The 115,904-nt window shown below is 54.1% G+C and overlaps 1 protein-coding gene across 2 annotated transcripts; it reads right to left on the reverse strand.

Annotated features, from left to right (window-relative positions):
* Window positions 1–20,980: 20,980 nt before the first annotated feature.
* KIF3C (kinesin family member 3C) lies at window positions 20,981–93,513 on the reverse strand. 2 transcript variants are annotated; one of them, XM_074947316.1, is made up of 8 exons: window positions 92,014–93,513; window positions 40,156–40,257; window positions 36,789–36,911; window positions 35,547–35,665; window positions 31,595–31,711; window positions 28,360–28,465; window positions 26,435–26,610; window positions 20,981–25,035 (listed from the first exon to the last, which is right to left on the reverse strand). In XM_074947316.1, exons 1-8 carry the CDS (start codon window positions 93,421–93,423, stop codon window positions 24,942–24,944), a joined length of 2,247 nt encoding a protein of 748 aa, XP_074803417.1. In that variant the 5' UTR covers window positions 93,424–93,513; the 3' UTR covers window positions 20,981–24,941. The 2 variants fall into 2 exon arrangements, with proteins under 2 accessions (XP_074803417.1, XP_074803415.1); XM_074947314.1 differs by having other exon boundaries at window positions 20,982–25,035; window positions 28,360–28,468; window positions 92,014–93,512.
* Window positions 93,514–115,904: the final 22,391 nt, after the last annotated feature.

A 115,904-nucleotide genomic window follows, 5' to 3' on the forward strand; every position in this document is an offset into this window, starting at 1 on the left:
TTCCCTCCCCCCACAGGGTCATGTAATAATTTTTGTTGTCAGAAGGGGGTCCTGGTGCATGGAAGTTTGAGAATCACTGTAACAGATGTTTATCTCTCCAAGAGGCTGGTTCAAAGGGCTGATAACCTGAGGAATGACATTAGCCTCCCCCTCCTCCTAATGGAGTTACATTCAATTCCACAATAACGCATACTCAACTGCATTTTTAGTACCGTAGACCTTAAAGATATTAACCCTAATTCAGTAAGGTTTATCTTAATTCCTTACAGTTTGTCCAGGATATTACCAATCTATCACAGGGGCTTTCCTCCCAAAATGCAGTCCCTACTTATAAAGCTTTCTATAAGAGACCTTCATGGGGAAAGCAACGACTATGGAAATACTGTTCCTACAGAGCAGGGATGAGAAACTATCAGCTGGAGGTAGAGAACACCTTTATTTAACTCTGTATATAAACTGGCATGGAACATTTGCAGGCTCTCCCCTCTTTTGCTTTGGATTGGCAGGAGCTTCCATCATTAGCTGGCATATTCTACAGGAAACCATGTGGTAATTACAGCATAAAAGGGAGATTCTGTCAAGGTACCAAAAAAAAACCCCAACCAACCTCTACAAAATAAAGAGCTAAGTGCCAAGTACCCTTTTTGGGTTTGTCTAATTTAGACAAAGTTGGGGTTAGCTAACGTGTCAGCTAACCTCACCTAACCTCAACCCCTTTTCCTAACCTAGACAGCCCCTTTAAGTGCAGACCATTATGATCTGACATTGTTAGCCCTCCTGTCTGTTGTCTCGGAGATCCTCTAGAGACAGAACAGAGACACATATCCAGGCAGATGTACAGAAACAAGTATTACTTTAATTAATTGGCAATGACAAACATTTACTCTTTACAAATAAATCAGTAAGACAAGAGGTAATTCACTTCCCCAGGTAAAGGTTGTGCCCACAGTGCAATAATTCCTCAGATTTAACAGCCATGTATGTTAACGTAAACAAGCAGCTCATCAGTTAAATGAGAAAGAAACGAAAAGAAAACAGCAACAGGTGCATGTTCTGAAAATCAAAAGTCGTAAGTAATAATTTAATATTTCTACATCTATCAGCTCAAAGGATCTCAACATATTGTACAATCTAGACAGTGATCCCTTGAGCATTTGCTGAAATGTAGCTGCCTCTTAGCAGCTGCTTAACAGCACTGAGGAATAATATGCAGCAATCTGAGACTGGAAGTAACGAATACTATATGCAACTGCAGGAGGAAATTAGGGAGACAGAATGCAATTCTTCAAAAGGGAATTTTGCCAGGGCATGGGGCTATGATCCCAAGTCTTAATAAAAGTGCTGTAAGGTTTTAATTACTGTAACTAGTCAGGATCTCGATTTTCCATCTCATCCAAAAACCAGCACTTCCAACAGTAACGTGTCCCTTGCAATTCACTGTGGCATTGAGTTCAACACTTTTTCCAACACAACTCTGCCTAATTTTTAATCAATATATAGCATATAACACATCAATCAGAACATACTCCATGAAACCAGGTTAGGTCCATACCTCAGCCTAGATCACACAGACCCGAGGCTCAATTCTCCCCTGCATCCGAACTCTGCTCCATGCCCACCCATGGCTTCATTTCCCCTCCACAGAGGGAATGCTCCACTGGCTATTTATGATCAGAATCCAGCTCTACCAAGCTCCCAGAGCAGCACAAATGGGCTGACTGTACCACAGAATCTGGCCATGTAAATTAATATTTAAGCTCACTGTGACACTGTACCTCAAAATAGCACCCTGGAACCCCCATATTCACCACTGGAACCCTGTAACGATGCTGGTTCTGGTGGGACCCAACTGAGAGTGCCAATTCAGGACAAATTAATTAAAGCAGGGCAGTTACAGCCCAAGGCTGCGGTTTCTATGCACACCAAGGCAAACCAAACCAGCCCAACAGAGAAGACTTTGGTTTTACCGCACTGGCTGACCACAAGTCACACAAGCAATTCCCTTAGACACTCCAGTTTCCCAGTATCGCCACCTGTGCCCCTCGTTATGGGGATGAATGGTTATGAAAACCAATACCCCAGTAAAAGAAAAAAGGTTCTCTCGATCCCAAAGGACCAAGCCCCAGACCCAGGTCAATAAACAAGCCAGATCTTACCCACAAATCACACTGTTGCCAATCCTTTAGAATCTAAAATCTAAAGGTTCATTCATAAAAGGAAAAGATATAGATGAGAGCTAGAATTGGTTCAATGGAATCAATTACATACAGCAATGGCAAAGTTCTTGGTTCAGGCTTGTAGCAGTGATGGAATAAACTGCAGGTTCAAAACAAGTCTCTGGAGTAAATCCACAGCTGGGATGGGTCTTTCACTCCTTGGTTCAAAGCTTCAGCTTAGCAAAGTTCCTCCAGAGGTATGAAGCAGGACTGAAGACCAGATGGAGATGAGGCATCAGCCTTTTATAGTCTTTTCCAGGTGTAAGAACACCTCTTTGTTCTTACTGTGGAAAATTACAGCAAAATGGAGTTTGGAGTCACATGGGCAAGTCCCTGCATACTTTGCTGAGTCACAAGGCGTATCTGCCTTCTCTCAATGGGTCAATTGTACAGCTGATGGTCCTTAATGGGCCATCAAGCAGGCTAGGCATAGCTGACACCAACTTCTCTGGGGTTTCACCCAGAAGCATAGCATAAGTTTGAAATACAGACAGTATAAAGCCAATATTCGTAACTTCAGCTACAAAAATGATACACACATATAGACAGCATAATCATAACCAGCAAACCATAACCTCTCCATAGACCCCTTACACGACAACCTCTATACAATATTTGCTGCAAATATATAACAGTGGTTGCAACAATGATCTATACAGTTACAGATTATGTCAATAACGTCACAAACCCCAAGAGGGGAGATGGATTTTTTGCATGTGTACAGTCCTGGGGTTGGGAGACAGCTCCACACAGGGCCAGCCAACATGCAGAATCCCCCCTATATCCTAATACCTCCCCAGACCCTGAGGAGCCAAAATCCCAGCAATATGATCGGACTAAGGACCCATGCAGAAGGGAACACTGAAGGGAAAGAAAAGCTGGTAACTGAAACACATGCAAAAGTTCAAAAAGGAGTTGAAAGACACAAAAATTAATTTGAAGAACAGCAAGCCAAAGACTCAAAAAGTAATAGCAAAAAATTTTTTAAGGTTTCAGAGTAACAGCTGTGTTAGTCTGTATTCGCAAAAAGAAAAGGAGGACTTGTGGCACCTTAGTTAGTCTCTAAGGTTCCACAAGTACTCCTTTTCTTTTTAAAAATTTTTTTTAAGTACATCAGAAGCAGAAAGCCTGCTAAACAAGCAGTGGGGTCACTGGACGATCGAGATGCTAAAGGATCACTCAAGGATGATAAGGCCATTGCGGAGAAACTAAATGAATTCTTTGCAGCAGTTTTCATGGTTGAGGATGTGAAGGAGATTCCCAAACCTGAGCCATTCTTTTTAGATGACAAATATGAGGAACTGTCCTAGATTGAGGTGTCATTAGAGGTGGTTTTGGAACAAATTGATAAACTAAACAGTAGTAAGTCAACAGGGCCAGATGGGATTCACCCAAGAGTTCTGAAGGAACTGAAATGTGAAATTGCAGGACTACTAACTGTAGTCTGTAACCTATCATTTAAACCAGCTTCTGTACCAAATGATTGGAGGATAGCTAATATGTTGCCAATTTTTAAAAAGGGCTCCAGAGGTGGTCCTGGCAATTATAGGCCTGTAAGCCTGACTTCAGTACCAGGCAAACTGTTTGAAACTATAGTAAAGAACAAAATTGTCAGACACATAGATGAACATAATTTATTGGGGAAGAGTCAACATGGTTTCTGTAAAAGGAAATCATACCTCACCAAACTACTAGAATTCTTTGAGGGGGGCAACAAGCATGTGAACAAGGAGGATCCAGTGGATATAGTATATTTAGATTTTCAGAAAGCCTTTGACAAGTTCCCTAACTTTCAAAGGCTCTTAAGCAAAGTAAGCTGTCATGGGCTAAGAGGGAAGGTCCTGTCATGGATTGGTAACTGGTTAAAAGATAGGAAACAAAGCGTAGAAACAAATGGTCAGTTTTCAGAATGGAGAGAGGTAAATAATGGTGTCCCCCAGGAGTCTGTACTGGGCCCAGTCCTATTCAACATATTCATAAATGATCTGGGAAAAGGGGTAAACAGTGAGGTGGCAAAATTTGCAGATGATACAAAACTACTCAAATAGTTAAGTCCCAGGCAGACTGCAAAGAGCTACAAAAGGATCTCACAAAACTGGGTGACTGGGCAACAAAATGGTTGATGAAATTCAATGTTGATAAATGCAAAGTAATGCACATTGGAAAACATAATCCCAACTATACCTATAAAATGATGGGGTCTAAATTAGCTGTTACCACTCAAGAAAGAGATCTTGGAGTCATTGTGGGTAGTTCTCTAAAAACATCCATTCAGTGTGCAGCAGCAGTCAAAAAAGCTAACAATTTTAGGAGCCATTAGGAAAAAGGGATAGATAATAAGAAAGAAAATATGTTATTGCCTCTATATAAATCCATGGTACGCCCACAGTTTGAATACTGCACTCAGATGTGGTCACCACATCTCAGAAAAGATATATTGGACTTGGCAAAGGTTCAGAAAAGGGCAACAGAAATAATTAGGGTCTGGAACGGCTTCCATATGAGGAGAGATTAATAAGATTGGGACTTTTCATCTTGGAAAAGAGATGACTAAGAGGGGATATAACAGAGGTCTATAAAGTCATGACTGGTGTGGAGAAAGTAAATAAGGAAGTGTTATTTATGCCTTCTCGTAACACAAGAACTAGGGGTCACCAAATGAAGGAGTGGTATAACAAAAAATACTGGTAAATGCTGTGACAAAGTTCCTCCTCTACCTTGGTGGGTCTTGTGCTTATTGGCGGATTTGCTTGCCTTGGAGCTTCACAGCAGCCCTCAGCTTGGCCGTTTTTCTGAACCCACAGTCCAGGTCGACTCCTCCTGTGTCTGACCAGGAGTTGGGAGGTTTGGGGGGAACCCGGGCCCGCCCCCTACTCCGGGTTCCAGCCCAGGGCCCTGTGGAATGCAGCTGTCTAGAGTGCCTCCTGGAACAGCTGTGCGACAGCTACAACTCCCTGGGCTACTTCCCCATGGCCTCCTCCCAACACCTTCTTTATTCTCACCATAGGACCTTCCTCCTGGTGTCTGATAATGCTTGTCGGGCTCAGTGGGTAGTGATCAATGGCTCCATGTCTAGTTGGTAGCCGGTGTCAAGTGGAGTGCCCCAGGGGTCGGTCCTGGGGCCGGTTTTGTTCAATATTTTCATAAATGATCTGGAGGATGGTGTGGATTGCACTCTCAGCAAATTTGCGGATGATACTAAACTGGGAGGAGTGGTAGATACGTTGGAGGGCAGAGATAGGATACAGAGGGACCTAGACAAATTGGAGGATTGGGCCAAAAGAAACCTGATGAGGTTCAATAAGGATAAGTGCAGGGTCCTGCACTTAGGACGGAAGAACCCAATGCACAGCTACAGACTAGGGACCGAATGGCTAGGCAGCAGTTCTGCGGAAAAGGACCTAGGGGTTACAGTGGACGAGAAGCTGGATATGAGTCAGCAGTATGCCCTTGTTGCCAAGAAGGCCAATGGCATTTTGGGATGTATAAGTAGGGGCATAGCGAGCAGATCGAGGGACGTGATCGTTCCCCTCTATTCGACATTGTTGAGGCCTCATCTGGAGTACTGTGTCCAGTTTTGGGCCCCACACTACAAGAAGGATGTGGATAAATTGGAGAGAGTCCAGCGAAGGGCAACAAAAATTATTAGGGGTCTGGAACACATGACTTATGAGGAGAGGCTGAGGGAACTGGGATTGTTTAGTCTGCAGAAGAGAAGAATGAGGGGGGATTTGATAGCTGCTTTCAACTACCTGAGAGGTGGTTCCAAACTATTCTCAGTGGTAGAAGAGGACAGGACAAGGAGTAATGGTCTCAAGTTGCAGTGGGGGAGGTTTAGGTTGGATATTAGGAAAAACTTTCACTAGGAGGGTGGTGAAACACTGGAATGCGTTACCTAGGGAGGTGGTAGAATCTCCTTCCTTAGAAGTTTTTAAGGTCAGGCTTGACAAAGCCCTGGCTGGGATGATTTAATTGGGGATTGGTCCTGCTTTGAGCAGGGGGTTGGACTAGATGACCTCCTGAGGTCCCTTCCAACCCTGATATTCTATGATTCTATGATTCTATGAACTGTAAACTGCCTGGAACATCCAGTGGGGTGAGAAACTGCTTAATTCAAATCTTGCTTAGTCTGTAGAATTTAGACTGTGGTTTTATTTTTATGTCTTATAACCAGCTATGATCTCTTTGCATACCACTTATAATCACTTAAAATCTATCTCTCTGTAGTTAATAAATCTGTTTTATAGTTTATCTAAAACAGTGTGTTTTTGGTTGAAGTTCTTGGAGAATCTGCTCAGATTACAATGGCTGGTGCTTGTCCACTTCTCTTTGATGAAGTGGTGAACTAATTGATGAGCTTGCACTGTTCAAGAGAAGGTCTTGAGCAGTGTAAGATAGTACATTACTGGGATGCAAGGCTGGGAGCTGGAGAGATTGCCTGGTGTCTCTTTATACAGTTCATGAGTGGCTTAGAGCAGCAGTTCTCAGCCGGGGGTCTGTGGCCCCTGGGGTCCGTGAGCCCTTTCAGGGGGGCTGCAGAGCCCCACTGCTGAAACCTGGTGCCCTTAGCACCAATGCCCCCCACAGGGCTGAAGTGGGGAGCAGCACAGGGCTGAAACCCTGAGCTCTTCCCGCCTCTGCTAAAACCCCAACATGGGCAGAAACCTTGAGTCCATGGGCAGAGTTGAGGGGGCACAAGGGTATTGCCCCTCCAAAACTGCAGTGCCTTACCCAGAGTGGGGCAGTCCTGAGGGCAGCTCCACCACCCACCTCCCCTAGCCCCCTCAGGCCCTGCCCTCTGGCCAGGTCCTAGGGGGGAAGCTGGAGCCAGGCAGTGTGGGGCAGCTGCTCCTTTGGCTGGTGGTGCCATGGAGTGGGCAGTCGTGACTTTCCCCCATCTGCTGCTGGTGCCCAGCGTTTTGGCTGCTCCTCAGTCCCCAGCCCCGTTTGACTGCTCACACAGGTGGTCAGAGCTACCCGGGCGGCTCTGGGCCCAGCAGAGCCCTTGGGGAGTAGCCACCGGCACACAGTCCCAGACAGGTGGGTGGCCTGCTGAGGTGAGTCAGGGGGTGCAGGTGGTGCTCCCTCCCTGGACCCCACTGTGTGGAGCTGGCCATAGCCCCGCCGGTCCTTCCCCCACAAAAAATAGAAGTCAAACTATGCCTATGCCCAAGTGTCCCACCCCTGGCCTGGAGCCCTGAGTTCCCTCCCCCGAGCTGGGCCCTGGAGTTTTTCTAGTATGTTGGTGGGTGGGGGGGCTCCGAAAGAACAATGTTGAGAACCCCTGGCTTAGAGAGCATTCATGCAACTCAGCTGGGTATGGGTCTCCACGTGTTGACGGCTGAGCGATCCCAGCATCTGGAGAGGTTTATTGCTTGTCACTAGCATAGCATTGTGAGACACAACCCAGGTGGGAGAGTTTAAGGGGGCTCAGCAGCCTCACAGTTGCAGGTTGTACCCCGGGGATCCCATCACACTCACCCCTTCCGCGGTTTTTGTCTTTACTGGAAACTCAGACAACAAGGACACAATTTATGCCTCAGCCTAAGCTTCCCCTTTGGGCTTGGTTGTCCACAGGAGGATGGTCCAGTCCTCAAGTTGTTTTAACTTACACTTGTCTGCCCTTGGCACCAAGGGGCAGTATTGCAGCCAGGAATTGCTGGGGTGTCGGTACACTCTAGTCAAGCTCCCTTAACCCTGGACACATCCTCTGCACTAAGCCACCCAAGGATTCCTCTATGCAGGGGAAATCCTCAGGATACTGGCTCTGCTAGCTTTCCATTACAGAGGCGTGACTCTGCCAGCAAGAGTTGTCTCATGAATGGTGGATCCCAGCTCTCTAAACTGGACAAGTGCTGCAAGAACGAACCAGTGGGTGAGAAATACCTTAGTAAGAAAGTGACTTGTTAATAAGTCTAGGCTATAGATTGTGTGTGATGTTTCTCTTTTGACTGCACAGTGAAAAAGAGGTTACTTACCTGTAGCTGCGGGTTCTTCGAGCTGTGTGGTCCCTATTTGTATTCTATACATGGGTGCGCAGGCAAGCCATGCGCCTGAGTCCAGAAGTATTTGTTAGCAGCGTCCATTGACCCGCACATGCATCTCCTCGTGCTCACAGCCAAGGGTATAATAGGTCATGTGGATCGACGTCTCTCCCGTACCCCTCTTACCACTGTGCAGGTATTGGAATACAAAGAGGGGCCACAGATCTTGAAGAACCTCCAGTTACAAGTAAGTAACCTCCTCTTCTGCTCTGAGTGATGTATTCCATACATGGGTAACGAGAGAACTGTGATCAGAGCGGAGGTGGATGTGAGGATGTGATAGGAAGCGCAGTGTGCTGTCTGGCTTGGCCCACAGCAGCATCTGTAACCACCACTTGTGCACTAGCTTGTGAACGTGTGAACCAAGCGCCAGGTTGCGGCATGACAGATATCTTGCCATGAGACGTCTGCAAGGCAGGGCAATGTGGCTGCTTGTGCTCGTGTAGAGTGCGCTATGTCTCCATCAGGCAGGGGCACTTTGGCTTGTGTGTAGCATGTGCAGATGCACCCGGAGACCCATTTGGAGATTCATTGGGAGGAGAGGGCTTGGCCCTTGGATCAGGTCATCCATGGCCACAAATAGTTTTGGTGATGAGTGAAAGGAGCGAGTCCTGTGGAGGGAGAATGCCAGTGCACGGCAGACGTTGAGGGAGTGCAGGACCTTGTCCGAGTGGAAGGTGTGTGGTTTGAGGCAGAACACAGGTAGGTGGATGCACTGATTTAGGTGGAACTGTGATGCTACTTTTGGAAGGAATTGAGACTGTAACCATAAGGACACTTTGTCCTTGTGGAATACAATGTAAAGGGGGGTCTGCCCCGTCTAGCTGAGGTAATAGCTACCAAGAATATCACCTTCTAGGAGAGGTGGGAGGAGAAGCACATTGCTGGTGGCTTGAAGGGTAGCTTTGTGAGGGTAGAGAAAACAAGATTAAGGTCCCACAAGGGTGTGGATTTGAGTAGTGGCGGGCAGGTATTGAGTAAACAGATGGTGGTTGGGTATGTAAACACAGAGGCACTGCGCATGCAGGGAAGAAAGGCACTGACCACTGTCAGTGAACCTGGATAGAGCTCAGGGCAAGGCCCGACATTCTGAGATCGAGAAGGTGGTTGAGGACAATAGGTATAGATATTGCACTCAGTGTGTGGTGATGGCGGTAAGCCCATCACGTGAAGGATCTCCTTTTAGCTTGGTAGCAGCCGCTCGTGAATGCCTTCCTGCTCTGGTTAAGGATGTGTCGCACCGGGGTCTACCCTCGAGCCCCATCCAAATACCAGGGTATGAGGTGAAGAGGGCTCAGATTGCTATGCCCAATCCGGCCCCAATCTTATCTGAGGAGATCCGGGAGTGCTCGGAGTCACAGACTCACAGGACTAGTGCTGTTTCACCTGGGCATAGTTTTATGTTGCTGCTATATCCAGCCCGTGGGGAGCAGGCCTGGCCAGGTAAGATGTTAACAAGATGGCCTGCTTAGGTGGCCAGTGGACTGAACATAAGAATAGCCACACTGGGTCAGACCAAAGGTCCATCTAGCCCAGTATCTTGTTTTCCGACAGTGGCCAATGCCAGGTGCCCCAGAGGGAATGAACAGAACAGGGAATCATCAAGTGATCCATCCCCTGTCACCCATTCCCAGCTTCTGGCAAACAAAGGCTAGGGACACCATCCCTGCCCATCCTACCTGATAGCCATTGATGGGCCTATCCTCCATGAACGTATCTAGTTCTTTTTTCAACCCTATTATAGTTTTGGCAGGTCCGTCCCTAGGTTGGTTCGGGGCCTGGGACAAATCAGCCCCTGTCGGCTTGGGGGTCCCGCTCTGCATTGGCAGTTGGGTCCACAGGACGGATCCGGTCTGTTGCTGGGCTGCCTGCTGCTGCGGGGGTGGCAGCCGAGACCCCGGGTGCAGGGCAGCAGCAGAGCCCCAGGCACACGGAATGGCAGCCAGGAGCCCAGGGGCACTGCAGCACCTCCTGCACGCCTCGCTCCCGCTCCTATGTCTTCCGGGACCGACCACACCAGCCAATCGCACTGGCCTGCAGGGCCCCCCAAAGTGCGGGGATTGTGTGCGTTGTGTGAAGAAATACTTCCTTTTATTTGTTTTAAACCTGCTGCCTATTAATTCATTTGGTGACCCCCCCATTCTTGTGGTATAAGAAGCAGTAAATAACACTTCCCTATTCACTCTCTCCACACCAGTCATGATTTTATAGACCTCAATCATATCCCCCCCTTAGTCGTCTCTTTTCCAAGCTGAAAAGTCCCAGTCTTATTAATCTCTCCTCATAGAAAAGTCCCAATTTTATTAATCTCTCCTCACCTCTTAGAATCATAGACGATAAGGGTTGGAAGAGACCTCAGGAAATCATCTAGTCCCACCCCCTGCTCAAAGCAGGACCAATCCCCAACTAAATCAGGACCAACACAAACTAAACCAACTCTTCCACCGCCACTTCCTCAAATGTCATGAGGAAAGCCTCTGGGTTGTCCAAGGGGCCCAATTTCACAAGCCTCAATGGTGAGCCACCATTTCTGGGGCTGGGTCTCCAGCCCTGGAGGTGAAGCCCCAAGAAGTCTCTGAGGCTATATCAGTGCCATTGCCTGTTGGATCAACCACTGCTGCTGTTCCTGCTGCTCCCCCAAAATCCCAGACTACCTGTTGCTGCTGCACAAGATGCTGCTGCTGGGTCTTGGTCATCCACTTCAGAAGACATTCCAGATCCATGTTGTCGCTCTCTTAGCAACCCATAAGTTTAAGCCCAGGGTGTTCAACAAGCCCAGCTCACCCAAGACTCCCTTTTCTCCACGGGTGGGAAGATCATGCCCAAATTCTCCACCATGTTGTCACTGGGTTCCTTCCCCAGGGTGCCCCTTAGTCCCTGGGCGAGGCTCCCTGCCCTCACCGGGGCCTCTGCTCTGGATGTCTGGCTGTTCCACCGTGCCTGAACCCAGTCGTAAGCAGCTCAGCCCTCCAACTGAGCCACAAAGAGTCCGCCCCTTTCAGGGTTGTCAGTGACCACAAGAAGAAATTAACACAAATGAATTCTCCCATAGGTGGGCTATGGCTTTCTTCCTCAAAGGGCTTCTGTTAAGTTATGACCCTGCCTAGGCTCATAGGCTAATCTGGAGAAATAGTCCCATAAGAGGTGGTTCAGCAGCAAGGTCTCCCTCCCTTCTTTCCTCTAGAGTGGGGCTGCAGGCAGGACTGGTGGTCTGCTCTTCTCTCTCTCGTCCGTCACCAGCTATGCTGGTTTCTCTTTTTAAGTTCCTCCCTCCAAGTCTGACATCTCTGATAATCCCGACTGAGCCCACAATAGCCATTGGCCCTGCACTGTCCAGTGTGGGGTTTGTATACACCATCACCCTATTACTTCACTATTTCACTATTCACAATCCCGGATTGGTGACCTATGTTAAATGGTGTTGTTTCTGCTCCCTGATGGATCATACCCTTTATAAACAAGAGGCGGAGATCAGGCCTTGAGGAAGTAATTTGCGGTGTGAACATAAATTTGCAGAAGAATTCATGCCATTTCCAGCAGGAATACTTGGGCACATGCACCTTTACATGAGCAGTTGTGACACTTTTGCGTTCTGCAAAGGTTTTTGGGTTACAACATCCGTTACACAAGTGCGCCCAGAAAATGACGAAAAGAGGTTGTGCAGAGCCATGGTGGTCAACTGAGGAGGCTGACTGCAGACACTGTTCCTTAATCTTTGTTTAATTCAGTATTTGTACAGCTCTCAACGTGACACATACAGTGCTGTGGCTGGAATGGAAATGACGTTTGGAAACTGCTTCAGAACAAATGTTTGGTTTGTTAGCCGACCTCAGAGGTCATTCTTCTCAGCTCTGACCCTCTTGTAGCTCTGCAAGAGGAAGTGGTGCATAGTTCACCAGAAGGGGATCAAGTCATCACTTTTGAGGCTGGCTGCAGAAAAAAGAGATTCACTTTATACAACAGCCCAGCACTGTCCCGCTTAGTAGAAGTCTGGAGCAAGACTGTATCATGACTGATGCCTTTACATTACCAATAATTCATATTTGGTATAAAGAAGAATGAAAGTTAAGGCAGAATGATAAGATTACCTCTAGCCCTGTGTCTTTAAACTCAAGTGCAGGGCAGGCAGGGACCTGGATTGAGGGTTGATCCCTCCAGCCAGGAAAATTAACATGCCAACTTAGGGTCACAAAGCTAAAACAATGAGCAGATGGCCCTGTAGTGTGGGGAGAGGTTTATCTGGAATTAAGATGTGAAGGTGGCTGGGAGGCAAACATTGTGTCCTAACAGCTGCAAAAGAACTATTTGAAGTTGGGGAAGCAATACAGCCCTCAAAGCAAAACAGGAACCCAAACTGTTTTTCCAAAGAAGCAACTACAATCCTGAATGAAACTGGGAAACAAACAATGGACATTTCACTAGCGTCTGGCATATTCTCGTAGGAGAGCACATCAGCAAAAAGAAAAAACCCTTGTGGGGGAGGACATCAAACGATTCCATTCAGGTTCTTATACATAGCTCATCACCGTAGTATCTGTGTGGTATATCTTGAAAGGTGTAATTGAGGGGCCCCAAGGGAGGCAAGGGGAGGAGAAGAATGACATGGTACACCTGATACCGGACAATGGATCCCCCAGAGACAGGCTGTCACATACCAAAGGGTCAGGGAGTTGGGACAGCCTGGACCAGAGAAGGTGAGTTCTTTAGAAATAGAAGGATTTGCTTTCTGTACTACAACTCTCCCATAGGGTATTGTTTTAGGGCTGCTGTTCTCCAGCTGCACATGGAATGCTTAATGACCCGGACAAGAACCAGGTGTAAGGGATGTAAGCATGTTCAGTGAATAAATGAACTTTAGAATCTGTTGGTCCCAGAGGGGAGTCTGAATTCATATTAAAAGCAGAAATATGAAGCCCAGCAGTATGGCTAATGACACAAGGTGTCTGCAATATTCCATCACGCTCCATCTAGCAAACAAATTAATTAGAAATGTAAAAGCCCACAAGGCCTAGGATGTCTGGGAAAGGAAGAGCAACCAGGCCAAGATGTAGTGTCTAACAAGCTATCCAGTGATGAGAGAAGCACTCAAGAGGACAGACTGGAACTGGGCCAGGGTTACTTGTTTCCTGGAGCTCACAGGATGGTTATGGGGATGCCTAATCCAAACCATGGTTTAATTTAAGAGCAACAGATGTTAGAAAAACAATCCACAAGAACAAAAGGTAGCAACAGATATTAATAAATGAGAAGGATTTGGTCCTGCTTTGAGCAGGGGGTTGGACTAGATGACCTCTTGAGGTCCCTTCCATCCCTGATATTCTATGATTCTAAGGATCCCTAATTAACAGAGACAAAATCGCAGGGTGAAAGCTGAGGACAGAGCTAGAGAGGAAGAGTAAGGGAGTAAAAGAAGAGAGAGAAGAAGAAAAGAAGCATGACAGAGAGAAAAGAGAAAGTGAGGAAAGAATGTGTTAGAGAAAGACAGATCGAGGGAGGCAGAGAGGGAGGGATTCTACAGGCCTTGCAGGGTAAAGTAATACAGGAGAAAGTCCACTGGGTGTCACCACAGCACCACGGCGGGGAAACGTAGCGTGACGCCAAAAACGTACCTGCCTTGCTGGAGTGGAAGGTTTCTTGCACAGCTTCTTCCTCAGGAAATCGTGTGCGCATGTGCTGTCGTTACACTAGGTGGGAGCGCCTCTGCGCTGAGCTGCCTTTGCTTGAGCTCAGTTATGACACTTGTAACCTGGAGCCCTGTTGGTACAGGTCCCATCCCAGACCATCCAGAGAGAGGGCATGGCCTGGGTTGCTCATTCGGCCAGTAGAACAGGGGAGCGTGTGACTACATCAACCTTTCCCAGACAGATCCCTCCATCTTACGTATGAAAAAGTTGAGAGGGGACACATCTCTCACAGCTGAGCTGGATTTATGATGGTCGTGCTCTGCTGTCTAGCTGTGACAGACACCGGGGCCTAGCTTCACAGAAACGAAGTTGTACAAGTGGCGAAATCGGCCCAAAGGCTGCCAACAGTACAACGCTCGGCTCCTTACTTCAGGTCTCCAGTCACAGTGTACGCTGAGCAGGGAACAACTGGGTGCATCTCCTGTAGATAAGTGGTCCCCAAAGTGTGGGGCATGCCATCCAAGGGGGACATGGAGAAATGTTTTTTATTTTTTGGGGGGGTGGGGGGGGCGCAGCGGGGCACAGGCCAGCCTCCACTGGGGGTGGGGAGGGAACACTACCCAGCCCTGCTCTGCCCACAGGCCCAGCTAGGGTGACCAGATGTCCCGATATTATAGGAACCGTCCCAATATTCGCGGCTTTTTCTTATATAGGTGCCTATAACCCCCCACCCCTGTCCTGATTTTTCACACTTTCTATCTGGTTACCCTGGCCCCGACCCTGGCTGCCGGCCTCCACCACAACCCAGCCGTGGCTCTACTCCTGGCCCTGGCCCCACCCCCAGCCTTGGCCCCTGGCTGCGGCTCCATTCCCGGCCCCAGCCCCGCTCCCAACCCCAGCTCCCAGGGGTGGGGGGCAGACGGGGTAACGGGGGGGGGGCGTGACTGTGAAAAGGTTGGGGACCACTGGTGTAGAGAGCCCGACTCCTGGCCAATTAAAGGCATACTGCATCACCATGATTAGCTATGGTTGGTTGCAGCAGTAGCCACTGGCATCAATTGATACTGATCTCTGCCATGTGAAGGAAGTATAACCCTTTGATAACTTGGACGCAGGGCACACAGATCAGGCTTAGTGCATCTGTGTGTCACACCTTTCTTATACCAACGAATGGCGGGTGTACTTTTGTCACATGAGACATGCTGCTTCCTCATCACAGTCTGAGCTGGAAAAATGCTTCATGCAGAGCTGGGCGCTCTTCTGGGAGCCCACGTTATGCACGGTTGCTAAGGAATCCGGTCCCTGCCTTGGGAGCCATATGTGTTCTGCACATCAATCTCCGACTGTGTCTGGCTCTTAAAGAGAGAGACCCGTGTCTGCACGGCAACCATCTTTCTAAGCAATGTCTTGCAAATGCCTCTCCCCATCCGAATAAGGTGGGCACTTGCCACCAGTGTTCAAGGAATGACAGGAGTGATTACATACAATCATATCAGCTCTCCTCCTGAGGGACTCAGCTCCTCCCAACAACCAGCCAGAGGCCCAAGTGTCCCTCACAGCTGCCCCAACCTGGGCTGTTTTGGCATATCCCTCCCGAGGCTCCTCTAGACTCTACATTGCTTGTAGCTGTTTGCTCAGCTCCCTAAGCCTGCATGTTTCCCTCTGTGTATTGCTGTATTGGCTGCCCACAGCACGTACTTCTCACTTCCCCTTACACTCAGCTCCCTTGCCATGTACTGTTCACCACAGCTCTTTTTGCCTCGATGGCTATCTTGGCTCTCCTAGAGTCAGTGGACACTTCTGCAAAGCTGAACTTAACAGGAGTTGCGTGTAATCAGCACCTCTGAAAATCAGGTCACTTATTTATGTGCCTAATTGTAAATTTATGTGCCTAGCTTTAGCACCGAGGTTGAAAATCCAGGCCACAGTCTTGGATCCCTTATGGAAAAGTCCTATTGAATTTAATGAGGAAGCAACCAATAGGGGGTCTAATGAAATTCCTCTAGATTCCATACTCTCTGATAGAGGATGATAACCTTGCTGTAGGTTTTTTTGAGCCATCCTATAGAAAGGATACAGTGATGCAGGAGTGTGCTAATTACATTTGCTGATGACATAAAGTTGGACGGCTTTATCAAGAGCAAGGAGGCTCAGAACCTTACACAGGAAGACTTGGAAGACCTTGAGGACTGAAGTAATAGAAACTGGATGGAAGTTCTAAGGTCACGCACTTAGGGACTGACAACAAGAATTTCTGCTGTAAGCTGGAGGCTCATCGGTTGGAAATGACAAGAGGAGGAGAGAGACCTGGGAGTGTTTGTTGATCACAGAATGACTGTAAGCCATGTGACGCTGCAATGTGAGCGCAGTGTGCATCAGTGAAGGTATTTCCAGTAGCACCAGAGAAGCATTAAAGCCATTGTGCAAGGCACATCAGACCTCATCTGGAATACTGGGTACAGTTCTGTTCACCCATGTTCACAAAAGATGAACGTGAACTGGCCCAGGTGCAGAGAAGAGCTACTAGGGATGATCAGAGGAATGGAGGACCTAGCTTAAGAGACAGGATTGAGAGCGCTTGGCTTGTTTAACCTAACACAATGAAGGTTGAGAGGGGATATGATTGTTTGACATAAATACATCAGGAGTTAAACCCCAGGGAGGGAACAGAACTAGTAAAGAACAGTGTTGGCTGACACAAGAACAAATGGGTATAAACTGGCCATGAATACATTTTATGTTAGACATTAAAAGAAGTTTTCTAACCATCAGAGGAGTGAGGTTCTGGAACAAACTCCCAATACATTTAATGAGGCCACACAATCCAACTTCTGGTTTAAAGCTGGAGCTTGATACATTTACGAATGGCATTATGTGAGGGGGTTGCCTGCGATAACAGGGACTGGATTTGATGACTCAGGAGGTCCCTTCCTGTCCTATGTTCTCTTGCAGGAAGGTTATTATTATTATTTGCATTTAATGCTATCGGACTTCCCCATAAAGGATGGCAGTTCCAGAGAAGTGAAAACGATGTGAATTTAAAAGCAATTTTCAAGTACTGTTAACTCCACTAGACCATGTCATCATGGAAATAGCAGTAGATTTGTGTTTAAAAAAGCAACCCACACCCAGAAAACATGGAAGTCCCTAGCTGGCTTACGCATTGCATGTATTTATGAGAAGGTATCCTTGTTATTCATAGAGTGCCGGAATTCAGGGACAGTCAGTTACTGCCAGGAAAGTATGTGCATATTCTCAAGGTGACTGTGCCCTTGTACCTTCTGCACGTGTGCGTGGGGAGACTGAGGCAGAAGAGAGAGGGAAACAAACACTGAACAAATGTCACCTCCATTAATCCACGATGGCACCTGCTATTACTGCAGGAGCTCTGCCATTGGCATAGAGGAAGTCAAACGATCCTGACAACTTCGTATAAGAAAACTGAGAGTAAACTTTGTCGGGAACCAGTATTGCTGGTGACTGGGCTGCACTTCCCTGCTGGAAGTCACTTTCTCATCTCGTGCGGGATGTAATGTGCACATCGCCAAGGGTGGCTGTTCTGAATTCTCTAGGCAACTATGTTTGGCATGAAATAATCCTTTGCCCTTCATGGCACCTTTCATGGGAAACACCCAGAGCACTTACAAGCCCTCATTAATTAAATCTTGCAATTGCCATATTGTGCTGATAACCCACCAATCTATTTCTCCTGCCCTGCCCTCTCCCTATCACCCAGGTTCTCAGCCCTTCTTGTTGCCCCAAAATCTCCTTAGGGTGTCTCAACACTTAATTAAACTAAAGAATGGCAAAACCCGACCTTTCATTTTTCCTTCCAAGACTTGCTCCTCTTCCCCTTTTCCCATCACTGCTGAGAACTCCACCATCCTCCCAATCCCTCAACCTGCAGCCTTGGAGTGCTCTGTGGATCCTTCCTAGTATTATTTGTATTGAAGACCATATTGTCCTGCTTCTATACTCTTGTCCTCCCCTTTGTTCCCTTCTTTACACATCATCCCTCCTTCCCCATCCCCACCCTTTGTCGGGCATCACGTTCTCTGTCCACTTGAGACTGTAAAGCCCTTGGGGCAGGGACCGTGTTTCTGTAAATCACCCAGCAATGCTACTAAGGTGCCACAGTAAAAATGCTGCAGCATGAGTGTTGTTAGCAGTTACGGTTGCCCTGGTTCACACAGTGAATAAATGGCAGAGCCAGATGTCCTAATTCCAACTCCCTGAGCTGTCTAGCGGCTCTGCTGTGTGCAGCTGTTGAGTAGGGGGTTTATTTGGGTCACCCTGCCACGATTCTGGTGGGTCCCTGTTTGGAAAAAAACACAAATGAATGAGGCAGCAGCCTTCTTTGCAATGATGCTCATTCCTTTATTGTGGTCCTTGTTGCCATTTTGAAAGGTGCTGGCACTTTCTGTTCATTTCCAGCACCACATCAAAGCTACCTTACAGAGTATTGAAGAAGTGTCCATCCAAAGCCAGAGGGGGTGTGAGGACAATGACCTTTCCCAGCACGGTATGTATAATATATATATATATATTTATAATATGTCCTGTATATTCATATGTATAGAGTGACAAGGATGGGCCACCATACAGGAAACTTTTGATTTCTAAATAAATCACCGTAACAACAGGCACAAAAATTTGGTCCTAATCAAGGCCCTCACCTTGTCAGTCAATCAGCTGATCAATTAAAAAAAAAAAACCAACCTGCTAACCCCCTCTGGAATTTGCCCCCGGTCGTCGCTCACACCGATGGTAACTAGTCCCCTTGGTGACACACACGCACGCCCGCACACACCTACATACGTTCCTATGGAAACACGTACATACCAACATACAAAGAACAATAGAAATATACACCCGAGGTTGTTGCAGCAACGCAGTGAGGCTGTGGGAGCGATCCAGCCCATCGTACCAAGGCAGAGGGCAGACACCACGGCTAGCTTCGTGGTTCTCATCTTAAATAACCAGTATTTATTTACAGCCTTGCTTGGTTCTTGTGCTACGAAGATAGTGAGGTTACTGGCAGCAGCAGCTAGAGCGTGCGCGAGACTCTCAGACGTCCACGCGCAACAGATGCATCAAAGCGGCACTTAGGCATTGAGAGCTCAGCCCCGCCCCCCCCCACAGTCTGCACACCATCAACAGGGGGCGCCACCTGCGGAGTTTTCTTAGGTCAAAATCAAAATTCAAAGCTGGCCAAGGGGTGAGATGTGACCCCAGAGTGTCTGTGTCAAATTTCCAACCCACAGGGGAGGTTGCTTAACGAGAGCAGCTGAGTCGGCTGGAGAGTTTTCACATGGGCCCCATCTCAGCCATAATCCTGTCTGGGTCCTGTGCGTCACCAGGGCACAGAAAATAACCTCAGAGGGCAAACAGGCTCTGCACCAGAGGCGGTGGGAGATGGTATTTAGCCCTTGATAGGCAGGCTAGTCACCCGTGTCTGCCTTACCCACCCTATGCACCATGCGATAGAAGAGAGCAGGGGTGTCTCTATGCTAAGAGTGGGTGGGCAGGCACAGAGGCCAGCGTGTCTAAAACTGGGTATCTACCATCACAAAACTGGCCTGTGCTGGAGTCCTAGAAATGGATGGACAGGAGCTAAAGGGCAACTGCATTTGTCTAAAGGTCCCTTTGTGTCTAGCTCCGCCAATTTCCAGCACACTTACTGGAGGAGGCTCTGGCGCTGGAATGAAAATCCAGCAGCTCTCTCTGGCTGTGTTTAAAGCTACATCGGGGGCGCACACAACCCTTCTGCAAATCAGGCATCCCATGTCTGGGCGTTAAAGGCAACGCAGAAATGGAAGGTGGGAGCAGATCGAGGGATGTGATCGTTCCCCTCTATTCGACACTGGTGAGGCCTCTTCTGGAGTACTGTGTCCAGTTTTGGGCCCCACACTACAAGTCCATGGGGCCGGACGAGTTACATCCGAGAGTGCTGAAGGAATTGGCGGCTGTGATTGCAGAGCCCTTGGCCATTATCTTTGAAAACTCGTGGCGAACGGGGGAAGTCCCGGATGACTGGAAAAAGGCTAATGTAGTGCCAATCTTTAAAAATGGAAGAAGGAGGATCCTGGGAACTACAGGCCAGTCAGCCTCACCTCAGTCCCTGGAAAAATCATGGAGCAGGTCCTCAAAGAATCAATCCTGAAGCACTTACATGAGAGGAAAGTGATCAGGAACAGTCAGCATGGATTCACCAAGGGAAGGTCATGCCTGACTAATCTAATCGCCTTTTATGATGAGATTACTGGTTCTGTGGATGAAGGGAAAGCAGTGGATGTATTGTTTCTTGACTTTAGCAAAGCTTTTGACACGGTCTCCCACAGTATTCTTGTCAGCAAGTTAAGGAAGTATGGGCTAGATGAATGCACTATAAGGTGGGTAGAAAGCTGGCTAGATTGTCGGGCTCAACGGGTAGTGATCAATGGCTCCATGTCTAGTTGGCAGCCGGTGTCAAGTGGAGTGCCCCAGGGGTCGGTCCTGGGGCCGGTTTTGTTCAATATCTTCATAAATGATCTGGAAGATGGTGTGGATTGCACTCTCAGCAAATTTGCAGATGATACTAAACTGGGAGGAGTGGTAGATACGCTGGAGGGGAGGGATAGGATACAGAAGGACCTAGACAAATTGGAGGATGGGGCCAAAAGAAATCTGATGAGGTTCAATAAGGATAAGTGCAGGGTCCTGCACTTAGGATGGAAGAATCCAATGCACCGCTACAGACTAGGGACCGAATGGCTAGGCAGCAGTTCTGCGGAAAAGGACCTAGGGGTGACAGTGGACGAGAAGCTGGATATGAGTCAACAGTGTGCCCTTGTTGCCAAGAAGGCCAATGGCATTTTGGGATGTATAAGTAGGGGCATAGCGAGCAGATCGAGGGATGTGATCGTTCCCCTCTATTCGACACTGGTGAGGCCTCATCTGGAGTACTGTGTCCAGTTTTGGGCCCCACACTACAAGAAGGATGTGGATAAATTGGAGAGAGTCCAGCGAAGGGCAACAAAAATGATTAGGGGTCTAGAGCACATGACTTATGAAGAGAGGCTGAGGGAGCTGGGATTGTTTAGTCTGCAGAAGAGAAGAATGAGGGGGGATTTGATAGCTGCTTTCAACTACCTGAAAGGGGGTTCCAAAGAGGATGGCTCTAGACTGTTCTCAATGGTAGCAGATGACAGAACGAGGAGTAATGGTCTCAAGTTGCAATGGGGGAGGTTTAGATTGGATATTAGGAAAAACTTTTTCACTAAGAGGGTGGTGAAACACTGGAATGCGTTACCTAGGGAGGTGGTAGAATCTCCTTCCTTAGAGGTTTTTAAGGTCAGGCTTGACAAAGCCCTGGCTGGGATGATTTAACTGGGAATTGGTCCTGCTTCGAGCAGGGGGTTGGACTAGATGACCTTCTGGGGTCCCTTCCAACCCTGATATTCTATGATTTGTTCTGCAGTTAGTTCAAGTTCCTTTTCAGTAAAGGGGGAGAAGAGGTTTTGTTCTGGGAGCTGGGAATGGGACACACTTGCCATGGGTGCATTTGGGTGGGGAGCTGCTTTTGACCCCCCCACCCCAGCATGTCCCTGAAGGAGGGTTGGAGCCCAAGTCACTCCCCGTGGACGGTGCTGGAGAAAAGCAACTTCACCTGGTATGTTGTCTATGCAATCATTCCCAGCTGCTCACCCTCCACATTAGCTCTCTCCTCTCATCTGGAGAGAAGTTTAATGAGTTTGGAGCTCCTGAGGCAGGTCTCCTACTTCTGGGTGAGGTAAAGGAGCCAATCTCTCAGGTTAAGCTAGCCCAGACCCCCATGCTTCTTCACAACATTATGGGCCAAGCTCCAGGGTGAGGCAGCAGGAATGAGGAGAAACCATCAGCTCCAGACTTTTGCACCAGATGGAGAGAGTGAACTGTCTACCCGCAAGGAGTCTGCCAGCAGCTCCCCCTTTTTAGCCTCAGCTAGTTCCATCCCACAAAACCTGATCACCTCCCTGCCCCGCATCCACACATAACTAGGACAGATCTCTGCTTCCCCAGCCCCATTACTTAGCATGGAGATGGGAGAATTGGGGAGCCCCTAGCGTATCTGAAGGGAGTACATGGTGCCCCCACTTTTCAGTCTGTATCCTTCCTCCTGCAGCCCAGTGCTCCATTTTGTAAGTGTGGGGATAAGTCCGAAGGGGACTGAGCCTGTCTTTGATAGTTTCAGTGAGGAGCTGGCATTGGAGAAGGGACATCTCCGTGGCCACAGAGAGAGTATGAACGCACCCCAGCTTTCACTCTCACCTCCCTTTGCTCCTCTCACTGACACTCCCTGTGATCGGTACTGCTCTATGGCAGCATGTTCCCCAGTCCCATGGAGGATCGTCCATGGATGCGAGCTCATGGATCCTTCACGGGAATGGGCTTTTTTGGGTTGCTCCGTTAGCTTTTCTACCCGCCGCAGATGGGCAGGGCTAGTTTCTAACCTCAGCCAGAGAGCTGTGGCTTCTCTCACCAGCTTTCCACACCGCATCGTCTGAAGTGATGCAAGGCACGAGTGCCATCCTTCCTCCATCAGAAGCTGGTGAAAGGGGCGAGCCCTAGAGAGAAGTGTTGGTAGTGATAATGCACAAGCATTGTTGACTCTAGTAATGCAGAAGCAGGGGGCCTACACGCTGCCCAGTGCCCAGTTTGGAAGCTCCATGCTGGCTGGTTGGCAGCCTGAACGCATCTTGGAGAAAGTAGCAGCTGGCTTCATCTTTAAACAGGCACATGTGGCCAGCTGAGACTCCAGGGCCCGGTAGGCAGCAGGGCAGGGCTGCTACACTCTAAAAGGCAGCCTGTGGCTTCCATGGGCTACACCATGATATGAAACAAGAGGGTGGTTGAAAGCCCTGTTGTTGAGTTCCGGGGACTCCATCGGCCATGCTTTACCCATCCGTGACCTGGGGGCTAACTGGAAAGCTGACTCAGCAGGGGTTTGCTCTTCTCTAACCTGTACAAACGAAGCCCTCGATCTGGGGAGACTAATTAGCTGATTCCCATGACGCAGGGATTTGCTACCCAGTGATCCCTGCAGTGACCCTCCCCCCGCTTTATGTAGCGCTCAAACTCTTTGAAAGAAGATGCTGTTGGTGTCTCCCCTCTGAAAGCTGAGTGAGGCCCCAGCCCTTCCCACTCCTCCGTTCCCACCCCCATTCAAAGGCCTGTGGGTTTCAACACCTGTGCACCTGGAAGCGGAAAGTTCTAGAAAGCCTGGCAGAGGCAAATAGCAGTGAGAGACAGGGAGAGAGGGAAGCAGCCGTAAGTGCAGAAGGCTACAAGACAGGCAGTGGCCAGACCCTAATAAGAAACTCCCTTGGTCTCACAACAATACCCTCTATGGGGCCAGCCCTCATATTCTCCTTGGATTTCCTAGTTCAAGCCCAGGCGTCTGGATTCCAGGACGCATCTCCTTCTTCTGCTCCAGCAGGGTGCTGGCCTCAGACCAGGAAAAGTGGAAGGACAATTTCATAACCCAAGTCTTCTTAGGTGAACCCGATAAATCACTTTCCCATCGACTATGATCTTGCAAATGTCTTTGATCTCTCCCCATCCCATTCCCCAGCACTGCACATCTGCAAACCATCCAAGAGCCCATAACTGTCTATGCTCACCCAGCGGCCTGGCACACCCAACCAGGTCTCAGGTGAGGATGCACCTGCCCTCAGCTGAACTGTTGAACGTCGACACACTCAGGAACACTGAACTTTGTTCTAACAATAGCCGCCCATGCTGTTGCCAGAGCCGTGTTTTAATCCTCCTCCTCAGGACTGGACAAAAGCGCCTCGCCTCTTGTCCCTCCTTCTTTTACCAGCTTCCCTGCCCTCCTCCACAGCCCCTGCACCAGACCAAAGATGTTCTTGAGACTAACAGTTTAAAACCTTCTTGTATCACCCAGTCCAGGTAGCCAGCACATGGGACAAGTGTGTTCGTCTGCCCTTCCCTGATTCTTTCCCTCTAGTGCCAGGGACAGTAGATACTTTTGTTTCTGCTTTGACCTGCGAGGTCAGTTTTCAAGTAGATAATGTTGTTCTCCAGCCTCTGTGCACTTCTTTGGGGAGAACAGGAGATGCCCACTGGCTGCTCCACCCCAACGGGGGACTGTGAACCAAGTTGGATGTCTGATGACTTAATGGGGCAGGCCCAGCCGTCTCCAAAAGGTGCAGCTGGAGAGCAAAGTCTCAGGATCACTGGAAAACTTTAGCTCCCCCCGTTGGCTGGGTTTGGTTAATTCACACCCCCTTTGTTCGTCAAGGGGCGAGAGCTGAGCCCAGAACTCAAGGAGACGTCCCTGCTGCTGCCACTGTTGATACGGCACAGGAAGTGTCTCTTCGTCCGGGGCCAGAAACGCAAGGCCCAGCTGCCAGAAAATCCCCAAACATCTGTGGGAACGGCTGTCCGCCGGGGCACGGGTCTCGTGGGGTATCCCAGGGAATCCGGCAAAGCAAACAACCACCCCACACGCGGAGTCCATGGAGAGCTCTGAGTGATCTCATCTCACAAGAAAGCCATCAGAGAGAGAGGGCAGAGCTTCTCTCCCATCGTCTGCTTGTTTCCGCCCCGAGGAGGTGACTGTGCAATAGGAGTGGGGAGTATGCCAATGACACGATGAAAATGCAGCTTCCGCAGGCTGCGGCTGGCTCCTGTTTTAAACAAGATGGGGGGTAGTAGAAGGGAGAAATCTACATGGTGCCCACCACCTGCCTAGGCTGAGCCTTATTCTGAACTTATTCTCCTAACTCTGCATTGCCAAACCGCTTCATAAATAAATACGATCAATAAATAAAGTGACAGATCCAGATGCCGGGAGGGAGGCAGCGCCCGTGTCCCCGGGAACTGACGCCGAGTGTCTCACACAAACACACACACACACACACGAGAAGTAGCTGAAGACAAAGACGAGATGGGACCGGGCGGGGAGGCTGCCAGCGGGGAATCCCCTTCCCCAGCCGAGCGCTTTCAGAAGCAGCCAGTGATGGGTGGCGTAGTCCTTGCTGTAAGATGGAAGGGAAGGGAGGAGCTGCAGGGCATCACTCATGAGCTGGCATCGTGGGGGGACGCTGGGACACGGACGCCAGGGAACTGTGAGTTGTTGAGGGTGGCAGCGGCCGGGGCGTCTGGCACCTGAGAGTGGGACAAGAAAAAGAGAAAAACTGGTCTCCTGTCACATCGCCCACCTCCTCCCACTTCTCTCCCTCCTCCCAGCCTCCCATCCGGGTCCCCTAACAGGAAATGCCAGCCACTTTCTTCAGTGAGTCGCTGTAAAGGAAACTCATGTGAAGCTTGAGGGGATGGAATAAATGCTGCAGCATCAGCACAAAACGCCCTTTGTTTTCACAGGGTCAAATCCGAGCAGAGTCAGTTCTGCCCTTCATGCCCACGTGGGAGGCACATGGAGCTCCCTGGGGTTACCTGCACGCTCTGGACTAGGTGCTGCGCTCCAGGCCAGAGGAGGCTGCAGGCTGTGGGATGGGAGACCCTGTACATGTTTGGTATCATTGCCATCCTGCTCTTAACACTGGTTTAACAACAACCACAAAACTAAGGTTAGTGTCTAGCCACCGGGAACTGGGGTACTCCGTCAATTTAGGTGCCAAACTTTAGGCTTCCAAATTTGAAAATCTTGGTCCCAGGTTCTTGTTGGGCTTGTTAAACCTGCACTAAAAGCTGGATGGAAAGTGGTTTCCTGCCCTGGCACCAAGGCAGGCTCTTTATCGAGATGGCAGCCCTGAACCACTGGCTTGTCAGGACTAATGGTTCAAGCTGGCTGAGACATCAAGACTGGGCAATGCTGGGCAGTGTTTGCTGTGACCGATGAGACTCCGGTCCCTAGTGCAGGGAGTCTGGTAGGGCCTCACGGACAGAGACCTGCTCTAGACTTGTGCAGGGGCTCTGGCCATGTAAACAGCCCCTGTGTCCTTGAAACTGCCTGGCTTGGGCAGGATGAGGTCCCACCAGTCCAGTCACAAGCTTGTCATCTCTGTGGGGCCCTGGGCATTGGTAGAGGTCACTGCTTGCATTCGAAAATAAAACCTAGCACGGGCACACAGTACTTTCCCTCTGGCCGGTGCTGTCTGGGCATCGAGTGAACCCTCCCCAGTCCCCAGGAGGTGGGTACGTAATAGAGGCAGAGGGGGGTGATGTGATAGATGTACACATGAGCGCATCCCCTCCCCCGGACTTCACCAGGGAAAGGACCCTAAAGCAGCGACCAGGGGATTGCCTTTTTCTCCTCCTCCATGCTTGGAGCTTCCTTGTTCTCTGATTCTCCAGCCTGAAGAACAGACGCCCCAGCAGCAACAAACGTGCCAGGCATGGAACAGATGGGTTGTTATTTCAATGCAACTGGTTATTAATTATTCCCTGGCAGACCAGTGGGGATCTCACAGCTGCTCATTTCTGCTCTGCCCCTTCCACCCTGTTCAGAGGTCCCTGCCTCCCTTCAGCCCTCACGTTCACCCCACTGAGCGCCAGCAGGCATCAGAATCAGGCTGTTTTTCACTTCACCCCAGCGGACACTCACCAGGATCGGGACTTCCTCACCCTGGCAGCCGCCGGCCGCTCTAGGAGACTATCCAGGCGCATCAGTCTCTCAAGGTGCAGAGCTCGTGGGTCCTGCTCGCCCTGGTCCCCAGTCAGCTCAAACTCAAACACAGCTGGGGGGGAGAGATCCAGCTCCAGGAACATGATGTTCTCAGCCTTCATGGAACAGGATGAAAACAACACCAACAAATGGATTCACTGACATGGGCACAGGCAGACCCACTGATCACCTGCTGAAAAGCTGGGCTCAGTCCTGGGGGCAGGAGATTTTTTCTATCGGGGCAGCTGTAGGTCACTCTCCCCAGATACACTGCCTCGCATTTATATACTCCGCCCCACCCCAGCTTGCTCTCCATGGCCCGCTCAAACCTCGGCTCCTGCAAGGGAGTCGGCTAGTGCCACTTGTGATGATGCGTCCACGAGGGACAGGACTGAGAGGCCCCAACTGCATTGCACACAGGCCAGTGAGCAGCTGTCTGAGTTAGAACATCAGAACGACCAGTGGTCCATCTAACCCAGTATCTGGTCTTCCGCCAGTGGCCAATGCCAGGTGCCTCAGAGGAAATGAGCAGAACAGGTCACTGATTGAGTGATCCATCCCGTCATCCATTCCCAGCTTCTGGCTATTGATGGACCTATCCTCCATGAACTTATCTAGTTCTTTTTTGAACCCCATTATAATTTTGTCCCTTTTTCCAGATAATTGATGATGAGTATGTTGAACAGCATTGGGACCAGTACAGACCCCTGGGGGACCTGCTATTTACCCCTCTCCATTCTGAAAATGGACCATTTATTCCTACCCGTTGTTTCCTTTTTTTTAAGCCAGTTACTGATCCATGAGAGGATTGGTGGGGGTGGGAGAAGATACCTCTGCTGGTGAATTTAGCTGGCAGAGCTGTGGGGGAGATGCTGTGGGTGTAAGCCTGCTCTGTGGCACCTTTCCCCTGACCTGGAAGCAGACAGTGCAAACTGTTGTGGCAAGATGGCCAATTTTAGTCTGGTGGGTCCGGCGCTTTTCTTGGCAGGGAGCTAAGATGCCACCCTTTGCCCCATTCTTGGGTGCTGAGGGCCCCACTACTAGCCCGGGAAGGTGTTGGAGGAGGGAAGTGGGGGAGGGGTCTGGGTTTGCTCCTCACTCTGAGTCCCAGCCCCTCTCAACCCCTGTGGGTTTCTTACCCTCATCCCCCTTAGGTGGGGTTATCCTCAGTCCTTAGATGCTGTGGGGAAGGGAGTCTCCCTGTCCTGCTGGGCAGGGTCTCCCTTACTCCAATTCTCAGATCTTCCAAATCACTCCACACACCTCCAAGCTCCAGTCCTCTCTCCTTCCTCCTCCCACTCTGTCTGCCTGACGCAGGGGGTTTTATTAGGTTCCTAAAAGGGCCTTAATTGACTGCAGGTGCTCCAATTAACCTGCAGCCACCTTCCCTAGTCTACAGGGAACCACGCCTTAATTAGCCTTAAGCTTATATATTTCCCCTCTAGCACTCTCCCACTGCTCCCTGGCCCTCCTGTGTCACACTGTGAAGAGCTTAGCATGGCTCGGAGCGGGAGCTGGCTTCCTTTGGCCCTTCAAAAAGAGCTCCTCTTCCCAGGCCAACGAGCGTAGCTGTCAGGTGGGTGATAACCCCTCCAACCCCACAAGCTTAGAGATGCTCTTCAACGCTGGACCTCGAACATGCTCCATCCAGGTGCTCTGCTTCACAAAGCTAAACTTCTCTTCTGCTGATGTGACGCCTTATACCCCAGGAAAAGGAGCCACCACATTTCCACTCTCAGAGGATCCATTCCCTTGATTCCCTCATTCCCTCCATCAATTCACCCAGCCATAGATTGGTTCCACCTTTTTCCCATCCGTCCATGCAATGACTTCACTCCACCCCTCCTTTCAGCTCCTGCACTCACCCGGTACCTCGGGTGGGATCCCATGGCCATGGCCACCCGCGCATACTGGCTGATGGGTCTCTTGTAGCCCACGGCAGAGGTTGGCCTCTTCTTCATTTGGTTGTTGCTGCTAAGGAGAAATTTATAATAAACATTTTTACCATATAAAATGATCCACTAAAAATAAATCCAGACAAAGCATGGAATTGGCTGCCTCAGTCTCTCTCTAAATGGATGTAAATTTCTGCAGAGTTGGTCTTCTCTTCCTTCCTGTTCTGTGCCCAGGGTATGGTGGAGAGCTGATCCCCTAGACTGCCAAGGTTTGACTTCTACTGCACGTCATTAGCAGAGGCCATCTACAGGGTTGAAAGGTGTAAGCCTTTAGCTACCAGAGGAATTTGAGGGGAGGTCCAAGGGGTATGGCTAACAGCAGAGGGATGGAAATTAGTACAGGAATCTTGCGGCTGAGTAACACAGCACTGGAATAGATTATCAGTCAATGGAACAGGCTCTCTCAGGAAGTTGTGACCTGTGACTCCCTGGACAGGAAGATCACCAAAGAGGGTGCTTGCTGGGTTGGAAAGTTGAAAGCCAAGGGGGCCAGAGGGGAGGCAAAGAAGAGAGACTTGGAGAAGCAGCTGAACTTTGGGGGGCTCATCCAAGAACCTCCAAAGCTCCTGAGGCTTGTCCATCACTGGGATCACAGGCAGAAGGGCCAGTGATGATGATCTGGGTCAGCCAAGCTAGCCCCCTTGGCCTCCAATAAATATAGGCTGGGAAGAATTAGCTTTTTATCGACAGGTGCCGGTAAATGTCAATTTCACTGCACCCGAACACACCGATGGAAAATATTTCAACGGATGATAATTGAGGTTTGCAGATCGGCAACGTCAGAAAGATGCTGCTTGAGAACTTACGAGTTTGATGTAAGGCTATTTCCTCTGGCTATTTTGACATGTGATGGTGACAATTTGTGTTTTCGTGGTTAGAAAGCTTTAATTGTTTGAATCTCAGTGTCAACTGTCACGAAGTCCTCACTGTGTGAGCCCCCACTGTCTGCTCCCCACATAATTTTCCACAACTGCGAAAATTTAAATTAAAAAATATTGTAAACACAAACCGATATTATCCATCAACATTATAAAAAAATTAAAATTCTGCCAAGCCTAAATAAATAAAAACCTTAGTCAGAAACATCAAATCTGCCTGTGCATAGTGTCTGCTTTCCCTGAGCCATCAGCTTTGCATTAGCCTTCATCACTGGTTCTCAAATTGCGCGGCCCATGGAGTATATCCGTGCGGAGTGGAGCACTGGTTGATCATGAGGGCTGGCAGCATGGGGGCATATGCACTTCCCATTTGGGAAGGCTAGCTCCCTGCCCTGCCTCTTCTGCCCAAGGCCCTGTCTTGCTCCGTCCCTTCTGCCCAAGGCTCTGCCCCCAACTCCTTCCACCCCCCAGCTTTGATCGGCTGGGCTACCGGCAGAGCTGCGAGCCCTGGCTGGCAGTCCAGAGCCCCAGCTGGCTTGCCAGTGCCTGGAGCAGCCTGGAGGAGCCCCAAGCCCTGGCCAGCCAGCCAGGACCGAGCCCTGAACCTGGGCTGCCCACAGGACCTCTGAGCCTGCCACGGCCCAGCCTCGGCGCTGCAGCGGGGAGCATTAGCAGAGTTTTGGGGAATCTTAGCCTCCCCCAGCCTCCATTACCAGCTGCCCATGGCTGGCAGGGAAGAGATGCTGGTTGATGTGGCAGCTCCTGTCAAGAGGAATTGAGCTGCCTCCATAAAGAACTGAACGCCAGCAGCTGAGCAGCCACTGGGAGAATGAGCCAAGCAGATCAGGCCATTGAGTTTCAGTGTATGAGTGCCGGGGAATGTGGGGGAGGGTTAAAACACAGTGGGTTCCCCCCTGGGCTTGGCAGATGGGGTGGAGAAGAAGAGGAAGGAGCTGAGATCGTGAGGAACATAAGAACGGCCATACTGGGTCAGACCAAAGGTCCATCCAGCCCAGTGTCCTGTCTTCCCACAGTGGCCAATGCCAGGTGCCCCAGGGGGAGTGAACCTAACAGGTAATGATCAAGTGATCTCTCTCCTGCCATCCAGCTCCACCCTCTGACAAACAGAGGCTAGGGACACCAGGAGGAGGGTGGGGGAGGTGTCCAGACGGGATCTCAAGCATAAGAAGTGATCAAAACACTGGAAAAGTTTGAAACCCTGTCCTTGGCCTGACAGGCTCTCTAGTGAGGGGGACGGAGCCGCAAGCCAGGCGAAGGCTTTTCGCTCTCTCCATTCTGCTCCTGTCACATGGCCCTGGCACTCCCAGGTCCCTCGGAGCGCTACGTAGCCAGCGCTGAGCAGGGCTGAGCAGTGGGAAAGCAGCAGCTGTCTCCTCGGAGAGAGAGGGGCCAGGCAGCTACCTCAGCTGCCCACCTTAACTCTCCTGCCCGAACCTCCCCAGGCCCTGCAGTGCTGTGGCCACGAGCTAGAGGGTTCAGGCCTTTTATTACAAGAACAGAGCAAATGGCAGAGCTTTTCTCCTTCTGGCAGCGAGGTCACCGCTCTGCTGCCTGACATGGGCACACCTTGCCAGACACAAAGCTGGTTGGTACCATACACAGGCGCCAATTCCGTGGGGCTTCAGGCACCCATGGAAAAAAATTAGCGGGTGCTTAGCACCCACCGGCAACCAGCTCCCCACTTCTCCCTCAATGCCTCCTGCCCACAGGCGGCCCCGCCGAGCAGCTCCTCCCCCTCCCTCCCAGCGCCGCACGCCCACCGTGATCAGTTGTTCCGCGGTGTGCAGGAGGTGCTGGGGTGGGAGCGGGGACGGGGCACGCTCAGGACAGGGGGCAGAACTGGGTGGGAAGAGGTGGGGCAGGGGCAGAGCGGGGGAAGGAAGAGGGGGCTGTGTCTCCACACCGCGGTCAGAGGTTGTTCTTTTCTGCCGGTGCCCATTCTTCAGAGCACTCCCCTCTGAGACTCTGGGCCAAATTCACCCCTCAGAAGGTGTTTTGTGAGGCTGCAGCTGGACAGTGACAACGTGTTATGGTGTTAAGGAGGGTTCTCCGCTCTGCGAGACAGTAACACAGTAACGGACAGGCTGTCCCTGCCCCGCTGGGCTTCCGCCCGCTCTTCCATCCCAGACAGCTAATTCTCCCCATTCAGAATCCTCCCTCCTGCAGCCATGAGGGGGCACCACCAGTGCCTCAGAAAAATACCCCATTGGTAGGCCAGGCCTCCTCTCCCAGAATTGCAGCCTTACCCCCCAGCAGGCACGAGCGGCTGGAACTTCCACTGGTCCTCCTCAGAGTCGTAGGACAGGCGGTTCATGATCTTGTTCTTCTCTTCAGGAGGGATAAAGTTCTCAATGATCAAGTATCTGAGCAAAAGCCAGGGTAAGAGGGAGTTGGAGTGAGCAAGTGGGGGTGGCAAGACAAAAGGGGCGAGGGAGTGAGAAGAAAGAAAGGGGGAGATGAATGGGAGAAAAGGTGGGAAGAAGCAAAGTGTTGGGAAAAGAGGAGAGAGAGATTGGGGGAGGATGGGCCGACATACAGAGAAATGGGAGAGGGAAACATGAAAGCAAAGGGGAAGACGAACAGGTAAAAATAGGATAAAATGACAGAACCAAAGATCGCACAGAGAGAAATACAGCCACCCAGAGAGAGATGGGGACAGAAAGAGACCGAGCACATCAATCAGAGAAAAGAGACACAGCATTTCCTATAAGCTTTGTTTTTAGACAATAACTCTGCAAGTCCCCTACTCACCTTATATTATTATTTTTTATTACAAATATTTGCACTGTAAAAATGATAACCAAAATAAACAGTATTTTTCAATTCACCTCATACAAGTACTGTAGTGTAATCTCTTTATCATGAAAGTGAAACTTACAAATGTATATTTTTTTTTGTTACATAACTGCACTCAAAAACAAAATAATGCAAAACTTTAGCGCCTACAAGTCCACTCAGTCCTACTTCTTATTCAGCCAATCGCTAAGACAAACAAGTTTGTTTACATTTACGGGAGATACTGCTGCCCACTTCTTATTTACAATGTCACCAGAAAGTGAGAACAGGCATTTGCATGGCACTTTTGTAGCTGGCATTGCAAGGTTTCTGCATGCCAGATATGCTAGACATTCGTAAGCCCCTCATCCTTCACCCACCATTCTAGAGGACGTGCTTCCATGCTGATGATGCTCGTTAAAAAAATAATGCATTAATTAAATTTGTGACTGAACTCCTTGGGGAGAATTGTATGTTCCCTGCTCTGTTTTACCCACACTCTGCCATATATTTCATCTCATGGCAGTCTCAGATGATGACCCAGCACATGTTGTTCATTTTAAGAACACTTTCACTGCAGATTTCACAAAACACAAAGAAGGTACCAATGTGAGATTTCTAAAGATAGCTATGGCACTTGACCCAGGTTTAAGAAGCTGAAGAGCCTTTCAAAATCTGAGAGGGACGAGGTGTGGAGCATGCCTTCAGAAGTCTTAAAAGAGCAACACTCTGATGCGGAAACTACAGACCCTGAACCACCAAAAAAGAAAATCAACCTTCTGCTGGTGGCATCTGACTCATAATGAAAATGAACATGCATCAGTCCTCACTGCTTTGGATTGTTATCTAGCAGAACCCGTCATCAGTATGGACGCATGTCCTCTGGAATGGTGGTTAAAGCATGAAGGGACATATGAATCTTTAGTGCATCTGGCATGTAAATATCTTGCGACACCAGCCACAATAGTGCCATGAGAACACCTGTTCTCACTTTCAGGTGACATTGTGAACAAGAAGCGGGCAGCATTATCTCTTGCAAATTGTAACCAAACTTGTTTGTCTGAGCGATTGGTTGAACAAGAAGTAGGACTGAGTGGACTTGTAGGCTCTAAAGTTCTACATTTTTTTAAATTTTTGAATGCAGTTATTTTTTTGTACATAATTCTACATTTGTAAATTCAACTTTCATGATAAAGAGATTGCACTACAGTACTTGTAATGGGGAAATTGAAAAATATTTTATTTTTACTGTGCAAATATTTGTCATAAAAAATAAATACGAAGTGAGCACTGTACACTTTGAATTCTGTGTTATAATTGAAATCAACATATTTGAAAATGTAGAAACATCCACAAATATTTAAACGAATGGTATTCTATTATTGTTTAACAGTGCGATTAATTGCTCTTATTATTTTAATCACTTGACAGGCCTCCTTAGCATGTATTATATAGCACTTTATACCAAAGCACTGTCTGAATGTTATTAACGCGCTACAAGGAAAGCTCGTTAACTCATACTTTCCCCAACCTGTAGCATGGCGTTGACGGGGGTATGGATGTAGCGTAGACATTCTGCTGGGAGGTAGCTGGTCTTCCTCAGGGTATGAACACACGGGGTCTAGCACCAACATTGCTTTTTATTGGCTCCACTTGAGACAGATTTTGAAAGCCAGACCCACGTGATCATGCATGTCCATTTACACTTACTTAATTTACATGCAAAAATCCCCAGTGTCCATCCACAGCTGAGACACTGATTCTTCCCTGGTCCAGGGTAATTAATTCATCCCACTCTGTCCCCCAGCGTAAAGCCTGCCCATACAGCTACCCTCATCCCTTGATTATTTGCAATGGTCTCCTCGTGAGTCATGTGGACTCTGGATTTTAAGGCCAGAGGAGAGCATTAGTATCCTCTAGCTGACCTCCTGCATAACACAGGCCAAAGGGCCTCACCCAGTGATTCTTGTATCAAGAACCTCTATTTGAGCTAAAGTAGTTCTAAAAGAGATCCAGTCTTGATTTAAAGACTTCAAGTGATAGAGCATCCACCACATCCCGAGATAAGTTGTTCCAATCGTTAATTATCCCCACTGTTAAAAATGTGCACCTTAATTCTCAACTGAGTTTGTCTGGCTTCAGCTTCCAACCCTTGGATCGCATGATGCCTTTTCTACTAGATTAAGGAGCTGCCTACTATCAGAAATCTCCTCCTCGTGTAGGTACTTGTAGACTGATCAAGTCTCCTCTCAATCTGGAAAAACTAGTAAGACTGAGCTTCTCAAATCTCTTGCTATAATGTTTGACAAGACCTATTTTCCCCTACGCTAAGACTGCTGCACTTAGTGGCATTAATCATGCTACCATCCTTTCATTTTTTACTGAGTGAGACCCCTATCAGCCTTCCGTGAGTCTTTCCAGGATTGACGTCAGGCCTACAGGTCTACCGCGGGTATCCCATTTACTCTTTTCAAATATTAGCCCAACATGAGCTTTTCCCCCTCTCCTCTGGAACTTCCCCAGTGTTCCAAGGTTTCGAAAAATGAACATTCCTGGGTCAGGAAGCTCCCCAGCTAATTATTTTAAAATTCTTTTCTGAATATTTCTGCCTTTTCTGTCAGAATGGAATCGTGGCTGTCAGGGCTTGTGTCATAAATATAATGGGGAGGGGTTAAGAAGCTCTGATACAGTACTAAAAAATCCTCTTACCTATAAAGGGTTAAGAAGCTCAAGTAACCTGGCTGGCACCTGACCAAAATGACCAATAAGGGGACAAGACACTTTCAAATCTGGGTGGCGGGGAAAAGGCTTTGTCTGTCTGTCTGTGTGATGCCTCTGCCGGGGACAGATCAAGAAAGCAAGCAATCCAACTCCTACAGAGTTAGTAAGTAGTCTAGCTAGAAAATACGTTAGATTTTCTTTTGTTTTTGGGCTTGTGAAATTCGCTGTGCTGGAGGGAATGTGTATCCCTGTTTTTGTGTCTTTTTGTAACTTAAGGTTTTGCCTAGAGGGATTCTCTATGTTTTGAATCTGACTGCCTGAGGGTTATCTTCCATTCTAATCTTACAGAGTGTTTCGTTTATCTTTTTTTGTTCTTCTAATAAAGTTCTGTTTTTTAAGAATCTGATTGGGTTTTTAGGGTCCTCCCCAGGAAAGGGGGTGTAAGGCTTGGGGGGATATTTTGGGGGAATAGGAACTCCAAGTGGTCCTTTCCCTGATTCTTTGTTAAATCACTTGGTGGTGGCAGCATACCCTCCAAGGCAAACAGTTTGTGCCTTGGGGAAGTTTTACCCTAAGCTGGTACAAATAAGTTTAAGGGGTCTTTCATGCGGGTCCCCACATCTGTACCCTAGAGTTCAGGGTGGGGAAGGAACCCTGGCAGCTTGTATCCCGCATTTCCCATTAAGGTGAGGAGATACTTACTTGAGTTTAAGTTCTCGTGTCTGTTCATTTTGCGCTTCTTCCAGGTCCTGCCGCACTCTGATGTACTCATCATGCTGGTCCTGAATCTCTGCCTTCACAGCCTGCAGCTTGGCGTACAGCTGGGACACCACGAAAGAGCTTCTGTTAGTACCTGTTCATGCAGCAGCTTCCAGGATGTGGCCTGAGGTCTCATCCCATGTGAAAAGCAAGTCATTTACTCACAGTATCCCCAAAAGACCTGAAAAATGGGTCTCCTTAGGGTCTTTGGGTCTTCACACTGGGGAAGCCCAAAGTTCATCCAACATTAAGCAACATGGAACATTTGCAGGAGCCTGAACGCTGCGCATGCGCCGGATGTGGTTAAATGAAGTGGGCTGCACCTTTATTACAAAGGTGAGTCTTGCAGGGGCTTTGGAACAGATCCTCATCTGGTGATGCTGATTGACAGCAGCTATGATTCCAGCACTCTATGTTCCACCTTGATCTGAGCGGCCTGTGCAGACTATAGGTCCCACTGTGCAATACCTTCCCCATGGTCGGAGCTGCCTGGCTCACCTGTGTAGCAGCATGCACTGAAAACGTCATGCCACGATGTCACAAAGGTGTCATGGACCTACGGCAGCCCAGAGACAATCAGGGACACTTCTAGGGTTGTCACTCGTCTGGGTTTTACCTGGACAGTCCGGTTTTTGGCTTCTGTGTCTGGGTTCCATTTAGTGTTGCCAGGTGCCCGGTTTTCAACCAGAAAGTCTGGTCGAAAAGGCAACCTGGCACCTGAACCCAAAGTCCAGTTACTGCAGGGCGAGGGGCAGTGCTGGATCATTAACCCACACCAGCTCCTGCCCAGCCAGGGTCGCCTCCTACCTGCAGGCAGGCTCCTTGAGATGACTCAGTGAGCGAAGGGGGCTGTGGGAAGAGGAGCAAGTGATGGGGGCCAGGCCTTGGGGAAAGAGACGGAGAAGGGGCAAGGCCTTGAGGGAAGAGTCGGAGCAGGGGCAGGGCCTTGGGAGAAGAGGTGGGGCAGGGGCAGGGCCTCGGAGGTCCAGTTACCAGCAATTACAGAAGTGGCAACCCTAGGCACTACTTGTCCTGCAAGTGCTACGTTCACAGGAAGCAAGACAAACCCACAACCCTCCTCCCAGTTTCAGCACAACAGTAAAGGCACCTTGCAGTGACATTAAAAAGAAACCCAGCCTGGGACTGACTCCCCACAGCTGTGTCCCAGCACAGGCAGCCTCTCACCTTCTTCAGTTTCTTGGTTTTGATCTCCACTTCCTGCTGCAGAGACGTGAAGGTCTCCCGCAGCTCCATGGTCCCCTCATCCCGCAGCAGCATCTCCTGCTGCATCTCCCGCTCCCGACGTTTCTGTATCCAGGAAAAACACAAAACCCAATTGAACAAGAAAGAGTCAGTAACAGGAACAACCCCCCACCATCAAAATCATCCTGCTGGCTTGCAGAGCATGATGGGTAGTTATATGCAAATTTTACAAAGGAGGGGGACTACATTTGGGCATGTGATTTGGAGCCTTTCATCTCAGGGTGTCCAGCGCAATGGCTGGCCGGGCTTGTAGTGACTGAAAGTCATTAGCATCTGATGGTAAGTTGGTAGCCCCTTTCTGGCCCACCGCACAGCCAACACCGCCACAACTCACAGTCGCATTCGCGGTCTTGGCCCAGAGACTAGGGATTGTTGAGATGAGTCACCCCAAAGCCTGTGGACCTCCCCTTTCCCTACAATGGGATCTTCTCGAATCTAGCTACACCAATCTAAAGACAGAATGAAGCAGCTGTACTTGTGTATGGCATCCGCTGTCCCACACTTGCCTTGGCACTGTGGATGGGACCAAACGGTGATATCGCCTAGGTGGACGGAGTTTAAACACAGCTCCTTAATTTGGTTTGCAATGCATTCTGTCTGACCGGTGGTATTTTGCTGGGTGCCCATCACTGGTATCTGGGCACTGTCCACTGGGAACTGGACTGAGCCTGGCAACTCCTTTAATACAAGCCACCTAACGATACGACTCAGTTACTCAGGACCAGAGGTTTTGTCAAGTTCACCAAGGAACCGTGAACTATCATATAAATCAGGGGTCGGCAACCTTTCAGAAGTGGTGTGCTGACTCTTCATTTATTCACTTTAATTTAAGGTTTCACATGCCAAGAATACATTGTAACGTTTTTTAGAAGGTCTCTCTCTATAAGTCTATATACTATATAACTAAACTATGGCCGCAGGAGGGTGCCAGCAGATCGAGGGACGTGATCGTTCCCCTCTATTCGACATTGGTGAGGCCTCCTCTGGAGTACTGTGTCCAGTTTTGGGCCCCACACTACAAGAAGGATGTGGAAAAATTGGAGAGAGTCCAGCGAAGGGCAACAAAAATGATTAGGGGTCTGGAACACATGACTTCTGAGGAGAGGCTGAGGGAACTGGGATTGTTTAGTCTGCAGAAGAGAAGAATGAGGGGGGATTTGATAGCTGCTTTCAACTACCTGAGAGGGGGTTCCAAAGGGGATGGCTCTAGACTGTTCTCAGTGGTAGCAGAGGACAGGACAAGGAGTAATGGTCTCAAGTTGTAGTGGGGGAGGTTAAGGTTGGATATTAGGAAAAACTTTTTCACTAGGAGGGTGATGAAACACTGGAATACGTTACCTAGGGAGGTGGTGGAATCTCCTTTCTTAGATATTTTTAAGGTCAGGCTTGACAAAGCCCTGGCTGGGATGATTTTGTTGGGGTTGGTCCTGCGTTGAGCAGGGGGTTGCACTAGATGACCTCCTGAGGTCCCTTCCAACCCTTATATTCTATGATTCTATGTAAACAAGGTTTTCAAAATGTTTAAGAAGCTTCATTTAAAATTAAATTAAAACGCTGATCTTATGCCACCAGCCTGCTCAGCCCGTTGCCAGCCTGGGGTTCCGTTCACCTAGGCCGGCAGCAGGCTGAGCGGGGCCTGTGGCCAGGACCCCGGCTGGCAAGGCAGCGGGCTGAGGGGGGCCGGCAGCTGGGACCCCAGACTGGCAGTGGGCTGAGCGGCTCAGCCCGCTGCCGCTCAGCCCGCTGCTGGTCTGGGGTTCTGTCTGCCGGCTCCTGCCAGCCAGGGTCCCAGCTGCCGGCCCTGCTCAGCCTGCTGCCGGTCTGGAGTCCCGGCCCTGTCCACATAGAGTAGGTACCTACCTTCTCCCTGGTTCTAGCCATTCTCTTCCTCTCTCTCTCCACTGAGCTGAGGGTGGGAGTGCACTGAGCACAGGGCTGGGGGTGAAAGAGCAGGCTGGGGGTTGGGGTGCAGGGTCTGGCCAGGAGCTAGAATGAGGGAGGGGGCGCAGGTTGGGGCAGGAGGTTTGGGTGTGGAGCGCTTACCTAAGCAGCTCCCATTTGGTGCGAGGGGTGCAGGTGGGAATGTGGGGTGTGTGTCCAGGAGCTCCCGTTTGGTGCTCAGGGTGGGAGTGGGGATGTGGGGGGTGCAAGAGTCAGGGCATGTGGTGGGGGGGCTGGGTATGTGTGGGGGGTGCAGGAGTCAGGGCAGGGGGCTGGGAGTGTGTGAGGAGGGTGCAGGAGTCAGGGCAGGGGGCTGGGGGGGCTGGGTATGTGTGGGGGGTGCCGGAGTCAGGGCTGGGGTTGTGGGGGGTGGGGGTGCAGGGGTCAGGGCACGGGGCTGGGGTGTGTGGGGGGGTGCAGGAGTGAGGGCATAGGGCTGGGTGTGTGTGAGGAGGGTTCAGGGGTCAGGGCAGAGGGCTGGTGTGTGTGTGGGGGATACAGGGGTCAGGGCAGAGGGCTGGGGGTGTGGGCTGGGGTTGTGGGGGTGCTCCCAGCCCCCTGCCCCGAGCGGCTCACGGCAGGCGGCTGGAGGGGATATGCCCTGATTCCACCCCCTTCCCCAAGGTCCCCGGAGCAGAGAGCTCGCTGCTGAAGGGCCATCAGCTGATCGGCCGCAGGGAGGGAGAGGAGGAGGGACAGGAACCCAGCACGCTGGGGGAAGAGGCGGGGGGCGGGGGAAGCTTGCCTGCTCTGCAAGGAGAGAGCAGGGGGCGGGGGGCGGAGAAGAGCGGGCCGGGCAGGATTTTTAGTGGCACGTTGCTGTCTGCCCGGGTCCGGCAGACAGCAGCGTGCCATTAAAAATTGGCTCGTGCGCCGTGTTTGGCATGCGTGCCATAGGTTGCCGACCCCTGATATAAATATATGCAGTATATATAACTGACTCAGGCATCATCTATTGCCAGTATCTGACATCAAGGATGGTGCCAGCACAAGTCTTTAGGGACCACTGGATGTTGCCAGAGGATGTTGTGAAGGCCAAGTTTATAAAAGGGTTCAAAAAAGAACTAGATAAGTTCATGGAGGATAGGTCCATCAATGGCTATCAGCCAGGATGGGCAGGGCTGGCGTCCCTAGCCTCTGTTTGCCAGGAGCTGGGAATCGGTGACAGGGGATGGATCACTTGATGATTCGCTGTTCTGTTCATTCCCTCTGGGGCACCTGGCGTTGGCCACTGTTGGAAGACAGGACACTGGGCTAGATGGGCCTTCGGTCTGACCAGTACGGCTGCTCTTATGTTTACTATCCAGTGTCAGCCCTGCTCAGCCATCTTCTAAAGCAGAGTCTTTACCTGCTCAGCTATCTCCTGCCTCTTCAGCTCCAGCATCTTCTGCTGCTCATTTGTGTGGTCCATGATGTTCCTCCCTCCTATCAGTAGCTTGCTCTCCATCGCCTAGGGGCAGGAGACAAAGGGAGATGGGGAGGAATCAGAACCTTTCTCTCACATGCACACACAGGAAAGGAGCCAGAGGCTAACAAGGGGGGACGGCCACCTGACCTTGCAGCTCCTGCCCTGCTGCGGCAAGTGGAACATATCACCTTGGAGCGGGGAGCAGAGCGGGGACTGATCAGCTTTGTGGGTGGTAGAAAGACAGGAGGGATCGCAGCTACTTGGAGGACAGAATGAATATCCCGCTCCGGCTTGCTGATGGGGAACAACGGGCTGAAACTGGTCAGAACGCTGAGCATTCGTACAGCACTTGCCATTTGCAAATCACATGCAAACATTACCTCATTAACCTCCCCCCACCCCTCTTGAGATAGCTCTTTACTACCCAGATGTACAGATAGGGAAACCGAGGCACAGAGGTGATGGCCAAACAGTGGGGTTTTCAAACGTGACCGAGAGATGTAGGAGCACAAGTCCCACTGAAAGTCATTTTGAAAATACCACTCACCATGTTCAAAACTGGCCGTGGATTTTGAGTGCTTCCATTTTGGGGTGCCCGACTCTAGACACCTTGAGATTCAGAAGTGTGCTGCTGAGCATCCGCTCCTGCCACTGGCTTCAGCTGGGATCAGAGATGCTCGGCTCCCCCCACAAAGCAGGTCAGGCCCCCAGATCAGTGGTCCCCTTTGAAAATGTCGGGCTAAGTGACTTGGCAGTGGCAGAGTAGAGACTACAACTCAGGACTTTCTGGGCCCCCCCCCCCGCTGATTTCAGTCCCGACACATGTAAAGTCTTGTTCTGTGTTTGCCAGCGCCTAGCCCCCTGGGGGCCCTGGGCCACGAGGCACTGCTGCAATAGGAGTCAATCAGTCAGGGTCCCACGGGAAGGAAGAGTGAAATGCACTACGATAAGATCACCGCAGGGGTGGGGACAGTCGAGTGTGACGCTGTCATGGGGAAGCAAATGCCATATTGGGGTTGTCACGGAGTGTGGGGGAGTCCAGGCCCTGCACCCCTCTTCCTGGGATTCACTGAGACTCTCAGCCAGCCAGTAAAACCGAAGGTTTATTGGACAACAGGAACACAGTCCAAAACAGAGCTTGTGGGGACACCCAGGACCCCTCAGTGAAGTCCTTCTGGGGGAGCAGGGAGCTTAGACCCCAGCCTGGGGTTCCCTGTCTTCCTCCACCCAGCCCCAAACTGAAACTACACCCACCCAGCAGGTTCCCTGCTGCAGCCTCCATCCACATTCCCGGGCAGAGGTGTTACCTCCCCCTCCCACTCCTGGCTCAGGTGACAGGCTCTCAGGTCTCCCGTCCCCAGGGCACATTCCCAGGTCAACACTCCCCCCTCCCTGCTGCGTCACATCGTCACATCTCTCCCCCCTTCGAGACTGAACTGAGCGGGGTCACTGTGACCAGTGACCTGGGGAAGTTCGGGGCCCCCTCTCCGGGACAGCGCATCCGCTATCAGGTTGGCACTTCCCTTCACGTGGACCACGTCCATGTCGTAATCCTGCAGGAGCAGGCTCCACCTCAGGAGCTTGGCGTTGGCTCCTTTCATCTGGTGCAGCCAGGTCAGGGGAGAGTGGTCGGTGTAGACGGTGAAGTGTCGCCCGAAGAGATAGGGCTCTAGTTTCTTGAGGGCCCACACCATGGCCAGGCACTCCTTCTCGATGGCCGCGTAGTGTTGCTCCCGGGGTAGCAACTTCTTGCTCAGGTACACGATGGGGTGTCTCTCCCCCTTTTCATCCTCCTGCATTAACACCGCCCCCAGTCCCGTGTCGGAGGCGTCGGTGAACACCACAAAGGGCTTGTCAAAGTCTGGGTTTGCTAGAACTGGGCCACTGACCAGAGCCTCCTTCAGCGCCCGGAAAGCCTCCTGGCACTGCTCGGTCCAGACCACCTTGTCTGGCTTCCCCTTCTTGCATAGCTCAATGATGGGGGTGGCTATGGCGCTAAAGTGGGGCACAAATCTTCGGTAGTATCCTGCCATCCCAATAAAGGCTTGGACCTGCTTTTTGGTGTGGGGAGCGGGCCAGTCTCTGATCACCTCCACCTTGGCCGGTTCCGGCTTTAGGCGGCCGCTCCCCACCCGATGGCCCAGGTAAGATACTTCAGCCATCCCCACCTTGCACTTCTCCGCTTTGACAGTCAGCCCAGCCCCCTGGAGTCGGTCCAGCACTTGTCTAACCTGGGACACGTGGTCCTCCCAGGTCTGGCTAAAGACACAGATGTCGTCAATATACGCCACGGCAAAACTCTCCATCCCCCTCAGGAGCTGGTCCACCAGGCGCTGGAAGGTGGCCGGCGCTCCCTTGAGGCCGAAAGGCAGGGTCAGAAACTCATAGAGCCCCAGAGGGGTGATAAAGGCCGATTTCAGCCGGGCATCTGCATCCAGCGGCACTTGCCAGTAGCCCTTTGTAAGGTCCATGGTGGTAAGGTACCGAGCTCCTCCCAGCTTGTCTAGGAGCTCATCCGGCCTGGGCATGGGGTAGGCATCCGATACAGTGATGGCATTGAGCTTCCGATAGTCCACACAGAACCGGACTGACCCATCCTTTTTGGGGACCAGCACCACCGGCGAGGCCCAAGGGCTGGCCGATGGCTGGATCACCCCCAAAGCCAGCATGTCCCGGACCTCTCTTTCCAGGTCCTGAGCAGTTTTCCCTGTGACTCGGAAGGGGGAGCATCTTATCGGCGGGTGCGACCCTGTCTGCACCCGGTGGACAGTCAGATTAGTGCGTCCAGGCTGGTTGGAAAACAGCTGTCGGTACGGATGCAGCACCCCCCTGACCTCAGCTTGCTGGGCAGGGGTGAGCTGATCCGAGAGGGGGATTGTTTCCAGGGGGGAACCAGCTCTGGTCCCAGGGAATAGATCTACTAAAGGGTCATCTCCCTGCTCCTCCCACTGACCACACACAGCTAACACCACATTCCCCCTGGCATAATATGGCTTCATCATATTCACATGGTACACCCGGCGGTGGTGGGCCCGGTTCGACAGCTCCACCACATAGTTTACCTCATTGAGCTGCTTGACGACCTTGAACGGGCCCTCCCAGGCGGCCTGTAGTTTGTTCTTTCTCACGGGGATGAGAACCATCACCTGATCCCCGGTGGCGTAGGCACGGGCCCGCGCCGTGCGGTCATACCAGACCTTCTGCTTCCTCTGGGCTCTGGCCAGATTCTCCCTGGCCAGGCCCATGAGTTCAGCCAGTCTCTCTCGGAAGGTCAGGACATACTCCACCACTGACTCTCCATCGGGAGTGGCCTTCCCCTCCCACTCGTCTCTCATCAGGTCCAGGGGGCCCCTCACCCTCCTTCCATATAACAGTTCGAAAGGCGAAAATCCGGTAGACTCCTGGGGCACCTCCCTGTACGCGAACAGCAGGTGAGGTAAGTACTTGTCCCAATCCTGCGGGTGCTGGTTCATAAAGGTTTTCAGCATCATCTTTAGCGTCCCGTTAAACCTCTCCACCAGCCCATTGGACTGGGGGTGATATGCTGAGGCCCAGTCATGCCGGACCCCACATTTCTCCCACAAGCACCGGAGCAGGGCCGACATGAAGTTGGAGCCTTGGTCTGTCAAGACTTCCCTGGGGAACCCCACTCGGCTGAAAATGGTCAGGAGCGCATCTGCCACGGTGTCTGCTTCAATGGAAGCTAAGGGCACTGCCTCGGGGTAGCGGGTGGCGAAATCTACCACCACCAGAATGTATTTCTTCCCCGACCGGGTCGTCTTGCTGAGAGGCCCCACGATGTCCATGGCCACCTTCTGGAAAGGCTCCTCTATGATGGGCAAAGGTCTCAACGCCGCTTTCCCCTTGTCCCGGGCCTTCCCCACCCTCTGACAGGGGTCACAGGATCGGCAATACTGCCGGACGGTGGTAAAGACCCCGGGCCAGTAAAAGTTCTGTAGCAACCTCTGCCGGGTGCGCCAGATTCCCTGGTGCCCTGCGAGGGGGATGTCATGGGCCAGGGACAGGAGCTTGCGGCGGTACTTCTGGGGGACCACCAGCTGCCTCCTGATCCCACAGGACTCCCCTTCCCCTGGGGGAGCCCATTCTCGGTACAGGAACCCCTTCTCCCACAGGAACCTCTCCTGGCAGCCTCTCCTCATGGTCCGTCCCTCACTGAGGTCGGCCAGGTCCCTGAGCTTCTGCAAGGAGGGATCTTTCCTCAACTCGGCCTGGAACTCAGCGGCTGGGGAAGGGATGGGGCCCGGTTCCCCCTCCGTGGCCAGGTCTGAGGCCGCAGCCTCTCTGAGCCGTGCCCCTCGGCGCTCCCTCCCCACCCGAGTAGGGTCTCGCGCCTCCAGTGTGGTACCCTCCCCAGGGTCAGGTCGCAGTGCCCCTCGCCGGCTCTGGCTACGGGTCACAACCAGGGCGGTCTGGGGGTCGCTTGGCCAGTCCTCTAGGTCTCCCCCCATCAAAACTTCAGTGGGCAAATGGTGGTGTACCCCCACATCCTTGGGGCCCTCCTTGGTCCCCCATTTCAGGTGTACCCTTGCCACGGGCACCTTAAATGGGGTCCCGCCCACCCCCGTCAGGGTCAGGTAGGTGTTGGGCACCACCCGATCTGGGGCCACCACCTCGGGCCGGGCCAGCGTCACCTCCGCGCCCGTATCCCAGTATCCATTGACCTTCCTCCCATCCACCTCCAGGGGAACAAGGCACTCTCTCCGGAGGGACAGCCCCGCACCCACCCTGTAAACCGAGCACCCTGAGTCCAGAGCCTCCAGCCCTCTGGCGGGGCTGGCTGGGGGTACTCTTCCCTCCTGAGCAGGTGGCAAACTGGTAGCCCCCCTTTCCTGGGTCGCCTGCCCCTCGTCCAGCTGAGTCCCTACCCAGTTAACCCTGGGTAGGTTGGGTCTGCTCAGTTTGTCCCTGAGCCCGGGGCACTGGGCCCGTACGTGGCCTCTCTGGCCACAGTGATAGCAGCTCAGGTCACGTTGGTCCCCTCGAACGGGTCGGAGGGGCCCGACACCAGGCGTTCCCCTTTGGAGGGGGTTCTCCCTATTTCCCCGCTGGGAGGCCCCATGGTGACTCTCTCTCTGCATCAGGGGGGGCCTGTTCTTTTGGGACTCCTCCCGGCTACCCCCTGACCGACTGTTCACAAACTCGTCGGCCAGCTGCCCTGCATGCTGGGGGTTCGCGAGCTTTTTGTCCACCAGCCACAGCCTCAGGTCGGAAGGGCACTGTTCATACAGGTGCTCCAGTACAAACAGGTCAAGCAGGTCCTCTTTAGTTTGGGCCCCCGCTGTCCACTTGCGGGCATATCCCTGCATCCTGTTGACCAGTTGTAGGTAGGTGACCTCAGGCGTTTTACGCTGACTCCGGAACCTTCTCCGGTACATCTCGGGGGTCAGCCCAAACTCACGGAGCAGGGCCTGTTTGAACAGTTCATAGTCCCCTGCCTCTGCCCCTGTCATCCGGCTGTAGACCTCCACGGCTTTGGGGTCCAGTAAGGGGGTGAGGAACTGGAGCCTGTCTGCAGGGTCAACCCTGTGCAGCTCGCAGGCATTCTCAAAGGCCGTCAGGAAGCTATCTATGTCCTCCCCCTCCTTCCGCTGGGCCAGGAAGCACTTATCAAAGCTCCTTGCAGTCTTGGGTCCCCCCTCACTCACCGCAGCCGGGGCCCCACTGCTCCTCAGCCTGGCCAGCTCCAGTTCATGCTGTCTTTGTTTCTCCTTCTCCTGCTGCTCATGTTGACGTTCCCTCTCCTTCTCCTGACGCTCCCTCTCCTTCTCCTGACGTTCCCTCTCCTTCTCCTGACGCTCCCTCTCCTTCTCCTGACGTTCCCTCTCCTTCTCCTCCTGCTCATGTTGACGTTGTTTCTCCTTCTCCTCCTGCTCATGTTGACGTTGTTTCTCCTCATGTTGACGTTGTTTTTCATGATCCTCCAGCTCCCTCATTTTCCTCTCCCTCTCCCATTCCAGCCGCATCCGCTCCAGGGATGGGGAGCTCCGCTGGGAGGATCCCCTGCTGGCTGCTGGGGTCAGGGGGCCCTCGGTATTCGCTGGGCTTCCCACAACCCCTCCCCCAGGCATAGGTAGGAAGGGTCTCAGGGTGTCCTGGGCAGCAGTCTGACCCCTCCCAGCCTGGTCAGGCCCCAGGGCCCACGCTGCGTCCGCCGGGCGGCTTCCCTCAGGGACAGGGATCGGGTCATCCAAGCGATCCCTCTCCTCCAGCTGGGCAATCAGCTGTTCCTTGGTGGACCTCCCGACGCGCAGCCCCCTCTGCCTGCACAGCTCCACCAGGTCGCTCTTAAGGCGTTTAGCGTACATCTCCCGGCTGGCCACTCGCAGGCCGGGCAGCTGTCCACGGTTTCCAGGAAAAGCCCCTAGTGTGCCAGTCCTTCTTGAGGTCACCACCTCTTTGCCAGGGTCGAGCTGCAGACTCCTCCGCCCCTGGGACCGCTCGCTGCAATCCCCCGGGGGACCCTGTTACTGCAAAAGTCCTTCTCTCTGGTGACACACTCCCAGGGGTTAACCGCCCCCTGAAACCGTCTCTCTCTGAATCTTCAGCACGCCTGGTCCCCGTCAATCCCCCTTCGTTTTACTGTTCCCCAGTCACTTACTGCAGGAAGCGCCGTTCACGGGGTGCAGTAGATCCCACCGCTGCCACCAGTTGTCACGGAGTGTGGGGGAGTCCAGGCCCTGCACCCCTCTTCCTGGGATTCACTGAGACTCTCAGCCAGCCAGTAAAACCGAAGGTTTATTGGACAACAGGAACACAGTCCAAAACAGAGCTTGTGGGGACACCCAGGACCCCTCAGTGAAGTCCTTCTGGGGGAGCAGGGAGCTTAGACCCCAGCCTGGGGTTCCCTGTCTTCCTCCACCCAGCCCCAAACTGAAACTAAACCCACCCAGCAGGTTCCCTGCTGCAGCCTCCATCCACATTCCCGGGCAGAGGTGTTACCTCCCCCTCCCCCTCCTGGCTCAGATGACAGGCTCTCAGGTCTCCCGTCCCCAGGGCACATTCCCAGGTCAACACTCCCCCCTCCCTGCTGCGTCACATCGTCACAGGGGTGCAGTCAGAGACCAGGGAACCCTGTTCAGGGACATCTGCCCCAGAAACGACAGCGTTTCAGCATGCACCGGGCGCCAGGATCTGGATCACCAGGCCATGAAAAGCTGTTCTGAGCAGGGCTAGCTGACATGGAGGCAAAGACCCCTGAGCCTGGCTCCTTGAGTGCTTGCTCCTTTGCTATCATGCTGGCGACGAGGACAAGAACTTGCACCTGGTGCCATGCAATGGGGAGTAAGCAGAGGGACTCAAAGGGCGGCTGATGCTGCTGGAGTAATGGAAGAAGAAGATGGTCTGAGCAGCCGTGTTTTGAATGGAGTGGCGCGGTTTGGACTTCAGGGAGAGGGAAGTTACAGTTACCAAGATGGGAGATAACGAGGGCCTGGCTGCGAGACCAGAGAGAAAAGCCTGGCTCTTCGGGGTGCAACGGAGGAGGAGGGTCAGGATCGGGACACAGCCTGGCCGTGTGCAGAGCAAGAGAGAGGGAAGAATCAGCACAATCAGCCTAAAGACGAAACGGACATTGGCCTTTTCAGATTCAGGGTGTCCCAGGTGACCTTGGTAAGGAAATGTCTCGTCCTTGTTTTTTAAAGTATGTTTTTCATTAATCTACCTTAGCCCCATTAAAGCATTTCAGTGCCTCATTCAGCCTGCTTCTGATCAACCCACTTAGCCACTGTCAGCTGCTGATAAGGCCCTAGAAGTTACTGTCCGAGTCACTTGAATACGGAGTTAGCAACTCAGCAAGTGTTCAGGCCCTGTCTGTGCAGGAGACAGTAACCAGATCTCAGCCCTGGAGACGCATTTGGAGCCTGACTTCTTGTGACTCACAAAAATCACTGGAAAAGGCTTAAAAGGTCTACAATTAAATGACAACAATGAATAACTGTGTTCACAGCTGCATTTTCTAAGGCATCATGCAGAAGAGATGCCAGGTGACGATTCTGCTAGCCAGGTGGAGGCGGGGTGACAAGTTGGAGACCTGTAACCAGCAGGAAAATGCTAAGAGGGTCAGTGCAAAGGGACATGAGAATGGCAGGGATCGGCACAAGGACGGCACAAGCCGTAATGGGCTGCAGCGGAGGAACCGAAGGATAAACACCGGGGAAAGCTTGCTGAGGAGAGTGGAGGTGATGTGGGAGCTGCTAGGGAGGGGCCACTGACTGGACTGTAGTGAAGGAAATGACTGAGAGCGACCGACAGCTCTGCAAGCACCCGAAGGGCAGGGCACCATCCACTGGCAATGCCAGAGTCCTGCTTTGCTGCTCACTAGGGGCTTCCCTGAGAGAGCCTCAAAGCGCTTTCCACACATTCAATAAGGAATTTGGGACTCAAACGATAACTTCTGCATGGAGGCCTTTGACCCAGTCTCTGCTTCCCGTGGGGTTCAGAGAGGCACAGACAGTCACATGCCAATCTCACACGGCAAGGTGGCAGCAGCGCTGGGAATAGATTTAGAACGTCTCCCCCGATGAGGCACCCAGCCCAGCCCAGACTGGGCAGAGCACCATGCAATCACATGCCCACCTTGTGCCTAAGCCACGCAGCACCCATAAACTTCAACACCACCACCACGCTGGGACAGCAGAGGTCCACGACCACACTGTACGGCTGTGTTCCAGGCATCTAAGAGCTCCACAGGGCTATGACTGACCTGGTGCTGCCAGGGTTAATCCTGTGACCACTGTCAGTCTATGACTGGCCAGTGTCCTCTCCTGACCTCAAGTCCGATCTTCAGAGACTCTGTCTCTGAGCGGGGAAGCATGACCAACAAAGAGCAGCCGATGGTGGCCAACGATGATCAAACCTCTTGAGGCCAGTTCTCAATGACACGTCCCTATTACTGATAAAGTCAAACCATCTTCTACCCAGTAGGTGCCGCTGGCAACGCGTATGAAAGGCCTCCAGCCTCCTGCATGAACAGCATGTCTGCTGAAATATCCACACCACAGAAAACAACCCTATACGTGACGCTAACTGGTCACCTTGTTTCCTAGCTCTGGGTGGCCACTCCAAAATGTGCCACCCATAGAGAATCACCGGCGGACTTTAAGGAGGCAGAATGTAATCAAACAAACATGCTGGAATTTGGCAAGGTCCTGGGGGTAACACAACACTCTGGAGAAAGATGCCATGGGACCCATAAAGGCCATGAGTGATCGGAACGTTGATTTTATGCCTCATTTAGAAGATGTCACCTACAGCAAAGCAGCACCTGATGCTACCATCCTTGTGAACCGGCTCTGTCCGGATGGAAAAGCATCACCTACAGAATTATCAAGAACACCCTTCCTAGGAGTCCCATCCAAGTGGTAAGGGGACGTAACACCGATTAGCACATGAGGTCTGCCAAGATCACACCCCAGTCTGTGTAGCTGCAGAACAAACCAGAATCCAATGGAAACTGAACACAGTAAAACCCCCTAGAAGACCACTTCAGATATCTCATCCCATTGTAACACTGGCCCATTCTATTCATGGCCCCATCCTCATGTCAGCATGGAAAGAAAGTTTGAAATTATCTTAAAAATAGCTTTGGCTAAAAGTATGGCCCATCTGCACTGCTGTCAAATCTAAGAGAACTTCACTTTTCAGATGCTTTCCCAAAACACAGAGTTTTGGGAAGTTACCAGGATGGAAAACACTAGAGGTCCAGATCTCCGCTGTCTTGTATCTTGTGTAATTATTTACACTGGGGCAAAATAGGCTCTGATCTGGCAGCATTTCCTACCCCTGTGGCAGGCGCAGGACAACAGAGAATGAGGCCCATGGAGCCTGGTTTTGATCCGTTTTATACTAACGTGCCTTCATTCAGTTCAGTGGAGTTACTCCTGATTCACTGGTGCAGTTGAAAGCAGGATCAGAATCCAAAGTCCTGCTTTTCTGCCATTTATCTGCCAGAATATTTGGCAACTGGTAGATTTAGCCACACGTGCAAAGCCAAGCTGGGTCTTATTTCAGGTGTCCTTTTAGAGAGTGCCCAGTCCCTGCCCTCGTACGCCTCTCCCCCAAGAGCACAGTGGAGCTGAAGGCTGGAAGGAGGATGGAGGCCGCTGGGGCAGGAATCCAGAGCAGACATTATTTTGAGGGGATGGGGAAGGGCTTCAGTCTACATCACCATTAATTGCAATGGCTGATTTGATTCAGCAGGTTTTCAGCAAGGGGCAGTGTGATGGAGCGTCTGCCCCACACTGGCCTGTAACGTGTTAATAGAGCCTTAAGGAGGCTGTGCAGGAGGCAGCCAATTAGCGAGAGGTGTGAGGAGCAGCCAATCAGGGCTGGGCAGGCCCATATAAGAGCTGCAGGGCAGAGCAGCTTCAGTTGCTCCCTGGAGCCTGAGGAGGGAGGCCTGGCTGCCTTGCAGGCTGAAGACAGACAGCAGCCTGGACAGAGCAGTGCTGCAGGCAGGGACTGGGGAAGCTAAAGATAGCTCGTGGCAGGCTGCCAGGATCTTCAGACTGAAGCCTTAACACAAGGGCGAAGAGGGTGCTGGGGCTGCAGCGAAGTGGCCCAAGGAAAGGAACTGAGGCGTTGGAGGGGACGCAGCAAGTGGCACACATCTACAGAGTAGTGGGTGGGCCCTTTCCCGCTGACAAAAACCTAGACGTGGGTCTGAGCCCCGCTACGGTCGCTGCCAGACGTGTCCTGTTACCAGGCATTTCTGGCCAATAAAAGCCCGAGGCTGTGGCTGCTCACCTAGCCTCAGAGCATATTTAGCCGAGGAGATTGGAAAACAGCACCGCTCAGCCTGGCTCCTACTGGCCAGTGGCTGGCCACCACCTGGAGCTGGGGGGCCCCAGCCTTCTACAGTTCAACTGCAGCGGCCAGCAACCTTCATACCAAGGTGTGGCCCATGGGAACTATGGTGTCCAGGCCACCTGGATCAAGCTAGAATAGGGGCAGGGATGAGCTGTTTTCGATGGTACACCATGCCAGCACTTTGGTGCCCATCAACTTATGCAGAATTTAAATGTCCACTTAAAAAATATTAAGTTTCTAGCCCTTGTTGTTGTGAAGGAAACCTTCCAAATGCAGCTTAATGCTGTGATATTGTAGTGCCTTACTGAATCTGTTGGCAGCTCTGAGAAGGAATCACCCCATTCATATTAGTGGGTGTTAACTCTGAAACCTAATGAGGACAACATAGTATTACTTGTTTCACTGCTGATCCTTTTAGCAAAAACAGTCAGCTGTTCTAGGACTGTGAGCAGAGCTTGAGTGGAGAAACCCTTCCTCCTGCCCCATTGCATGCTGGGAGCTATACTCTCATTTTGTGGTATTAAAAATAAAGAGGGCTGCAATGGGCTTTTTGTGGCCATCCGGAGCAGTCCCTGGGCCCCGGCGGGTTTACTTTTTTGTCTCTTCTGTCCTTCCACTCTTCTCACTAGGCTCACGGACAGATATTTCCGTCACAGTTCTTTTTAAGCTGCCCTCTCCTGCGCAAAGCCTGCATGCCGCCGCTGAGCCGTGTCCAGGGTGGGGAGGGCACGAGCGAGCAGATCCTCCCGTCTCAGCCACTTGCATCGTCAAATGAAGTGCCTCCGTTGTGTTAGCAGCCTGCGCTGCCCAGCAGCAGCAGGAGAGCAGGGCTGGTGGGAGCTGCAATGCTGATTGGCCCTGGGGTGAGGGCACAGAAAGCTGCTCCGGGAGTCCAAGCGCTATCGCGGACTCTGCACTCTGGGTTCTGGAGGGTCACACGTTTCACAGTCATCTGGGAATTCCAGGCTGCTTGGAGGATCAGGGACCGGGCAGGGCCTGATGGAGCTAGATGGGGCCTATCGCCTTTGTGTTCATGCTGGGGTGCTACAGACCATCCTCCTCAATATTCCAGTCCAGCCCCCTCGGTGCCGAACCCATCTCGGTAACTGTCCCATGGCTACAATTAACCTTCTCCAGGGCCCCGGGTGGCTGAAACACCCTCGTGAGTTACATCAAGGACGCAAAGCAGTGGGGAAAAAACCAGGCCAGAGCAGCGCAGGCAGCCAGAGGACTCTTGGGGGGTGGGGAGGGGGTGTCACAGCCTTGCAACTTGCCTCCATAACAGGATTGCAAGTGAAATGCAAACAGCCCCAAACCAGCCCAGCTGCAGATCTGGCAGAGCTGCGATGCTGATTGGAGCAGCCAGGAAGACCCTTCACCTAGCCAGCTCCCTCCCATTTGGCACCGCAAGTGAAAACTGGGACAGGACAGAGCTTCCATCAGCACAGGCTCTGGGGGAGCAAAGGGGACAGACGACATTTCGCTGCAGGCGTGAGGAAGTGGTACACCAACAACTGTATCCTCTGCCACACAGCTGGCGGCATTCGGACTGCCCCGGCTGGTTGCCCCCTGCTTGGCTGCTTCTGTGGGAGGCCATCCTACATGCACAGAGCTGCAGGGATGGACTGTTACCTGCTCCCCCTTATTTTAACAGCTCTGCCTTCATCTCACAGCTGGTATCTAATTCGTTTGTACGCCTGTGATCTCCAGCATTCTGCACACAAACCTCTGGGCACACTTTCCGGCCCCAGCTCTGAGCTAGCGTAGCACACATCTCACATCCTAGGCCTCCTTGCAGCTTGGCCGACGCTCCTCAGTGCCAGCCAGCAGCACCCTCCGCCGCTCCAGTCCCAGCTCTGCCTCAATACCAACTCGCAGCCCTTGCGCTCTGCCAGCCCTGGGTTCCTCCCTCTGCCCCTGCAGCTCGGGTACTGCTCCTCTCTCCTGCCCTGCCGCACCCTCTGAGACGCCTGCCTTCACTCTGCTGTGAGCACAGCCCAGGAGTTTGAACTCAGGTCTCCAGGGGCACGGGGGATAATGAGGAAGCCCGCTCCAGCCTGGCTGGGGGACCTTTCCCAGCAAGCTGCTGCTATGAGCACCCCACTGCTGGCCTCACGCACCCCTGGGACTCAGCGGAGCCATTGTGTCGTTACTGGCGAGGCTCTCAGCTGTGCGATCTCCTCACCAGCACGCTCTCTTCATGCATCTTTTATAGCAGCCCAGCAGAGCCCCGTCCTTCCGCTGGCAGCTCCCTGGCAGCAGATGCTAGTTCCTGGCCTCGGGGGAGCAGTTACCCTCAGCAGCACGAGGGAGCCAAGCTGCCTCCCACACGCCGGCTTGGCAAAGCAGAAGTTTCCCATTAGGCTCTGGAGAAGAAAGCGGAGGATGGGAGCCAGGATAGCTCCTTGCAAGCGACTGACAGCAGGGCTGGGATCGCCACAGCTCCAGTCCAACCCAGGGCAGCTGCTGCCACCACCCCTACAAAAATACTAGGTGTGGCAACTGGCTCCTCCAATGTGTTCACAAGGCTGGGGCAGCGGCTCCATTTCCAGAAATTCTCTGGCCTGGGCTAAGCAGGAGGTCTGGGCGGTTGCTTGTAATGGTCCCGTCCAGTCTCCCAAACTTTGCAACCGGCTGGGGTCAGATGCTGGGAAAGGGAGAAAAGGGAGTCAAGGGAAACGCAGGCTGGAGCTTCCTGCTGCTGAGATCTATGGGTAGGTTTACACTGAGGCGCGAAGCCTGCTCCCAGCCCGAGGAGACAGACTCGTGCTACTGAGCTACGAGCGGCAGCGTGGACAGTGCGGCAGTGGCTCATAGTCACCCGAGCTCAGACGCCGAGGGCTGGATCAGGTGGCAACATCTGCAGGCTCTTTACAGAGCCCTAGCTCCGAGTCTCTCCCCGGGCTGGGCAGCTCCAGCGGACACATACCCCTCGTGAGCCAGTCGGCGTCGGGGCACGGGAACGACTCTGTGGCTGCACCGGTGTTACAGCTCTCGGCCCGACCCCACACAGCGGCCAAGCGGACTTTATAGACGTCAGCAAGGCAGAAACTCAGAGCCTCCCGCTCCAAGACTACCGGCCCCTCCCCGCAGTGCTCACGGCAATTCCCCATGGACTGTAGCAGCAGGGGGAGGCAGGCCCCATAAGCCAGCTGCAACGAGCTTGGGGTCTGCCGCAGATTACGATATTGCGTAACTGGCCGTGCGGGTGTGGCTGCTGTCGGAGCTGGGATACTGGATTAGAGGGACCCGGGGGCTGATCCAGCAGTTTCTCCACCTTGCCTGGCCTCCCTCTGCTACCACCATCCACTGCTGCCTCCAACCTTCTCTCTGTCACCTGCTGCCCTGCGCTGCAGGGACTACGCACTGCCCTCTATTGCCCTGGCACCCGTTGGGTCACTGGAAAGGGGGGGCGGTGCAATGGCCAGTAATGAGCCAAGAGGCTCATTGCAGTAGCAATGCTGCACCATTGCAGCTCTGTGCTGGCTTTAGGCTGAGCTGCCTGGCTGGGGTCCCAACCGTCTGTGGCCATTCACGCTCCCCAACGGGCTTCACACAATAAGTGTTTTAGTCCTGATGACCTGGCCTTGTTCCAAGCGGGTGAGTCCATTCTGCCTCCCTAAGCTTCCCCTTCAGTTTTAATTTCGGATCTCAATTTCCGTTCTGGCACTGTTGTGTGGCTGTTAAGTGGCTGCCACGGTCCACCCCAGAAGTGGCTGCATTTTAGGGACAGACAGCATGATGTAAAGCATCCCCTCTGCATCACATCAGATATCAGAGCAGGGAACTAAACTCCAGGAAGATGAGAGATCCAGCTACCAAATCTTTCTGTACCCCACTCTCTGGGACCTTTCCCTAACTCTGCCTCTGCCTCAGAGTGGGTGGGGTCTCCAGCAGGAGGTGCGGCGCACAGCTCAGAACATCCCCCGGACCCCACTCATATTCTTCCCTGAGGCTTCTGTAGCGAATTCAGTGCTGTAGAACAGGATGGGACAGCACGGGCTGGGGCCAGGCAAGCTTCCCGCGCCCACGGCCTGGCCAGAGGGACCTCTCACACGGTGAGACTCTCCACAGCCCCCTCAGGCCACGTTGCTGACAGCCACCCAGGGCCCCTGATGACGTGGGGATTTGGTGATGTGGATACTGGTCCCCTGGGAACTGGACATGCCCCCCCCTCCATTCAGCTTGGTTCACCCAGGGCACCACATGGCTCAGACTAAAATTAGCTTCCAGTCACAGGGCTGGAGGAGAACGGGTGGAGATGAAAGGCTCCAAGTCCCAGCTCCAGTCCCATAAGCCAGCCAGTTCCACCCCCAGAACCCAGTATCCCTTCCCCACTCCCCCTGAGCCAGCCACCCCTTTGATGTGAGGCTGGACTGGACAAGGGACCCTGACTCTCTTTGTTTCACCCCCCGAGAGCTAGGTAGTCCCCCCGCCCAGGACCTAGAGGGGAAAGGCCTCGTATCCCACTTCCCTCTCCCCTAAGCCTGTCAGTCCCCCCAGACAGGGGGCTGGATCGGAACCAGTGGCCCTTCGAGGTGAAAGGCCCCGTAGCCCAACCCCTGAGCCCACCCCACAGCAGCCAGTCCCCACATGGCTAAGCACTTTTCACGGAGTCAGTGGCAGAAAGGGAGGCTCAGGGCCCCAGGCACAGGGCCCCTCTGCTGCCAGATTCCAGGGCCACGGGGCAGTTCCCAGGATGTGGCCAGGGCTCGTCCAGCAACAACGCTGCCCATCGCCAGCGACATTCGGGGTCACACAGCCCAGGCGCTGGCAGAGCGGAGACGCGCAAGGGGCAGCTCTCATCCCCTCCCGCTTCTGTCCCCTTTTTCCTCCCCTGCCTCCGTCCTCTTTCCTGCGCAGGGGAACCTTCTCCCCGTCTGGCCTTATCTGGGCCTGCCTGGCTGTTTCCTACTGTCCCCCAGAGGCCATGCACGGAGCTCGCGGGGCTGGGGAGGCATTGCTGATGATCCAGTGGCATGTGGAAGGTCAGAGGGAAGCACCGGGAAGCCATTCAGATGGCAGGTGACCATCACCCCCAATGGGTCTGATTGGTCATTAACTGAGGGCCTGGGGCGCCAAGCAGGGGGCCCAGAGTCCCTTGGCTTTGCGACGGAAGAGGCAGGATGGTCTAGCGGTTAGAGCACCAGGCTAGGCAGGATGACGCCACTGACCCGTGCGTGTGTGTGTGTGTGTGGGGGGGTAGTAACCTCCCTGGTCACACCAAGACTGTCTGGTCTGCAACGACATTCAGGAATGATCACAAGCTCCAGCTCTGCCCCTCTTCCCTGTGTCAGTCCCCCACCCACCCCGCCTCCTCTCCTGGCTCCCAGGCGGTCGGCTCTCCAAGGCCCAGAACAGGGGAGGGACGCAGAAGAGAGAGGCAATGCACTGAGCAAGTAGGGCACCGTTTACATTTGCCTGGGGCTGTTGAAACCGATGGCAGCACCCGATCGGCTCCAACCTGCCCTCTATGCCACGGGCCGCGGGACAGAAGTACAGGGCCACTCAACACCAGCCCAGGTCTGCTCCTGTTCGAGGCGATTCTCTCCCAGCCTGGAGCCAGGAACGATCCTCTCTGATCTGAACGCCAAGGGCAACCTCAGCCAGGTACAAGCCATCCCCCCTCCCCCCCCCGGGATTTGTGCCATGGGTGCACGAGTGGGTGGCCCCCCTTGGTGTGCTGTTGGGGAATGGGCAGGGAGCGCCCCCTCCCCAGGGAGCACACAGCCTGCCTGGGGCCCCATCGCTGCCCAGGTGGCTGTGGGACAGAGAACAGCAGACAATGTCCCGTTGTGTGTCAGTCCCTGGGATTCGGTGATGACACATCCCTGAGGCGCTGGCGCAAAGCCAGGGACATTTTCTAGCCCACTTCCTTCCGCACAGCTGCTTAGCTCCCTGAGTGCTACAGGATGCAGAGCAGCTGCCCCACAGGACGGCACGTGGCACCCAAGCCTGCTGGACGTGGGAACGGCAGCGCTTTGCCCTTCTCCAGCCCAGCCCCCTCCAGCTGAGGATCGCCGAGCACCCTGCACACCCGAGGGAGTTAAACACCTCTGCCCTGCACTGGGGAGGTGGGCAGGCCAATGTGCAGATGGGGAAACTGAGGCACAGAGCAGCGTGAGAGCTGCCCAGTGCCGAACATAGAGCCCATGGTAGAGACAAGAACAGAATCCGACTCCTTGTCCTGCAGTCTGACCACATCCCCCTTCCCCTACTGGTGTGCGGATCACGGCACAACGGACACAAAAGCTGCAACTTTCCACCTGGGCCTGGGGAAAGATTTCCCAGGAGGGCTGACGCCAGGAATTCCAGGATGGACATCCTCCTGCTGCCACAGGCTTACGCCCAACAGCACCGGGGGAACCAGGGGAGCAGCCAGGGGAGGCAGGGAATGAAGGCTGGGGGCCCAGACGACTGTAAGTGTCTGTTTCCCTATTGGGAACAATCACATATAAATTATGCCCCCATTGATCCCCACACGGACTCGTCCCCTTCGTGCTCTGCCCCCGGGATCTCTGCCCTGCCCCGCCCCTTCATACTCCGCCCCCGTGATCTCCGCCCAGCCCCGGTCCCCTCACGCTGCGCCCCAGTGACCCTCCCCACCTCCACAGCCCATTGCCCACAGCGGGTTTGCACAGGCTGCCCAGCTGCAGTTGAGTTTGCAGTTCTGTAGGTGGCATGCATGCGGGCACAGACTCCAGCTGCCTCTCCCATCACTGTGTCAACTCTGCAAGGCCAGCTGAAGGACTGGGTGTGACAAAGTGGGACTGTTCTTAATGTTTCTTCTGAATACTGATGGAGTGCCTCAGTTTCCCCTATGCATTTCTTAAGTCTCTAGGGGGTGGGATAAGGGGGTGTAATTGTTGCAGAGCAAAGGGCCAGTGTACATAAATGGCCCACGCTCTGTCTCCTGGCAACTGATGGCCTGGGCCCTTCCCCACTGCAAGGTGAGAGCTAAAGGGTTGGAGAACAAAAGAATCCAGTGACCTCCTGGCCTGGGAAAGGGACAAAGCCCAGAGGAGGAGGGGCTGGAGGGAGTTTCAGTTTGGGGCTGATTACTGATTACCTGGGGACATGGAGTGAAGTGCAGACGTGGTTGTCTGGCTCACTGCCCCCAAAATGGACCCGGCTGAGGGGTCGTGTTCTCTGTACCTACAAGCTCTGTGTTAGACCATGTTCCTGTCATCTAATAAACCTCTGTTTTACTGGCTGGCTGAGAGTCCCGTCTGACTGCGGAGTTGGGGTGCAGGACCCTCTGGCTTCCCCAGGACCCCGCCTGGGCGGACTGGCTGTGGGAAGCGCACGGAGGGCAGAGGAGGCTGAATGCTCCGAGGTCAGACCCAGGAAGGTGGAGCCGGGTGAGCTGTGTGTCCTGCAGACAGGCTGCTCCCAGAGAGGAGACTTCCCCAGAGTCCTGACTGGCTTTGTAGGGAGCAGTTCCAGAGCAGCCGTGACACAGGGCATCACAGATGCAAGGCTGTCTCTACAGCCAGGACTCTGACACACACAGGGAGTAACACAAGGGGTCTGTTAACCCCTCGCGTTTCAGAGCAGAGTGGAATGGTACTTTAAACTGCCAAGACCCTCAGCGTGCTACAGCTCTATCCCATCTGGGCCCAGATCAGCATGGCCGATTGCTGTTACCGGCTGCCCCCCTCTCCCAGGCCTTCTGAACTTCACCCTCCCAGATGAGCACTGAGCATCGGCTAACCCAGACCTCCAGCTGCTACCCAATGGGCTCAGTATAAACACCCAGAGAGAGGGACTTTGCCCATCCTGGTCCTCCAGACTCCACTCCAGGATTTCCTGGAGCTCCAGGGAACTGGAGTGGGAAAGTCACTGTGACTAATTTCAATGTGAGCTGTAATCAGACAGGCCAGTGCTTTCCATCCGCCTGGCCCCAGGGGAGCAGAGCGTGCTGCCCTCCTCCTGCTGCCTGTCTCTCCCTGTCTCTCATCCCTGCCCGGTGGATGCTGTGTCTCTTCCCCCAGGGAGGCTCCTGTCAGGTTCCAAAGTGTGACGAAGCGGGACTGTTCTTAATGTTTCCTCTGAATACTGTGGGGGTGTCTCAGTTTCCCCTAGGCAGTTCTTAAGTATCTAGGTGGTGGGATAAGGGTGTGTGATCACTGCAGAGCCCTGGAGGGCAGGTGTGTGCAGGGGTCTGGACACAGAGAATGGCCGACACCCTGTTTCCTGGCAACTGATGGCCTGGGCCCTTCCCCCTGCAAGGTGAGAGCTAAAGGGTTGGAGAACAAAGGAATCCGGTGACCTCCTGGCCCGGGAAAGGGACAAAGCCCGGGGGGAGGGTCCTGAAGGGGGAGTCAGTTTGGGGCTGGCTGGGGACATGGAGTGAAGTGCAGATGGGGTTGTCTGGCTCACTGCCCCCCAAAATGGACCCAGCTGAGGGGTCCTGTTCTCTGTACCTAAAAGCTCTGGTTTAGACCATGTTCCTGTCATCTAATAAACCTCTGTTTTACTGGCTGGCTGAGAGTCACGTCTGACTGCGGAGTTGGGGGGCAGGACCCTCTGGCTTCCCCAGGAGCCCCGCCTGGGTGGACTCGCTGTGGGAAGCGCAGGGAGGGGCAGAGGATGCTGAATGCTCCAAGGAGGGTGGAAGCTGGGTGAGCTGTGTGTCCTGCAGACAGGCTGCTCCCAGAGAGGAGACTTCCCCAGAGTCCTGCCTGGCTTCATGGGGAGCAGTTCCAGAGCATCGCCCGGGGACTCCGTGACACATAGCATGTCCCACACCTTCACCGGATACACATGTGGCTCCTGCTCGCTGAGCCTCTCCCTTTCTCTCTTGCCAAAGCCCAGCGGTTCTGCTGGCACCTGTCTCCTGCTCGCAGGGGCAAGGCTAATGCAATTAGTGCTGTTAATTATCCTCTGCAGGAAATGGACCACAACCTGAGCCTGGTACTTCAGCAGCTCCTTTGTCCTCTTGCACCCCACAGCTGGACGGGGGAGGGGCCTATCTCTGAGAGGGACCCCCCCCCTTCCCTTGGAGATAGGATCTCTGCCAAGCCCTATCATCATATACAGCAGTCTGGCCCCGGTGTGGACCCTGAGGACTCAGCAGGGGTAGGCGGCAGGGATGGGCCACGTGGCATGAGGAACTGAGATGGGGCCCAAGGTACCCCCGGGAGACAGGGAGGGGAGAGCGTCCTACAAGGGGAACGTTCGTTTGTCCACATGAGGTAAACTGATCCATTACCACCCCACCTGCACAGGCAGCCCCCAGGGAGCAGGGTTTCATGGCAGGCAGGGGGTCTGAAGGCCAGAATCTGCCCCCTCCCCCCTGCTTTTGCCGTGTCTAGCGCCGTCTCTGGCCGCGGAGTGGGGGCAGCATTCGCCCACCACTGCTGTGCCCGGGTGTTTCACCCACCTGGCTCACAGGAGGATTTTGGACATCGGGGCTAGTAGAGAGGAGTCAAGACTCAGACTCCCCAGGCAGGAGTCTGGGTTCGGGCAGGGTGGGTTATGGGTCTGGGCGGTCAGGCCAGCTGGAGCCAGGCCCCCCCAGCTTTCTGTGGCAAGCAGGAAGGGATGGCCACTCCCCACAGGAGGCTGGAGAGGGGCTGGAAGTACAGAGGCTGGGGGATGAATGAGTGGGGACTGGCATTCCTGTCTCGCTCCTGACCCCTGTTCTGGGCAAAGGGCCCCGGGTATCAATATAGTGGCGCATTACCGATCCCTGGGCCTGCGGTTACTCTCACCGGCTCCATCCCTACGTACGTCGCTGCGCACAGACTCACTCACCACCCCACCCCGGCGGTCAGCAGTGCGGGGTCAGCCCCATTACACACCTCTGGGGAACAGCTACAAAGGAAGCGCCACCGCTGGGTGCAGAATCCTAGACGCCAGCCTCACGGCCAATCCACCGGCCCACGCTGGCTCCCGCCACCCCCTGCTTTCTCCCACGGGTGGGGTGGGGACGCACACTCTGCCACACCCCGCCGCCCGCACGGGGGATCTTTCGGGGGGGAGGGCAAACCAGGGCAGCCCTGGCCCTCTCACCATCCAGGACACAGGTCCTCATTACAATCTAATGCGTGCCGGGGGGGAGGCCCTGCTGTTGTCATGCCTCTGCACTGGCTGTTACCCACTCAAGAGAGGACTAGAAAAGCTGATGTGGGGGGAGAGCCCTGCAGTCGAAATCTCTCCCCTTCCCCAGCCTTTTAGGCACTTCACTGTCTGCTAAGAAAGCAGCCCCTCCTGCAAAGATGCAGTGTCCCTTTAACACGCGCACTGGCCTGGGGCCACCGCCCTGCATCCCATGCAATCTGTAAGGGGTGGGGGGAGGACTGCAGCCCTAGCGGAGGAGGGAAGCCACGGAGCAGTTCATCCTCTGGGACACACGCTTGCTGAGCAGCCAAGTGTCTTGGTGTTGCGGGGCTTGGCTGATTGAGATGGCCCAGCACAGTGAAAGCTTGGGCTATTCCTGCTGCATCTCACCAAGCCATTGGTGAGGGGAGCTAGATCCTGGGTACTTTAAAATCATCTTCCTAGGTGTAAAGAGGGACAGAGACTCATGTGTCTTGCCTACAGAGTTGTGTGCGTGTGTGTGTGTGGCTGGGTGTGTGTCACTCCTTCTCTGCCTGTGTGTCAGCGAGCGTGTGTCTGCCGCTGTCTAGGTGTGTCAGCGTGTCATGGAAGCAGCCTGTGGGCTGGCCCTGACACAGTCCCACATACGAGATCGTCCCCTCCCTGCCGAGTAAATATCAGCACAGGCCCGGGCAGCCCCAGGTGCAGCAACCTGCAGGGAGATCAGAGACGAGCAACTGAAACACTCAGGGGGCTGGCGGGCTCCAGCAGGGAAGATCCGAAGAGCAGAAACTGAGTCTTGGGAAACAGCTGATGGGTGTGAACCCCAGGGGGGTGGCTGGGGGGATCTCTGGGGTGACGCAGTGTAGGAGGAATGGGATGAAATGGAGCAAGAGCAAAAAGCTGGCTGCCCCTCACTCGGGAATCCTTTCACGTTGACATATCAGACTGCAGAAACCGGAGGAGCTGGGAACCCGGGAACTACAATGCCTGCGGCAGTAGGAAATCCGCAAAGGGTTGGATTAGACAGCACATGGCAAAGGGGAAGAAGTGGGGAGCCTCGGCAGCTTCGACAGCCACCTTCCCCCATGGACCCTGCATTGTCTAAAGGATTCTGGATTCCTTTAAATGGCAGGGTTACTGGGCTGAGCCCTCCGCTGGCATGAGCGTCTCTTGCCTGGTCCATTCTCCAAGCCGAGGGGTGAAAGGCAACAAAGACAGCAGCTGGCTTTAGTCCCGGGGTCACCCCTCCTGCTAAAGAGAGACTCTGCCTTTCCCAGCTTCCTGTTTTGGAGGGATAAACCTCTAATGCTATTAGCAGGGGTTTAAACATGGCTACCCACCCCCAAATCGAAAATCAAGCTGTTTGGACACTGGGCAGCAAGGGGGAGGTTGCACCGCTAACTAACTGCTCTCCAAAAAGCTGCAGGGGGCTGGGGATTATGGACGCAGAGCACGGAAGGAGCCAGGCAGCCCCTCTCGAAGATGCTACCAACCACAGCTTTAAAAATTAATCTTCCAGACAACGGGCGAGCAGCGGCAAGGTCTCTGGCAGCCATTAACCCCTGGAGTTCTGGAAGCAGCAGAAGCCAGGAGCAAACATTCAAAATGGAAGAGCTCAGGGTTGGGGAGTTTGAGCCCAGTTCTTAAGCACTACGATTAGGCTGGTTGTCTCAGTACTGGTGATGGAGAAAAGGTCCATCAATGGCTATTAGCCAAGATGGTCAGAGACACAACCCCATGCGCTGGGTGTCCCTAAAGCTCTGCCTGCCAGAAGCCGGGACTGACAACAGGGGAGGGAATCACTTGACTACTGCCCTGTTCTGTTTGTTCCCTCTGAAGCATCTGGCACCGGCCACTGTCAGCAGACAGGACCCTAGATGGGCCACTGGTCTGACCCAGCATGGCCACTTATGACCGAGCCTTTCACCTTGAAGCTAGGCATTCAACCGTATGCCCCGGTGCCAGTGAAGGAGTGGGGCATAGTGCCACCCCACATCACAAAACCTAGTTCTTAGGCACCTGGGGAAAAGTCCCGTGATTCAAAAAGCCTAAGTTAGGAGCTGAGAGCTCCTGTCTGGTGACTGGGAGAGAGAGAGGTCTCAGGCTGCAAGTCACACTAGCCAGCAGGCCAGGCAGGCAGCCACCTACACTAGCCCAGGGGATTCGCTGCTCACAGGGGTGCGTGCTCATAGAATCATAGAGTATCAGGGTTGGAAGGGACCTCAGGAGGTCATCTAGTCCAACCCCTGCTCAAACCTCAGTCCCCCGGAAAAATCATGGAACAGATCCTCAAGGAATCAATCCTGAAGCACTTACACGAGAGGAAAGTGATCAGGAACAGTCAGCATGGATTCACCAAGGGAAGGTCATGCCTGACTAATCTAATCACCTTCTATGATGAGATTACTGGTTCTGTGGGTGAAGGGAAAGCAGTGGATGTATTGTTTCTTGACTTTAGCAAAGCTTTTGACACGGTCTCCCACAGTATTCTTGTCAGCAAGTTAAAGAAGTATGGGCTGGATGAATGCACGATAAGGTGGGTAGAAAGTTGGCTAGATTGTCGGGCTCAACGGGTAGTGATCAATGGCTCCATGTCTAGTTGGCAGCCGGTGTCAAGTGGAGTGCCCCAGGGGTCGGTCCTGGGGCCGGTTTTGTTCAATATCTTCATAAATGATCTGGAGGATGGTGTGGATTGCACTCTCAGCAAATTTGCAGATGATACTAAACTGGGAGGAGTGGTAGATACGCTGGAGGGCAGAGATAGGATACAGAGGGACCTAGACAAATTGGAGGATTGGGCCAAAAGAAACCTGATGAGGTTCAATAAGGATAAGTGCAGAGTCCTGCACTTAGGACGGAAGAACCCAATGCACAGCTACAGGCTAGGGACCGAATGGCTAGGCAGCAGTTCTGCGGAAAAGGACCTAGGGGTTACAGTGGACGAGAAGCTGGATATGAGTCAGCAGTGTGCCCTTGTTGCCAAGAAGGCCAATGGCATTTTGGGATGTATAAGTAGGGGCATAGAGAGCAGATCGAGGGACGTGATCGTTCCCCTCTATTCGACATTGGTGAGGCCTCATCTGGAGTACTGTGTCCAGTTTTGGGCCCCACACTACAAGAAGGATGTGGATAAATTGGAGAGAGTCCAGCGAAGGGCAACAAAAATGATTAGGGGTCTGGAACACATGACTTATGAGGAGAGGCTGAGGGAACTGGGATTGTTTAGTCTGCGGAAGAGAAGAATGAGGGGGGATTTGATAGCTGCTTTCAACTACCTGAGAGGTGGTTCCAGAGAGGATGGTTCTAGACTATTCTCAGTGGTAGCAGATGACAGGACAAGGAGTAATGGTCTCAAGCTGCAGTGGGGGAGGTTTAGGTTGGATATTAGGAAAAACTTTTTCACTAGGAGGGTGGTGAAACACTGGAATGTGTTACCTAGGGAGGTGGTAGAATCTCCTTCCTTGGAAGTTTTTAAGGTCAGGCTTGACAAAGCCTTGGCTGGGATGATTTGATTGGGGATTGGTCCTGCTTTGAGCAGGGGGTTGGACTAGATGACCTCCTGAGGTCCCTTCCAACCCTGATGTTCTATGATTCTATGATTCAAAGCAGGACCAACCACCACGAAATCATCCCAGCCAGGGCTTTGTCAAGCCACGCCTTAAAAACCTCTAAGGATGGAGATTCCACCACCTCTCTATTTAACCCATTCCAGTGCTTCACCACCCTCCTAGTGAAATAGTGTTTCCTAATATCCAACCTAGACCTCCCCCACTGCAACTTGAGACCATTACTCCTTGTTCTGCCGCTGTCCTCAGAGAGAGAGGCACCTACAGCCGGGGTGCAGCGAGGTGCCTGTTTCTGCTTGTGATTCACAGCTGGGAACCCTCCGGAGTTAGGCACCTTCGGCTGGGGCGGCTGGGTGGAAGAAGGCTTCCCTCCTAACTCTGCCCAATGGCTGGGGGGGGGAGGGGTGTGGGAGACCCCCAGTGCAAGCCCTCTGCTTGAGGGGGAAGGGCTCTGAAGAGGGCTGGCCAGAAGGGACCACTCTGACCCCCTCTATAACCCAGGCCAGAGACCTGCCCCCACAATAATCCCTAAAGCAGAGCTGTTAGAAAAACAGCCAGTCTTGATTTAAACATTGCCAGTGATAACGAATCCAGCACGACCCTGGGGGAATTGTTCCTGGGGTTAACTCCCTGCACTGTTCAAAATCTCCACCTCAGTTCCAGGCTGTATTTATCTACCTTGAACTTCCACTGGCTCCAAGTTGAAGCTGGATGAATTCTAGCTTCTAAGCAGGAAGACTGGAGAGGAGGAGGAGGAGGAAGTGGAGGCTGGGTGCTAATCAAGGCAGCAGGACGAACTTTCTAGCTGGGCAGAAACAAAGACCAATCTTAGAAATGTCCTGGAGGAGGAAGTGGCAGGGGTTGACATGGCCCAGTTGCATGGGGTGAGGGAGGCGTTAGAAGATGGCTCCTGGGTCACCAGCTCAGCAACAGGGAGGGTGGTGTTAACAGTGGGTAGGCAGGGGAGGAAGGCTAAGTAAGGTCAGCGGGCGAACGAGATCTCAGGCCCCTGCACTGCCCTGAACAAGCCCAGGGGCCTTTCAGCATTACTGGACAGGAGCAGCGGTGGCTAGGGACGGAGATGGAGAGGAGCAGAAGTCAAGAGGCCTCTGTGCGGCAGCGGGCTACCATGGCTGGTAAGGACTGTCATGGAGTGCCCGGGCGATGCTCTGGAACTGCTCCCCATGAAGCCAGTCAGGACTCTGGGGCAGTCGCCTTCCGGTGAGCAGCCTGTCCGCAGGGCAAACAGCTCACACGGCTTCCACCTTCCTGGGTCTGACCTCGGAGCATTCAGCATCCTCTGCCCCTCCGTGTGCTTCCCACAGCGAGACCGCTCAGGCGGGGCTCCTGGGGAAGCCAGAGGGTCCTGCACCCCAACTTCGCAGTCAGACGGGACTCTCAGCCAGCCAGTAAAACAGAGGTTTATTAGACGACAGGAACATGGTCTAAAACAGAGCTTGCAGGTGCAGAGAACAGGACCCCTCAGCTGGGTCCATTTTGGAGGGCAGTGAGCCAGACAACCACGTCTGCACTTCACTCCATGTCCCAGCCAGCCCCAAACTGAAACTCCCTCCAGCCCCCCCTCCTCTGGGCTTTGTTCCTTTCCCAGGCCAGGAGGTCACCTGATTCCTTTGTTCTCCAACCCTTTAGCTCTCACCTTGCAGGGGGGAAGGGTCCAGGCCATCAGTTGCCAGGAAACAGGGTGTCGGCCCTTCTCTGTGTCCAGACCCCTGCACACACCTGCCCTCTAGGGCTCTGCAGTGATCATACACCCTTACCCCACCACCTAGATACTTAAGAACTGCATAAGGGAAATTGAGGCACCCCCACAATATTCGGAGGAACCATTAAGAACAGTCCCACTTCGTCACATCTCTCCCCCCTTCGAGATCGAACTGAGCGGGGTCACTTTAGGCGGTGACCTGGGGAAGTTCGAAGCCACCAACGTTCCCATGGATGCCCCAGCGTCTCTGCCATTCCTTGGTAGGAGTTACACCAGGCCCTTCCAGTTTCACGCCCTCCCTTAGGTCGGGGGTGGTCGATAGCACTCGCAGGCCGCATGTGGGAAGGTTTCTGCGGCCCGCCCTTTGGCCACCCCAAAACCCCAGGGGGTCAAACTTGGATTGGGTCTTCTCCCCAACAAGCTGGCCAAACACAGCCACTTGGTTATAGGACTGTTTAACTTTCTTAACAGCTTTCACTCCATCTGAGACCTTCTCAAAGCTCTCCACACTGGGTCTTTCAACAGGACAGTCAGTGGATCCATTCACAACAGAAAATTTCTGGCTGTTAGGAACTGAAACTTTCTTGATTAAATCACTTTCACACCCTTCAGTTGCAGTAAACTGCTTGCAAAGACTCCATGAGGATTCCTTTCCCTAGGGCTTTTCTATGCAACAATTCACCCCTCCCAGAAATTCTGCTCTTACCCTCTTTACCTAGGGCTTGCTCTAGAGGAACACGTTCCTGAGCAACAACAGACTCTTTCTGGGTCTCCCTTACATCCAGAATTACCTATGGCCCGTCCGGTGGATTCCTACACAATCCCCTTTCAGGCAAACTGACAGACTTCCTAGATAAATGGTCAGAAGCCTTCTCCTTCCCTTTGCCACACACAAGTTCAGGAATCTTTTCCTTCTTGCTACAGGTTTCCACACCCTCCATAGGTAACACAATCACATCACCTTCACGCTCTCCTTGTGCCCTGGCTAGGATCTCACCCTGATTAGACAGAGTTGCGACACCCTTTCCCAACCACACACGAGCAACAGGCAAAATACAAGCACCAGAATTGTCTGGTCTCTGGGATTTTACATAGACACTAACTGGATGCGACCTAGTTACAGGGCCATTCTCCTGAGCAGACACAAACTTAGGACCATTCCCTTCCTGGGCTTTAGCTGAATCCAGAACCAGCTCTGAGACAACTGCACAACGCTCAACCATCACAGGCTGCAAGGCCCCTTCTGTCTGCTCCACAGACCAAGAAGAGCCGGACACACTTTCTCCTTTCCCAGACACACAGCTTGGGATCTCATTCCCCTTGTCCCAGCACACAAGGCTGATCACAGACACCTGCTTGGAGATCAGGGTAGCTCCCTCCACAGGCAAGTCAATACCTCTGACAGACACAGGCACGTTTCCTTCACTGTCCCAATTCTCCACCCAGCTAACAGGTAAGGTCCAGGGACACTCATCTTCCACTCTCCTCGCCTTCCCACCCTGCTGACTAGACAAAGCCATCAGATCACAAGGCTGCCTAGGCTCATCCAAACTTTCCTTACCAAGCACCTTGCCACTCCCCACAGATCCCCTCCCCTGCCTGTGTCTCCCCCCACTCAGCTGGGGTCTCAGCTCCCCCTGTGCTCAGCGCTGCCCTTGCTGTGCCAGTGGGGGTAGGCAGCGAGCTCGCTGCTTTCCTCACTGCATCAGAGCCAGCGTGAGCCCCCTCTCCGGAGTGCAAGGGCGCAGGGAGCATCTCTCTGTCCCACCCAGCCCCAGGGGTCTGCTTACAGGCAGGTAGGTAGCCTGAGCCTAGCGGCTCCTCCCTGCTGCCAGCCAGGTCATCTGCATTTTCACTGACCGTTTCCCTCTCCACCGATTGGTTCCCTGGATTCAAATTCAAACCCTTGGCCGTTACAGGAGCAGGGCCTGGATCCTGTCCCAAAGAGACACAGTTGCCCCACAACAGGGTCTCGCAGCTGGTGTCCTGGAGCACCCCAAAGACCAGCCAGCCCCACCCCTCCTGGGTCTGCACAGGGATCTGGGCCATAGGCAGGGCGAGGGGCTTCGTCCCTGGGACCCTCACCCAGCTCACACAGCCCCTCAACCTCTGAGGCTGCACCACCCAGGGCCTGACAACAGTTCTCTCTGTCCCAGGATCTCGCCACCCCAGGAATGTCTCCCCATTGACCATCACCTTCCGCTCCCACTGGGGGTCCGAGGGGCCTGGCCCCAGGAAACTCCACACAGACATATAGGTTGGGGTCAGGAGTGGGAGCCTGTCCACCTCCCCACCCATCTGGCCGACAGAGTCTATGGCCTTGGGACCCAGCAAGGGAGCTAGACACCGGGGCTTTTCCGCAGGGTCCCCCTGGTTCAAATCTCCAGCCTGCTCAAAGGCAGTGAGGTGGGCATCCACATCCCCCCCCTCCTTAACCAGGGGCAGCAATTTAGTCTCGAGGTTCCCTGCAGAACTGGCCCCCCGGGGTCTATCCCCACTCACCCCGGGGAGGTTCCCTAGGCCTCTCCGCTCCCCCACCGCCAGTTCATGCTGCTGCTGCTTCTGCAGCTCTTTCTCGGGCTCTCGCTGTCTCTCACAGTCCTCTTGCTCTCTCGGACTCAGCTCCAATCCCGTCCATCTCCGATCCCCGGATGGGGAACCCGATCGTGAAGCCCCTCGTCTGGTCGGGGACAGGAGTCTTGGCGATGCCTGGCTACTACTCCAGCTGCTCCCTGATCCTGCTATAGCCCCATTTGGGGTCAGGAATCTGTCCCTTAGAGTGGTCATCCTCCTCCAGCTGCACGATTAACTGTGCTTTGGTGAACTTTCCAATGCTCAACCCTCTCTTTCTGCACAGGGTTACAATGTCCTTCTTAAGGAGATGGTGACAGGCCATCACTCCGCTCTTCCCAAGTTGTTGTGGACTCACAGGCCTGTGTGCTCGCAGCTCCCCACGGTTTCCAGGGAGAACCCCTAGTGTGCCAGCCCTTCTCGAGGTCACCACCTCTTTGCCAGGGTCGAGCTGCAGACTCCTCCGCCCCTGGGACCGCTCGCTGCAGTCCCCCGGGGGACCCTGTTACTGCAAAAGTCCTTTTCTCTGGTCACACAATCCTAGGGGTTAACCGCCCCCTGAAACCGTCTCTCTCTGAATCTTCAGCACGCCTAGTCCCCATCAATCCCCCTTTGTTTTACTGCTCCCCAGTCACTTACTGCAGGAAGCGCCATCCACGGGGTGCAGTAGATCCCACCGCTGCCACCAGTTGTCACGGAGTGCCCGGGCGATGCTCTGGAACTGCTCCCCATGAAGCCAGTCAGGACTCTGGGGCAGTCGCCTTCCGGTGAGCAGCCTGTCCGCAGGGCAAACAGCTCACACGGCTTCCACCTTCCTGGGTCTGACCTCGGAGCATTCAGCATCCTCTGCCCCTCCGTGTGCTTCCCACAGCGAGACCGCTCAGGCGGGGCTCCTGGGGAAGCCAGAGGGTCCTGCACCCCAACTTCGCAGTCAGACGGGACTCTCAGCCAGCCAGTAAAACAGAGGTTTATTAGACGACAGGAACATGATCTAAAACAGAGCTTGCAGGTGCAGAGAACAGGACCCCTCAGCTGGGTCCATTTTGGAGGGCAGTGAGCCAGACAACCACGTCTGCACTTCACTCCATGTCCCAGCCAGCCCCAAACTGAAACTCCCTCCAGCCCCCCCTCCTCTGGGCTTTGTTCCTTTCCCAGGCCAGGAGGTCACCTGATTCCTTTGTTCTCCAACCCTTTAGCTCTCACCTTGCAGGGGGGAAGGGTCCAGGCCATCAGTTGCCAGGAAACAGGGTGTCGGCCCTTCTCTGTGTCCAGACCCCTGCACACACCTGCCCTCTAGGGCTCTGCAGTGATCATACACCCTTACCCCACCACCTAGATACTTAAGAACTGCATAAGGGAAATTGAGGCACCCCCACAATATTCGGAGGAACCATTAAGAACAGTCCCACTTCGTCACAAGGACGGAAGGGCAGCAGGCCGAGAACGACTGGTGGGAATAGATCTGGACGGCGCAGTGCCCCTGCTGTGAGGAGAGCTCACAGGAATCTCGCTGCTGCCCTGCCTGTGCCCACAGGCGAGCGGAAGCAGACATGGCAACGAGCTGAGGAAGCTTCGAGCTCGCAGGACCCCAGCAGAGAGTTAAGTGCTCGAGACCCTCAATACCACCTCTTCCCTCTCCATACATCCCTGTCTGCTATGCAGGTGTCAGGCAGGGCCGCAGGAAGCCATTTCCCACCACTAGGCTATATAGGTCACTGCACAGCCGAAGTATTTCAGCTGGCCTGGGTTTGGCTCTGTATACAGTCCTCTCTCCTTGTTTGTGCATCTGCTGCCCCTGCTGCTTTCCCGGTCCCTCTAACCAGCTGGATATCGATCGTTTTAGATGGGGGGGGAGGGAGCGAGAGCTTTTCCGTGCTCTGCTGGTGGCTTTTACTGGTCTCAGTTTTAATGTCTTACATTTTTAGTCTGCAGCTCTTAGATGCCTCACGGCAGGAGCCCAGTCAGTGGATTATATAAAAAAGTATGTACACGCACAGACTGCTAAGCCAACCTATAGCCCCCCTCACTCCCATATATCTATATCCTCCTATATACACATCTATACAAACATATCCCTCTGTACTCCACCCTCCCTGTACCAGACAGCACCCTCTCTCTACTACAAAATATCAACCCCATCTGAAACTGTTGGGATTGCAAAGGCAAGCATTCAAACAGTTAGGAAAGGCCAGAATTCAGGGGTCCAGTACCACAATTCGGTCCCCTGGTGCACCTCTATGAGAAACTCAGCTGTCCTGAGTTCAAGTCCAGTGTCTTAAATGCAAGAGAACAGCCGGTCTCTTCTTGCAACCCTCAGCGCAGTCAGTGTCTACCCGCAGCAGTTAGAACACAGTATGTGTTTAAAAGTTGTGCATATGCACAAAGTGGGTAAATGAGGGTTGCATTGGCAACCTGAAATTTTGCCACTTCCTCACTTTTAAGTCTGAAATCTTGATATTCTTTTCGCATGGCTTTTGTATCTCATTTCCATGGTTTCTTAAAAATGAAACTGAAAAACAGATATTTCATCATTTGGAACCATACTGACCCCTTCCGTAGCTTATCAGCATGGCTAGAGCCCAGGCCCTTTATGTCTAAAGCACAGACTTGAGCCAAGGAGCAACTGGTAGCAGTAGTTTATTGTTATCCTCCATGTGGACCAGCCACATGAGGGGGGACGTGACACCCCTTCTGTCAGTGGTATACAAACTATTTGTTGGACAGCAGAGAAATGCTGAAAATCAGAATCCCAGATTCTAGCCGTGTCTCTGAAGGAGAGTGTGGTGTTGGAGTGACAGGCAGTACAGCCAAGCTCATTGTTGGTGCAGTCACTGTGGAGTGTAAGTGAATGTGACTTGCCATGTCAGAGACCGGAGTTCTAGTCCCGGCTCTGACTAAACTGACCTTGTGCACTGTCTCAGTTATGACACCCCTAAAATAGGGGGGATGAGAGCAAGGATAACTAGGACACACTAAGACGGGAGGGAAGGTACCAACTGCTGTGACTGAAGCCCTGATCTGAGAGTAAAGAGAAAACTTGTTCTTATTAAAAAATTCAAATTAAAAAAAAATGTTGATTTAAAAAAAAAGGACCACGTTTTTCATTACAAATGTTCCCACTTTTTGACCAGCTCTAGGTGAAGGTGAGTGAAGAATGAGAAATCTTGGTGTAAGGGCGAAGCGGCACGGGGAGCCCTGAGAGAAGGGAAGAGAGGTTTACCTTCCGTTTGCAATCAAGGACATGTTAAAGCTGTGTGTTTAACGTTAGCAAAGTGTTTGGCCACTCACTGAATTGCGCCCCAAAAGAGGGGGGACACCGAAGCACAGCTATACCAGATGTTGGGACGGGGGGGTGAACCAACCCTATTTCAGGACCCTTAAACATCTGAAAAAGAGAGCATGACAGTTAAAAATCCATCTACACATATCCCCACTGAGTCTTCTACATGTGTAGTATTTTACCATTGTCACCAGCATATTACACCAACCCCCTTCGCCCCTCCCCCCCGGCATAAACATTAGGACACAATAGCCTTCTCACAGCAATCTCACTGAACAGAATACTAATAAGGTGAAACCCCTCTATGGCTATTACACCAATGCCCCAGATAACGACAGTCTTACATTGAATTCTGCACCAAGAACCCAGCCGTACTAACGTCGTGTACTGAGTAGCTCAGACATTACAGCACAGTGCACAATCACCACTCAGTCGGTACAAGGAATAAAGGACTGTTAGATCGCAACCTATTACGCAGTGCCTCTGGATACCGTACTAATCATTTTCTAGAATATCTCTGTCATCTCCAGTCTTTAAAAGGGCATTTCCTGCTTTCAGTCAGAGATGACTCAATTTAACTAGTCATTAGCGCTATCAATCGGGGGGGGGGGGCAGTCAGGAGCTTGTCGCATTTGGTCAGAGCTGAGGCTGCCTGACATCTTAATGCCTGGTCCTAATCATCCTAGGTTGTGGAGGCCAAGAAACTACTACCAGGGTCCATGACACTAGCAGTATCATGGAGAGCGCAGGCTGGCTTGGGGAGCAGAGATGAGGAAACTCTATGAGATCAACAAGCTTAATCCTCCAGGCCACGACACGATCGTCCCCTCCAGTGTCATTTGTAGAGTCCCCAACAGCACGCTAGGAATCTCACAGACAGATTCAGAGAGATCTACCCAGGTATTCGTACGGCCCATATCACCCTCGTCTGTGAGCGTACCATCCTGCTGTCACGGCCCTGGGTGAGTGGTCATGTAGCCAAACTAGACCAGTTAGCTCTTGCTGATCTTTACTCATCAGAAAGTCCCTCCACCCCGCTTTCAAGTAGTGAGAAGCCTTGATCCTTTCTGCTCTCTTGTCGCAGTGTTTCTATTTGTCTGCCTTCGTCCCATGGCTCGCTATCCACCAGCGGCTGGACTGGAGGTTGCTGAACTCGTTCTGGCAATGAGTGTTTTCTGCACTGTTGAACTGCTCACCTGCCCCATGAGCATTGCGACAGCTACAGACTTGCTAACAAGATACTCTGACAGCAACAGCAAAAAACACACACCCTCACAAATGAACGAGGGTCCATGGCAGCATACTAGGCTGTGCGACTGGCCGTCTTCTCTTCTAGCCTCTCTCTCTGTTCCTTTGAGTAACTCTCCAGGGATTTCTCTTTGGCATCCTTTGTGATCTTCCTGCCCTGGACAGCCCAGGGTCTAGATTGTTTTACCTGCCGCCACACTTCCTCCTAAAAGCTACTGACTTCAAGGGCTGAGCGGGGCCTGCAGTCTGTGATCTTGACATCAAGATAAACTAATGGCATGTCCCCTCCCCGTAAGAGCCAGAGATGGGAGTCTGCTGGGCCAGGTGCAGAGGGAGCAGGCCCTTCTGTCAGAGTCCTGTGCATTCCCCCATTCCACCTGCCACTCCTAGGGGCACTTTGCTATCCTCACAAGTGTGATAGCGCTGTTTGGAGCGCCAGGGAAAGGGCAGGTAGACCCAGGTACACTGAAATACATCTGCTCCCTGCCTGGGTTAAAGTGATTACCATTGGTAATGCCTGACCATGGCTGTGTTGGAAACATTGCCCAGTGCTTTCCTCTTGGCTTCCTAGGCGGCAGAGGGGAGAAGCCCCCTGCATCTTAACATTGCACTGGCAGAGCGAGACCAGAGCAGAGCAGCCCCGTAGCAGCTCTCAGGCCTGCACCATCCAAGGGAAGGCACCAGGCACAGCTGGAAGTGTGAGGATCTGCTGAAGGGAGGAGGCCTGGGCCAAGGGGCCTTGCCCAGAGCTAGGCTTGGGTGGCAAAGGGTGGAGAGCCGCACTGTGGGACTGAGTTCCTCAGCACCACCTGTGATTCCCCAGCCTGCGTGGTGCTGCCCCAGCACAGCACATCCCGCTGGGGGCAGACGGCATATAAAGACTTGCATGGGGACACTGCTTACACAGTCAGTCTCGCCCCTCACCAATACCTGGGGGATCCACCAAGGTACCTTGGCTCCACCACACATCCCCGCGTCTCCAGCCCTTTGCCTCTCCTGGCTGGCGATTCCTTTCCTTCCCTTCCCTTAGTGTCTCGTTATATAGCAGCTGGAATTAGGCACAAATGGTCCTGCGGGGGCAGGGGATGGGATGAGGAACCTAGAGGGAAAGAAGATAGCCACGTTCTATCCAGGTCCAAGCAGTGCCAGAGTTCATACGCCCAGATGGGTCTATCATTCAGAATTAATGGGCAGTTCTCTCCCGTCCTGTTCTCTCTTAATATTTGCTGGGGTGCTGAATCCTGCTCTTAGTGGCACAGCATTGATGGATTTCAGAGTAACAGCCGTGTTAGTCTGTATTCGCAAAAAGAAAAGGAGGACTTGTGGCACCTTAGAGACTAACCAATTTACTTGAGCATGAGCTTACGTGAGCTACAGCTCACTTCATCTGATGAATCCGATGAAGTGCATCCGATGAAGTGAGCTGTAGCTCACGAAAGCTTATGCTCAAATAAATTGGTTAGTCTCTAAGGTGCCACAAGCATTGATGGAGTCACTCTGGACTTACAAACAGTGGCTGAGAGCAGAATTTGGACCTTAGTCTATTTGTGACACGTTTGCTCACTGTTTGCAGCCACAAGCGTGCACGTATGCACACGTGTGCAGGGAAGGACGCAGGGAGAGTCCAGTGGCCTTGCCATGCTTGTCCTGTGAAAGTCTGCTCTCTCTTCGGCTCTCTTTACACTGGTGGGGAAGGAAAGAAACAGCTAAGAGAAGAGCAGGGAATGGATTTCTCCAAAAGGCCCTGCCCATCAGCCCTTGCTCCACCACTTCCTCCTTTGCCTGGGGGTCTCTCTCCCTGCCTTCTGGGAGTTGTCATTCCCAGATTTCATCTAGGCAAGGAAAAAGGGAAGACCACCACACACACCTGGGTGAATTCTGATTTGAGGAACTTGAATTTCAGACAGAAATTCCCCACTAGAAGACAAGGAACTGCCCAAACAACAAAGCTGTGTGAGAGCCAGAGCCAGAGCCGTCCTCCCGAGACCTGGGGGAGAACAGGAGACGCTCCCCCCACCAGAGCAGGAAGAAAAGGTGTGCACAGTAAACCTCGAGTGAACGCAAAGGGGCAGTGGGGTCGCAATACCGGAAACCCTGAGCCACTGACCCTGGCCACCAGAACAGGCTGCCACACCTTTATCCTGCCACACGTGTCTCTAGGCAGAGGTGATGGGCAGATTAGACACATCCTCCTGCCATAAAAACTACTGAAATGACTTTAAAAACAAACAAACAAACAAACATGGAGTGGTGGCTGTGGGAGGGGAATTCTGTCTAGTTAACGCATTGTAGTTACTGTATAGCCTAGAGGCCCCAATCACAGACCAGCACACACTGTACTGGGGGCCATGTACACACAGAACAGAGTCCCTGCCCAAGGAGCTTCCCAATTCCCTGTGTACCGCCATGTACCTCGCCAGTAGCCCCTGCCAGGACTGCTGAGTCCAGGGTTCCACACATCCTGTGCCAATTCTAGGCTGCATTAGCCAGTCTAGGAGCTAGAGAGAACCCTGGGGTCTGCCTTTGTCCAGCAGCCTCAGGAAAGACTCCCTTGCAGATCCATTGCGGCTACCTCCGGTTTCTTCTACTCCAGCGGCTCTCAACCTTTCCAGATGACTGTCCCCCTTTCAGGAGGCTGATTTGTCTTACGTGCCCCGAGTTTCACCTCACTGAAAAACTACTTGCTTACAAAATCAGACATACAAATACAGAAGTGTCACAGCCCACTCATGCTGACATATTGCTGACTTTCCCATTTTTACCATATAGTTATAAAATAAATCCACTGGAATACAACTATTGTACTTACATGTCAGTGTAGTCTCTAGAGCAGTAGAAACACTACTGAAATTTTAGTTTCTACTGACGTTGCTAGTGCTTTTTATGTAGCCTGTTGTAAAACTAGGCAAATACAACCTGGCAAACCTCTGCGTATCTCCAGGGGTACACGTACCCCTGCTTGAGAACCACTGTTCTACAGCACCAAAGTCCCTACGTACCTGGAATAAATGTCCAGGTTCCAAAAGCCATCAGGTAAACGACCTGAAACCCCTACCAATGAGAGGATTATCCTGCCTTTTCTTTAGACATCTGCCAGTAGCTATGACCTCTGAACCTCAGGGGCTTTTGAAACCTATTTGCTGTTCCCGTCACAGTCAGTGACTGGGTGACTTTGGTATTCTGCTTCCTGCATATATTGCATATTTTATACTCTGATGCCTGGCCAGAACTGGGCTCTGTTCTTACCATTCTGAATCCCCAGCGAGGTATGGTGGATTGCGCTCAATTTCTGACCTCATGTTGTGTATGATGAGACAATGCCCTCTGCACAGAATTCCATCTCTCTCCAGTCCCACTATGTTTGGATGCTTTGAGGTGCCTGGGTGCTTCCTGCTGGCCCTCCATCTAGAGTTACTCTCTCAAACTCTTGTGAGGTTGGGCCATTTTGAGTTTCTCTTTTGAGCTTTTCTTTTTTTTTTTTTTTCAGAAATGGGCAGCACTTGACTCAGACTTGCTTCAAACTCCTTTTCCTACAGCTTCTTCCTTTCCCTCTTTATAGGTCAAAGCATGCCTACTTTAAGAGACTCCCTATTGGGCCCGCACTTCATATTTAATGAGCACTTGTGCTAATTTGTGCAACACCGTGATAATTTTCTGAGGTCTAGGTGCAGCTTTGTACAACAGTTAACACAAAAACGACCATACTGGGTCAGACCAAAGGTCCATCTAGCCCAGTATCCTATCTTCCGACAGTGGCCAATGTCAGGTGCCCCAGAGGGAGTGAACAGAACAGGGAATCACCAAGTGATCCATCCCTTGTTGCTCATTCCCAGCTTCTGACAAACAGAGGCTAGGGACACCATCCCTGCCCATCCTGGCTAATAACCATTAATGGACATAACCTCCACGAATTTATCTAGTTCTCTTTTAAACCCTGTTATAGTCCTAACCTTCACAATCTCCTCAGGCAAGGAGTTCCACAGGTTGACTCTGTGCTGTGTGAAGAAGAACTTCTTTTTATTTGTTTTAAACCTGCTGCCTATTAATTTCATTTGGTGGCCCTCTAGTTCTTCTGTTATGAGGTGTAAATAACACTTCCCTATTCACTTTCTCCACACCAGTCATGATTTTATACACCTTGATCATATTCTTCCTTAGTTGTCTCTTTTCCAAGATGAAAGGTCCCAGTCTTATTAATCTCTCCTCACATGGAAGCCGTTCCATACCCCTAATCATTTTGTTGCCCTTTTCTGAATCTTTTCCAACTCCAATATCTCTTTTTTGAGATGGAATCTCAAATGGAATCTCAAATCTCAAGATGACCACATCTGCATGCAGCATTCAAGCTGTGGACATACCATGGATTTATACAGAGGCAACATGATATTTTCTGACTTGTTATCTGTCCCTTTCTTAATTATTCCCAATATTCTGTTCACTTTTTTGACTGCTGCTGCACATTGAGTGGATGTTTTCAGAGAACTACCCACAATGACTCCAAGATCTCTTTCTTGAGTGGTAACAGCTAATTTAGACCCCATCATTTTATATGTAGAGTTGGGATTATGTTTTCCAATGTGCATTACTTTGCATGTATCAACATTGAATTTCATCAACCATTTTGTTGCCCAGTCACCCAGTTTTGTGAGATCCTTTTGTAGCTCTTCACTGTCTGCCTGGGACTTAACTATCTTGAGTAGTTTTGTATCATCTGCAGATTTTGCCACCTCACTGTTTACCCCTTTTTCCAGATCATTTATGAATATGTGGAATAGGACTGGGCCCAGTACAGACCCTTGGAGGACACCACTATTTACCTCTCTCCAGTCTAAAAACTGACCATTTATTCCTCACTTTGTTTCCTATCTTTTAACCAATGTGACCAATTGGGGTCACATTTGCTATCCTCCAGTCATTTGGTACAGAAGCTTATTTAAATGATAGGTTACACACAACAGTTAGTAATCCTGCAATTACACATTTGAGTTCCTTCAGAACTTTTGGGTGATACCATCTGGTTCTGGAGACTTATTACTGTTTAGTTGCTGTCCTGTGGCTTCCAACAATTTTAACCTTGACCGGTTTCTGTCCATAAACATAGGGAAGAAAATGCTCACAGCAGGAAACAAACCTGACAGCATTTCCTTCTGCTCTCTGAACAGAGTTCTGTGGTCCTGCAGGGAGTGGTTTGGAAGCAAATGCCACTGCAGTCATTTTGCAGGATTGCAGGCTAAGGTGGAATGGAAACAACTGGCTGAGATCTTAGGCTCTCTGTTAGTCTCAATACATTCTGGTACAGGTGCTTCGGTGCGTTTCTTGTTTTAAATAATCCTTCTTTTCTCAGTCACTCCAGCAGCATCCTATGCTGTCCTCCAGCAGCCGGGGGAGTGGGGCACTAATTGTAACAGATTATGGATGAATATGATGGACTGCCAATCTTTTCACGGGCCTGTGAATCTGTGCAAATCCTAGGCCTTCTGGGCTCCCTCCATTTATACAGTAACTGCCTCCACCCTTCTTAGGCCCAGTCAACATGTGTATTTCTTACAGATCAGGAGCTGGCATTTGTTCCCATTCCGTTTAAGGCTTTTCCTTTAGCTCACGGCAGAACAGCCCAGTGTCTCATTCTGTTGATTTCCCTCCCCCCCGATCACTGATGATTACATCCAACCCATCCAGATCCTCAAAACCCAGGACATGATACTCTGGACATCTCAGGGGCTGGGGCAAGCCCAAGGGAGATCATTGGAAGAGATCCAGCTTCACAGAGTCCTAGAGTTTAATGCCAGATGAGACTTCTGGATCATCTAGTCAGACCTCTGCCCAGGCCATTAAATGTCACCATTACCCCTGTTCTGAGCCCACTAAATGCTGTTTTAGCCAAACCCAATAATCCAGAAAGACATCTAGTCTCGATCTGAAGACACCAAGGGATGAAGAATCACTTGGTAGTTTATGCCAATGGTTAATCACCCTCTGACACATTATGGTAACACCCTCACTATTAAACATTTATGCTTTATTTCTAATTTGAATTTGTCTGGTTTCAGCTTCCAGGCGTTGGTTCTTGTTCTTGTTTAAAACAAACGAAAAGCAGTGTTTCTTCACACAACGCACGGTCACCCTGTGGAACTCTTTGCCCGGGGATGTTGTGAAGGCCGAGACTATAACTGGGTTCAAAAAAGAACTAGATAAATTCATGGAGGATAAGCCCATGAATGGCTATTAGCCAGGATGGGCAGGGATGCTGTCCCTAGTCTCTGTTTGCCAGGAGCTGGGAATGGGCGACAGGGGATGGATCACTTGGTGATTCCCTGTTCTGTTCATTCCCTCTGGGGCACCTGGCACTGGCCACTCTCGGAAGACCGGAGACAGAGCTAGATGGACCTTTGAGCTGACCCGTCTGGCCGTTCTTATGTTCTGCTTTTCTCCATTAAATTAAAGAGCACTTGAGTAGCTGTTATTTCCTCTCCATGGAAGCACTTATACACTATAATCAAGTCACCCTCTCCCTCTTCTTTTTGATAAGCTAAACAGATCGAGCCCTTTCACGGTAAGGCATTTTCTACAGCCCTGCAATCGCGTTTGTGGCTCTTCTCTGCCCCACCTCCAGCTTTTCAGCACCCTTTTTGAGATGTGGACACCAGAACTGGAGACAGCATTCCAATATTACTCTCACCAACGCCAGACACAGAAGTAAAAAAAAATCACCCCCCCCCCTTCCTAGTCACTGCTCCCCTGTTTACACATCTCCCCCTTGCCGTTTTTGCCGCAGCAAGGCACTGGGAGCTCATGTCCGCTGCAATCCCAAAACCTTTTCCAGAGACCCTGCTCCCCCGAAAGGGGAGCGGAAGGTGGAGAGCTGCATGCTTTCTCTATTGCCGATTTTCACCCCAAAGTGAAGTCACCCTTTATTGTGAAGTCCAAACGTGACCTCAATGGCTCTCACGAGGTGCCCCTTACATCCAGTGGCCTGGAGTGCCCCCTCTCTGCTGGGCATTACACACCAGGCTCTCCTCTGCTGGCACTGCCTGCCAACGCTCCTCCAGTCCGGTGGTGATCGGCCTCAGGTCACACTTTGGTCCCACCCCTTCCAGGGCAACAGGAAGTCCAGCAAAAACAAAATTATGGTCTGCTGCCCTCCATTCTAGGCCCAGTGGTTCATACACCCTTTTCTGAGTTTCCTGTAGTCTATAGCCCCTGCTGAGGGACTTCATGCCACCTTACCAGTGGCTGGTAGGGGAACCCCAGCCCACCCTCTATACTGGGTTCCAGTCCGGGGACCCTCAGACAGGCAAAGTTCACTCCACCAGACTCCTGGATGCCACCTCCCTGGACTTCTTCCTACCAAACCCTTCCCTGGCTTTCTCCTCACCCTGCCAGAGCCTTCCAATTCTCCACAGGTCTCTCCAGTCCCTACTACTGGGAGAGGGACTGAAGTATACCTCCCTCTCTCCTTGAGTCGGGCCCCCGACTGTGCCAAACTGCCTGTTCAGAGCACCACCCATCCCCTTCCCATCGGGGTGTCATCATTAGTTAGGCCTACCGCCCCCACAGGGTGCAACCTGGTGGGATAGCTGGCCTCTGAGGCCCACATTAGCCCTTTCACTACCGGTGTGGGGGAGGTACCCCATCACACGGGCTTATTCGTTTGGATCTATACAAACCCATCACTGGTTTGATTTTATTACAGCGATCATATCATTGACTCTTTGATTTGGCATTTGTGTTCACTCAACACCATCGAGATTTACCATCCAGTCAGAGCTTTTCCTTTATTGCTCAATTCTCACAATGCTTTAGAATGATAGTTGGGAATTGGTGGATTCTCCATCACAGGCCATTTTAAAATCGCGCTTGGATGTTTCTCTAAAAGATCTGCTCTAGGAATTGTTTTGGTGAAAGTCCTATGGCCTGTGCTATACAAGAGGCCAGATGCGGCGATCACAGTCGACCCTTCTGGCTGTGGCATCTACAAATTCCCATAGCACTGGTATTTTGGCAGCATTCTAGGGTCTCGATTACTGTGACAGACTAGAGTGCACGGAGAATATAATATGTTAAACACCTCACCAAATTCTTTAAGAATCTCTTTTGCATCTGGACCCGCAGACAAGTTATAGACCCGTGTGATCATCTGCATATTCAGAATGCTCATCAACTCCAGCTCATAGGGGGCTTCACGTTCTACTCTTTCAATCTCTGAGACGTAACTTTCCTTAAACGTACCGCCTATGCTGCTTTCACACATGAGCCTGTTAAACACGCTCCCTATTCACGGGTCACATCAGGCAACCGCTAATCAGACTCCCTATGATTATGTTGCACTCAGCTCCCAGATCCACTTTGAAATTCACTTTTTGTTCATTTCCACTGTCACACATTAATCTCTTGCAGAGCCTTGTTTTGTCAATTTATCAAGAGGCTCAACAAAAAAATTCCCTGCATCATCAGAGCTTAGTGCTGCATCAGTAGGTTTAGAGGTACTGTCGTTATATATTTATTTGCTGTTTGAACGAAGAACAAAACACACTTTTACAAAGTGGTTGCTTTCATTGTGTGTTTGATACCGCACCTCTTCTGGGCTGAGGGCCTGTGTACTTACAACAAAGAGAACTGGGCTCTGCTGTGTGCTCTCCATCTATTCAGTCTTTATACGTTTCTGTGCAGCTGTAACTAGAAGCACGTCTGTTCTTTTGCTGCTTTCCAGCAATTTCATTTGGGGAGCACATGTCTCGCAAGCCCCGCAAACACCCGCTGTTCTGTGCGAAGTTAAGTCCATTTCTCACAATGAATTTGCTTGGACTTAGTTATCAGTCATACCGGTAACTGGTCAAATTTACATCACTTCGCCTTAGGTATTTACATACGCTCAATGCCTCACCTGGCTTCTTATAAAGCATTGGTTCTCAACCAGGGGTCCGGGGCCCCCTGGGGGGCCGTGAGCAGGTTTCAGGGGGTCCGTCAAGCAGGGCCAGCATCAGACTCACTGGGGCCCAGGGCAGAAAGCCGAAGCCCCACTGCATGGGGCTGAAGCCCAAGGCCCTGAGCCCCACCTCCTGGGCTGAAGCGAAAGCCTGAGCAGCTTAGCTTCATGGGGCTCCCTGTGGCTTGGGGCCCGAAGAAATTTCCCTGTTTGTTACCCCCTCATGCCAGCCCTGGCTTTTATATGCAGAAAACCAGTTATTGTGGCACAGGTGGGCCGTGGCGGTTTTATAGCACGTTGAGGGGGGCCTCAGAAAGAAAAAGGTTGACAATATAAAGAACACGTGTGCGGAGGGGTGTCACTCAGTAGCCTGCATGGCCCCGTGTGGCCCCTCTGAGCCTGTGGTGGTTTGCCCAGTCTAACAGCTCAGCCCTCTGGCCAATCCCATCCCCTTCCATGGTAATAAAGGGTCCAACCAAACAGAAGTCTAATGATCGAGCAGTTCTCTGGCCGGTGCTGTATAGGAGGTCAGACCAGACAATTGCAATGCCCCCTTCTGGCCTTTGCAACTATTAATAAACTTTATTCCTGGCTTTCAGCCTCATTCTGGACTCCACCGTTCTTGTTGCCCCATTCCTCGGTGGCTGGCAGGGGAACCCAGGTCAGCCGTCCCCCTACTTGGGTTTCTGGGGCCCTGTATTAAGCAGCTAAGGGCTGCTTCCTCAGACTCGCTGCTCCTTCCCGGGGCCACTTCCTATCTTTCGCTGCCTCCAGGTCCCTTTCACACAGAGTGACTCCTTCCCGTGCTTGCTCCCTGGAGGTTCTGGCTCCATGTGCTGCTTCCCGGCAGGCTGTGGCTGATGCAGAGTCCCCTCAAGCCCCTCCTGGCAGGGCTCCCCCTTAAGTTCCTTTCCCTGGGTTTACTTCTCCTTAGGAGCTTCCTCGCTCTAGGGGCGCCTTTTTCCACCTGCGTTCTGGTAGCCTTTTATCAAGTCCAGGTGCCGTTAACTATTCAGCTGCCAATTAGCCACTAAGGCAGTTGATTACTTCCAGGTGGGCTGGGCAGGGCTTGTTCTCAATAAAGAAGGCCCTCCTAGGAGAACGAGGCCTGACTCCCTTCAAGGGGCCAGCCAGACCGTGGCAATGAGCTGTTCCCAAGTGACATCCTTGCATGGACTACAGTATTTTTGACATCTCAGAACTGCAGGGTCGAACAACATTCAGTCTCCTTTCGTGCTCCCCTTGGAATGTCTCATGGTCTCCCGTGCCTCTGGGCCAGCCAAATAGGTCACTGGGAAGGACTTCGCTCTCTGTACCAAGAAAACTGGGGCGCACTGGAGCCGAGCCCTGTTCTCTGCCTGGTTCCCACCCATGCTGAGCTACCCATGTGCCTCCATTTGCTCCATTTTTGCAGAAAGGTTCAATTTCCTTGCGACCCGGTGTAACAAAGGGGTGAAGCACAGGTACGCTAGGAAGGGATGGTTTTTCTTGACCTCGGACTTGAGGCTTTCAGAAAGTTACACTCCTATCATGCAGCAGCAGTCTGGATCCATGGACTCCAGAGGCTGCAGCCAGTGCTCGTTCCTCCTCCCCCTACCCAGAGCAGATCAGGTCAGACACGGAGCTCTGGGTCCAGGGGAGTGCAGCCACCCAGAGCCATAACTGGGGTCCAAGAGAGTCTTTCAACATGTCCCCCTAGACGATGGGATAGTCCTGGGAATCAAAACCCCTCGTTTCCCAGCAAGCCCTGAGCTTTGCAAAGCGCCAGACTGGTTGCAAAGCAGGGTCTGGCCTGGTCAGAGATCCCCCCTGCCCTGCACGTGGCTGAGTAGATGGCATCGTCTCCCCTGAGTCAGCCATGAACTAACGTCCCAGCACAGTGCTAGGGGACGCAGTGCTGCCTGTGAAGGTCCTGACCAATTGTGGTCATTGAAGGCCATAGGCTGAATTCCCCTCCCCACATCCCGTGGGCTGTGCCAGCTTCTGCCCAAGGAGCAGAGCCCTCATATGCACCCCAAAATCAAACTGAGGCTATGCCAAGGGGCTGCCAGCCAGGCGGGCCCCTGAGACATCACAAGGGTGTCCTACTGAAAGCAGGAAGAGATGCGGGATGGTCATTGCCTTCTCTTCCAACAGGGGATGGCACTATGCCCTGGGGCGTGGCACTGCTGACTGGAAAAGGAGCATCTTAGGGAGAGCTACATGCATTGGAGTGGCTGAGTGCGGGGATGGGCCAATGCTCAGGGACCGGCATCACCTTTGGTGTGAGTGTGGCCTTCACTTCTGCTCCCCCGGTGCGGGGAAATGTGTGAGCAACCTGACCTGAGGGAGGGAGTCGGGGAGGGGGGGCGTGACGGAGAGCGCGTCCCTGTGTGTGTCTGTTCACGCCTGCGCATGCGTGCAGCTCTCTGCCGAGCACAACAGCCCCCTTTATGCCCGGAGCACGTCCTCCCCATTGGCTGCGTGCGGTGAAACGCTCGCTAATGGGCATTATGCTTGTTAAATGAGTGAGTGAATGTGCCAGACACAGGGCCCCATTCACGGCAACGCCACATTCCATGACCCCCGCCTCACCCCTCCTCCCAAATCCCCCCCCCGGCGTCTGTGTGCACCCACTGCCCTGCTGCCAGCCGGAGGTCTCTAGAGGCCACTGTAACATGTGCTGGGGGCAGCCCGATGGCTCCTAAAAATCTCATCTCGCCTGCTTGCATGAGGCCAAGGAGGGTCAAATAAACACTCCCCAGGTAATGGAGGAGTTGGGGAACTGGCATGGTCGGAGGCCATGCTGTCCCTTTAAGGCAGTGGTCCCCAAACTTTTTAACTTGCGTCCCGCTTACCCCTCTCCGTGCCCTCCCCCTGCCCCCAGAGCCAGGGCCAGGAGTGAGGCCATGGCTCTGCGAGGGGGGAAGCGGAGAGGGGTAAGCAGGCCGACGCTGGGGCCCTCGCTGGAGGTGGGGGCAGGAACGGAGCTTCCACCGGGGGCTGAGGCCAGCAGCTGGTGCCCCAGGTTCAGGGCCTGCAGCCACGGCCAGAAGTAGAGCTCCAGGAGTGGGGTCAGCAGCCGGATCCCCAGGCACAGGGCTGGCAGCTGCAGCTGGGAGCAGAGCCCCGGGAGCGGGGTCAGCAGCCAGGACCCCAAGCACAGGGCTGGGGCCAGGAGTGGAGCTGGGTGGCACTCCCTCTTCGCCCTCTATGGGGGCTGGCCTGGGCCCCAGCCACCCCCCCAAAAACATTCCTCTTTGCCCTGCTAGGGCGGCGCGCCCCACAGATTGGGGACTTCCACTTTAAGGCCTGTCAGTTATTGAGAAAACTAGACACCTGGCCTGCTCCACACCAGAGTGACCTGTGGAGTCGGGAAGTGGCTGCCTGGAGTTATGGCTGGGAAAGGATGCCCCTGTGACCTCAGAGGAGACTGGGGATGCATAGATGCCTAGGCCCAGAGGGACCCCTGTGATGGGGATGGGAGGACCCTCAGCAGCTTGTCTCTGAGCAGGTTCATTTGCAAGCACCACTTCTGCAGTTGCCTCTATGCCAGCAGCTCACAGATCTACCCCACCCGCCCGGACCCATCTCTCTGTCCAAACTGAAATCTCGGCCTGCCTCTCCAACATCTCCTCATGGACGTCCAGCCAGTAGCTCAAGCTCCACACGGCTAAAACAAAGTTCCTAATCTTTGCCCCCCAAGCACTCACCCATCCCTGGTTTATCCATCGCTGTTGGCAACACCACTACCCTTCCTGTCACTCCGGCCCATAACCTGGGCATCACCTTTGAACTGGATCTCGCTGCAGGTCTTCACATCCAGGGCGTGTCTCAGGGCACGTCCACACTTGAAACGCTGCATCGGCCCAGCTTCTGTGGCACTTTAATGAAGACGCTCTAAGCTGACAGGAATCCCTTTCTCCATCACACCAAACTTGTTCCTTCACTTCCAAGGCCCCTCACGGCCTAGCCCCACCCATCTACCATCTTCCATCTCTGCTCGGCCCCCGGCACCAGCTCCCCGGCCCCCACTCATTTCATTTCCCAGCATGCCCCTTCATGCTTTCTCCCAGGCTGTCCCTCCCACGGGAGGCCCTTCCTGTAAAGTTCCACACAACGACTCCATTATCCTCCGTCAAAACCCCTCCGCACAACTCGTCTCTGCTGCGGGGCCCACAGACACTTGACAATGGTCTGGCAGCTGGTGTGCTGACACCACAGCCTAGCATGCTGTTCAGGTCACAGGACGGGAAGGGACCTCAAGAGGTCACTAGTCCAGGCCCCCGCATTCCTGGCAGGACTAAGTGTGATCTAGACCCTCCCTGACAGGTGTTTGTCCAACCTGCTCTTCAAAATCTCCAGTGGTGGAGATTCCACAACCTCCCTCGGCAATTTATTCCAGGGCTTCACCACCCTGACAGGTAGGAAGTTTTTCCTAATGTCCGACCTAAACCGCCCTTGCTGCAATTTAAGCCCATTGCTTCCTGTCCTCTCCTCTGTCTTCTCATTTCCTTGTGCTCCCCCGGCAGCCTGCCTGAATCCGGCTGGTGTCTCATCTCACCTGTAAGCTCTTTGGGGCAGGGACTGTCTTCTTGTTCGGTGTTTACACAGTGCCTAGCACAGTGGGGCCCTGGGCTAGGATTTGGGCCCCTGGACACTATCACAGTACAAATAATCAGATATAATAGATGTGCAAACAAGAGCTGGTGCCCTGCTGGCCCACGTCCTGCATCAGGAGAGGAAGCTGGTACGAAGGGGAGGGAGATGCATATCTAGCGCACCTCTGTCCCTGCCTCTCTCATTTCTTAGCAGTTAGAGGACACAGGGTGACCCTGGGCCAGACACCCCAGCAGTTACCCTACTCAAGAGCCACGTTCAGAGAGGCGCTGACATCCCCAGAGGAAGTAAACGCAGCCAAGGGCACAGTAGCCAACAAGGTAGAGTGGAAGGGGAACCTGAGACTGGCTAGGCAGGAAGGAGCTTCCACCCCCCAAAGCACTGGGCCATCCCCTTCTCTTAATGCCCCCTATGACCTCAGCTGCACCAGCCAGCGCCCGCGGCCTCCCCTTCACTGGTGCTGCAAACCTGCCACAGAGCCTGCTCCAGACCCTTGGCTCTAGCGTTAACTGCTCCGGGGCTGGCACAGCTCTCCCTGCCACAGGGCTGAGAGCAGCCGATGCTGCATGGCGGTCACAGCGGGATGCATGGGAGGCTGGTGCCCTGCACGGAGGCTCAGCATTACAGTCCAGAGGGGGAGCCTGGAGTGTCCCTGAACCACCAGCAGGCGCTCATGGGGGAGGGCAGTAGCCACTGATCTGCAGAGCACATTTCGGAGAGCCCAGCAGGGGAGGTTGGCAGTTCCACCTCCGTGAGTCCTAGCGCCAGGCTGCCACATGGCACAGTTCACGTCCCCGCGAAAGGGGATGGCCTCACAGGGCACCACGCGAACCAAAGAACACTCGAGCTGCAGACACTCGCCCAGCCCCTGGTCCTCTGGGAACTTGAGCTGCTGGGGTTTAGCCCTGTGAGACTCGGCTGCAGGACCTAGCTCCCGGTGGGCGGGGGGGCGGTCTGTCGGTGCGAGCACAGCGGGGGTCAGCCCTATGGAACGGGGGGAGCAATCACTGGGACGGATGGCAGGCCTTCTCCACAGACTCACATAGGCTCCTAGTGCCACACCCGGCACTCCAGCCCAATGCACATAAAGCTAAGAGCTACTCTCCCGGCAGTGCCAGCCTCACCCATCCAAGAGGCTGGAGCCCCTCTCCCCTGCAAGCTTCACCCTGGCCACCCCTGGAAGCTGCGTCCAAGCCCCTGATTCATGGCTGGCTTCTGCGCTGGAACTGGAAAATCCTGCTGCGTGGGCAGCGTGTGTAAACCAGACTGCCCCTGTCTGCCTCCTAGAGACAAGGAGGAGCCGCTCCCCCAGAATGAGAGCAGGTGGGAAGTGGGCGAGTAGTAGCAGAGGCCAGGCCAAGGGCACCACACAACAGCGGTGCAGCCTCCAGCCCAAAGCAGGATGACACCCGGTACGCACAATGACCGAGACACCAACGGCTGGGCAAGATGGCGGAGAATCCCCCCAGTCGGGGCTGCATCCTGCCACCAGCCTCCCTCCCACTGAGATAACTGGAACATTAACTAAGCCAGGCCTGCAGGCCTGGGACCAGACCATGCACAGTCGGCAAGGTGATGTGGGGAGAGGGAAAATGTGATGGGGGGGTAAGGGGGCAGGGAGCTAGTTAACAAACAGCCATCAGCATACACCAGAGATACCAGTGTGGAAATGGGTCTGATGCCAAAATGGGGCCCACTCCAAGAGAGAGACTGCCAGCGGCCCGGCACAGCACAGAGGGCAGAATGCAGGGCCGGTCTGCACTGCATAGCTCCAAAACCACAGGGGTGTTAACAGCCATTATCAGGAGAACAAAGGGCCTGGGGCTGAGCAAGGGAAAGCAGAGCAAAACCAAAGCTTCCCCCAGCGCAGAAGAGGCTGGCAGAGTCACGGCACGCAAGAATGGGATGCAGAGAGGCTGCCACCCTCTGGCACACAATGGCAGACCCAAGGGTCGAGAGGGAGGGACGTTTCCAGGAGGATTTGTGGAGACCAGGAGCTGGAGGCAAAGGATGGCCAGTGCCCTGTTCAGACAGCCTGGACCAATCTGCGGGGAACCCCTACCGCTCTGTGCAGTCTGAAGGGTGCTGCAGAATATTGCACGGCACCGGAGGGGAGGGGGGGCTCGCATGCCTCTGCCTACTCCTGGATGGAATCAGGTGTAGCTCACAGAACGGGTGATCCTTCAGCTCAAAGACTCATGCTTCTGAAATGAAAGCATCTGAATTCTGTCCCCCGAAACCTCTGAGCAAATTCCTGCTTGGACAGCTCCGGCCCAAGGCTTGGTGCATCTTTCCCATTAATACACAGCCCTTGGCCACCTGCCCACTTGGTCTGCCCAGGATCTGGAAGGTGAGAGGCCCAGCCCCATGACTTGGGATTTTGTGTTTACTTCCGGTGAGCTCCCGCAATATGCAGCTTTGCCTCCTCTGTGAGGAAGCGCTCAAGCTGCAGACACATTAGTGTGCAGATCAAAGGCAGCCCGTGGCCCCTGGGGTCCCAAAACTTGGGCACCTAAGAACCAACAGAGCTTGACCCAGGCAAAGTGCAGACCGGGACCTCAGCAGATCTGGCAGTGCCCCTCTCTCCTGCTAGTTCAGCCCTGTGTTCCACGCCTCCTCCTACAATCTGCTGATGCATCTCAAAGCCAGCCCATAGCTACCTCTGCTCCTCCAGTCTAGGGCTCACTCCCTGCAGCCCTTTCCACTGTTTCAGGCCTGGGATCCTCCCCCCTCAACACACAGCTGCTCTGCCAATGCACCTCAGCCCTGATCAGCGCCCCCTCCTCTCACACAGGATTACGGTGGAACACAGGAAATGCCCGACCAGTGGTCTTCTCAGTCTAGTCTCTTGCCTCTGGCAGCAGCTGCAACATGACGCTTTGGAGCAGCCTCTCATAATGTCCCATGCTAACTGGGCAAGACTGCCCATTGGAGGGGTGATTCCTTCTTGTCTGCTATGGTGATCAGCCGACACCCTTACTATTGATCAGACCTGGACCCAGCACCCAGGAAGAGGGCATTGCTCTGTGCAATGGTCCTTGCCTTGGGCAGCGTGGCCAGGCTGCTCCTGCCCAGATAGAGAATAAGGACCCAGAGCAGGCAGAAGTCCCGCGGGGCGGGAGGGTGGTAGAGAGCTGCTTTTCTAAGTGTGCGCCTGGTTGCAGCATTAATCCAGAGCTCCATCCACAGCACTGACTCTTTGCCCCAGCTGGGTTCTGGAGACCACTGACCCATCACTGTACTTGGGTCCCTTGGTGCTGTACTGACCTGCTGCCACACCTGGACCCTCAGCAGGAGCCCTGACCAGGGTGCCCAATGCCCAATACAGCACCACTCTGTAAACCCACCGGGCCCTGCAGGATTCTGGGACTGGCCCTAAGAGGAATGTTTCTCTGCATCAAGGATTTTTGCTGATTTCAGCCCAAGCTTCCCACGTGGGGGCTTGGTGGCTGTGGCCTTCAGGACTCCTGCCCAAATACACCCCGGAACCCAGAGGGAAAGCAGCAGCTCCTCCAAAGAGACCACACCTAACATTCAAGTCTGCTACACTGGGCTGCCAGGACTTCACGAACCCCATCAGCCTCCTCCAGCACATAGGTCATTATCCCGGCAGGAAACACACTGATCCTTAACCCTGTTCCAGCCCCCAAACGTGCCCCACCGTCTCTTCCACGCTCAGGAGAGGCGATAACAGAAACACACAGCAAGGGGGCCGGAGAAACCAGCTACAATAATGTCCTCCATCCCCCAGAGGCAGCAGGGGAAGGGGCAGCCTGTAGGGACCTGCACTGACAGCCCAGGGCCTGCAGGGGTCTCCATCCCAGACATTTGGGGGGGTGGGTTGGGGTTGGGTGGCAAAGCCCTTGCCGGGTGGAGTGGCACTCAGGCAAACTGGCGTGCCGCTCTCCAAACATCAGGACTCCTGGGTTCTTTCCCCAGCTCTACAGCAGACTTGCTGTGTGACCTTGGGGAAGTATGTGCCTCAGTTTCCCCAGCTGGAGGCGATGGTATGGTGCCCCCTTGGCAGTGATGTGAGAGCTCAGGCTGGAATGTGCTAGCTATAGTAAGCTTTGAAAGCACAGACCTGGGGTAGGTCCCTCCAAGGTGCTCTCCAGGGCTCTGCAAAGTGCTGCATGCCCTGGGGGGTGAGCACTGTATGTCAGACCATGAGCCACACCCCAGAGACACTGTCCCAGCGACTGAGCCACAAGCTGGCCCAGCCTCGGGCTCCCATACAGGGACTGTAGGTTTTGCTTTCAAACAGAGCATCGCACGGTCTCAGCTCAGCAGCAGCACAGGAGCCAACCCTGAGTCCAATGAAACCCGCTCCCACTTCCTGACTGCTCCGATCTGTGGGCGAGGGGAGGTCAAGCAGGGGGTAACTAGAGGGGGGGGATATGATGTGTGGAGAACCACTGGGGTTTCTAGGCTCCAGCAGGGGTGGGACGCTGGTGCCCTGAAGAGGCATGCTGCTGCGATTGGCCTGCATCTCCTTGCTCGCAGACCAGTCACGGATCTGCTGAAAGGACGGACGGAAGACAATAGGGAGACATTTGGAACCGTGGGCTCCAATTGGTTGTCACTGTCCCCCAGGCTCTGCGGGCCAGCGCGTATCTGGGAGGTCACCAGGTCCAGGGTATGAATTCGCAGTATCACTGGAGCAGACAACCACTGCAAACAGCTTTGTCATGTGGCAGGGACTTAGCTGAGGATGCCGAACCCACCCCACGGATAGGCAGTCACTGCCAGACTGCTCTCCCCTCCCCCCGGCCCCTCCCAGCAAAAGGCAAGTGAGTCAGGTAGGGCCTGGCAGCCAATAGCCAGGATACTCTAAGGGAATCTATGGCAGGGCAGCACATAAACAGACATGCTCCCGCAGTGCAGTGCTGCGGGTGCACTACCCAGCGTGGGCCTGTAGGAGGCAGTGCACCAGGACGGCTAGTGAAACGGGACCCTATCCCAGCCTGGTCATGCAAACCCCTGGTGGTGCAGTAAGCACAGAGACACTTACCTTGTACCTAATGGCCAGTAACTCGGTGGCTTCTTGCTCCTTCCTCAGATCCTCTATCATCTTCTCCTTCTCCTCCAGCAGCTTCTGCTTCTCCTCACTCACCAGGCTGTGGTCATCTTGAATGGCCGCCTTTTCCTCTTCCAGCCTCTCCTTCTGTTCCTTCAAGTAATTCTCCATGTTCTTCTCCAGGCCATCGTCATTGTCCTCCTCCCCTTCGGCCTCTGTGTTGCCCTCTCCATCCACCACCTTCTTCCTTCGGCTGTTTCTCCTCCTCTTCTTGCTCAGCATCCCTCGCTTCTCCAGCTGGGCTTTCAGCCGTATGATCTCCTCCTGAAACTCCCGCAGCAGGGTGTCCTTCGGGTCCTCGTTGACCCTCGGCTTATTCTTGATATTCTTCGCCCTGTTGGCAAACCTGAGGGTGGACAAGCTCTCCTCGTAGCTGTGAGAGGCTGGGCCTAAGGTGGCCACCATGATGGTCTTGGCATTGCCACCCAAGGAGTCCTGCAGGAGGCGGGTCAGCTTGGAGTCTCTGTAGGGGATGTGAGTGCTTTTGCCATCGACCAAGGCAGAGATGACGTTGCCCAGAGCTGAGAGGGAGAGGTTAATCTTGGAAGCCTCCTTAGGCCTCTCCCCTGGCCCCCCCATTTTGCTCTGGCGCTCACTGCCAGCCAAGTCCACCAGGTTGAGCTTGCCCACCCGGATGTGGTCCTCTCCATCCAGGCCGGTCTCGCTGCACTCCACTGTGATCACAAAGATGGCGTGGGAGCGGGAGCTGTATTCATTCATGTTGGTGCTGGCCACCGATCGGGTCTGGTTGCCCAGGTTCATGACATGCTCGATCTCCTTGACGTTCTTCGTCACGAATGAGGAGAGGTCTTTGATGTAAACTCCCGTCTCAGGGTTCTCCTTCAGCTCCAGCTTCTTGTTCTGGTCCTTCGCCAGGAGGTCTCGGATCTCCTCTTGGTAGATCTCCAGGTAGGAGGCCCTCACCAGGTACTGCTGGTTCTGGGACCGGGAGATGTGGGTGAAGACATGCTCAAAGGAATTGGGGACGATCCCTCTCTTCTCTGAGTCCGTCCAGGCCCCTTGCATAGTGTAGGTCTTCCCGGTGCCCGTCTGGCCGTAGGCGAAGATGGTCCCGTTGAACCCTTGCAGGACAGAGTCTATCAGGGGCCTGACCGTCTCGTCGTACAGGTCCGCCTGCTTGGAGCTGGCGTCGTACACGGCGTCGAAAGTGAAGGTCTTCGCCAGCTCCCCGGGGGCGGCCTTGGGGTTCCGGAGGGTCACTTGCCCCAGCTTCACATCCATCTCCAAGATCCTCTCGTACCCGGCCGCCTCCTCCTTCCTGTTCATGGGCCGGCATCGGGCCACCACCTTCAAGGCCTCGCTGGTCTTGGGTCTGCTGGCCATCGTGAGCCCCTCGCCGCTCTCGGGTCAGTGGGCTGGGGCGCAGGGGCGGCTTTGTGGGTGTCCCCCCCCGGGCGGGGGAGGCGGCGGCGGCGGCTGCGGGGGACGCGGCAGGTACTTGCCCCGGCGTCCCCCCCGTCTCTCCGCAGCGGGGCTGTCACTCGGCGCCGGCCCCCGGCAGCCTCCCCGGCTGCGCCGCAGCCCCCGCAAGGCGGGTCATCCCGGGCCGCCCGCGGGCCGGGGAACGCGGAGGGGCCGCAGGCGGAGACGCGGGGCGAGTCAAGCCGGGGCGCCGCCGCCGCCTCGCTCGCGGGAGGGGCCGGGCAGCCGGGCGGGCAGCGGCGCGGGCGGGCTGGGGCTGGGGCTGGGGCTCGGGCTCCGGGGCCGGGAACGCCTCGCCCGCCCCTGCGCCGGCGGCTCATTCATTGCAGCGCAGCCGCTGCGTGTGCGCGGCCAGCGCAGGGACTCGGGGGCGGGCGGCGGCGGCGGGGGGGGCGCCGGGCCGCTGATTTGCTGGCGGGGAGAGACACCCGCCCCCCCGCCTGCTGGGAGCTGTAGTCCTGCCGCCGTGCCTGGCTCCTGGCCCGCCCGTGCTGGGGCCCGGGGGCCTGTCGGGGCTGGAAGCATCCGGCTCCTGGAGGGAGGCGGCTGGGGGGGTCTCACTGGGGCAAACGCGGCTGGTTTCAGTGGTGGCAGCCGCTGGGACTGGGAGCCGCTCTGGGGGGGCTCACACCCGGGCATCGCTCCCTTGGAAGGGGGCCAGCGGTTACCCTCGCCGGGCCCACCCAGGGCAGACAGACAGTGTCCTGGGCCGAGGGGAGGGGTCACCTGGGGCTGGCATCTCTCCTCTGCTCTACCTGAGGCTGCCCGACCTGCCATTTGCACCATGCTCCAGTCCCCAGGCCCTGTGCCTGGCCCGCTAGGGCGGGGAGCTCACTACTCGCACCCGCTGGAGACCCAGCGCCTCAGTCAGACCACGCACAAACTGCAAACTGGTGGGACGGGGGCCCGAACCGGGGAGAGAGGGACGGGAAGGGCGCAAGGACTCCACTCAAGGGTCCCGCGGGCCACTGAGCCTCTTCCACTGAAGACTTTGCAAAGACACTAGAGGTGAGGGCGCAGAGGCGATGCCAGGACCATGAGGGTGAGCAGCAGAGCTGTGGGAACGCTGGCAAGGGGCCCCCTGCCCAGCACCAATCCCACGGAAATCTCTACGGCCGGGTTAGGTGGCATGGAGCTGTTCACAGATCCCTCAGGGCAAGAGCCCCGCTTTATTCTGTGCCCAGTTACCTGCCAACTGGCCGTGCATAACCATAAGTGCCTCCCCCCAGATGGTCTGTCTGGGAAGCTCAGTCCTTAAATCACAGGTAGTGGCTGCAGACGGGCCCATCCGAGTGCACTCCCAAGCTCTGGGATCATACCATCACTGGCACCGACCCCTGAGCACTGTGGGGTGTAGTGAAGGGCAAATGGAGAGGTTCAAGGGCCTGCTGATCAGATTTTCACCTTGGCGGGCGAGGAACTGAATTAAAAGACTCCAGCCAAAGGTAGGGGGACAGGAGTGTTGTACTGATTTATTTATATAGATTGTTGCTGGGGTTTCCCAAGCTGATGCTGGTTTTCCTTGTCCCCAATTAGTTTCCCCTGGTTTTATACCCACAGTTGGTGCATGGGGACAGGGAAGCATAGACTGGGAAGGGCACCCAGGGATGGTGTTTTGTTTCCCCAGAAATTTGCGGGGGGCTTGTGCTGTTTTGGGGATGGCCCAGCCCAGCCCAAGCAGGCGATGTTTGTTAGCCCTCGACATTTGAACCCAGCCCTTGCTGCTGTGGCAATGCCTGCGAGAAGGGTTACATCAGAGCGGCCAGGCTGGGTCAGACCAAAGGTCCATCTAGCCCTGTGTCCTGTCTTCCCACAGTGGCCCATGCCATGTGCCCCCAGCGCCGACTTTTCAAACTGCCAGAGGGTGCTCAACCCTTGGCTCTGCCCCAGGCCCTGGCCCCACTCCACCGCTTCCCCCAAGGCCCCACCTCCGCCCCGCCTCTTGCTGCCCAGTTCCGCCCTCCCCCCCCCCAGCACGCTGCATCCCTGCTCCTCCCCCCTCCCTCCCAGCCTCCCTGCACCCCATGAAACAGCTGTCTGTGGCGGGCGGGAGGGAGTGGGGAGGCGCTGATCTGCCGGGCCACCGGCGGGCAGGAGGCACCGGGGGGTAGGCAGGAGCTGATGGGGGCTACCCAGGGCCTGTGCCAGGTGCCCCAGAGGGAATGAACAGAACAGGGAATCGTCAAATGATCCATCCCCTGTCGCCCATTCCCAGCTTCCGGCAAACAGAAGCTAGGGACACCATTCCTGCCCAGCCTGGCTAATAGCCACTGATGGACCTGTCCTCCATGAATTTATCTAGTTCTTGTTTGAACCCTGTTCTAGTCTTGGAATGCCTCTGCAGCCAGAAGGTGACCCTGCTCCTCACCCCAGCTCAGGGGGGGAGCCCTCTTTGTCTGCCTTCTCCCTGCCCCTCCGGACGAGCCAGCCCATGGAATGCAGCCAATAGCGGAAGGGGGCCATCCAGCAACCCAACCCTCCGCTGCTGGTCTCTCCCACCGCTTCTCCATGGAGGTGGGTCCCTCCAGCCCTGCACCAAGGCCTTGCTGGTCTGGGTGCCACCAGGTACAATTGTCCAACGGTGACTTATCCCCCACTAGGCCCATGTACCCTGCTATGCAAATCTCCACACAGCAGCTGGCCAGGTGATCAGAGCATGTTTACGGGCAGGTGCATGGACTCTCTGAGTGGCTTTGCTGTTCGTTAGTTACCAGCTTTGGGTAATATGGAGATCGTAGGCTAGATTCGGTGTTAATGCAGAGTATCTCTGATTTCAGTGGAGTTACTCTGGCTACATACCAGTGGGACTGAGAGCAGAATTCAGCCCTAAGTGTCTGCCTCTCCTGGAGGTGGCACCACTGTATCCTGCTGCATTTCCTGCTCAGATATGTCGCTTGCCTGTCCTCCACGGCTATCCATTACCTGGCCAAATACCACCTGCAGGCCCGTCTGCTCCAGGAGGCTACCCCTCCTGAAGGGTTATCATGTGAAACCAGGAAGGATTATCGCCACATGGGCTCTTGTGGGCTTACTGGACCTGGAGAGAACCTGGCTGCAGGTTGTGTGTACTCTGGGTGAAGAGAGTCCAAAGAACTCCTCGTTTTGAAGTTTCTCCGCTGATAGTGTAGCCCACTGCACGTCCCCTGCTGTGCCCCATACGCGGTGGAGATGAGTCCCTTACGCCCCCCTCCTTTGAACATTAGCTCAGGCTGTAGAGGTGGATGCGTTAGACTCTGGTTTGAGCCCCAGGCGCACCCCACGTGACAGCTATCACATTAGGACACTGCAATCAGTCTTGTAACCTGTCTCTGGCCACCTACGACCTCCCCTTTGCCACTAAGTGGCACAAGGCCAGTCAGACTGTCATGGTGACAGCAGCCTCTGACTACGTAGCCGTCTCCCAGCGGTGTGAGAATGGGTGGAATGGGACAGCGTCCCCCTGCCTCATGAGCACTTCCCTGTGGCCAGTGTTAATTAAGCACCAGGCAGAGAGAATCGCATTATGATGACGGGTAACAGAGTGAGCTGGGAGTGAACACAAATGGAGATGCCCATGAATTTACCTCCACATATGAAGGAGAATACTCCTGGTCGTATGCTGCTGGGAGAAGAAATTCAGAATTTACAGGCAGATAATAATGAAACGCCTAAACGAATTGTGGGGTAGATTCTGTGGGTGCCCCAGAGCCCCGTTCTGGACAGATTCCGAACTGCTCCGCTGTGAGTCGCAGGCTCGGTATGGTACACAGCTAAGGGAGATCTTCCTTTCTTCCAAAGCTTAGGCACTCTGTCGCCCCTGTACCCGTGAAGTTCCAGGGGGCCATGGTGAACAGCAGAACAGAATTCATTTGTTACTATGCACTTTCATTTCTAAGGGGCCCACGCCTAAAGGTGTGAACCTGCCTCCCAAAATGCTAAACAGAGGCAGTAATTTCAAACAGGCAGCGAGACCAGCCGAACTCACACAGCAAGGTCCCCAGGCAGCCCTGCACCGCAGCAACAATCACGTTCGTACCCCTGCTTCACGGAAATGTCCACAGCACCTTCCGTTCAAGGCCTTGACTGGAGAGCTGGAAAAGACCCGGAAAGTCCCGACTCGGCCGGCCCTCTGTGTCTCAGGTGTGCAGGGCAGCATCTCCCTCCCTCCTGGGGATGAGTCACAAAGTGGCTATACACCCCAGCGCTGTCGCCATCAGCTGAGACCCTTCTTTAGCACAGCCCTCTATGTTTTGGAGCAGAAGGTTGTGGGTTCTATCCCTGCCAGCAGCTGCAAAGAGGAAACACCCAGAGAATCACTGCAGCCTTTTAAGTCATCTAATCTAGGGTTTCTCAACCTGTGGGTCAGGACCCCAAACTGGGTCCCCAGCATAGGCAGCGCATGAATTGCAGGCTGGGGGAGGCTAGCCCCCCTTCCACCCAAAGCTCTGCCCCTTCCATGCACCCCCCCCGAGCCCAGAGCCCCACACCACAGCCCCAGGCTAGCCCCCGCCTCCAGCTCCGGAGCACCAGGAGGGCGGGCAGCGCGGCCCCAGCCCAAGCCGGGGTCACTGCACAGGGGGACTGGAGCCGCACTGCTGCACGCAGTGCAGGTGGGAAGGGGGGAGCCTGGGGCGGAGCGTGGGCACAGCCTTCCCCAGCCAACGGTACCTGCTGCCCATGGCCCCCAGCTCCTGCGGCTCCTGGGCTCGCCTCCGGGCTCTGCAAGCTCTGGGCTCCCAGCGCCACTCGGGTTTGGCCCAGCCGTCATGACGACGGGAGTGCTGGTAGGCCAAATTTCAGTGAGTGGCACTTCCAGCCCACGAGCCAGGTCACAGCTCCACTCACACCGATTTGGCCCAGTCGGGGGGGGGGGTGCAAACTGAGCGGTGCTGCAACCTTGGAGGTTGCAACACCCAGAGCCGAGAGCCAAGCCCAGACAGCCCCACAGCACAGGAGCTGCAGGAGCCACCACTGTGGGGTGGGTGCTGAGCAGCACCCAACCCAGCCCGGGGGGAGCAGGACCTGACGGAAACCATCCCAGGGCCTCCACCCCAGACTATTCACTGGGTCATGACAGGCTGTAAACACGTACCATCCAGGAGAGGAGGCACGTAACAGGGACTTGGAACTCAACGCCTCTCCTCCTTGTCATGGGGCAGTCCCAATGTGCTGGGATTGCCCTGGATAAAAAGTCACAGAATGAATGGGCCCAACGGCTGTCGTCCCGGAGGGTGGAGCTGTGAAGGTGTTCAGGAAACCTCCCTGTCATCCCATCAGACGGTTAGCCCCACCCTCCCAGTTATCCACTTTTAACGATTAACTCCACAACAAAAGGAGCCCCCCAGCCAATCCAAGGGCAACCCTTACTGACAGCACACAGCTCTGTCCAATCGCTTCTCCCCTTTTCCGAACAGGCTGTGCCCCAGAGCAATTATTTACTTTAAAACCCACCCCCAACTCGCGGATCTGCCTGGCCCTGCCCCTGGCGGGACGTCTCGGAGGCAGCGCAGCCCATGGAAAGCCGGGTGGGCCCAGGAGACGGAGCTCTGCTTTCACACACGCATCCCGGTTCGGTGCCTAGTAGGAATAACGTCGGTTGCTTTGTGGGGCACACAGTGAATGGCTCGGGAGGTGGATTCAACGGCCTGTGGTTAATCAAGTCTCAGCAGCCGCCCACTCCCAAGAATTAGAGATTATCCCTTAATTAATTAAGTAAGCGTCATTATTTGGCATACGCGCCGGCTTGCTCATTTAATCCCAGCCGTAAGCCTCCAGGAGAATTGTGCATGGAGCAGCCCCCTCACTGGGGTCGGGGCTAGAACCTTGGCTGCCGTGTGGGACCCTTCTGCCTCACCGGGTCCGGGCCCCAGGGAACCGGCTGGAGTCTCTCGGGCGGAAGGCGCTTGGCCTGCACTGGCATGTCCTTCGTGTGCTCCAGCTGTGCAGGGGGGCAGTGGCGGGCAGGGACCACCACTGAACTGTTTCACTGCCCCCAGGATCCAGCAGCGCGGAGAAGGATTCGGGCGCTGAATAACGGAGAGGCGACACAGCCTGGGTGGAGGGGATGGGCTGGAAAGGAGGAGCCCCAGCACTGGGAGAAAGGGCTCGCGGGATGGTGGCCAAGAAAGGGCGTGCAAGGGGAGGCGGGGGAGAGGACCAGCTCCAGCAGTGTTGCCCTTCCAGGCGCCACTCTCACCTGCCCCCCAGGTCACGTGACCCCACTCATGCAATAAACCCATGGATGGCTTGGCACAGCCCAGCCCCCAGGTGCCCCGGGGGAAGGGGCAGGATCACCAGCCCCCGTTTTGCATGGGGATGACTAGAGCATAGAGAGGGGGAAGCAGTTTGTTCCCCAAGGTCACATGGGGAATAAGGGGAAGAGCCATGATTAGACATCAGGAGTCCTGGCTCCTGGTCCACTGCTCAGCCCACTAGGCCGGGCTCCCCACCGCTGGAGCAGCTGGCTGGCTTGCTTGTGTCAGGACTGAGGACTTGTGGCCGCGCCTGCCCAGTCTCTGCACACAGCTGAGCCGCGGCAGGGCCGCCCGATTGACCCCTCCACCTGGCGGACCAAGGAAGCCAGCCAGCCTGCTCCTAAGTCCAACAGCTGAGCTCTGGCTGCTCAACACACATGCCTGAGGCTCAGTGATCGCTCCCCGGCCTGCCTTGTAACCAGCCTTGCTCCAGGCCTGGTCCTGCCTTGTCCCCACCCTTCCTCCTGCCCTGCTCAGTCTACTCGAGGCCTGCTTCCCTACTGGCTTCCTGACCCTGGCTCCGGCTCTTGTCGCCTGACCCCTGCTCCAACCACTAGGCCTGGCCACCCTCATCCCGGGGGTGGCTGCTCTGAACATGGGACTGGGGGACCAGGAACATCTGAGTTCAGGTCCTGGGCCTGCTCCTTGGGGGGCCTTGGGCAGGTCACTCACCTCCCTGGGCCCCAGCTGGAAAATGGGGACTCCCCGGCCCCGTTCTCAGCAGGGGGGTTGTTTGTGCTAATTAGCTAACGATGGGAAGGTGCTTGGAGGCTGCAGAAGCACCAGGGGCCTCCACTGCTGAAGCCAGCCGAGGGGCAGAGCTCGGCCAATGGGTGCTGGTCCCTCAGTGAGGATTGTCGCTGCCTGCGGGGTCTCCCTGCCGTTCCCAGGGGACCTCCCGGGCCGGGGCATGTTGGCAGTGAGAGATGGAGGAGGGGATTCGTTTGCCCAGGGGCTGCCCCCGCTGCCCCCGTTCTGCGGGCAAGCAGGGGCCGTCACTCTCCAGCGCCTCCCGCCCTAGCCCTGGAGGGAGGGCCAAGCAGATCCAGCCTGGGCCTTGAGCGCCGACTGTGTGGGTGCCCTGGGGCTCAAGCACCCATGGGGAAAACAATAGGGGGTGCTCAGTGCCCATGGACCAGGGCTCTGCCCATGCGCCGCTCCGAGGCCCCGTCCCCACTCTGCCTCTTCCCCCACCATGTGCTCCCCTCTGCCCCCTCCACCTGTCCCTCGCCCCTAAGGCAGGAGGGGGCAGAAGGGAGCGAGTGGCAGGCTGGGGGCCCTCAGGGGAGGGGACAGATGGCGGCCGTGGGGGAGCCTCGGGGAGAGGGGACGGAGAGGAGCGAGTGGTGGGCGGGCGCAGGGGAGCCTTGGGGGAGGGGGCATAGCGGGGGCGGGAAGAGGCCAAAGCAGGAGTGGGGCCTTGGGACGGAGCAGGGGTGTTGGGAACGTGAAATCTGACGGTGCGGTGCAGAGTTGGGGTCTCTAGAAAGAGCGAGAGACAGGGAATATTGTGCCGTACGTGTGGCCAGTGGGGAACACAAGCCGTGTGGGTCTGCTGCCAGTCATGTGCAGGTGCCGGGATGGACCGTGCACACTCCTGCTCTAAAGTGAGTACTTGCCTTAGCTGTTAGCCGGGAGGGACAGGGGAGCAGTTCTGGTTGCTCTCAGTAGCAGGCAGTGTTACTGTGATGAAGTGGGAATTTTTTGTAATACTTTTATGAATCCTATGTGTGCCTCAGTTTCCCCCATACTTTGCATTGCTACCTAGTGTGAGCAAAAGGTTTAACACGGCTCCTCGGACAGCACAGGAGACAGGGAGTGGGGGTATGTGTGTGTGACCTCCCTGGCTGCGTGGAATGAATCGAGTCATTAAGGAAGGGGCTGAAAGCGACCAAGATCAAGGGTCCAGAGAGACAAAGCTCTGGCCAGAGGGGGTGGTGAACTCAGCATGGCCCTGCCTGAGAACAAAGGCCAGATGTGTGGAGCAGAGGTTAAGTGCAGGCTCTGGGAAGCCTGGAGCGCTCTCTGCCGGGGCTGGCTAAGGAGGGCAGAGAGAGACAGAGCCTGAAAATGAAGGTCACTAAAAGCCTGGCTGATGAATTGCTCTGGGCTGACCAGAATGGACAATGCTTTAACCTTTATTTCTCTATGTTAACCTAAGGACTTCCAGTGCCGTGTGCCAATAAACGAACAGATCCCACTGTGGTTTGAAAACGCTGGCTGGGTGTCCCAGACCCTGCCAGTCCTGGCTGGGGAGCGGGAGTCCCTGAAGAGCGGACAAGTCTCTGGCTGGGAGTCTGGCTGAGCAGAGCTCCAGGTGTGAAACAGGAGGGCTGGAATCCAGAGGCTCAGTCGAGGAGGCGTCGAGGCAGCGTGGCTGACCCTGAAGGAAGAGGGAGACCCTTTGCGGGTCTGACACACTGGCAGGGCTCCTCCAACAGACTGTTTAAAAGCTGGGGCGTAGCACTGAGCCTGGGGAGCCAGGAAAGTTACACACGCCGGCTGGTTCCAGGCTTCCATCGACATCCCCCAGCCCTTCCGGAACTGGAGCCAGGCGGCACAGAACATTCACTCACTAGGTCTCACTCAGTTAAAGCAACCGATCAGAAATGCCCGCAAGAGATGAGCACCCCTGTCTCCATCCACAGAGCAAGGAGGGCATATCCCACAATGCAAGGGACCGTGTGCAGTTTGCCTCCCTCGTGCCAGCAGCGTCTTGTTTATAAACATTCCTGCGGGAATCTAGCGCAGGGCGGGACAGGGTGGCAAAGACCAGGAGGTCGTAGGAAGTCCTGAAGTGCCACGTGGTGGCCGACTGGCCGTGACGCACATACAGCCTCAGTGCTGGCGGAGACGCTGCCAGGCATAGGGCAGCAGGAGCAGGGCCTGCTCGAGGTTTTTTGCCACCGCAAGCAAAAAATTTGCCACCCCAGCTCCGAGAGCGCAACTGCCCAAGCAGAAACAAACAATCAAACAAAAAGGGGGGCCGGAACGCTGCCCCTGGATTTGTGCCACCCCAAGCACGTGTCTGCCTTGCTGGTGCCTAGAGCCGGTCCTGAGCAGGAGATGGTGACACACACACTCGGTGTATGGAGCTTCCAGCCGGTGGAGCAGAGTGGCTGGCTCAGCAACAGGAATTAAACCAGGCCTGAGAGCAGAACCGTCCCTTGGAGCAGAACTGTCACAGCAAGGGAACCAGAACCAAACCAGGACCTCCCAGCCAGGGGCCCAGCCCAGCCCTGTGACAAATGGCCTGTGAGTCCGGCCTGTCCAGGCACAGGTGTTGTATTCCTTCCAGCCCTGCCCTCCCTCGTCACTCCACCCCTGGCGTGCGGCCATACCAGGAAGCCAACTCCCAGCCCCTGTGAGGTCTTGGGGTCATTCTCCCTTGCCCCCTTCTTCAGCGGGCTTCCCCTGGGAGCCGGGGCATCCCTGCCACCAGGATACATTAGTGGCAGGGCCAATCGCGGTGGGGGGGGCCAGGAAGGCCATTTGGCCTGGGCCTCAAGCTCAAAGGGGGCCTCAAATTTAGACACTTGTTAATTTTTTGGCATTTGATAAGTTTCGCAACTTGTTTTTATGCTCATTCCAATCGGACCAAAATGTGACACACTCTCTCAGCTTAGAGCTGCAAATTTAAGCAAATAAGAGACGTGATTTGGTAAAAGACATAATTTTTGTTGTTAACTGATATAGATTTTGTCATATTAAAGAGTTTAACATGTTCATAAATATTAATACAAATATATCGGTTCTGATGGCACGAGATTAGACCGTGTCCTCTCAGATCAGCTGATTATATAAACAAACCACTGCTAGTGGCTGGTGCTGGATCAAGTGCATGTTGAAAGGTAGAGAATTGTTACATTTTAGTGTCCATATAGTTTTACATCTAGTTGACTAAGGAATTATTTATGTGTGAGAATTCCTCATTAGTATCTTCATATGGTAGCTAAAAGTGGTGACTGGTTGGTTGGTTGGGCCCTAGCTTGGTAGCTTGGCCATCATCCTAGGCTTTTGTAGTCTATAAGCCCAGACTCAAGGTGAAAATTTATGAGGACAATCTTGTACAGTGAGTTTCGTGAGGACACGTTTGAAATGTTTGGACATTATCCCTCTGTCTGTGTTCACTATATATATGTCATCCCTTTGTCTTAATCTCAGCCTTTTCTATTATACCTTGCGTGCTTGAGTTTTCATTCAGTGAGAAGGATAATAACCTGTCTGACTGTTTCATTTTGTGTTCTTAATTAGTAGTCCTTCGCTTTAAGTCTTTTCAGTATTTGTGTACCATTCAGCATTTGTGTACATGTTTACAGTAGAAGATTTCAAGTGTAGATAAGCTACTTATTTACAGAAGAATATTTCAAGTGTGGATAGGCTACATATTGACCAGATAGATCACTATGAAGAAGAGATTTGAAAGTGGTGCAAGCAAGAGACGGCGAAAACAACTGAGTGAAGCAGCAGCTAAGAGCTCAAAGCCAATAACTTCATTTCTCAAACCACTGGAAAACGCACCTTACCCAACAAACACTGCTACAGACAATGAAAACTCGGCAACTGCAACAGGTGATATTTCAATGCCAATACCTGAACACGAGGACAGCAGTCAAGAAGGAGATGTGCCAGCAGTAACAGATGCAGCAGAAGATCCTGTGTACGGTCAAAAAACTCAACAGCAACAGGAAGATGTAGATCTTACACAGCAAGAGCAATTCATGAGCACTACGGGTTTGACGGGGACTGACATTGGAATTATTGACAAGAGCAATGCTGCCCAAATGCAATGTTTTCTTCAAATTAGTTGTTTTGAAATTCCAAGTAACATTCCACAAGATGCTGATAATCATGCTTTCCCTACTCGTCTGCTGACAAAAACTCTTCCAAATGGTGAGACCTGCACAAGAGACTGGTTATGCTGTTAAACAATCTCTGTACTGTGCACCCTGCTTCATTCTGAACAAAAGTGCTGCAAATGAATCAGTTCTCTCTGATTAATCAGGATGGAGCACCAGCAGCGGTTGGAGGAAGTTGAAAGACCGAATACCATCCCATGAGAGTTCAACATCACACAAAGAAAACTATGTTGCATGGAAATCAGCCCGTAGGGCAGCATCAGCTGAAAGTTCAGTTGAGAATTTACTCTTGACTGAACTCTCTACAGAAACGACTAACTGGAAAAAACTTCTTGAGCGCATCCTTTTTCTTTCTGAGCGGGGATTGGCTTTCTTTGGTTCCAGTCAATGTACTGGTGATTGTGCAAATGGAAACTTTCTAGGCATAGTTGAGCTCCTCAGCAAACATGACCCACTTTTATCAGAGCATGTTAAACGTGGTCGAGCGTCACAAGAGAGTCAAAAGCGCATGCAAGTCCATTGTCTCTCCACACGCAGACAAAACGAGTTTATTGAGCTATGTGGGTCATTTGTACAAACAACAATTCTTGATGAGATTCGAAATGCCAAGTATTTTTCAATCATCGTTGATGCCACTCCAGATTGCTCTCACAAGGAACAGACTACTATGGTTATTCGATATGTTAAGATTGTAGACAGCTCAAAATTTTCAGTTGGAGAAAGGTTTGTTTTGTTTGATAATGTCATGAGAAAAACTGGAAAAGAAATTGCTGCTCGAGTACTAGCAACTCTAGAAGGTCTTAAGTTAGATTTTCAGGTCTGCATTGGTCAAGCCTATGACAATGGATCTAATATGGCTGGGAAGTACCAAGGTGGACAAGCAGTTCTGCTTGAGCATAATTCAAACTGTATGTTCTCCAGCTGTGGAAACCACACACTAAACCTGGTAGGTGTTGACTGTGCTGAATCATGCAAGGAGGCAAATACTTGTTTTGGAACTGTTCAGCAAATGTGCAATCTCCTCACTAGCAGTCCACAAAGGTGGGAAATTCTGAAACAATTCCTTCCTGTTTCACTGCAGGGGATGTTCAAAACTAGATCGTCTGCCCGGATTGATGGTGTTCAACCATGTGTGCAGCATTTGAATTCAGTGAGAAAGGCTTGAAATGAGCTTGAATCTCTCAGTCTCACTGCACAGGCATTCTCCCCGGCCTCCGTTCCAGCTGGGGGCCAGGCCTGGACCCAGCTCAGGACACTGACCTGCTCCAGCAGCTGGCATCTATGCAACTCCCATTTTGGCCACAGGAGGCAGATGCAGGCCATGAGATGCAGCGGAGGGGACCAGTCACAAAACAGACAGGTGCCCCCACATTCTCAGGCCCGGATTAATGCAGGGGCTTTAGGGGCTGTAGCCCAGGGCTTCGGGCTAAGGGCGGCCCTGCAGGCCCGTGGGCTGGATGTGGCCCAGTGCTTCTTTTCATCTGGCCTGCAGCAAGTCTCTGCGCCACGGCTCAGACGCTGGCCCCAAGCCTCGGTGCCCGCCCCGGGCCTGGAGCTGCGAGTGCCAGCTCGCCGATGCGCCCCTGCGGCCCCTAGGTGAGAGGCAATCAGGGAATCTCTGCGCGCTGCCCCCGCCCCCAGTGCTGGCTCTGCAGCTCCCATTTGCTGGATGCCTGGCCAACGGGAGCTGAAGGGGTGGCACCTGTGGGAACGGGCAGCTTGCACTGCACAGAGCGGCCTGGCCCCTCTGCCTAGAGGCTGGACGTGTCGGCCACCTCGGGGAGTGAGCAGCGTGGAACCAGGGCAGGCAGGGATCCTGCCTTAGCCCTGCTGTACCGCCAACCAGGAGCCACCCGAGGTAAGCGCCTCCCGGCCGGAGCCTGCACCCTGCACCCGCTCCTGCAGCCCAATCCCCTGCCCCAGCCCTGAGCCCACTCCCCCACTCCAAACTCCCAGGGGCCCCACAATATCTAATAGCCGAGGGCCCTCAGGAGAGTTAACCCGGCCCGGCACATGCCGCAGGCCAAACCCTGCCAATGCTGCTCAGGTCTCAAAGGAGTCACCGCCCAGGAGCTCCCGCAGCCAGGCGGGTGGAATTCAGGAGCAGAGGGCAGGCTGGGCAGAGAGGTGAGTAGTCCCTTTCCCCATGGCATGCTGGGAAGTCCCAGACTGTCCCGCCGCCCTTCGCTCTCTCTCTGCCCCGCACCTTCTGGAGAACACCAGCCGCAAGCAGGCGGTGCCTCGCTCTCCCAGCAGCGCGGTTGTTCTCAGCAGAGCTTGTGGTGGTAGTCTGTGCCTGCTTGGCATCCATGCCAAGGCTGCAGTGGGGCATGGATGGGGAGGGAGCCCTGGATTCAAAGCCCAGGCTGTCCAGAGCTCCGCCAGGCAAACATCATTCAGTGGGGGTCCCGAGTCAGAAAATTGTCAACTAGAACAGTTAGAAAGTCCAAGGGTTTTCAGTGCCGGCAGCATGAGCCCTCCGGCACCTGCCACCCAGATTGAAGAGCCCCAGCCAGGATCACGCACCTGCATTCCCTGCACATTCCCATGCATTGTAAGAGGAGGCGGTTTTCCTTCCATTAGCCCCATGGGCCTCTCTGACCTCAGGGCAATGAGTCTCTCTTGCTGATGCACCAGTCAGAGTGGGAGGACCCCGAGTTTGTGGGGAAGGGAGGCGGACGAGAGCCGTGGCTCCCAACGGGGCTGTCACACAGAGCAATCTAGACCACGTGCTCATCTGGGCCTGAAAGCCTTCGTGGCTGCCTCCCCCGCCCTGGGAGGACTAACACCGGGCCCAAAGCCTTTCCAAGCCCTACCTTCCGGGCCGGTTATTCTTCAGACACCACAAACCAGTTCAGTATAAGTGCCACCTAGAAACGTCCCCGATCCCAGAAGCCTCAGCAGCGTCCCGACCAGCTCTCTCTGCCTGAGCCACTTGCTGGCTTTTCAAATGGCTTGCACGGGGTGTTCGAATTTACAGGGGGGAGAGGGCTGGAAAACGACTGAATTGGAAGCACTGCATGTAACTAGTTGACCACTGGGAGGGGAGGCTTGTGGGGGGTGTAGGGAAATCCCACAAGAGAGGGATCCCGTAACGGGCCAGCCATGTCGGGGCAGTTCTACACCTAGGAACAAGGATGGTGGGGCGTGCCTACAGAATGGGGGCTGGCACCCTGGGAAGCAGTGACTCTGAAGAGGATTTAGGGGTCATAGTGGCCTAAGCTTCCAGTGCCCATGCTGTAGCCCTAAGGACTAATGTGATCCTTGGATGTACATGCTGAGGAGTAGCTGGAGCAAGGTGATTTTACTTCTGTGGGTGGCACTGGTGAGGCTGCTGCTAGAATTCTGCAGCCAGTTGGGGTGACCACATTTTAAAAGGCAGGTCAAAATATCAGAGAGGGGGCAGGAAAAAGCCACACGAATGATTTGAGGGCTGGAGACAAGGCCCTACTGAAGGGAGAGACTTATGGAGTGCAATCTGGTTAGCTTACCAAAGAGAGGTGACTTGATCACAAGGTATGGGTCACATCTTGGAGAGAAAACAGCAGGTACTAAAGGGCGCTTTAATCTCGTGGAGACAGGCAGAGCCAGAACCCATGGCTGGAGGCTGAAGCCAGACACATTCCAATTAGAAATAAGTCACGAGCTTTTAACCTTGAGAGTGATTGACCACTGGAACAAGCTACCAAGGGACTTGGTGGATTCTCCATCTCTTGGTGCCTTCAGATGCAGTCTGGCTACCTTTCTGGAAGGTGCTTTAGTCAAACACAAAGTACTGGGTTCAATGCAGGGTGAGTGGGTGAAATTTTCTGATGTGTGTTATGCAGGAGGTCCGATGAGATGATCTCATGGTCCCTTCTGGCCTTATATGCAATGAATCTGTGAGGAGGACGGGAGGTCTGAGAGGTGTCTAGTGGTTAAAGCACAGGACTGGGTGCCAGGAATCCAAGGTTCCAATCCTAGTGTGTCAACCTCACGGGACAGGCATCGGTCTGTTGTGAGCAGATCCAACCACTGGTTCCTTTGTGTTTCGAAGCCCCCTGGGTTTGGGTACTGACTGGCCACTGTTCCTAGTTGTGGATCTCTCAGGTGCACTGCCAGGTGCAGACTCCCTGTCTGACACCCTTGGGCAGTCCAGCTGCCTTAGCCCCTAAAACCAGTGCCTCAGCCCCCGAGCTCCCCACAGCTGCTTAGACACGCTCCTCCAGAGACCCACCTAACTGTGGGCACTCTGCCTGCTCCTTTAACCCTTGCAGGGACACTGTGGCAGATAAGCGAGGAACACAGGCTGAGCAAAGGAATTTCCAGTCCCAGGTGCATGGCTCTTAAAGAGCACCAGAGAGTTACAGGTCTTTGCAAAATAACAAACAGCTCCTTGAGTCTGACCTGATCCTAAGCAACCCTTCCTGCCTTCTCTCTCCTTAGCTGGGCCTTCTGGCATTATGCAGAGGGCACCCTCCCCGCCTTTAAATACCAGGTCTGACCCTTTCGTCTGTGTTTCCAGCTGGCTGAGGAACTCCAGCCCCTCCTCCCCAGCCCAGCCTTGGTGTCAAGAGTTTCTTGTTCCTGTGAATGGGCCAGGAGTGGAGAGACAATCCGAGCTGATAACCCTGCTCTGTGCCGGTGTCTCAGACATAGTAATTCTACTGGGTGCCAGGCCCCTCCTACCCAATGGATTCTCTCACCCACAATGAAGGATACAACACACAGACAAACCCCTGAAAAGGCATCCACAAAGTTCACAGATTGACACAGAGTGATCTGCAGTCTGTCACCCCCAGTTCACGCTCCAACTTGGGTTTCTTCCGACTCTGTTTCTCTGTAAAGTGGCGCTAATTCCACTCAGGGGCTGTGAGGATTGATTCATGGTGGTAAAGCAAAGCAAGCAGCATCAGCTCCTGTCTGGCCACCTCTTGTGTGGGGCATCCCGGACCCCCGGGCTGCAGGTGACTCCTGCGCCAGAGACCTCAAAGAAACCAGGGACCACAAAAGTGATTTGGGTGTCCGTGTACTGATGGCATCTCACCAGCAGATGTCAGCACAGCACAAGACGAGGGCCGGCGGGCCAGGGGCCCCAGGTGCTCCCCTAGGTACGGGCTTGTCGAAGGAGTCCCCAGCCCTGGCCCATCAGCCTCAGGTTGTAAGTCACAGAGGCCCCCGCCCCACACCTGCAGCACAAGAACAAGGAGCACGAAAGCTAAAGGTTGCTTGCACGCCATGAGTGTGGGAGTGGAAGCTACGTGAAATGAGCTGGGTTGGGGGCCTCAGGCCAGTGCTTAGCGTACTGGCATCCACACCCCAACGGGCACCTCGACGGCAAAGGGCTGGAGGCTGGCGGTGCCGCTGAGCCGAGCCACGGCCTGCAACAGACACTGCTGAGAAGAGGAGCAAACTCCATCCGTGACCCAAGCAGAGTGGGAAGGGCTGAATGACACTTGCGCCCCAGAAACCTGCATGGGGCAGAGGTGCTTTGTGAATTAGACTCATCTGCCCTCCCTTTTCTCTCGCCTTCACATCACTTCACTTTAACGCAAGCGAGAGTTGCCAGGCGTCCGGTTGAAAAGGGACCCTGGCAGTTCTAGTCAGCACCGCGGGAACTGCGGCCAATGGGAGCTGCGGAGATGGCGTCTGCGGAGAGGGGCAACACATGGAGCTGTCTGGCCGCGCCTCCGCATAGGAGCCGGAGAGGAACGAGCCGGCCATTTCCAGGAGCTGCCCGAGGTAAGCGCTGTCCGGAGCCTGCACCCCAAACCCCCTCCTGCACCCCAACACCCTCCCACACTCAAACTCCTTCCCAGAGCACGCACCCCCTCCCATGCCCCAACTCTGCCCCAACCCAGAGCCCCCTCCCACAGCCCAACCCCCTGCCACAGCCTGGAGCCCCCTCCCACACTCCAAACCCCGCATCCCCGGCCCCACCCCAGAGCCCCCACCCACAGCCTCCGTGGGAAGAGGAGGGGTGGGGCCAGGGCCTCTGGGGAAAGAGGAGGGGCCTCAGGGGGAGGGGCATGGTGGGGGTGGTGGGTTTGGGGAGAGGAGGAGGGGCATCGGAGGAAGGGGTGGGGCAGCGTGGGGCCTTGAGGGGAAGAAGAGGGGCCTTGGGGGAAGGGGCAGGGTGGGGACACAGCCTTGGGGGGAAGAGGAGGGGCATCAGGGAGGGGCAGGGTGGGGCTCCCCACTTTGGGGAAGGCTCTGCCACCCCTAATTCCTACCTTTTGTTTCCTATCTTTTAAGCAGTCGCTCATCCATGAGAGGACCTTCCCTCTTATCCCATGACAGCTTACTTTGCCTAAGAGCCTTTGGCGAGAGACCTTGTCAACGGCTTTCTGAAAGTCCCAGTACCCTATATCCATTGGATCGCCCTTGCCCACATGCTTGCACAGACAGTGATGCTCCCTTAGCACCTCGACCCGCCAGTGGCCCCACTGATGGACTGTTTCTGGTGTACTTAAAAAAATGGTTGCTGTTTGTTTTTGTGTCTTTTGCTAGTTGGTCCTTACAGTCTTTTTTGGCCACGGTCCTTTCTATTTTCCTCCGTAGAATGTGACTACCAATTGTTAAAGGAAGTTTTGCCTCCTTTAAAGGATGTCTTTCTTAAAGGATGCGGTTAGATGGTCATGGCTCGAGAACTTCCCTCTGGGTCCCCCTCATCCTCCCAAAGCAGAACTTCGGTCTCAGCCCTGAGTCATGACCACACTGGCCTAAGCTCACCCAGCAAGTCAGTGCAGAGTCAGGAATAGAATCCAGGAGTCCGGATTATCAGCACCCCCCACCCCACTCTAACCACGACAACCCTTAAAGTGACAGGTGGCTTGCAGAGCAGGTTCCTCTATACACTGGCTGCTGACCTCCATTCTTATTATTTAGCTGTGATGGAAGATGGGGCGGAGGGATCGCTCAGTGGTTGAGCATTGGCCTGCTAAACCCAGGGTTGTGAGTTCAATCCTCGAGGGGGCAATTGAAGCATCTGGGGCAAAAATTGGGGATCAGCCCTGCTTTGAGAAGGGGGTTGGACTAGATGACCTCCTGAGGTCCCTTCTAACCCTGATATTCCATGATTCTATGATGTGTTCTGGGGCTCAAAGAGTTAAGTGACTTGCTGGAGGACAAGTTCCGAATGCTGGCTATGCCCCATTTAACACTGATGGAGGAGGGTATGAATGGCAGCAGCCAAGGACAATGGAGTCTGTGTCTGGGGAGAAGCAGAGAGAGGAGAGGCCAGCACTGGAGGAGAGCCAGGGTAGGAATGTGCAGGGCTGGAGGGGCTGTAGACCACTGGGGAGGAAGCTGGGGCAGGTTTAAATTGGGATCCTAGAACATACACAGAACTGGCTCCCCTCACGGATCCTGTGTGCACGCATCAGGGTGTGTCAGCCTGTCTGAGGGTGTGTTGGGGCATGAATGTGATTGGTGGGAGATATTATTTATTTGAATTGCACTAGTGGCCCCAGTCAGGGGGTCGGAGCCCCATCGTGCAAGGCACTGTACACACATCATAAGGACAGTCCCTGTCCATGAAGCTCACCATCTCAATGTAGGACAAGACACAACAGGCCGATAAAACAGATGGGAGGAGGGGGATGTCGAAGGTTTGGCTGGAGCCGTCCCATTCGTGCAGTGAGCAGCAGCTGTGTGTCTGTGTCAGTGCTGAGCAAACTGGTTTTTATCGCACCAGAATGGTTGTTCCCGCTCCGCCTCCCTCCAAACTGGAGCCAGCCCCATGGAGGTTTGGAGACTCTAGGCTGGGTCACCATGAGGGCTGTTTGGATGGGCTTCCTGCTCTGGGCAGAACCGGACGAGCCCAGAGTTCTCTGGAGGGAGCTAGTCCCTGCAGGATTAGTGGCCCAAATTGCTTGGAGAAGCCTCCGGGCTTGGTTGGGTTTGGCCTGTGAGAGACACGGAAGCACAAAGTGATTGTGATGGCGAAAGGGTCCAGGGAGGATCCTCCCACTGCAGCCTCCAGGATCACCCAGCACCACTCTGGGGGTCTGTGCTGCGAGTCCCTGCCAGCCAGAGCCAGGGCTACACATAAAATGTAGATTGACTGAGCTACATCACTTAGGGGTATGAGAAATGCATCCCGCTGAGTGCTGTGGTTAGGCTGACCTAACCCCTGCCTGGGGAGGCGGAGGTCCTTTGGAAGCGGAAAAACCTCCTTCTGTCAATATAGGAAGCGTCTACACCTTGGGCACTACAGCTGTGCCATGGTAGTGCTCGTAGTGCAGACAGGCTGAGTCCGAGGAGAGAGCAGCCCTACAGGGCAGGATCTGCCAGCTGGGATCCTGTCAGCATTGGCTGGTTACAGCAGCAAGTGGTGTAAAGCGACTGTCTCGGCTCCTGCTGCTCCTGGAGTGACAGCCAGGGTTAACACTCAGGTGGCTGATTATTGCTTTCCCTTGCACCGTGCTTTGTGCCAGGGCTGAGCCCCGGCACCTCCAGGCCTGGCAGTTCGTAGCCCCAGCATGTCCGGGCCTGGCAGTTCAGAGTCCTGGCACCTCCGGCCCTTGCAGTTTGTAGCCCCGGCACCTCCGGGCCTGGCAGTTCGTAGCCCCAGCATGTCCGGGCCTGGCAGTTCAGGGCCCGGCACCCATGGGCCTGGCAGTTTGTAGCCCCGGCACCTCCGGGCCTGGCAGTTCGTAGCCCCAGCATGTCCGGGCCTGGCAGTTCAGAGCCCGGCACCTCCAGGCTTGGCAGTTCAGAGCCTGGCACCCACGGGCCTGGCAGTTCAGGGCCCGGCACCTCTGGGCCTGGCAGTTTGTAGCCCCGGCACCTCCAGGCCTGGCAGTTCGTAGCCTGGCACCTCCGGGCCTGGCAGTTCAGAGCCCCAGCACCTCCGGGCCTGGCAGTTCAGAGCCTGGCACCCACGGGCCTGGCAGTTCAGGGCCTGGCACCTCGGGGCCTGGCAGTTCAGAGCCCCGGCACCCACGGGCCTGGCAGTTCAGGGCCCGGCACCTCCGGGCCTGGCAGTTCAGAGCCCCGGCAACTCCGGGCCTGGCAGTTCAGAGCCCCGGCACCCACGGGCCTGGCAGTTCACAGCCCCGGCACCTCCGGGCCCAGCAGTTCAGAGCCCCGGCACCCACGGGCCTGGCAGTTCAGGGCCCGGCACCTCCAGGCCTGGCAGTTCAGAGCCCCGGCACCTCCGGGCCTGGCAGTTCAGAGCCCCGGCACCCACGGGCCTGGCAGTTCAGGGCCCGGCACCTCCGGGCCTGGCAGTTCAGAGCCCCGGCACCCACGGGCCTGGCAGTTCAGGGCCCGGCACCTCCGGGCCTGGCAGTTCAGAGCCCTGGCACCCACGGGCCTGGCAGTTCAGGGCCCGGCACCTCCGGGCCTGGCAGTTCAGAGCCCCGGCACCCACGGGCCTGGCAGTTCAGGGCCTGGCACCTCCAGGCCTGGCAGTTCAGAGCCCTGACACCCATGGGCCTGGCAGTTCAGGGCCCGGCACCTCCGGGCCAGGCAGTTCAGGGCCCCGGCACCTCCAGGCCTGGCAGTTCGTAGCCTGGCACCTCCGGGCCTGGCAGTTCAGAGCCCCGGCACCCACGGGCCTGGCAGTTCATAGCCCCAGCACCTCCAGGCCTGGCAGTTCAGAGCCCCGGCACCCACGGGCCTGGCAGTTCAGAGCCCGGCACCCACGGGCCTGGCAGTTCATAGCCCCAGCACCTCCAGGCCTGGCAGTTCAGAGCCCCGGCACCCACGGGCCTGGCAGTTCAGAGCCCCGGCACCCATGGGCCTGGCAGTTCAGGGCCCGGCACCCACGGGCCTGGCAGTTCAGAGCCCCGGCACCCACGGGCCTGGCAGTTCATAGCCCCGGCACCTCCAGGCCTGGCAGTTCGTAGCCCCGGCACCTCCGGGCCTGGCACCTCTTTCATTACAAATGAAGCCCTGATCTTGTGGCCGCCGGGGCAGAGTGGAGCGGGGGGGCGCAGACTTGGCTGGATGCAGTAGAGACTCTCCGTCCGCCTGTCTCTCCTCGGAGCGTGCATCAGTTCAGCCCATCAGACGCCCGGCACTGGGGATGCTTCCCTGGGGAACGGGGCTGAGGTCGCCCACGGGAGGAAAGCTCCAGTACAAACTCAGCCAAGAACTGCAGGACCAGGGCAAAATACCATCATGGCAAGAGTAACTGGGGCCCGTTGTGAGGCGGGAGCTGGTGCCGCACACAGCAACAGGGTGGGGATGGGGAGACCCTGGGGACCAACCCAAGGCGTCCCTAGTCTGTCCAGTGACACCAGTCAGCAGGGCAAGAGGCAGGAGCAGGCACCTCCCCACATGTCCCTTCTAATGGACAGGTGACTGGCTCCCCATCTTCCTCAGAGCCACATGGGTTTTGCCATATCTGATCAGGCCGCTGCTCCATCCAGGCTGGTGTCCTGCCTCAGCAGCCGCCAACCCCTGCTGCATCAGGGAAACACGGCGCAATCCTGCAGCCCACACACACTTTTAGGGAGCTTCCGGTGCTCCTGCCAAGCGCCCATGCTGGGGGCTCCCTGCTTCAGCCATTTCCCCTGCGGAGTCCGGCACAGAGACTTTGCTACAGCGTTAATTCGGTGTCCGTGCTCCCGCCTGTGTCCTGCCGAGCTCAGGCCAGATGATCCCAACGGTTCCTTCTGGCCTTGAGCTCCAGGAATCTCGCCGTGTGGCAGAGGGGCTCCAAGCACGGTTCTCACACAGCTGAGAGCAACACGTGGCAGGCGGGTGTGACCCATGGCTCAGCGGGTCCCTTGGTGCCCGAGCCACAGACCACAAGTGTCTGTTACAACGCCAGCTCCAGCTGCTCGTGCCTTTTGTTCTGGGGGTCCCGGTTCAGCCTGTGGGGTGGGCTGTCCTGCCAGCTTCCCTGTCGGGGTCCTCAGCAGCCCTGCCCCTCCCTGCTTAGCAGCTCGAGTCTCTGACTGTGGCCCCCTCCCCACTTTGCAGGTCACAGCCCCTGTCCCCAGGGCCTGGAGGCAGGCCGGAGTGGCACTGTCTAGCTGGCAGAGCTGAGATCTGACTGCATCTGCCTCTCAGCTGACCCGAGCTGCCCCGAGCAGCCCTGGGATGTGGGTGCAGGCCTAGGCTGGCCCAGGAAGGACCCAGCAGCAATCTGTGCCCCGGAGAACAAGCTCCCTTCTGAGGAGGATGGCTGATGCAACGCGAAGCACACCCCTCCCCACGCCCTGCACTGCCTCTGCACACAAGCTTTCTGAGCCCACAAACTGTGACTATCCAGACAGGCCTCTGCAAAGTCATCCAGGCTTTTGTCTCCTCTGGGCCAGGGCCCTGTAGGGCTCAAGCCTAAAGCTGGGCGCTTCGG

Source organism: Natator depressus, chromosome 3 (genome assembly GCF_965152275.1).
Source record: "Natator depressus isolate rNatDep1 chromosome 3, rNatDep2.hap1, whole genome shotgun sequence".
In the NCBI taxonomy this organism is placed as follows: domain Eukaryota; kingdom Metazoa; phylum Chordata; order Testudines; family Cheloniidae; genus Natator; species Natator depressus.

What these genes read in the sequence shown, in the direction of transcription:
- KIF3C (XM_074947314.1), bottom strand. Translation starts at nt 93,423, where the DNA reads ATGGCCAGCAGACCCAAGACCAGCGAGGCCTTGAAGGTGGTGGCCCGA. An exon ending in AAACCAAGAAACTGAAGAAG is followed by an intron (nt 35,666 to 36,788) that starts GTGAGAGGCTGC and finishes GTGGTGTCCCAG; the next exon opens with CTGTACGCCAAGCTGCAGGC. An exon ending in GATCCCACCCGAGGTACCGG is followed by an intron (nt 26,611 to 28,359) that starts GTGAGTGCAGGA and finishes TGTTCCATGAAG; the next exon opens with GCTGAGAACATCATGTTCCT.